The 125,197-nt window shown below is 35.9% G+C and overlaps 1 protein-coding gene and 1 pseudogene across 3 annotated transcripts; one reads left to right on the top strand and one right to left on the bottom strand.

Annotated features, from left to right (window-relative positions):
* Nucleotides 1–21,923: 21,923 nt before the first annotated feature.
* LOC136317641 (mitochondrial fission regulator 1-like) lies at nt 21,924–25,365 on the top strand (annotated as a pseudogene).
* Nucleotides 25,366–26,424: 1,059 nt separating this feature from the next.
* Nucleotides 26,425–120,054, bottom strand: KLHL4 (kelch like family member 4). 3 transcript variants are annotated; one of them, XM_066249941.1, is made up of 12 exons: nt 119,359–120,054; nt 68,420–68,587; nt 67,879–68,015; nt 61,046–61,242; nt 54,237–54,449; nt 51,542–51,728; nt 44,634–44,858; nt 41,988–42,150; nt 40,000–40,212; nt 31,297–31,468; nt 30,874–30,875; nt 26,425–26,499 (listed from the first exon to the last, which is right to left on the bottom strand). In XM_066249941.1, the coding sequence occupies exons 1-12, from the start codon at nt 119,778–119,780 to the stop codon at nt 26,436–26,438; spliced, it is 2,163 nt and encodes a 720-aa protein (XP_066106038.1). In that variant the 5' UTR covers nt 119,781–120,054; the 3' UTR covers nt 26,425–26,435. The 3 variants fall into 3 exon arrangements, with proteins under 3 accessions (XP_066106038.1, XP_066106036.1, XP_066106037.1); XM_066249939.1 differs by lacking the exons at nt 26,425–26,499; nt 30,874–30,875 and adding an exon at nt 29,610–29,835; XM_066249940.1 differs by lacking the exons at nt 26,425–26,499; nt 30,874–30,875; nt 119,359–120,054 and adding exons at nt 29,610–29,835; nt 116,000–116,039.
* Nucleotides 120,055–125,197: the final 5,143 nt, after the last annotated feature.

Genomic DNA, 125,197 nt, shown 5'->3' with positions numbered 1-125,197 from the left:
GCCGGCGATCACTGTGTCCCGCTGCTGAGCATGCGCACTGTGCCGCGGCCGACGACCACCCTACCCCCTGGTGAGCATGAACGAATCAACGGCTGTGTGCCATATCTGCACAATGAAATAGGATCTGGACGTAGAAAGGAACAAAGTCACACATGCTACAACATGATTAGACCTTCAGAAACCTCTTTAATGTATATCGTTTAAGCTGCCTCTGACTTTCCAATATCTGTTTTATCTAAGTTTTCAATAATTGCGGCCTACCTGTCTTGGCACTTTGGGTAAGGCGTTGATCTGGAACCCTGAGGTCGCTGCTTCAAGACTTCTGGCTTGCCCGGTCAAGGCCCAGGTGAGTTGATGCTTCCCATTCCCCGTTCACTTCTCTTCCTCTCTCTCTTTCTCTCTGTTTCTCTCTCCCCTTCTTCCTACCTGCCTAAAAATTACCACGATCTAAAAAATGGAATGGCCTGTACCAAAACAATAGAAACAACAGCAAAACACCAAGCGAACAACAAACAGTCAAAAAAGGACCCCCAAACCCAAAAAACACCTTGCGCGCTAACCATTGGCACCACACGGCCCTGCGGCGCGGAATGCGCAGCGGCTACCGGCTTTCGACCACAGGCCTCACTGTTGAGCATGCGCTGTGGCCAACGTGCAGAAATCGCCTGGCCAAGCTTCTGAGCATGAGCATTCGTCACAAAAAAGAGACCTACAGGACAGGCCCGGCAACATGCTCAGAGTGCTCCAGTGGCCTAGGAGACTGAGCGTGCCCTTGCGCATGCGCATTATCCACTGCCCCTCCTCCCCACCGATCACTTCCCGCCCCGGGGCGGGGCTTGCTCAGTGTGCTCTACCGCCAAACCACCCAAACCCGCAGCAGGGCATGCGCCGGTGCTACCAGGCAAGGAACACCGGAACGCCTGAGCGCATGCGCAGCAGCTGTAGGCTGTACACCACAGGACAGGCTTCTGGGCACGCTCAACCGCACTCGGACGCCGGCAGCACGGCCAGGCTGCTGAATGGGCGCAGTGGTCACCAGCCGCTAACCGCCCGGACGCGCTCCTGAGACTGCTCACTACGTCTTCCAGCCGAACTTCTCGCCCTGCTGTAGAGCACTTGCTCAGACAGCCGGCCACCCCGAACCAAACCGCACTGATGGGCATGTACACTGTGCCCTCACCGTGGACCACCGGGCCCCGAAACTGAGACTACCCAGTGACTCACGGACGTTGGCTACACGGCCCTGCTCCTGAGAATGCACCGCTGTCACTGGCCGCTAAACACCGGCTCAGCCCTTGAGCATTCCCAGTGGCCAGCACATACTGAGTTCCACGTCTGGCTGGCGCGCATGTGAACAGGTCCGCGGCCACCTGCCACCAAACACCCAACTCGCTGCAGAGCAGGTGCAGGTGCAGCTGCACACGACCCCGAATACCTGACGAGCTGGGAGCATGGCCAGCGCCATCCAGCCGCCAAACACTGGGCTTGCACTTGAGCATGCCTAGTTGGCCCCCAAGTGCAGAGCATGCAGGTCCCGTTTCTGAAACTGCACAGGGAACTCCGGTCGCCAGCCACAGACCCCGTTGTCTTGTACGGGCAGTGGCAAATGGACACCGACTACCAGGCCACTCTCCTGAGCATGCTCAGTGTGCCCTAGGCGCACAACAACCCACTCCTCTGCCGAGCATGCGCAGCAACTATTGGACACCGACCACCCAATCCCAGCGAGCAATCTCAGTGGCCCCCGGACTCCCACAACCCGTGCTGCTTCGCAGTGTCCTCTGTCGGCCCACCTGCTGGCCACACAACGGAGCACGCGCAGTGTGCTAGAGCCGTGAATCGGCCGACCCTGCATTCCAACATGTGCATTGACCACAGGCTGGCCACCGTCTGGCCCCGCTGCTTAGCACGCGCAGTGTGCCAGAGCTAAAGACCGCCGCACCCCCTGATGAGCGTGAAGGAACAAACAAAGGGTCCTATAGGTGTATAATAAAAAAATACAAACAGCTACACAGAGAAAGGAACAAACTGACACATGCTACAACATGGTAAGACCTTACAAATGTCTTCATTTCATGAATATTTTTCAGGTACCGTTGAGTTTTCACAGTATATCCCTTGGAGGCGCGTAGCATGAAAGTGAAGTTTTATCTAAGATTTAAATCATTTCCCTACCTGTGGGGTTCAGTCCATAGAGCGTCAATTGGGAAGGCTTAGGTTACCCGTTCAACTCTTCTGGCTTGCCGCAACAAGGCACATAGGAGAGTTGATGGGTCCTGCTCCTCCATCCCTTCTGTTTCTCTCACTTCCCCCTTCCTATGTCTCCAGAAATAAATAAGTGCTAATAAGTGAATATTCATGTAAAAAAAAAACACCCAATAAAATATATAAATTCTTGCGCTGACCATTGACCTACCCTACCTCGCCGATGAGCATGAGCAGGAGAAGCTCATGGTCCATCGACCACTTGCCTCACTGTTGACCGTGCGCTATGGCCAATGGCACACCATGACCAGCCCAAGCTTCTGTGTATGAGCAATTGTCCAGGAGCACCCACCAGGAGGCCACGTTGTGGAGCACGCTAAGGGTGCTTTAGCCGCGGATCAGGGGACTCTGAGGTTGAATACCATCATCTGCCAGTGGCCGGCCATCACTCTGTCCTGGCTGCTGAGCATGCGCACTGTGCCGCTGCTGTGGACCACCCTACCCCCTGGTGAGCATGAACGAATCAACGGTGTGTGCCATATCTGCACAATCAAATAGGATCTGGACATAGAAAGTAACAAAGTCACACATGCTACATGATTAGACCTTAAGAACTTCTTTAATGTATATTGTTTAACGCTGAGGTTGCCCTTTCAAATCTTCTGGTTTGTGGAACAAGGCACGTAGGAGAGTTGTTGGGTTCTGCTCCTCCATCCATTCTCTTTCTCTCACTTCCCCCTTCCTATGTCTTGCGAAATAAATATGTTCTAATATATGAATATTCATGTAAAATAACAATAAATATAGCGTCCTGTGGACAATGTGCATGTTCAACTGCACGGTCAGGTTCGTAGGCCACTAGAGCTCTCTGAGCTTGTTTTGGGGCCTGTCCTGTTGGTCTATGTTTTGTTACAAGTGTTCATGCTCAGAAGCTTGGCCAGGTCATTTATGAACGTTGTCCACTCTGCATTCTCAACAGTGAGTCCTGTTGTCGAAGGCTGGTCGAAGGAATAAACAAAAGGTCATGTAGGTGTAGAATAAAAAAAAAAACATCTACACATGGAAAGGAACAAAGTGATACATGCTACAACATGGTAAGTCCTTAATAATGTCTTCATTTCATGTATATTTTTCAGGTACAGTTGAAATTTAAGGTTATATTTTTTTGAGGTATTTAGCATACAAGTTGTTTTATTTAAGATATAAATAGTGGAACAAAATGATACACGCTACAACATATTTTAACCTTAAAAATTATTTATTTAATATATATTTTTTAGCTGCAGTTGAAATTCAATATTATATTAGTTTTGTGTTTTTGTCATAATTTTTTTTTAATTTTAAAAAATTATTTAGCACTGGTCACATGTTCAGCCGACCCCTATGATGAGAATGGTCAGCATCAACATAGCCGTGACCACTGGGTCTGTTGTTGAGCATATGCAGTTGTCTCTTGACACCGAGCAACAGGCCTTTCTTCTGACTACTATGCTTAGTTTTTCCTAGCCAGGCAACAGCCTACCCTGTTGCTTAGCATGTGCTGCAGCTAGCTGCCACCGACCACTGGTGTTGGGATCAACATTTGATATTTCACTGGAAGGAAAGCAAAGGGAAATATAGTTCATCTTGTTATGGCCATGAGGCCATATGCATTTACCAATGAGGAGCCCAAGTATCAGGATGGTATTTTATGCTCCCTGGTCAGTCCTTTGATTTCTGTTATAGTCTGCAACACTACCGTGTAATTTTAAATATAATGTCCTATAATAAGAAGAAACAAAACATTTCTTTTCCAAATTCTTGTATCTCTTACTAATTTAGTTGCTCACTCTGCCTAGCTTTTTCTTTTCAAAATAGTCAACTAAGTAACATCACATTAGCTCAGCCATCCACCCAGGGGATCAAGTAACTGAAAATCTATGGAATTTAAACCAGACTGGTCTAAGGTAGCACATTTCCAAGCTATGCAATCGGCTTTAGAACTTTCAGAAATACTGGACAGAAGGGAGACATTTATTTCACTTCTTATTCCTATGTCCTTGTTAGAAAGCCTAACTGTCCAACTCTTCACCAATCACTGCTTATTGATAGATAAAATTACTCTTCAGCTACCATCTTTCTAAAGAACAATGCAAACCTGAAAGAGGAAGAAGAATTTGTCTATTCAGTAATCCTGCACAGATGTCCCTTTTAGCTGGATGCTGATAAGGGACAATTCGATTAGTGTGCAGGAAACTTTGAGGAACTGTTGTGCTACTCCCAACCAAAACCAAAAGTTATCTTGCAGCTGCCTTTTCCCAGGACTCTTGAGGAATTCATATAATCCCTGTCCCATTCCTTTCCTGGGGCTGACATCCTTTGCTGATCTCAGACCACCTGCACCCAGGGTGTTTTTTAAATAAATTTTCCTTTTGGAACACACTAGCTTCGTGTTTTGGGTTCAACCCGTGGTTTCTGCCTTTTACTCATCCTCTAGGGTTCCACTTTAAACATCACTACCATGTTCCTGCTGCACCTGCCACCTCACTCTCAGCCATTAGGGGAAGCTTGATCTCAGCACTCCCATAGAACATTTCTAACAGGTAACCCAAGGCTAGTGTTGCTAGATGCAATCACTGCCTTGGACCTCATTGGCAAGCTCACCACAGTTGCCAGCTCCTTTCTTGAAACGTTTTCTTCTCATTTTCCTTCAGCTCTCCGGTTACTCCTGCCCAGTGCCTCATCTGGCTCATCTCCTTGAGTGACACAATACTGTGGGGTGTCCTAGGGCCCTCTCTTTGTCCCTTTCATGGTCCCCACAAACTTAAGGTGACCTTACTGCCATGATAGTCTGATAGCCCTACAACTAGATGGCCCTATACCTCCAGCCTGGACATCTTCCAGGACCTGACTGGCATGTCTCACTTTGCCACTGGATGAGAATTGGGAAAATAGCTGTGTTAGGCTGGCTTGCTTGCACTTTGTTTAATTAGTGCATGAGCACATGGCAGAGCCACATGTGCATAACCTATGTAAGGGTAAGGGTGCTTTGATTCAGGGCGGATTGCAGATCACTTGCCCGCCATTGTAATGGGCCGTTTTGCTGTTCATTCACCTGTTGACATGAGAGGCAACCGGGCTTTTTCCCTGTCTATTTGCTTGTCTGCCCTTGCAAGACTCTATTAAATAGTAATGGCCCAATGCTCTCCAGCTCTGCAGCTTCTCTATCATCTGCCTGAATCCCATGTGAACCTGCTGGTCTCAGCCAACAGCATTACAGTGGGGATTGGCCAGAGTCTCCCTGTGGCTGGTCAGTAGTGTCTGGGTTCTTGACTATGAAAAACACAAGTCCAGGTGATTTTAAGAGTGTATTCTTTAAAGGTGGTGACAGTGAGAATTTAGGAGAAAGAAAATAAAAGGTTCATGCCTCAGATAAGAAGTGGGTATGCTTCAAGGAGAGTGCACTGTGGATCCCAAAGGGATCTTATATGTTCTCTTTCTTTCTTTATTTTCTTTCTTTGTTTTAGTTAGAGGAGGGGAGAGAGTGAGACAGACACTCACATGTACCCCTACCGGGATTCACCCAAAAACCCTATCTGGGGCCTATGCTCAGATCAACTGAGCTGTTTTTAGCACCTGAAGCTGACACTGTTGGAATATCCAAGCCATCCTCAGTGCCTAGGGCTGACACTAGAACCAGGCAAGCCACTGGCTGTGGGAGATGAAGAGGAAAAGAAGGGGGAGGCGTAGGGGGAGAGAAGCAGATGTTTGTTTCTCTTGTGTACCCTGACTGGAAATCAGACCTGGGACGACCATACGCCAGGCCAGTGCTCCATCCACTGAGCCACCAGCCAGGCCAAGTGCTCATATATGTTTTCTAAAGGTGGAAACCCTAGGGAAAGTCGTAGGGGAGGGTTTCAGGAGAATATTCATCATCTTTCCAGGTGTGTCCTTTAATATGTTCACTACCACAATAAGTGCATAGAAGGACCAGGATCATTTTCTGGTCAGTTTTGCCTCTATCTTGTATTTGTTTGGTTCTAATTGTTTGATTGGTAGATAATTTATTTCCCTGACTTCATCCATCCCTGGCTTTGGCTGACACTCATGGCACTAATTGGGTCTCTGTCATTTATCTCCCTAACCAGGGTGATTTAAGGTATTTACTTCCTGGTTGGGGAGGAGAGATGTAAACTATACGGTCTCACGTGTCTTTAGGGAAGATAAGATCTTGAAAGATATCAGCTGGCTATAAATTGCTTGACTTGTTTGGTCCTATTTGACTAACCATTTGCCTCAGTTTTCCTTCTCCCACTTGTCAAAAGTTCTCCTAATATCTAAGTATTCTGCTACAACTTGACAATGCCACCATACATATCTGATTCAGACAGCAGCAGCACCTACCACTCAATGGTGTGTTCCAAAAGGCCAGTGCTTTTCCTATTTTCTCTCTCCTTCACACTAGGCATCCAATTCAATCTCTCAGCCAGTCCTGTCACTTTGATCTTCAAAACACCTGAAATCTGTCACCAGAAAGGGACCAGGCCAAATTGGATCTGTTCTGGCACTTTTTGCAATATGTATATTCTTCACTTTGTGCAGGGAATATTTTAAGTCACAAATCCAGGTGATTTTGAGAGTACACTCATTAAAGCTGGACAATGAGACAAAGAAAGGGCTTAGGGTAGAAGAGGCAAGATCACAACAAGATGAGTGACCAAGCAGCTCAGCCATGGCTCACGTTTTGTGCCTCTGTGACTCTTTCCAAAGTGCAAGCAGCTCTGCCTAGGCTCACTCCTCTTGCTGGTTTGGTGTAGGAAGAGCACCTCAGGAAGATGGCTCAGCCACTGTTCCAGCGTGAAGAAGCAGGCTTTGGAAGCTGGCTGCACGCCTGACCCTCTGGTCGACCCTGGGGAGGAAAATCTGTCAGTTTATGCCTGAAAGTGCTCAGTGCTCAGAAGTGAAGCAAGTACACTGTAAACCTTGACACAGGGTGCTAACTTCTGAATTACTAGGCTATGCCTTAGAAAGCTGCATTTTCCTTGTGGCTCACAGACTCTGTGGTTTACTTAGGTAGACCTTGTACACAGAGCACAAGCTCGTCATGGAAAGTACTCGGGAGGGACTGTCATGAAGCAACAGGTTCCCCCTAGGACTCCCTTGTGTGAGGCCACCAGCCACCAGCCACCAGCCACCAGCTTGTACAGCTGCCCTTGCTGTTCATTTTTACATGGTTTTCCATCCCCAGGCAGAAACCTCATGGTTTCTCTGTTTTTCTGGGTCAATTTAGCTAAAAGTATGTCAACCTTTTAATTTTTTAAAAAAAGACTAGACTTTTTGTTTGTTGATTTTTTTCTATTGTTTTCTAACATTCTATTTTATTTATTTCTGCTCTAACCTTTATTATTTTATTTCTTCTGCTTATTTGATTTTATTTTGCATTTGTTTTTCAATTTCTTAATATATAAAGTAGGTTATTGATGTGTTGTGATTATATATAACATTTGATTCTGTATATCTCATCGCCTGTTTGTTTATCTCTTCTTTTTTAAAGCCTTCATTTATACTAAGTGGATGTTTTCATGTATAACATTTTAATTCCTTTCAGGTACCATTTTTCAACTATTCTATGGCTGTGTTACTAACTGTGGGTATGGCAGCCTGTCACGACACAAAAGTCAAACTCATGAGAGGAAGGTGTTGGTGCAAAAGGAAAGAGGCTTATTCAAGAGTCAGCTACTTGAGATGATGGTGGTACTTCTGTCCTCAAAAACCCACCTTGCTCGTTTGATACAGGCAAGGGTTTTTATAAGGAGTAAGAAGAAGGGGGAATAAACAAAAAGTAGAACAACAGAATTGAGAGGAGGAGGGTGAGAGTTCTTTGCTGAGGGGACTAAGTGAAAACCAATTTTCAACAGTTCATTATTAAAGGTAAGTGAATCTCCCAGAGTTGGCATTTCTGGAAGTTGGTTCCTGCTTCTTTGGTTTTTGCAAGAACTCAAAGTATCAAGTAACTTATAAACTAAAATTATTGTTTTCTGCAACAAGTGCCCTGACATCCTGAAGTCAAGTGTCTTCCTAGACTTGAGCAAGAATCAGAATTGCAAGCCTTAGCCTAGGAGTGAGGAGCAGGTGGGAGAGTGCTGAGGTGGAGTCATCCAGCTTCTGCTTATCAGGTTAACTCTTGATATGTGCCAGCCAGAGGTGAGCAGGCCTTTCAACTATAATGAGAACTTGGCCAGAGATGAAAGCATAGACTTGATTATACACTTTAGATGTGTTACAGAATATATGACTTTGAATAATTAAGTTAGTAATATTGAATCATGCTTAAAAGAGTAAGACAGGACTTTTAGTATATTCTTATTTAGCTTTAGTCTCTGGCTAGTCAGACTAAGATCAATAAATATTCATTCTTAAATACAATTGCTTATACTTTATGAAAACATCTTTTTATTTTTTTATTTTATTGAATTTATTGTGTTGATATTAATTAATATAATTATACAGATTGCATTATCCTATGTGAAATAAGGCAGTCAGAGAAAGACAAGTACCATATGATTTCATTAATATGTGGATTCTAATGAACAAAATGAACTAACAAGCAACATTGAGACTGACTCATGGATAGAGAACAGACTGACACCAGTTGGCGGAAACTGGGTGGGAATAGGTGGAAGATTGAGCAAAAAAGAAAAAAATATATTTTAACTTTTCAAAATCTACATCAGACCATACTACCTTAATTCCAATGAAGTATAGAAATTTTACTTCTATATATTTTTATTCCTTTATATCCTTTTTGTATAATTATTGTTACACACTTTACACCAAATTATTTTACAAATCTAGCAATACATTGTTAAAATTATTACTTTAGATAATCTGACATTTTTCAAGAAATATTAAGTTTATGTAATAACATTTTATATCCAAGGATACATTGATTTTGTTTTTGTTTTTTTTTTTTTTTTCTGAAGCTGGAAATGGGGAGAGACAGTCAGACAGACTCCCGCATGCGCCCGACCGGGATCCACCCGGCACGCCCACCAGGGGCGACGCTCTGCCCACCAGGGGGCGATAATCTGCCCATCCTGGGCTTCGCCATGTTGCGACCAGAGCCACTCTAGCGCCTGAGGCAGAGGCCACAGAGCCACCCCCAGCGCCCGGGCCATCTTTGCTCCAATGGAGCCTTGGCTGCGGGAGGGGAAGAGAGAGACAGAGAGGAAAGCGCGGCGGAAGGGTGGAGAAGCAAATGGGCGCTTCTCCTGTGTGCCCTGGCCGGGAATCGAACCTGGGTCCTCTGCACGCTAGGCCGACGCTCTACCGCTGAGCCAACCGGCCAGGGCCTGATTTTGTATTTTTATGTTGAAAAGGAACCAGTATATTTGGTTTGTTTTATAAAAGAAAATTGCCAATTTAAAAAGTACATTTAATTTTTTTGAATTTTTAAATGAATTTATTGGGATGACATGGTTAAAAATTATATGAGTTCCAGGCGCACAATTCTACATTACATCGTCTCTACAATGTATTGTTAAGTCATCCTCTATCACCATCTATCTCCCCCCTTCCTCAACCTCCCCTCACTCTCTTCTTCTTCCTGCAATCCCCATATTGTTGTCTGTGTCTATAAGTTTTCTTCCTTTGATTAATTCCTTTAAATATTCTCAATATTGATTAGTTAATGTGAGGGAATGCCTGTATATATACATATATGTAACAGCCTTATTGAGATATAATTCACACACTATAATGTTCATCCTTTTCAAAGCACAGCTTAGTTGCTTGGTATGTTCAAAGAATTGTGTATATATCATCTCTATCAAATTCCAAAATGTATTCAACATCTTCTAAAGAATCGCCATACCCATTAGCGGTCACTTACCATTCCCCCCTTCTTTCTTAACAACTGCTAATCTGTATTCTCTCTATATACATTTGTCTATTCTTAACCTTTTATATAAATGGAATCATACAAGAATTGGTTTATCGTGTTCAGCTTCTTTCACTTATTTTCAAGGTTCAAAATGACGAAAGTCAAAATGCATACATACACATAAAGATGTTCATTGCACCATTGTTTAATATGTCAATCCATTGTTAGAATTTAATGATGAAGAATATTAAGATACTTGGAGAAAAGCACTAATAGAAGTCAAAGTGAAAAACAGGAATTTAACAAGAGGTCAATGAGAAAAATATCCATAAAATACAAGAATATTTTTAAAAATCTATGACATGCTTCTTATTAGAAGCATCTAAATAATTGTTATGCCAGTGGTCAAAGCCAGGCAGATTCACATTGAATTTGGGCAGACAGTAGAGTAACTGTGGAGCTAGAAAGCTCTGGGATATTCCCATATAGTAGATTCTCACAAAGGTACATGAATGAGCAAACAGGCAGGGGAAACTGCTTCTCACTGCTGGAGAAAAAACAGGAAAATGGTCTCTCACAGTGGTGGGCAAGCCATCTGTGCAAAACTACCCAGAGTCAAAGCACCTGTAGCCTTACATAGGCTTGCACATGTGGCTCTGCCACGTGCTCATGCACTAGTTATGCAAAGTGCAAGCGAGCTCTTTCCCAACAATAATCAATTGCTCAAAAAAATACAGGAAAACAAGAAAGTATTTTTTTAGCTTAATAATAATAAAAACACAATGTATCAAAGATGGGGGATGCATGTAAAGCAGTTCTTAACGGGAAAAGGACTGTATGAAAAGGCTGCAGGAATTGAGAAGTACAGATTGGTAGTTACAAACACAGTCATGAGACTATAAAGTACAGCAAAGAAAACACAGTCAATAATATTGTAATAACAATGTATGGTGTCAAGTGTGTACTGGAAATGTCAAGGGAACGTTTTATAAAGTATGTGATTGTCTAACCATTATGTTATACACATGAAACTAATACAAAATAATATTGAATGTAAACTTTAATTGAAAACAAAAATTTGCCTGGCCTGTGTTGGTACAGTGGATATAGTGTCAACCTAGAATGCTGTAGTCTCCCATTCAAAACCCCAGGCTCACCCGGTCAAGGCACATCTGAGAAGCAACTACGAATTAATGCTTCCTGCTCCTCCCCCTTCTCTCTCTCTCTCCTCTCTCTAAAAGTCAATAAATAAAATATTTAAAGAAATTTCTTTTTAGGTGAGAAGAGGGGAGCTAGTGAGGCAGACTCCCACAAGCACCACAAACAGGATCCACCTGGCAATCCTGTGTGAGGCATGATGCTGGAGTGCTCACCTTTTTTTAACATCTGAGGCTGACAAACTAGGCAACCAAGCTATTCTCAGTACCTGGGGCCATGCTGTGGGAGAGGAAGAGGGAGAGAAGGGGGATAGGGAAAAAGTAGATGGTCGCTACTCCTGTGTGCCCTAACCAAGAATTGAACCCAGGACATCCATATGCTGGCCCAATGCTTCATTCAGTGAGCCAACAGCCAGGGCTAAAAAAATTTTTTTTTAATTAAAAATATATAACTACTATGCCACACAGCTGAAACTAATATAATATTGAATGTTAACTGTAATTGAAAAAAAGATATTTTTAAGGTTTAACCATGTTGTAGCATATATCATTTCTCTCCTTTACATGGCTGGATGCTATTTTATTGTACAAGTACATTGGTACCTTGAGATCCGAATTTATTTCGTTCTGTAAGGGAGCTCCTAAATCAGTCAACTCGTATATCAAACTGCCAATACTGGACCCATGCACCAACGCGCCAACTATGGCAGCTTCGGGAATCGTGACTCGAATCTCAGAATTTCGCTCGGATCTTGAGCAAAAAAACGACTGAGTCGCAGCTCGTATGTTAAAAAAAAAATTTGTTGGTCTGTTCGTATCTCAAGGTGCCACTGTATATCACATTTTGTTTATTCCATCATGCTCAGCAGTGAGGTCGGGTGAGGGCACACTGAGCATGCTTAGCAGCGGACTAGGTGGTAGGAGGCTGGGGTCCATGCGCATGCTCAACAGCAGAGTTGGGTTGTCAGAGGCTAGGTGATCAGTGTCAGGTGACCACTGTGCAGGCTCAGCAGTGGGCCGGGGGTCTGCAGCTGGTGGCTGCTGCGTATGCTATGCTCAGCAGCGGGGTCGCATTGTTGGAGGGGCTAGGGCACACTGAACATTCTCAGGAGCGTGGGCGAGTGGCTGGTGTCCGGTGACTTGCGCGTGCTCAGCAGCGGGGCTGGTGGTCGGCGGGTGGCGGTTGCTGCGCATGCTCAGCAGCCAGGTTGGGCACAGTGAGCATGCTCAGGAGGATTGCTGTTGTTTGGAGTCCGGTGGCCACTGCGGATGCTCAGAAACGGGGTTGGGTGGTCGTTGTCAGGTGGCCCCTGTGTATGCCCAAAAGCGAAACTGGTGGTCGGCGGCCTTGCTGCTGCGCATACTAAACAGCGTGGCCCGTGGTCGGCGCCCGGTAGGGTAGCTGCTGCCCATGCTCACCAGCGGGTTCAGATCGTGGGGGGGGGGGGGGGGGTCTAGTGTTTGTTGCGCATGCTCAGTAGCGGGTTGGGTGGTAGGAGGCTAGGTCACACTGAGTATGCTCTGCTCAGGACTTTGACCAGGTGGTTGGTGGCCTGTGACCACTGCACAGGCTCAGCAGTGGGGTCGGGTGTTTGGAGTCCAGTGTATGCTACGCATGCTCAGCAGCCTCTGGAAGGGCCTGGGCAATGCTTCAGCTCCAGGCTGAAACCCTGCTGGAACCAGGCATGCAGTGTATGACAGGCTGGTGTGGCACCTGGCCGACTGAGATAAGGGCTAGAGGGCAGAGTTTCGTTTCATAATACAATTAATATATCCACAATGCAAGTAATCAAAAGAGCCTGCTGACCGCACGCGGGCGTCACTGTGCCTTTGTGAGTTTAAGGAATAGTGAGATGTGCACAAACAGTAGGAAGCGGACTGTATCGGTGACATTTGTGTTATACACAAGTGAAACCTGGTTTCCCCTATATAATGCTGGTATTTGAGGCTGGTCACTCACTGAATTCAATCAGACGGTAGAGGAACTGTGGAGCTGGAAAGTGTAGGGCCATACCACTTTATTGGAGGCTAGCAAAGACAGGTGAGTAAATAAAGGTAAATCTGCTATTTTCAATAAGGGCTAGGGAACAATGAAAACCGCATCTCACAGTGGTGAGAGAGCAATCTGGGAGCATCACCGCCCAAGGGAAGCACCCATAGCCTTATATAGGCCATGCACACGTGCCTTTGCCATATGCTAATGCACTGATTAGGCACAGTGCTTGCAGCGGTAAACTCGGGAGCAAGCCTAACACAGCTACCCCACAAATGAAGATACAGTTTTTAAACTTTTATTTATTGATTTTATAGAGGGGGGTTGTTAGCAAGAAACATGGATTTTTTGGTTCACCCATCCATGCATTCATTGGTTGATTCTGACATGTGACCTGACCAGGATCCAACCTACAGCCTTGGCATATAAGGATGATGATCCAACCAACTGAACTACCCCGCCAGAACACAGTATAGATATTGTTTTTTAATAGGGGATGGGAACAGAGGAGAAGAAAAGGCAGCTGGGGACAGATGACAGAAAGCCCTAATCCAACTTAATGAGGTTGAGCTTCATCTCTAGTCACTGAGAGCGTCAAATGTTTTAACCCACGAAAGCAGAGTAAGCTCATGACATCGCTCAGTTGGACTGCAGGATGGCTGGCTGGCAGAGGACCCTTACGTGGGGAGGGCTTTGTGTCCATGGATAGAACGCTCCACCTAAGCTCTTGGAAGTGGTACCTGAAGTATGAAGAGGAACACTCAAGAAGTACTTGAGGAGCAGAGAGGCAGGAATTAAATAGAACTGCAATGTTTTTAGCTGTTAGGGAGAATGGAGAAACCATTCACAGAAGTGGGAAAGGAGGCAAAGGAAGATTAATTAAAATTGACAAAGACCTAGATGATAAGTTTGGAGCTAAGTATATCAGAGGTCCAGAAAGAGAATGATTCTGTGTCTCCTTATGTTAATATGACCTTTCTTTCTGTTGCTTAAACTTCTTTAGTTGGATGCTAAAAATATGAGAATGATCCAGAATTAGAAAAGATCCGAAAAGAGGGTTCCCTGTTTTCCTGCCCTGTCCCCTCCACTAAGGATCTTGTGTTTCCCTGCCCTGAGCCCTCACCCACAGGCCACTGCAGAGTGTGTGTTCTGTCTCTGATCTTCACCTTTCTAGCCTCCTGGCTGTATGCTCACTCTCTGTACCTGAAGCACATCTCACTCTCTTTATCTGTCTAAATCTTACCTGTGCTCTCAAGACACATCTCAAATATCATTTCAAATGTCAAATCACACAGTGATCTTTAAAAAATATAAAGCAGGCCCTGGCTGGTTGGCTCAGTGGTAGAGCATCGGCCTGGCGTGCAGAAGTCCTGGGTTCGATTCCCAGCCAGGGCACACAGGAGAAGCGCGCCCATCTGCTTCTCCACCCCTCCTGCTCTCCTTCCTCTCCGTCTCTCTCTTCCCCTCCTGCAGCCAAGGCTCCATTGGAGCAAAGTTGGCCCAGGTGCTGAGGATGGCTCTATGGCCTCTGCCTCAGGCGCTAGAATGACTCTGGTTGCAACAGAGCAACACCCCAGATGGACAGAGCATTGCCCCCTGGTGGGCATGCTGGGTGGATCCGGGTCGGGTGCATGCGGGAGTCTGTCTGACTGCCTCCCGGTTTCCAACTACAGAAAAATACAAAAAATAAAAAAATAAAAATATAAAGCAGATCCTGTCATTCCTATGTCTAAAGCCTTAGTGGTTTTGACAGAATTTTCAACCCACCCAAGTGTTTGCCCTGCCCTCCCCTGCACCCCAGTTAGCCTGGCTCTCCCAGCCCTGAGGGCTCTTGCTGTCCCTTTGGGGACAGCTTCCCCAGTTCACCATGTGGCCAGCTCTGTCTCAACAGCTAAGTCTGAGGTTAAATACGACAAGATCTTGGGGAGCCCTTTCCTGAATCTTCTGGGGAGTTACCTTGCACAGGTCCTGACCCAGCCCTGCGGGGCATCATGTGGAAATAGGTCACAAAGTTAAGACAGGTCACAATGGTAAGATGGGTCATAGAGGTAACCTGGTGACTGTCCAGGATCAGCCAAGTGGGCAAAGGTAACCAGGTGTTCTTTTTTATTAATCAGTGAATGAGCATTTTTTGAGCGCCAACAATCGCTAGACCCTAAAGAATGCACAAAAGGTACAGCCCCACGCTGAAGTCTTGGCCTTCAGTGCCAGGTGTTCTTAAAAGTGGGAAGCGGGCAGGAGGGTGGGTCAGAGATGTGAGGAGACTCCACTCGGGTTTCTGGTTTGGAGGCTGGAAGAGGCCACAAGACAATGTTTGGGGACCCCCGGAAGCTGGGAGGGGCTTTAGCAAGGATACAGGGGGAACTGTCTTATAAGTAGATTCTGCCAGCACCCCATAAGCAAGGGATGTAGCCTCCCAGAGCCTCTGGGGGGAAGGCAGCCTGATGAAGCTGCCTCAGATTTCTGACCCACCTCACCTGCAATCACACTTTGTGGTGTAGGCTGCTCTATTTGAGGTCATTTGTTAGGGAAGCAATATAAAACTAATATAGTCCCTACCAGTCCCAAGTTGTGTCACCTAAGTCTGTTTTCTTCATGGCTCTTAATATCATTTAAAATGAAGTGTTGCCCTTGTCCACCTGTCTGTCTCCCAGTCCATCTCAGCACCAGATAGGTGACCTGTGAAGGCCTTGCCCTGAGACCTAGGTCTAGTGAGTGGCACAGAGGAGTGGGCAGCTCCCATATGCTGAATGATTTTGTAGGAAGTGCTCTTTTCTGATTTCATAAAATTTTACTTTTGTAATAAAACTGATTCATTAATATATAAATGCATATGATTTATTAAACCTTTTAAGGACATTCCAAATAAATTCATAATTTTTATCTATCTATCTATCTATCTATCTATCTATCTATCTATCATCTATCTATCTTGTCAAAACCGGTGTCTCAGTTTTTGGTTCAGAGACCCAGTTACCGCTTTGAATTCCTCCTGGAGGGAGGCGGTCCTGGAGGCAGATTGGTCTCCTGTCCTTCATCCCTCAGGGACCAACCCTTTGGCCTATGGTGGCCAGTTGACCAGCAGTGCTCCTGACACCTCATCTCATGTTTGCCCACCTGATCTTGCTTCCTGTGGGGCCCGGGGACTCCTTTCCTGGGGCTGTGATGGCCCTGGTGATCTCAGCTCCCTGAAGTCTCTTTCTTACTTGGGGACCAGGTTTTGCAGCCATTGGAATTGGAGTACCCCAGGTGCTGTTTGCTCATGGCTGCATGCCTGCGGGGAGTAGGTGGTGTGGGGCAGCCCCTCCTGAAGTCCCCCACCAGGTGGCTCACTGATCTGCCACCCCCACCCCAAAGTGGCAGCTCCCTTTGAGGTACCTGGGGACAGTTGCAGGGAAGAGGATGTCGGTATCTGAAGGGTCTTTCTGGGATTAAGAAAAGCAAACATGGCTGCCCCCAGGGGGTGCTGTTTCTCCATGGGAAAAGCTTCCCATCAGGAAACCCCAGGAAATCTAAAAGCAATTCTGCAGAGGAACAAGTTGTGCCTTCCAGAGATGAAATTGTGAAAACTGAGAAACAATGTGTGTTCTCTCAAGAAACCCAAATAAAACTGTTCTGCAGAATGTGTCTATCTTATCGGGTCTGCACCTTGTAAGCATACACAGGAAGTGGAAGACGAGCATAGTGGCAGATATCAGGCCCAACAGTGTATGTTTTCCTGCTGACATTTTAGTCTCTGCTTTGAAGCCCCACAAGGAACAGCAGTGTCTGTGGCCCCTGTGGTGTTTGTGGGGTCCAACCGCTCCTCTGGCTCTGGCTGAAAGGCATTTGAACAAGGCTTGTGACTCTACAGCCTGAGGGCTGTTGACACAGAAATGACAGAGAGGATGCCCTGCCTGCTTGCATGCCTGCCTGTCTGGGGTGTTTGTTTCTTTACTGTGGCTGGACCTGGCTGAGTGGAGGCCACATACCCTCAGCTGTCCCCATGTCACTGAGCAGCTCTCAGTGACTGCCACAATGAGTCAGACCAGAGCAGTGTCAGGGCCACCTTCAGACACTGTTATCAAGAAAGAGTCAAACTTTGTTTCAAATAAATCTTTTCCTGGACAATAGCCCAGGGACTGGACCCTCATTCCCTCCCCCGGCTGCTAATATAGACACTGATTTCCTGTCCAAAGCTGGGTGTTCCAACAAAATTAAGAGTTATATCTCTAGGAAAATAATATTGCAATCTCACTGAATCTAATATCCAGCATGAATCAAGGATTCTTATGTTTCTGGTCCTCTTGACACCTGGAGCAGCTTTTCATTTCCTGTCTGCTTGTTCCTGTTCCATCATGCTCATAAATCAGGTTGTGATAGTCACAAGCCCTGTGTATGATCTGCATGGCCTCCCTCCCTGACCTGTGCAGCCTTCCCCTCTGACCCGTACAAACTCCCTTTCTGACCTGCACAACTTTTTCCTCTGACCTGCATGACTCCCCTCTGTGATCTACACAACCAGCTTTTACTACTGGTTATATAAAAATAAAATGCTTATAGTGAATTTTATGAACAAATGCATGTTAAAAAAATCCAACACACTTCTTTATAGAAAACATTCAACAAACTATGACTTGAAGTGAAATTCCTCAACCTTATAAAGGGCATCTATGAAAAACCCACGGCTAACATTATACATAATTGCAAAAGACAAAAATCTTTCTCCCTAAGATCCGGAACAAAATAAGGTGCCTGTTCTTACTACTTATATTTATTATTGAATAGGAGAAAAGAAATAAAAAAGGAAAAGAAATAAAGAGTATCTATAAATTGGAAAAGAATAAGTAAAAATATTTCTATTTGCAGCTGGCATAATCTTATGTACGGAAAATCACGAAGAATCAACAAAAACTTGCTAGAGCTAATAAACTTAGTAAAGTGGCAGAATACAATATTAATATATAAAAATGAGTTGTATTTCTATAAACTATTAGTGAACAATCTAAAAATAAAAGTAAAGAAAACAATTACCCTTATAATAGCATAAATATAATAAAATACTAATATATGTATTATTGCTTTTTAATTTAATATTTAACTGATTTGTGCACTAAAATATATACAATGTAATTGAAAAATTAAAGACCTATGTAAATAGATAGATATCTGTATTAGTAAACGTAATTTGTTAAGATGGCAATTCTCTCCAAATTGAGCTATACATTCAATGCAATCACTGTGAAAGTTCCAGTATACTTCTTTACAACTAACAGAAATACAATAACCTAGAATAACCAAAACGATCCTGGAAAAAAAAATAAATTTGAAGGACTCACTCATCCAGATTTCAAGACTAACTAAAAGCTACAGTAATCACGATGGGATGGTTCTGGCATAAGAATAGATATCCAAAGACATTGAATTCAAATATTATAACTTCAGATAAATAGAGGATTTAACATCTGTATGGGTAGGAGGCATCAGGCCTAAGCAATTCAGCTACCTTTATTTTGCTGACACGGGTTAGTTTTTCTTTCTTAGGTATGAGTCAGCCTCTAGTTGTGCTTTCTAGTTGCAGAAGATATATTTTAAAGTTTTCTTAAAGTCCACCTTTTCCATTTTTCAAATAAATTTTGTCATCATTCTTCTTCCAGTTTATATATTTCTGTATATTTACTTTGTTATATCTATATGTGAGATTTTCTTGATACCCAATTTATCTGATATGTCTAAAAAAATTTTTTCAGTTGAAAGAAGTACACAGTCACATGGAGATACATTTCTAGATGATGGAAACAGAACTTAAACACATAGTCTGATTTCATATTTTATACTTTCAACAATTATGCTTTGTTGCCAGTGAAGTTCTCACATTAGCTTGATTAATTAATTTTATTATTGAGTGAGGGGCAGGGAGGCAGAGAGACAGACTCTCACATGTGCCCTGACCACAATCCACCTGGCAAGTCCCGTCTGAGGCTGATACTCTGCACATCTGGTGCCTCTGATCCATTGCTCAGCAACGGAACTATTTTAGCACCTAAGGGAAGGCCATGGAGCCATCCTCAGTGCCCAGGGTCAACTTGCTCAAACTATTTGAGCTGTGGTTTCAGGAGGAGAAGAGAGAGAGGGAGAAAGAAAAGGTGAAAAAGCAAGTGGTTATTTCCTTATTTCCCCTGTGTTTCCTGACCGAGAATTGAACCCAGAACTTCTACACACCGTGCCAACAACACTCTATGGCTTACCCAACTAGCCAGGACTTCACATTAGCTTTATTAAAAATTATGATAAAATTTACTCTTCTAATTATTCATTTTAGGTGTACAGTTCAATAATGTTAATTAATACATTCACATTGGTTTTCAACCAATCCCCAGAAATATTTTCATCTTGCAAAATTAAAAACTTTATTAAATAAAAACTTACCATTTTATCATTTCCAAGTTCTTAGAAAGTACTAATCTACTATCTGTCTTTATGTATTTGATTACTCTAAGTACCTCATATAAGTAGAATCATACAGTGTTATTTTGTGAGTGGTTTACTTCACTTAGCATAATAGCTTTAATATTTATCCATGTTGTAGGATGCTAGTTCAGATGCTGGTGAGCATGTGGTTTTGTTGGGGTATCAAGAGAAAGGAATTTCAAAAAAGTTGCATTTGTAGAAGCTTATGTTGTTGCAGTAAGATTTATTAGGAGCTGAAGTTGAAGATTGCTCACAGGTATTCAATGCCTTCCCTCCATCTACCCCAACAACAACAACAAAAGGTCCAGTCTTGTCTTCAAGTCCAATATAAAAACCAAAGTCTAGATATTTTAATTTACTGGGCTATTTCCAGATCTTGGCTATTGTAAACAATGCTGCAATGAACAGGAGAATGCATATCTTCTTTTAAATCAGTGATTTGGTATCCTTAGGATATAATCCTAAAAGTCGGATAGCTGACTCAAAAGGCAGTTCCATTATTAATTTTTTGAGGAAACTCAATACTGTTTTCTACAGTGGCTGCACCAGTCTGCATTCCCACCAGCAGTGCAGTAAGGTTCCCTTTTCTCCACACCCTCATCAGCACTTATTGTGTGTTGATTTGTTAATGAGCACCATCCTGACAGGTGTGAGGTAATATCTCTTTGTGGTTTTAATTTGCATTTCTATGATGATTAGTCACATTGAACATTTTTAATATGCCTATTGGCCATCTGTATATCCTCTTTGGAGAAGTGTCTCTTTAGTTCTTTTCCCCATTTTTTAATTGGATTGTTTACCTTCCTGGTGTTGAGTTAGAAGTTCTTTATAAATCGTGATTATTAACGCCTTATTAGACATATTGGGGAATATGTTCTCCCATTGTGTGGGTTGTCTTTTTATTTTGTTCATTGTGTCTTTTGCTGTGCAAAAACTTTTTAGTTTGTTATAGTCCCATTTGTTTAGTCCTTTATTTCATTTGCGTGTGGAAATAAATCAACAAAAATATTGCTACGAAAGATATTGGAGAGTTTACTGCCTAAATTTTCCTTCAGTATGTTTATGGTTTTGTGACTTACATTTGAGTATTTTATCCATTTTGAGTTTATTTTGTGAATGGTGTAAGTTGGTGGTCTTGTTTCATTTTTTTTGCATGTATCTGTCCAATTTTTCCAACACCATTTATTTATTTATTTATTCCCAAAACCATTTATTAAAAAGACTGTCTTTACTCCATTGTATGCTCTTACCTTCTTTGTCAAATATCAATTGACCATAAAGGTGTAGGTTTATTTCTGAGCTCTCTGTTCTGTTCCATTGATCCATGTGCTTGTTCTTATGCTAGTACCAAGCTGTTTTGATTAGTACGTCCTCGTAGTATAACTTGATATCAGGAAGTGTGATACCTCCCACTTTACTTTTCTTTTTCAAGATTGCTGAGGGTATTTGTGTTCCTTTTTGGTTCTATATAAATTTTTGAAATATTTGTCCTATATCTTTGAAGTATGCCATTGGTATTTTAATAGGAATTGCATTGAATTTATAGATTGCTTTGGGTAATATAGACATTTTAATTATCTTTATTCTTCCTATCCATGAACATGGCATATGCTTCCACTTGTTTGTATCTTCCTTGATTTCTTTTTTTAATGTCTTATAATTTTCTGGGTACCAGTCTTTAATCTCCTTGGTTAAATTTATTCCTAGGTATTTTTTATTGCAATAGTGAAGGGGATTGTTTCCTTAATTTCTCTTTCTGACAGTGTATTGGTGAATAAAAATGCCACTGATTTCTAAATATTAATTTTATATCCTGCCACCTTTCCTAATTCATTTATCAGGTATAGATTTTTTTTTGAGATTTTTAAGGTTTTCTATGTACATTATCATGTCATCAGCAAATAATGATAGTTTTATTTCTTTTCAATTTGGATGCCTTTTACTTCTTCTTCTTGTCTGATTGCTGTGGCTAGGACTTTCAGAACTATGCTGAATGAGTGTGGTGAATGGGGGCAACCCTGCCTTGTTCTTAACCTCAAGGGGATTGCTTTTAATTTTTGTCCATTAAGTATGATGTTGGCTATAGGTTTGTTATAGATGGCCTTTATTATGTTGTGGTATGTCCCCTGTATTCCCACTTTGCTGAGTGTTTTGATCATAAATAGGTTCTGGATTTTATCAAATGGATAAATTTCTAGAAATATACAGTCTTCCAAAACTCAATCTGGAAGAATCACAAAATCTTAACAGAGTAATTATGACAAAGGAAATTGAAACAGTTATGAAAAAAATCCCAACAAACAAAAGTCCTGGACCAGATGGCTTCACAGGTGAATTTTACCAAATATTCAAAGAAGAACTAACTCCTATCCTTCTCAAGCTATTTCAAAAAATTCAAGACGAGGGAAGACTTCCAAGCTACTTTTATGAGGCAAACATTTTCCTCATTCCAAAACCAGGTAAAGACACTACAAAGAAAGAAAACTATAGACCAATATTTCTGATGAACATAGATGCTAAAATTCTCAACAAAATATTAGCAAACTGGATCCAGCAATACATTAAAAAAGTCATACATCATGATCAAGTGGGATTTATTCCAGGGAAGCAAGGCTGGTACAATATTCACAAATCTATCAATGTGATTCATCACATAAACAAAAGGAAGAATAAAAAATCACATGATTATATCAATAGATGCAGAAAAAGCATTTGACAAAGTCCAGATATTTTGAACTATGGTTTATCCATATAAAAGCTTAGTCCAGTCCAAACACTGCTTAAAGCCTTTATTTGGGAGGCTATATGGCTGCCAGACCATGAATTATGTGAGCAAACAGGGCAAGTGTTTACCAAAACAGGAAGGCAATGGAAAGGCAAAAGGGGTCATATCTCTGATAAATCAGTGTTTATATTTTTCTTTAAGCCAGCCAGTTTTTAAAATTTTGCAGGCTTGGTCCTTCCTGGTGGCTCAGTGGATAGAGCATAGGCCTAATGTATGAACATCTGAATTCAATTCCTGATCAGAACATGAAGGAGAAGTGACCATCTGCTTCTCTCCCCTCCCTCACACCCTTCTCTCTTTCTTCCCTTCTTGCAGCCAGTGGCTCCATTGGTTCCAGTGTGGCCCTGGATGCTGAGAATCTCTAGATTAGTCCAACTGCATCAGTCTCAGGCACTAAAGATAGCACAGTATGACAGCATTAGCCCCAGATTGAGTGCTGTTTGGATCCCGGTTGAGGCACATGCCTCACTATCTTCCCGCTTCTCAAAAATAAAAAATCACAGGCATTTGTTGGTTTCTCCCACTAACCAATCAGATTCCTTTTCTAGGCTACACTGGCAGGTGTCTATGGCTGCCATTCTGGCTTCTACTGCACATGCCTTAAAGTGACAGTACAGAAGCTCAAGTCAGCAACCCCTCGTTCAAGCTAGTGAGCCCATGATCAAGCCAGATAAGCCTGTGCTCAAGACAGCGAACTCAGGGTTTTGAACCTGAGTCCTCCAGCCCCAGTCCTATGCTCTATCCACTGAGCCATTGCCTGGTCAGGCTGGTAAGATTTTGAGTTATTAATTTATTCTTTATCATTCTATTTCCTTTCTTCTTTTCTCCTACTATATGAAAAACATGATGTTAATTGCCTTAAGAGAAAGAGGTGGCAGGGAAAAAACAGATACAGATTGAAATATTTTCTGATGTTGATATTTTCAAATTGTACATTCTTAAAAGAAGGAAGCTGGAAGCTGGAGTAGCTGAGGAAGACACATTACTGCCACACAGCTGAGTATGCTTTTAGGACCATACACTACTATGTATACCTAAAGCACCTGAAATACAAATTTGGAGAAACTTTGGTACCTCAATGGTTAGCTAGATTAAGTGCCTAATTAGGATTTTTATTTCAACAGGGTGGAGTAAGCAAGCAATTGGTACTTTAGTTTGTGAAGCCATATGTTCATCTCAATGTATCCTAAGGGAATTTGGTACCAATTTATCTCTAACCTAGTGTCCAAGAGTTCAGTTTCAGATTATCAGCCCTAACACAGAATGGAGCCCCAGTCACCCAGGAGAGGATATAGTAACATATTTTGCTGATGTTGGATGGCTAGCAAAAGAAAAAGGAAAGTGTTAAATAAGACAAAGGACATATATCAGATGAAGGCAACCACTTCAGGATGACCTCTCCTTCTTTGAGAAGCCCCCAAGCAGGCAGTTTTCCATACTAAACTTATCCCGAGATGAGTCTCCACTGAAGATACCACTGGCAAATGAAGAAGCACTGAGGAATATCTGTGTTCTTTTTCTTATTTATTTTTTATTTTTTTAATTTTTTTTACAGAGACAGAGAGAGAGAGTTAGAGAGAGGGATAGACAAGGACAGACAGACAGAAATGGAGAGATGAGAAGCATCAATCATTAGTTTTTCATTGCACATTGCAACACCTTAGTTGTTCATTGATTGCTTTCTCATATGTGCCTTGACCATGGGCCTTCAGCAGACTGAGTGACCCCTTGCTTGAGCCAGCGACCTTGGGCCCAAGCTGGTGAGCTTTGCTCAAACCAGATGAGCCCGTGCTCAAGCTGGTGATCTCGGGATCTTGAACCTGGGTCCTCCGCATTCCAGTTCGATGCTCTATCCACTGTGCCACCGCCTGGTCAGGCAAGATCTGTGTTCTTGAAAATGAACTTGCTGCTCTCAGAACTCAGATTTTTAAAATTGTGACCCTGCAAGAACAGCAAAATCTCATTGCTGTTGGTTTATTTTATTTTTTAGTAAATTTATTCAGGTGACATTGGTTAATAAGATCATACAGGTGTCAAGTTCACTGCAGATTTAGATTCTATTACATCTGTTACCACAGTGTTAACCCTCTGTCCCACCACCCTTACATCTGTGTCCCTCCATTTATCAACACTCCACCAAGGTATATCTGCTATTTATCTGATAGGAAAGTGAATAGAGAAAAAACTCTGTGGTGGAAAGACTATATATTAGAACAACTCAAAGAAACTTCATATGCTAGATATGCTAGAGATCCTTAAAGATATGAACAGAGTAAAACTTTGGTCAATAAAAAGGACACAACAAAATAAAAATCCTAAAACTGTGAATGCTTTTGACCCTGCTGCCTCATAGCATAGACTCTGAAAAAGAAATTTGCTTACTAGTTTCAAAATGATAAGAAAGATGTAGCTAAAAATGGAATTCCCAAGTCTGCATCAGAAGTCAACAGGTGCTAGGGTGAGTAGTAGAGGGCGGGGATGCTGTGTTTGCAAGAGATGGAGGAGAGCAGCTTAGAACAGCAGGAGTCTGCCTAGTGCTGTGGTGAGTCTGCTCTGGGGTTTGTAGAGCAGTTGAATACTCACTTGATTTTCCTCCCACAAGAAAGCTGTCTTTTTCAAAGATGGGCTGCCTGGGCTTGGTGGAAGGGTAATGAGATAGTGTGAATCTTCTCAAGTTGTTCTTTCTTATTTCTGTGTTTCACCCAGGTGATGTGATCTCTCACCAGGAATCTTTTCTCTTGTTAAGGTATTTTTGTGCATGAATACTTGTTCAAATTGATGGTGGGAGAGGGGGAAGAGAACAAACAGTGGACATTCCTATATTGCCATTCTGCTGACATTACTTTCCTAAAAGATCTCCTTTCTGCTTTTCTCTTTTCAGGCATATTTAAAAATAAAACTAGTTACTCTCTGATGGCCAAGACCTCTAGGTGATCCAATTCTGTTAAGTTCCAATTAGTTATGATCCAGATAAGAGTTTTTAAAAACTCAGATAGATACGAAATTTAGTACACAAACTGGGGTGTTTGTATGGAGGTTTCTATGATCTGAGATGAAACGTGAACTTAATAAATTCAGCTGGACTTTGTAGAGAAGAGGCTATTAAATTTTTATTTTCTATCACTTGTAATATAACCTAAATTATGTAGTCTTGGGTTTGGTAGAGATTTAATAAACTTAGTCTTGATTTATAAATGTGTCACTAGGGCCTAAGGCACAATAGATCCTTAATAAATGTTTATAAAACAAGGATACTCTTTTTGAAGAATATTAATGTGCTTTTATCTTTTAACATCTATTCACTCATGTATGAGATTACTCAAGTTTTACTAAATGTGCCCATTTCCCTCACTAGTGTGTGTATGTGTATGTGTGTGTAAAGGAAGAATCAACATTATAATAGGAATGGGAAAAAAATGTCAATGTAAAACTTTTAGCATGTAGAAAAGGATTTACCCCCTAGTCTGTAGCAGGCAATAGTCTTGGAGAATGAGTGTTCCCAAGAGAGTTAAAAAAAAAACAACCATAAACAACTTTTTAAAATTTCCTTTGACATATGGAGAGCCAGATTTGTTAAAATGGGAAGTTTGTGTAGCATTGTCAGCAAACTAGGGAGAAGATATTTCTTTCATCACCCAGGCTGTGGCTTAGTGTCTCCAGGAACAGGGTATATGATATAAGGGAAGTTCAATACTAAGAGAAAGGTAACTGTAAAACTTGTCTCACTATTTCATGTGACTGTCATAGAGGAACAAGGACAGAATGGTGACAGCTGAGGAAACATGTTTTATGCTTTTTTCTTGGATCAAGGTCTCAGGGTAAAAGTTTCATTAGACAGATTAAGAATAGAGAAAATTCTAAAATCAGAGGAGTATTAGTTCTGTCCTCTCTAGGAGGAGACTTTATTTCGTTGTCCCTTTTTTATCAAAATGGAGCAGCAAACACATCTGAGTCAAGTTGCTGGATGGCATAGGTAGAAGAAGTTTAGTGCCCCAGAGACGTGTGCAACCTTTGTGTGGTATTGAAGGCTTTTAGGAGTTCCTGAATGCTGTGTGGAAATACAGGGAAAGTAGTTGATGGAGAGTCATCATGACACAGGCTGAATGAAGACAGCAGACTGGGAGATTCTGGGAAAGGTTTTACGAAAAAAAATTATAATAATAACCAATATTTTCTTTCCAATCTGAGTATAGTATAGAAATGGGTCAACCCTTATGCTACTGAAAAAATATAAAAATTAATAATTCCCTTTCTTATTTATGTTAGTTTAAATTAGCCTGATAGATCTTCACTATGCCATAGAAACAAAGGACCTGCTCTTATAGCTCTTTTTCCCAGCTAGATTTGACTCCAGCAAGCAGTTATGTTTTAATGCCTTAAGCCTCTGAAGCTTTCCATTTTGACTGCTCAGATCTGTTCAGATTGTGGCAGTCCACCTAGGCCATAGCCTGAGCACAATTTTCTAATACAGATGTGCAGAGGTAGTTCTGGGCAACATACATATCTCTCCTAATAATCAATGCCCAATAAAAATAAAACAAGCCCAATTGTAACATCCAGAATATGGTATTCAATCTCCACTTGCCTGAACAAGCATTTCTCTGAATATGGTCTTCCTAATGGTGACAATCACTTCTGACTAGTGTATTGGCAAGCTCCACTGTGATAGGCCTTTTGATCTTTCCTTTACCCACTGGCTCACAATCCAATTTAACTTGACATGTAAAGCTGTGCTTTGGGGATAAAGGTTCATGTAACTTCTGCATTAATTTGGATAAGGCATAAATTTAAGCTTCTAACAAAGCTTTGTGTGTGTGCATGCATGTGTGCATGTGTGCATGAATGCATATGTTTACTTTTTACAGCATCTCCGTATTTCCATCTCTATCCCTAGAACTTAAGATGTATATAGCCCTCTATTTAGAATTAAATGCAATTAAAGGGATAAGAAACAATAGAGGGAAATTATATTTTTGTATTTAAATACAATATTTTACCTATTAGGGCAATAAACAGAAAAAAGGCAATTCAAGCTGAATTTGACAATTTAAAACAGGGGTCCCTAAACTTTTTACACAGGGGGCCAGTTTACTGTCCCTCAGACCATTGGAGGGCCGGACTATAAAAAGAAACTATGAACAAATCCCTATGCACATTGCACATATCTTATTTTAAAGTAAAAAAATAAAACAGGAACAAATACAATATTTAAAATAAAGTACAAGTAAATTTAAATCAACAAACTGACCAGTATTACAATGGGAACTATGGGCCTACTTTTGACTAATAAGATGGTCTATGTCCAGTTCCATATTTGTCACTGCTGGCCGTAACAAGTGATATGACATGACGCACTTTCCGGAGCTGTGATGCGTGCATCCCGCTTCACCGGAAGTAGTTAGTACTGTACGTGAGTGACTGCAGCACCACCACATACAGTACTCCAGGAGCACAGGATGGGGATGCATCCTGTGCTCCTCTCACTGACCACCAATGAAAGAGGTGCCCCTTCCGGAAGTGCAGCGGGGATCAGATAAATGGCCTCAGGGGGCTGCATGTGGCCCGTGGGTCGTAGTTTGGGGACCCCTGATCTAAAACCACACTCTTTATAACCAAGGGAAATAGATTTTATTTAAATCCAATTCATCAAAGGACAAATATCTTACACAACTTACACTACCCTTTTTTAAAAATTAAAACATAGCATTACATTTTATAAGCATCTCTCTGGATTTTGCTTGCTGGTTTCACATGCTACAATACAAATCCTGTTTAAAAGAACATAATGTAAAAATTCTAAAATTTTATACCTCCTTGAAAAGTTACTTTCACAATGAATATTTTTCAATATTTTATCTTAAATATTTTTATAATGGGATATATGTGAATAAACATTTTGAAGTAAAGTACTACCCAACTAAACCTTTTATTTTTAAATTTAACAATGTTTATTGTAGTGTGCATATCCTTAACATTTTCTACTGGATGAATATAACATTAACAGAAAGTCATGTATTGTTACATAAAAGATAAGTACAGAATTTACCATAGATATTGCACATTTTAGTGTTTCTATGTGTTTATATTGTAGAACATCTCAATTTTACTATATTTCAAAAATTGGGTTTTTTTTTCCCTGACCAGGCAGTGGCACAGTGGATAGAGTGACAGACTGAGATGCAGAGGATTCAGGTTCGAGACCCCGAGGTTGCCAGCTTGAGTGCGGGCTCATCTGATTTGAGCAAATCTCACCAGCTTGGGTCCAAGGTCGCTGTCTTGAGCAAGGGGTTACTCGGTCTGCTGAAGGCCCACAGTCAATGCACATATGAGAAAGCAATCAATGAACAACTAAGGTGTCGCAATGAAAAACTGATGATTGATGTTTTTCATCTCTCTCTGTTCCTGTCTGTCTGTCCCTATCTATCCCTCTCTCTGTCTCTGTAAAAAAAAAAATTGTTTTTGAAAAATTGTTAAACTTAATAGTAGGTGTTCACAGAGTTCATAGAAATGTTTGAGGAGAATATTACCTTCTATACAAGTGAGGCCCTAACACTTTAAAGCAGATGACACAGTTTGTATCAATATGATAAATATTCACTACTTAACTGTGTAGATTGTGTATATGAAATTACAGTAATATTTTACTGGTAACAAATCTAACAAGACAACATGTATATGTGTGCTTTGCGAGATGGTACTGTAAAAGAGTAAGTTTGTGAAAATTTTAACATTCTTTGGGCATCAGAACAAATTATGCCAATGAGTTTTTCATGCTTTTTCTTTGTCAACACAGTAAAAGTTTTCCTATTAATAAATGTGAGATATTATTTAACTGTTTGGGATATTGTTTGAATAGGAGAATGATGTCTTACTGAAAATAAGACTACATTTTAAGCATTAGGGATTCTTTTTTCTATTAGTTATATTCCAGATAATAAAGTTATTTTTTTTTTGAAATAGAAAATATTTTTAATTTCTCAGACTCTTAACTTAAAAACTAACAATGCTTTTGTAGCCCTTCATACCTTGGCCATTATCAGTTTCCTTTAAACATTTTAAAGTAATCATGCTAAATTTAGATAAGTAGATTTCCATGTATATTATCAGCTCTAACAACACATGTCTTAACACCTATATGTAACTCATGTTTAAAACGTGTTTTGGCTTCACAAATGAGAGCAATCATTACTACATATTAAAATAACACAAGAATTTTCGTGTTTGATTACTAATTAAAGGAAAAAAACATGTGTCCATGTTTCTTCTTTTCTTCTTACTCCATTCCTTAAAATTATCCAGTTTTCTTCCACTTGATGAGCGGGCTTTATGGTAGTTTCACCACCACAACACATGCACCAGCTCTTCCAATGTTAACAGGAACTTCCTAACACAGAAAACAAAAACAGAAAAGAAATGATGTTTGAATAAATTCAGTGTTTAGCATAATAGAGCATATTGAAATTGGTAAAGTGGTCTAATCATTTGCTATTGTGGTCTAATCGTTATCTTTCATAAAGACAAGGGAAAATATAGCTCAGGTAATTGTCCAGTGTGGTAGAAAAAAAAATAGTCTTTAAAACAATGTAGATCTGATATTGATAATTAGCAGGTGATAATTAGTAAGTTTTAGGTCTCTGGCAATTTTATCACTTGAAAATTTGTAGCTAATAATACGTATCCTTCTAGGCTTTTGTTAAGTTAAAGGAGATAATAAATGAAAATAATTTGGCATAGAGTAGTTATAATTCCATTATCTGTTAATTGTCTTTCACTTTTTTCTAGTATTACACAATGAAATAGAGAAAAGCCAGGAATAAAATCTAGGACTGCATTTTTCAGAAAAGTAAATTCTATCAGGTTAGACAGTTTTTTTGATGATTGCATTTGACCTAACTACTTGTTGGTTAAAATGTTTTTGCCCCCATTTCTAGCTGGTCCTACACATTGATACTACCAACATGGAATAATTTGAATGATTCCATGAGTCTAATGCATCAAATTGTTGAAAGAAAGACAAAAACACATTATCAGCTGTCACTACATTAAAGATATTTATTTGGAACACTAACTACATAAGGCAACATGAAAACAGTTAAGGGAAGGTGAAGTTAAATACCAAATAAGTTTTACTTGTTGTGGAAAGTAAAGAGTTAATCATATTTTATTTTTATTAACCTATTATTTAATTAATAAACCACTATTAGATATTTTGGAATAAATCTAGATCTATCACTGAAAAAAACTGTCAAAAGCGTCAAGTTTGCCTTTAGCATTCTCAAGATGTCCTTTCAGTGCTCCATCTTATCATTTCATCTGTTAAATGTGCTGGACTCTTGAGAGGATTTAATTATAATCACTCCCACTGTTCACTACATTTCTTGACTAACTAATTAAAAGCTATGACTAATGCAGTTTATACAACCTCTATGAGGAGGGGATAGAAAGATTTTTCTCCTTGGGCAGCAGCTAATAAAAAAGGGCAGATATTTGTCGATGAGGACCTCGTTCTTTGGTTTTCAAGTCATAATTCATACATAGGAAGTTGAGCAAATAGTAAAGCTCTTGAATTATTGAATCTTATTGACTATTCTGTGACATAAATGATTACATAAAGTCAAGAGATTATCTGTCCTTTTTCATATAAATACTCATGGATCTTGCTAATGATCAATTAGATCATCCAGCCATTTTCTATAACACAGATAAAGTACATGCTACAAATTTCCCTAAAAGAATCTGGTTACACCTTAAAGAGGAAGAGAATGGAATTAATTCCAAAAATATATTTAAATATATTTTATTAAAACCTGAAATATACTAATTTGAATACTTTTAGTAAGAGTACCTGTTTCCATTCATCTTTCTGTGCATCATATGACTCAACAGTATTCAAATAAGCATGTCCATCATATCCTCCAACCACAAAGAGTTTGTCTCCTAAAGCACATACAGCAACAGCATCTCGAGGAACACTCAGAGGCGCCACAGTTGACCAGGAATCATTTTTTGGATCATACCTTAAGAGGTTTAGGAATACAATTGAGAGGGAAAGTCGAATAGTGTTAAAATTAAAAATAATAAGCTTTAATAAAATGTATGTTTATCTTATATAAAGAATTAAAATACCTTAAAATATCAAGTATAGTTTGACTGATAAATGTAAAAGATAAGTACAGGACAAAATTATCTTCAGCCACCAGAGGACACTCAAAGCATTATCAAAAATATATTTTCTTTCCAAGATACCTTGCATTTCTTTGGTTGGTACTCAAATTCTCTATGAAAAAAATCCACTTATTAGCATCTTATCATTATGTGGAAAGTGCCTCCTTTCTCATTTATTAAGCTGTTGGAGAGCTTTTGTTTTTCTTTTAATCTCTTTATATCATAGTTATACATGAGATGCCTGATCCTGTTTAACTGAGAGCTCACATTTTAAGTAAATTTGAATAAAATTACTTTTTAGTTTTATAGAATGTCATATTCTGGTTTTAATATTGTTTGTGGTTAGTTAAAGTGAACTTAGCCTTATTCTATATGTTCCCTTTGTGAGAGTTCTTACTGATGTCTGCAGGAGTCTAGGATTTTCCCATTTGAATCTGTATTGAACTCTTTATCCCCAAACCTTTCTCTAAAAAAATGAAAGATAATTCAGTAAGTAATATTAATTAAAATCTTCTCCAGGAATTCTGTCATAGAATTTGAAGCTTACATAAAAATACATAATATTAAAATCTAAGTGAGGTGATTAATAAAAGAAAATTCACATAATTACACATGGAAATACTCTCTGATTTTATATTGGCCTATTTGTAAAATGCAATAATAAAGATTTATTTTACAAAAGAGACATTATTAGCCTCTACTAATTTCTCTATATTTCTATTACTCCTCAATTTATGTTTATAATCTCTTTAATTATATTTTAAATCATCTGGTTCTAGTTTCCATTAGATCTTGGTCTCATATCTAGTAATATTTTTAAATAATGTCTGAGATCATAAATAATTAAGATAACTTCAATATCCAGTGCATATAGAATGTCACATAGCATATCTCATTAAATTCTGATGTTACAATAAAACCCTGAACCAGAGAATGCATAGCTGTATGCTTTACTTAAGATGAATTTTCAACACAATTGCTGTTTGTTGTACTCTGAAGCTGCAGTCAGTATCAGAGTACACATGTGTGTGAATGGTGAACCAAGACTCATTTAAAGATTTACTTAGAGATCTGCAACCAAAACCTAAAGCTGCCATGCATGTGCATTTTAATTTTTTTTATCCACATTATAGAAATAGTAACCTTTTGCCCAACCATCATAGTTTTATGTGATAGTTTTAGAAACATTTTATTTGAATGATTATCTTAATTGAATGAGATGCCTAAGGTACGGGATAGGCCAACAATATCTGATTCCACAGAGTGCACACTGTTGACTGACTTTCTACTGAGAAGCTTATTTTATATCTCTATAAGTGTAGAATTTAAGTTGTAGGAAACTGAGCTTTCTTGTGATTCTTGTACATAATAATACAAATAAATTTTATTTATAGAGCTAGGATTAGTTTCCACCATGTAGAAATGGTGACTTTCAAGTTCTATATTTTATTGTTGATGTTAACTACCTTTGCATCTATTAACAATTTTTTCAGTATTCTTAATTGTCTTTATTTTGTTTCTTTCAACACTGTGCTGGACCCAGTTTTATCATTTTATGTGTTATCTCATTAATTCATGAATCATATATATTCTTTGACATGCTAATTTCATATTTGTGTGAAGGTCATAATTATATAATTTTTGAAAATTTAACATTATCCATTCTCTCACGGTATTTTCATGGAAAATAACGGGATAATGGTGGTAACAACATAATACTGATTACAAAAATGATAGAAACAAAAACAATACCAGCAACTAACTTTTAATCAGGACTTAATATGTTCCAACAAATATGCTAAGTGCATTAATATTTATTATATTGTACCTTATGACAATGATACTATAATATTATCACTTTTCACATGAAGAAACTAATGTTTAGAGCTATAAAGTTACTAGGTCAAGATCAGATAAGTTGTATATAGTAGACCTGGGATTTGAATTCAGATATGTTTGACTCCAAATCAAGTGCTTTTAATTACTATATAATTAAAAAAATTACTATACATTAAAAAATTTAAGTGTATGTAAATTTTTTTAAAAATCGATATATATAGAAATGCAATTATGTCACTAGCTAAGGTTAAACACTTATTATTAAAATATGTTTATAAATATTTAATTTTGTAGCTTGCACTATGAATTTCTTTTTATATAAAAATATAGACTAACTTTATATTTTTCTAGATGTATATGTAAATGTCTATTTAAATTGGTATAGACATTTCAAGCCATTATAAAGCTAATTTTATTGTGAACGCTATACAGTGCTAAAATGCATCCCAATTCCTTTCTCCTTTAGGTCTTATCACAGAATTCTACAATTTCATGTGTGCACAAAGGAAAGCTAGGAAAATACTGCCAGAATAATGGGAGGGAAGATGGTGATTTAATTAAAATATTTTATGTTTTATAGATTATTTCCCTTGTGAAATGTACACTTATTGGACCAAACTTGTTTCATAGTTCCACACATTGAGATACAAAGAACCAATAAATGCAATACAAGTTATGCCAGTAAGAGTCAACAAGAAGCTCCCAAAACTACAATGGGAAAAAAAGCATAGATTGAGGTATACCACAGAGAAGATCTCTTACTATTTTGGATTCATTACAAGAAAATTACTATTATAAATAGGCCTTAAAGTATTTCTCTCTGACTTTATATCAATATTTATACAATGTAACTTTTAATTCAGATGAAGTTTTTATAAAGTCAGGTTTCATTTTTATAGTAAAAATCCTTCCTGAGTTCTTACTACATATCATTTTGTGCAATATTGTGTTTACATAAAATTCTTTTAGGTAACTTTTAATGTTTCTGCAAAGGACAACATGAATTCTCCATATCGATATCACTCTGTAACTTCCACCTCCTATAAGTTTATCACTCCAATAATTTTAGTGTTAATAGAAAGTTAAGAATACATACATATTTGTACATGGATTTGTTTGACTTTTGATCAAATCAAATTTTCCCAAATGTAATAATTCCTGATAGTGTTTGTTTAACTTATAGTAGGTGATTTAGTATTGTCTATCATCAACAGTTTTATAAAAAGAAGGCTGTAGTTATTATTAGGTAGAGAAGCATAAATATTTTTACAAGCTTAAAAATTAAATTTGGCCCTGGCAGGTTGGCTCAGTGGTAGAGCATTGGCACAGTGTGTGGATGTCCTGGTTTCGATTTCCTGTCAGGGCACACAGGATAAGTGCCCATTTGCTTTTCCACCACCCTTCTTGCTTCTCTCATTCTCTCTCGCTTCCCATCTCCTCCTGTAGCCACTGCTCCATTAGAGCAAGTTGGCCTGGAGCACTGAAGATAGCTTCATGGCTTCCGTCTCAGGTGCTAATAAGAGCTCAGTTGCTGAGCAATGGAGTAAAGCCCCAGATGAGTAGAGCATCGCCCCATGTGGGCATGCTAAGTGGACACCAATGGGGGCACATGCAGGAGTCTCTTTCTGCCTTCCCTCTTGTCACTAAATTTAAAAAAAATTGAATTAAATGCCTAAAGGCCATTACTAAAAATTAAAAATATACTTACCTTTTTTATAAATACAAGTATGAGTTTTCTGTGTGTATGTATACATTTTCTGAGAGGTGGGCTTGTACTTAATATTTTGTGAACTGTGTGATGTCTATCATTTTTGTGATCTAAAGAAAGTGTCAATAAATTATCTAGTCAAATCAAAATTTCAATAGAATCTATTCTTTTCACAACTTTTTACAGTAAATTTTTAACACATGTTGAGTATATTTCACTTTGGTCTTTCTAAAAGAGAAAGAGGATTCCTCTTAGTTAAACACACACAAACACATAAATGGAGAATAAATGTTTGAAATTTAAAATGCATGATGAAATTCTGTACCAAACAAAATAAAGATTTTTAGTCTGAGTTTTATTATGTCAATTGTTGTGAGTGTAATATAAGTGATCTTTTGGTTTAATACTGAAATCAAAGTCAAATATGATTGCTTTCCAAACCTTTACATACTCCATTCATATAAAAAATATCATTTTTCTACTATTTGTTTGTCATTTAACCAGATAAGGATTCAACTTCTATTTTTGTATGGTGAATAAAAATGTCCTAGACTTTCAAAGTATTTTTAATTTGTAATTACATTTAATTTTATTATTGTGCTTCTACATATAAAAAAAGAGAATAGTGGTTTCTGCTTTAAATTTTAACTACACAGGCAACTTAATGTGATTTTCATATGGTTATTATCTTGTTTTCAATGTTGCATCACTTGGAAGTGATGTTCTCAAAATGATAGACTAGGAAACTCTAGCACCTCATTCTATAAATAAATAAATACATATATACATACATACAAACAAATGGATACTGACTAAAATGATTTATAGGGGTTCTCAAAATCATTCAAAGATCCATAGCAGCAAAATAAATGCATAGTCAAAAATAAGCTTCATTCAAATTAGTAAGAAATTTTATGACTTTATTTGTCTTTGCCCCACTCCCTCCTTGCAAAGCATGGCATAGATTGGAGAAATCAGTAGCTCTGCCCCAGTTTCTTTGAACCAGAGAGAAAAGAGCAGATTTAAAGTGCAACAATCTAAACTGTCTTGTGTTGCCTAAGGAATTATTCTCTGTGTTACTTAATTTACACCTCAGGCAGTCCAAAGTGACAAAGCTCATAGATCTCAGGCTAAGAAAAACCGTGGATGTAGTACACATGACTCATGGAAGTCATCAGGAGATTACAGATGCATAGACACCTGGAACAAGAGATTTCTGATTGGAGAAACAGCAAGGCTGAGACTGTTAAGTAAATTAAGACATTTAAAAGCAGCTATGTACACAGAGAATTGAAACAAACAACCCCAGGAAACACACAAGTCCAGAAAATTCCTGAGAAGGTCTCAAGTCTTCATGTTGGACTGATCCCAGGCATGACCTATTAATTGTTGATGATCTCTGCATGCATAGAGCCAATCTGCAAAAACTGGGAGACGTATTTTTGTTTTATTTCAAATGCTCAATTTTAACAAAAGATCTCAAAGTATACAAAAAATAAGAAAACAATTTTCATTCAGAAGAACAAAATAAATGTCAAGAAACCATCCCTTTAGAAACATAGGCATCTGACTTAGAAAATAAAGACAGTAAGACAACTGTCTTATACGTATATGCTTAAAAAGCTAAAACGAAAACAGAATACTGAAGGAAATCAAGAAAATAAACAAAATTAGAATGTCAAAAAATATATATTATAAAGGGGAACCAAGCAGAAATTCTGAGACTGAAAAATAAAATGTTTGAATTGAAAAATTCACCAGAGGGATTTATTAAGAGACTCAGTCAGGCAGAAGGAAATAGGTAAACTTGAATTCAAGTCATTTGCAATGATCAGGTCTGAGGAGCAAACAGAATGAAGAAAAGTGAACAGTCTAAGTGATTTCTGAGAAAAAGAAGTGGATCAATATACAGTTTGGGATTCCAAAAAGAAGAAGAGACATAGAGAAAGGGAAAGAAATAATATTTGAAGAAATCATAGCTGAAAACTCTTCAAATTTGAAGAAAGCATGGATTATAAACCCCAAAATCTCAGTGAACTTCAGGTAAGTCAAACCAAGAGTGACCCCCACTGAGAAAGTATAATCAAATTGTTGAATATCAAAGACAAAGAGACTATTTCTAAGCAGCAAGTGAAAAGCAATTTGTGACATACAAGGGACACTCAATAATATTATTATCAAATTTCTCAGCAGAGGACAGAAGGCAGTGGAATAATATACTACAATATATTTAAATTGCTGGAAGAAAACCCCTATGAACTGAGAATTCCATAACCAGCAAAACTGTCCTTCAAAAAGGAGGGAGAAATTAAGGCATTCTTGGGAAAACAATAAGTAAAGAAGTTCATTACTGGTAGATTTGTCCTACAAGATATCTTAAAAAGAGTATAAAAGGAGTAAAGTTGCTATAAATAACACTAGATCGTACCTCAAAGTCATACAAATTTATAAATTTCTCTGCTAAAGGTAAGTACATGGACAAATACAAAAATCTAGTTAATTTGGGTTTACATATCTATTTTTTTGTTCTTCTATAGGCCTTAAAAGACAAAAACATGAAAATAATTATAAAACTATATAAATGGTTACACAATATATAAATACATAATTTGTGATATCAGTAACATTAAGTAGGGGAGAGGATAAAGCTGTAAGAATAGAGTATTTTTATGCAATTAAAATTAAGTTGATATGAACTTAAAATAGTTTGGAAAACTCAAGATGTTATATGTAATCCTCACGGTAACCACAAAAGAAATAATTATAGAACACACAAAAAGTAAATTGAGAAAGGAACCAAAGCTCAATTCAAATAAAAAAATAAACCTAATAAAAGCAAGAAGAGGGGGCTAAATGACAAAATACATTTAAGGCATATGAAAAGAAATAACAAAATGGCAATATAAGTTCTTCTCAATAATCACTGTAAATGTAAATGAATTAAACTGCTTATCAAAAGGAATATTTTGGCAGAATGGTTAAAAAAGAAGATTGAACTGTATACTGTTTACAAGAAACATTTTAGATTTAGGGAAACATATGTCAAAAGTAAAAAGATGAAAAAAAATATTCCATACAAATAGTAACCAAAAGTGAGGAGGTATGACTATATACATGTCATATAAAATAGGCTTTAAAATGAAAAGTGTTACATGAGAAAAGAAGCATGTTATATAATGATAAAAAGGAAAAGGTAAAATAATATAGAATATATAACAATTATAAACATAAGACGACTAAATACCACAGTTCCTAAATATATGAAGCAAACATTGACAGAATTGGAGGGAGAAAGCTCTACAGTAACTGAATATGCTCGATTTCTCACCTTCGATAATGAATACAAGGCCCTGGCCGGTTGGCTCAGTGGTAGAGCATTGTCCTGGCATGTGGAAGTCCTGGGTTTGATTACCAGCCAGGGCACACAGAAGAAGCGCCCATCTGCTTCTCCACCCCTACCCCTCTCCTTCCTCTCTGTCTCTCTCTTCCGCTCCCACCACCAAGGCTCCATTGGAGCAAAATTGGCCAGAGCACTGAGGATGACTCCATAGCCTCCGCCTCAGGAACTAGAATGGCTCCGGTTCCAATGGAGCATCGCCCCAGATGGGCAGAGCATCATCCCCTAGTGGGCATGCCAGTGGTTCCCGGTAGGGCACATGTGGGAGTCTGTCTGTCTGCCTCCCTGCTTCTCACTTCAGGAAAAGTACAAAAAAAAAAAATGAATAGAGTAAACAGAAAGAAAAATCCGTAAGTACAGCAAAGACTTGAAGAACATTGTAGACTAACTGGACCTAAAATATAGATATAAAATATTGTACCCCCAAAATACAGAGCACACATTTTTCTCAAGTAAACAACAAAAAATATTTTCCAAGATAGGCCATGTGGTAGGCTGCAAAGCAAATCTTAATAAATTTAAAAAGGTTGATAACATGCAATTTTTTTTACAATGGAATTAAATTTTAAATCAACAACAAAATGAAAACTAGAGCATCTACAAATATATAGAAAGGAAAGAACACATATTTAAACAAATAATCATTTTGGTTGTGCTTTTTCCTTGACCAGAAATCTCCTCCATTCATTTGTGGGCTTACAAAATGCAAATTCTACTTTGTGAATTTCTTTTTCGGACACCATCCCACACTGATCTCTGTCTTCTGAATTCTGATAATTTTGCTGGCTATAAATTTGTCATTTGGACTTTGTTAATATTATTTTACTATTATATTTGAATATACATTTTCTATCTTGAAGAGGAATGTAAATGTTATAGCTACAAAGTCATATGACTGACTTCTTTTAAAAAAAACATATTATACTTTTTTTCTTTTAAATGAATGTCTCCACACAAAGAGTTACCTATGTGAAATTAAATACTTAATGCAATAAACTCATTGTTCAGAATATTATTAATACCTCCCTTAGGAAATTATTTCTGTATGTTACACGGTAGTAAGTTTTTGTCCTTTGATGATTGATTTGATTTTTTAAACAGTAAAGTTTTTGTATTTGAGCTGGTAAATAAGTAGAGTGATCTAGGTTGGCATACAATTTCTTTATTCTTATATTTATTTTGTCTTATTATTTTATAGAGTGAGTATCAAACAAATATATTATTTTTATATATTCTTTGTGGTGGATCTAAAGCACATAAGAAAGAGTATTTTTTCAAAATATTTTTTAGCTTAAAATAAGTGTGCAATTTATTAAGGGATTGATCTCCTGAAAGAATTAACATTTATTAAGGAAACTACTTTTTGGAAGCCTAAAAATATTTCTCATTTCTAAAAAAATAACCATAAACACATACATAAATAAATAGAAACATTTTACCGTTCTACACAGTCCGAAAGCCTGGAGCAATGGTTAGAAGCAGGGGCATCATGACCCCCCACAACAAATAAAAATCCATTGTATGTTGCAACTCCCACACCTCCACGTCTTTTGGACATTGGAGCACATAGACTCCATTTGTTAGTGTGTGGGTCAAAGTATTCCATTGATTTGAGGCAGGAACTTCCATCACGTCCACCAATTGCATATAGCCTAAAAATAAAAATAAAAAGAATGTGTGTGTGTACCACACATATATAATTTCCAATTTGTGCCTAGAATGAAAGGGAAGGAACCTTGAACAAAGCATTTTAAGTTTCTGATTACTTTACTCCCTTTGTATATTTTAGCAGGCAGCTTGAGTTTGTGAATGGGAGGCACTTGTTGAGTTATACCCTAATCCAAAACATTTCATCATTTTTGTGAAAGTTACTTTGACACAATAAGCTAAAAGATCCCATGGGAAATTGTGTACAGAAAATGAAGGAATATTGAAAACACTGGCAATATATATCAATCATAACTCATTAAAAACTGGAAATTTAAAAAAGAAAAAAGAATGCTTTCAAACACTGACTCCAACGACCCTATAATTTTAGCTAGGTTCAATGGCCTAGCATTAGAATTCCTGTTGTTTTTATTAACTATTTAGTTAAAATATATATATACACATTTGTTACTAGGAATGTGTTAATTTGATAAATGAGTAAGGGGATAGAATAGAACTTAGAAAGCAGATTTTTTCTTAGAAAGATATATTGGCTATGACAATTCTCCCATTAACTTTAAAATGTCAATTCTATTGATGAGCAATATTTTAATCTAATTTAAATTTAATCTCTGCATCAATAAAGAAGATAAATATTTACTAAGCCAAACATCAATACTGCCATTCATGTTGAGTTATGAACAATAGCAAGTCAGTAAAACAAAGTTAAAATAGCCAAATTTGATTATTTCACCCTGTTCTCTAATAATAGTTAGAGGTAGGAGATTGTAACGGAGTGACCTGATAATCATTCAGGTCAGGCCACAGATAACAGATTTCAGAGTATGTTAAGCTCTAAGACATTATAAGACTAAGTCTCCTAACAATAGACATTTCCCTCTTTTTCTTCCATGAGGTACTAAAATCCATCTGTGCTGAAAATTCTACTGAGCCCATTTAAGTGATAAAGTATTGGTTTGATGGATAGTCAATACAGATACACAGGCTGTCTTGTTATTGAACCATCCTATTGTCAGAATTTCTCATCATTCAAGTCCCTCCTATATACTGGTCCTTTGCTCCAAAGGTGCCTTGTCAGAAAGCACATGTAATTAACTGAAATAACCAATTCAAGCTCTTAGCAACCTTAACTTCACTGGATTTTAATACGTTAGCTTGTTCTTACAGACAAGTGATTAAGAAGCAGGAAAGATATAGAAAGATAGAACTAGATGTAATTCTAGAATTGGGAACCCTAAATATTCGAGAGAGAGTGTGGTAAGCAACAACAGCAACAACAAAAAACAAAAATCAAAACCTTGCCCTATTACGAAGACAAGCCAAAGTTTTACTAAGTCAAGATTAAGTTATAATAAGTACAATCTTCTTGAGGGTAAAAGTTGGTCTGGTTTGAATGTGGAAGTGATTCTCAAATTTAATGTACACACAAGTCACTTGAGGATCGTGTTCAAATGCCAATATAATTCAAATGGTTTAGCATGGGGTTAGGGTTCAGCATTTTAAAATAGATCTCTGGTAATGCTGATGCTCCTGGTCCCAAGAACACAAATAAATAGCAAAAGACTACAGAATATTTAGTTAAACATTCCAGACAAGTATTTCCATCAGAATGAAGAAAGGGTTCCAACAAAGGTCTTTTATTATTGATAACTAAGGTATTCTGGTAATTGGGAATGTTTATTTATTGATGGATCTCATCATTAAATTGCCGTAGCACATGACCTAGGAGAAAAGACCATGCATATTTTGGTTTACTTACTTGTTGTTCAATGCAACAACACCAACTGTGCTTCTAGGTGTTGACATACTGGCCACATAATTCCACTGACGTCCTTCAGGGTCCCATCTTTCTACAGTGTTTAGATAACTCCATCCATCATGACCACCAATAGCATACATTGGTCCTTCAAGTGTGGCTACACCTAAAAGATAATAATAGCATGAGGGCTCATGTAGGTATAACACATATAATAGATACTGATTCATTATACAAGCAATTCATGCTAAAAAGTTTTTTGTTTCTTAAATAATTTTGTGCACACATGAATAATTTACTGATCTTGATATGAAACTAAATAAGGTCTTTTAACTCTAGGAAATTTTAAGGCATAGTCACCATTATCATGGAAAGACACCATTGTTGTAATACTGAAGTCAAAGGAGGTACTGAAGTCAAAGTGGAACACACCATTGCTGGTGTTATGATAGACAAGGGAAGGGAAGCTGATGTTTTTCTGGCATAACTTTCTTTCTTTCTTTCTTTCTTTCTTTCTTTCTTTCTTTCTTTCTTTCTTTCTTTCTTTCTTTCTCTCTCTTCCTTTTCCTTCCTTCCTTCCTTCCTTCCTTCCTTCCTTCCTTCCTTCCTTCCTTCCTTCCTTCCTTCCTTCCCTTTCCTCTTCCTCTTTCTTTTCTTTCTTTCTTTCTTTCTTTCTTTCTTTCTTTCTTTCTTTCTTTCTTTCTTTCTTTCTTTCTTTTCTTCCTTTCTTTCTTTATTTCATTTTTAAATGAAAGAAGAGATGGAGAGACAGACTCCTGCATGCACCCCTATCAAGACCCACCTGGCAACCCCCATCTGGGGCTGATGCTCTAATCAACCAAGCTATCCTCAGAACCTGAGGCCAATGCTCAAACCAGTTGAGCCACTGGCTTCGAGAGGGTAAGAGAGAGAGAAGGGAGAGAAGGGAGTGAGGGAGGGGAAGAGAAGCAGATGCTTGCTTGTCATGTGTGTCCTGCCAAGGGATCCAACCCAGGACGTCTGCATGCCGGGCTGATGCTGTATCCACTGAGCCAACTGACCAGGGCCAATCTGGCATAATTTCAATGCCATTTTTTGAATGTAAGAGGTAGATCAAATATGACACTGAATCTTAGATAAATCTTAGAATTGTAGGCTAACAGTAGTAGGTTTTTCTAATCTTTGCTTTTTATTGTATGGATAAAAATGGTTCCCATCAGTTAATTAAACAGACAGGGTTTTGAGGCATAATTAGACATTTGTTCTATTAGATACTATAAATATCCCCTTTCTAACTGTTTTTGATTTGCTCTGGGAATACACATAATTGTTCTCCCCACACACACCTTTTTTTTTTTTACCATCTCAGTGATCCTCTCAGGTATACCTTCGTTACATCTCCCAACTCTTTACTAAAATCAATAGATTTTCAAATTTGTTCTGATTTCTCTGTAAGATACATTTTCAAAGCTATGTCTATGGATCACTGACACAACTGAGCTGAATATAATTAATATAGTTTACTATTTACCATTTGACATAGACCATTTATCAGATTAACTTGGGGCAAATGATACCAGACCTGGATCTGCCACTTTTTAGATGAGTTTTTTAGTAAAACTTAGTTGTTAAAACAAACAAACAAAAAGTGAAAAAAACAAATAAGAAAATTATTCTGTTTTTTAAGAAAAAATTTCATAATATTAAAAATGTATGAAGGCTGGCATGAACAAAGATGTACCCTGACTGATATTCAGTAGCATCAAAGGTCCCCACTATTCCTGAAGTCTTCATTTTTTGTAACCTCTGGCTTATATATAACATAGAGCAGCTCTCAACCAAAGTGAGAGCTAAATATTTTATAAATATCCTTGCCTTGGATATGCATAATAATGCTTTTTCTGAAATATAGATTTGCTTATTATATGAAGGCATGTGATTCAGCTACCTAGAGACAATTATCTCCATCCATCAAGGGCTCTTTTCTCTAAATTGAATTTAAAAAACTTTATTGTACTTTTGTGCTCCTCAATAATGTATTTCTGCTAAAGGTTTTTATCCTTTTTAAAATACCAGTGGGAAGGAGGTAGGATTAACAAGTATGACATCTAAAACAAGAAAAGAGTGTAAAAGGTTTTTACCATTTGCTTAAGCTTTTCACGATTTTGGAGACACTTTGACAAAAGGATTTGTTATATCCAAATAATATGCAGCCTGACCAGGCGGTGGCGCAGTAGTTGGAGCATCAGACTGGGAGGACTCAGGTTCAAGACCCCGAGGTTGCCAGCTTGAGCCTGGGCTCATCTGGTTTGAAAAAAGCTCACCAGCTTGGACCCGAGGTCGCTGGCTTGAGCAAGGGGTCACTCGGTCTGCTGAAGGCCCACGGTCAAGGCACATATGAGAAAGCAATCAATGAACAACTAAGGTGTCGCAACGAAAAACTGATGATTGATGCTTCTCATCTCTCTCCATTCCTGTCTGTCTGTCCCTATCTATCCCTCTCTCTGACTCTCTCTGTCTCTGTAAAAAACAAACAGAAAAAAACAAAAAAAAAACCAAAACAAACAAACAAAGAAAAACAACCAGTAAATAATATGCAGCTGAATTTAAATTTTAAATAGCTCTACTAACTATACATTCTTTAGAAACCACATAACTTTAAGCTCTCACCTAAGCCGTGCCGATGTGTTGACATGGGAGGCATCACAGTCCAGATTTTCCCAACTGGATTAAAACATTCTACAGTGTTCAAAGTTTTTAAACCATCTCTGCCTCCCACTACATAGAGTTTATTATCAATAACTGCAACTCCAAATTGAAGCCTCCGGCCACTCATGGTGCCAATATGTAGCCAGCTATTGGTCCTGAGGTCATATTTTTCAATTGTAGTGGTACCTGTTAGAGGGATTTTGAACAATGGTAAAAACCAATTTTATAAAAATAACATTAACTGCCATCATTCACATTATATTTATATACCTATAATTTATATCATAAAATCTATCATTAAAATTTTAGTTAAAGTACTTCAGACAATTTTCCAACCTGGCATACAATGCAGGGGTAATGTTTTACTATTCCTGGATTCAAATGAAAGAGTAAGACTAGAATAGTTTACTTAATATGTATTGTTTATATACTCATAATGACTTCTATGGCTATATTATGCTGCTAGAACTACTATACAGGTGTCAAACATGGTACTTTACCAAAAAAAATACCTTAGAATTTATTATTGATGGTCTACACATCCATTATGGTTTAAATTACCTATGACCATTCAATATATTAATTTATGTCCTGTTATTCCGTTTGGTGTGTGCATCTGTGTGTTGATTTAAAATATTTATGACCAAAGAAAGAAGAAGGAAAATTTCTTTTAAATGGGTCTTTGTTGTTCATTCACACAATATTTAATGATGGTAACAAAAATAATTATAATTAAGAATATTATAATTTATAAAAATTAAAATATAATTATGGAGTACTATCTCCTTTATTGGTTACTCAATTACTGGAATATCAAGTTTACTACTATAGTATACCGTCACTACTACTACAGTAAATTGTCACTAATTCATAATAAATTGTCATTTTTATAGACAATAACATTTTACCAGTCATTCACATTAGCTGCTGATATTTTGTAGTAAAAGTTGATTTTGCACAACAGGGAATTTTCTGACTAAACACCAAGATGGGAAATAAAAGAATTATTTTTTACATGTGTAATGTACCTAAGACAGCTTGTAATAAGTTTAGGAAATTTCATCCCGATTTTACAAAGCCAACTTCATAGACTATAAAGTTTCATAGATAATAAAAAAACACACAGACTGACTTTTCAGTTTTGTTTCTCTAATGGCCAATTTATGGAGAATATATAGTCCATTAGTTACACTGAGAATAATAGACTTAGCATCTGAAACATATTCATTGCCAATTATAAACTTATGGTATGGGGTCATATCGAGTCAAAATTCAAGCCGATTATATATTCTATGTATCATTGCTTTTGAGAGTTTTTCTGTATACATTGCATTAGTGGAAACAATGTTTGTTTCTTTTCTCTAATTCTAAATATATATTGGTAAATAGTGTAGTATAAGTATTTCTGTCTCAAGAGTTTTAATGTTTAAAATAAAACAAAAATACAGGTATTGATTTACTCTTTCTCTTTAATTCTTGCATCTTTCACTGACAACATATATTTGTCTAAATTGCTTTATGGAATACAGAGACTGCTGACAAGTCAAATAACATTATCAAAATATCTTTTTTACATTATATAAGGTCTACCAGAAAGTTCTGTCCGTTTTTGTAATAAAACAAAATACAAATTTTTCTTACCGTCAATAAACTTTATTAAATAATATAATTTCCATTATTATTAATGATTTCTTGCCAGCATGAGGGCAATTTGTATATCCCATTTTTGAAAAATGTTTTATCTTTTGATGCAAAAAATTGAACCAGTGCTTGTTTGATATCTTCTTCATTTTTGAATTTTTTGCCCTTCAAAAAATTTTGTAAGGACAAAAACAAGTGATAGTTGGAAGGTACTAAGTCCAGGGAATATGGTGGATGCGACAGATATGCTTCTGTAGCATTTCTTCCTTGTTGAAATTTGTAAAAATTACAGTGGCATAAATGAACTTTATCAGTAGCCATGGGTACACTATCGCTTCACACATAAGACTAACGTGAATCAACTTTGTTTTAGTTAATTTGCTACGTCAGTATGTATACATTAAGTGATAAAAATAGAGAGGCACACATGCGCCAAATAAACATGTGCTTACGTGTCGAAACTTGTGATAGAAATGGACAGAACTTTCCGGTAGACCTTATATATTGCTGGATTATACAGTACTGTTAAAATTGGAATATCTACAAACAAGCTCACAGCTACTTTCATTCTGTCAACCAATTTTCTCTGTATATTTTCATTTTCCATTTTCTCGTTGTATTCTTCCTAAATGTCTTCCTTCCTATTCTCTCCTTCTTATTTTAACTTTTTATTTCAAACTCTTTACATTAGTGGAATTTACCAGAGCCAATTTAAATCAAGAGATGAAGGTTAGGCTGCACTAATTATTAAGATTATATATATGATATTAATAGTGAACTAATTAGGACATTGTACAAAACTACATTAATCAACTGTACATAAAAGATTTAAACTGAAAGGATACAGAAGTTTGTTTTATGCCAGGATAATTTTTTTCTTGGCATTAGATTAAGTATAGCAGATATACTTACCCCATATTTCTTATTTGCATCTGCTAATGTATGTCACTGGTAGTTTTTTTTGTTTTTGTTTTTGTCACTGGTAGTTTTGTATTTTAAACTATGGATTCCAAATTTCTTCAGCCCATTTTCCTACCTGCACTATTGTTCCAACTAATCAAAATGTAAATCCTTTAGCTAGCTTAATATGGCAGCTCTATACTTAATGATAACACTAATATTGTTTTCCTGATCTCTCTCTTAAAAACCCTCTTTATATTTTTTCTGTGTAAATTGAGCTTCTGCCCAAAAGCATTACACATACTGTTTCTCAATTCATTTCTAAGCTCCTAGTCAACCCTAATTTATGATTCATTCAAGAGGGAACAAAACCAACCAAATGTATTGTTAGGAACAAGATAGTTCCTGTAGTTGTAAATATATCTGATTTAGTGATTTCCTCAATCTATTTTTAAAATAATCTAAAAATGACTATACTCGCCTTTAATGTGTTCCCTGTCACACTGTCTTTCAGAAGTCATTGTTTTTAATAAACAAAACATTATTGAATACCTTGTATGTACAAAAGTCCAAAGTTTACTGCTTGACAATTTAAAATTTTTTAATCTGTACTCATACAACTTTCTAATGATTCTTTTAATATACATAATAGAAATTATAGTTGACCCAAGTTATTTGTCTGATATCTATTTTTAACAAGTTATTCCAAGCCAATTGTATGAGTAAGAGAGGAAATTAAAGACTAAGGAAGTATTGTGTTTCCTTAACACCAGAAGGTGAAAGTTTAAAAAGTATCTTTAAAAAGAATAAAGAAAAAGACATTGTAAAAATAAGTATATAATATAAAAATTTTTTCAGTTTTCTGAAATAATGAGTACTGGTACATTTTTTAAGAGTAACACTAATTTATATAGATAAATGTTACCCCCTTAATGTTTTTGTTATATTTTGCTTTTTTATTTTATTTATTTATTTATTTATTTATTTATTCTTAAGTGTTCATCCTGGTTTTCCAATGGATTGTAAGACCTGCAAAGAAAGGGGTCAGTTTTGTGGTTGTCTTTCCTCTTTCTGCTATAATAATGGCAGTATAGCAAATAGGAACATAGAATTTGAGTAAGAATTTCATTTGCAATATTTCTACCTATTTGTCTTTGAGTCAGCTGTCTAAACTTAAAGAGACTTAGTTTCCTCATCTGTGAAATTAGGGTAATCAAATCTATCTTGCAGCACTATTGTGAAGATTAAAAATGATGTTTGCAAAATCCCAAAGATAAAGTGCCCAGAAATAGTAGTTTTTACTGTGTGTGTGTGTGTGTGTGTGTGTGTGTGTGTGTGTGTGATGGAGAGAGAGAGGGACAGTGACAGACATACAGGAAAGGAAGAGATTAGAAGCATCAATTCTTCATTGTGGCACCTTAGTTGTTCATTGATTGCTTTCTCATATGTGCCTTGACCAGTGGGCTACAGCAGACCAAGTGACCCCTTGCTCAAACTGGTGAGCCTTGCTCAATCCAGATGAACCCATGCTCAAGCTGACGACTTCAGTGTTTTGAACCTGGGTTCTCTCCGTCCCAGTCCAGCACTCTATCCACTGAGCCACTGCCTGGTGAGGAAGTTTTTACTATTATTGTAGTTGTCTTCAACTTCTCATAGAGCCTGTTAGGTCTCCATACACTAGGAATTCAAAGAATCTTAAAATAATGCCCTTATGTCCCTCCATATCAAAGTGTGGTAATGGAGTCATGGGATTATAAGCATATATTTCATTCATTTTTATTTTTATTTACTTTTTTAGATTTTATTTATTCATTTTTAGAGAGAGAGAGAGTAGAGAGAAACAGCAAGAGAAAAGAGGAGGAGAGTAGAGAGAAACAGCGAGAGAAAAGAGGAGGAAGAGAGGAGGAAAATGGCACAAGCTCCCGTATGTGCCTTTACCAGGCAAACTCAGAGTTTTGAACTGGCAACCTCAGCATTCTAGGTCAATTCTTTATCCACTGTGCCACCACAGGTCAGGCCTATTTCACTCATTTTTAGAAAATGATAAGGAGTTATAGATACTTACTATTATTTATTTTATTTTTTAATTTATGTATAGGTAGTATACAATATTATTTTAGTTATATTAGTTTCAGGTGTTTAATATTATGCTTTGACATTTTATAACTTAAAGCAAGGGTCCCCAAACTACAGCCCGCGGGCCGCATGCTGCCCCTTGAGGCCATTTATCCGGCCCCCACCGCACTTTCAGAAGGGGCACCTTTTTCACTGGTCGTCAGTGAGAGGAGCATAGTTCCCATTGAAATACTGGTCAGTTTGTTGATTTAAATTTACTTGTTCTTTATTTTAAATATTGTATTTCTTCCCATTTTTTTTTTTTTTTTTTTTACTTTAAAATAAGATATGTGCAGTGTGCATAGGGATTTGTTCATAGTTGTTGTTTTTTATAGTCCGGCCCTCCAATGGTCTGAGGGACAGTGAACTGGCCCCCTGTGTAAATAGTTTGGGGACCCCTGACTTAAAGTATGAGCACCCCATTAATTCTAGTCACAATCTGTCACTCTGTAACATCACAATATTATTGTCTATACTCCCTTTCACCTTTTTTACCTCCCCCTCCTTTTTGGTAACTATTCTTTTGGTCTCTGTTTCTATGACTGTTTTTGTTTTGCTTTGTTTCTTCATTTGTTTTGATTTTTTTAGATTCTACTCATAAGTGAAACCATATAGTATTTTTCAATAAATCTGTCTGATTCATTATCATTTTTGTAACACATTCAGTTATGCAGTGTGATCTTAAACAGGGCCTGAAAGAGTAACAAAAATAGAAAATAAACATAAAAAACAAACAAACACAAAATTTTCCATTTCTCACTTTGCAGGTAAGAATTCCTTTTTAAAAAAGTAGAAACTAAAGTTAACTATATTTGCATTTTGTATTTAGTACCCTTTAACTTAAGTATGAAACAAGACATATTTTAAAAGACTGTTATTATTCATTCTATTCCACAAAATGCATTAAAATATCAAGTTGTCAGATTTGAAATTAATTCTAGGATCTCATTGAATTTGTTATTTTCCAAAAAATCACTAGTTCTTTGAAGATACTTCAGTCTGACCAGGTGGTGGTGCTGTGGATACAGCATTGGCCTGGGATGCTGAGGACCTAGGTTAGAAACCCTGAGGTCTCTGGCTTGAGCATGGTCTCACCCAGTTTGAGCACAGAGTCACCAGCTTAAGTGTGGGACCACAGACATAACCCCACGGTCTCTGGCTTTAGCCTAAACGTTGCTGGCTTGAACAACAGGTCACTGGCTCAGCTGGAGTCCCCCAGTCAAGGCACATTTAACAAAGCAGTCCAGGAACAACTAAAGTGCCACAAGTATGAGTTGACGCTTCTTATCTCTCTCCCTTCCTGTGTGTGTCTTTCTCACACACAAAAAAATATAATTACTCTACTACTTTGGAAATAATTGCATTTGCAAGCTCTTGTTTTCTCGTTTTATGAAAATTGGTGTGTCTTTTATATAGTCTTCTAATTTCCACTTGTACATATAAAAAAGAAGAAAATGAATCCATTTCAGTAACAAAAAACTAACTTGCATCATTTTCTACAAGTGTTAAATGACATTCATATGTATAATTTTGCAAATTATAAGTGGGTTGATTGGTGTTATTTCCTACACAATCAACACTTAGTACATAATTATTGCCTTATTGTTTTGGCAACATGGGGCTATGGACTAAGAAATTAAGTATAAAAAGGTAAAGAAGAATTGGTTCTTAAAAGGGTTCAGGGTGGATAGGTTGGCTTCAGCAACTTTTCCTTATTTTGTTTGATAAAATTCTTATGTAAAACTATTACTTTATTCCAGTTTGGAATTTCTGATCTTGTTATTAATACTTCACAGTTCTTTTTAATTGGTCTTTGAGCATCAACAGGAAGTTTACAGCAAGGTGTTAGAGGTCAGTCTTCTCTTTCGTTCAAAACACAAATTTGGAGGATGTTGACCCTTCCTTTTATAATAAACCTTAAACAAGTTTTTCATGAAAATATCTTATATTCCAAAGCAAATACTCAAATTTAGAAATTTTATGTCATAAAAGTACCTATTAAGAGTTTAGTAAGCGTTAAGTAAAGGCTTGAATCATATACAGTAAGAAAAAAAAAGAGGTTACAAAATTAATGTACCTTGTTTGTGAAAATTAGCTTTAGATGCATACATTTAAATACAGCTTTAATACTACTCTCATAACTTAGAAGGTGTTGATACTATATCTTCTTTTTTGAATGATACTCTCTAAATCATTTAATCTGTTCCTGTTACCTTTCATAGCATCCATGCCTCCTACAGCATAAAGAGCCCCCACGGTAGATTTTCTAGGCTTTGTCCGAGGGCTTTGCATCATGGGTCTTCTTTCAGGTAAGAGGTGATACTTCATAGCTTCTATCAGGAGTTTCTGACATTCAAGATCACCAGTAAACATGGAACTATTTTCAAGATCTGCCAGTAACTGAAAAGTAATGATACATGGTATATGGTATATAAAGTGAAGAGCTCATCATTAGAAAAGACATATTTTTATTTATATAACTTTGGAGAAAACTCAAGCTAATCCAAATGTAGAACTGTTATTATTTAATATTTTAATTTATTTAGTAACATTTTATGTTCAGTTATGATTTAACAAGATTAAAAGCCTCATGGTTAGCTAATGATCTATGAAGATTTTATATACTGATCTTTTAAATATATATGTATATAATCTTAAAGAATGAAAGTGAAAGAGCACTCATAAAGTGAATTATTGAAAGCAATCAATGAGAATGGCTTTGTATGCACAAAGCAAATATCTCTTAGTCTATGGCATATAGCTCTAAGAGCAGTCATATTTTTGGTGGATTTAGGGGAGATGATACAATCATGCCGAGTTAAAAATAACTGCTTATGTGAGGCTGCATGTTTATCATCATGTCACTTTTTTAAAGTATTCTGAAGGTAGACTTTAAAAATATTTACATATATACGTGTATATCAATAAAGTACTTATGTTTATAATGCCAATACATCAGCAATAATAGATGAGTAATCCTTTCTAACCATTACTTCCTGGCAATCAATAAGATGCTTATTAATGGGATAAAAGCTAGGTAAAGTGCTTTTTCTGAGATAAGTTGAAAAGTTAAAGGTTTGTTTCAGAATTTTGTCAAGGGCCATATAAATTAATTTCTTTGAACTTTGGATCTATAGTGTCATAGGGAGGATAGCAAGCAGCAGGTTGTTGGAATGGAGGTGTTAATCTCATTCTATAAAACTTCACTGAAGTTTCCTTTTCTGTACTGGTTAATCCCAGCTATGTTTCCACTCTACCTGTCATCTCTGATGGATTGCTGTTTTGACTTGGCTAGTGAGACCCCAGGCATGTCCTTAATTCATATACTTCTGAAAATATGTTTGAAAACTGTGCTATATATGTAGTTTTTTTTTCAAAATAATATTCCTCAGATATTTATGACCTTTTAAAAAATATATTTAATTTCTAGCATATTTGTTTATGGTTACTTTCTAAATTGTTTTGGAAGTTTATTTTCTGTATGCCATTACCCACCACTACTATCATCAGGAAATATTCACAGTTCTCACATTGTAGGCATAAAGCTTACTCAGGAGTGGAAGGCCAAGCCACAGCTGGTTGTGTGCTTGGGCTGGAAATTTCCCATCATTCCAATAAAGTAACAGAAGCTCAAAGTAAGCATTTTGCTGAAAGAATGTCTAATGTAGACATAAGGCATTGTAAAGGTCTCTGATCTTTTATACCAATGCATATTACATTTTTGCATATTTTAAAATCATCTGCAGAATTTGTTAAAACACAGATTCCTTGGCATCACTCCAAAAATTGTGTATTTAGGTCTGTCTTAAGGACCTGAGAGATTGAGTTTCTATCAAGCTCCCAGGAAATATATATATATATATATATATATATATATATATATATATGTAAATGTTTCTCTTTTTGATGTTACCCTTTGGATAAATTTGCTATACCCAGGACAGCAATCAGTGCTCTTTCATTAAATACAGACAGAATCTTAAGAATAAATATGTAGTTCCATAGGATTTAATTAACATCTAAAAGTTTAAAAAGTGGAAAAAACATCAATTCAAAATTAACATTTAATTAGTAATTTTAAAAAATCAATTAATATTTATGTTTATGAAAATACTGCTCTAAATAGAGATAAGGTTTCTCCTTCTAAAGTGGATGTTTGAGGACTCCAACCACAAAGCTATTTAATATAAGAAGTGTGCATATGTGCAACATTATTTACATATATAATACATAAATGATATCTACTATTGATCAATTTGCTGCAGAGAAATAATTGCAGTGATCATCAATGGTACAATTATGTACCGTGACTGTAGTCTAATCTCACTAAATTTCACATACTAAAATTCAGTATGAATTGGGTCAATCCTGAGTCTTATCTAAGCGTGTTTGTTTTTTAAGATCATTTTTACTATAATCTTTTAACATGTATGTTGGGGATATAATTATAATGATGCTTTAGTGCATCCAAAACCACTATAGAACGCTTTCGATTATAGTAGCTAATTATCCACGTCAGTAGGTATTATCCAGAACCTAACTCTTTTTTAGAGTTCTCTGTGGGATGTTCTTGTACTGATTATTATCAACTTGCTCAGAAGGTTGGCAGAGAAAGAAAAGGTTAGCGTAGCCATTTTTTTCTGCTTTCTACAAGTGCCATTTGGTGAAAGAACACTGAAACTAATGAGTATACTAGAGTCTGAGAATTATTTGTAGTTTTTTCTTTGTTTTCCCTCTCTCTTTGTCATTAATATTGCTACTTGAAGGCACGTTACGTCTTTCTGCAAAATAAATCTTGTATAACTCAAATACCAAAAACCCTCTAAAAAAAACATGAGAAAAGTCAGGAATGGCTTACAACCTAGTGGTAACTTGAACTATAATTACATTACCAGTAATATTTCCTACCTGTGGTGGAAGTAATGGCAGTCTGATATAAGAAAGCAGCATGGCTAGGTCTTGTTGCCTAGCCTGCACATCATGCCCCACCCATTGCATCAGAGCATGGAAAATGGTTTCCTCATCAGGCACATTAATATCATCACTGCACAGAAGTTTGGAAATTTCATTAGCTGGAAGCAAAAGGAATTCTTGATTCTTTATCACCTCGATGAAATGTTCCTAGAAACAAAAAGATCATGCACTGAAACTGTACTTTAGAAAGTTCTTAACAAAATAAATATATCAAGAATTTCATTTTACTAAACTTCACAAAAATCCAGACATACAGATATACATATTTATAACAAATGGGTGTGCCATTGCTGCTTATGACAAGGGACATGGGAGAACCTCTGAAGCCCGACAGCCAAATGCTTCTACTGGAAATTATTTAAGAACACAAGGAAGGGCCTTATTCAGAGTTCATATAGATAATGTCTATGTTAATGCAAGTGCTTTTCTCTTTCAGCTGTTGTAGGTGCCAACAACTTATAAGTTCAGAAATGACTGATGTCACATTAGTCTTTAGCCAAAAACCTTAAGAGAAAGGCTGAAAATTTTCAATTTGGAGATTTTCTTTGAATGTCTGGGAGAGGTAATTCTGCTTATACATGTAGAGAACAACATATTGAATTTCTTCGAGATGAAAAAAAAAAAAGTTTGACCAGGCAGTGGTGCAGTGGATAGAGAGTGGACTGGGATGCACAGGACCCAGGTTCGAAACCCCAAAGTCACTGGCTTGAGCATGGGCTCACCAGTGGGGTTGCTGGCTTGAGCATGGGATCATAGACATGACCCCATGGTCGCTGGCTTGAGCACAAAGGTAGTTGCCATGAACCCCAAGGTCACTTGCTTGAGCCCAAGGTCACTGTCTTGAGCAAGGGGTCACTCATTCTGCTGTAGCCCCCTGGTCAAGGCACATATGAGAAAGCAATCAATGAACAACTAAGGTGCCGCAATGAAGAATTGATGCTTCTCATCTCTCTTTTTTTCTGTCTGTCTGTCCCTATCTGTCCCTCTCACTGTCTCTCTGTCTGTCACAAAACAAGAGACTGATAGAAAACTCTTTTTACTTGTGGAAAAGCAGGGTCTTCTATTAACCAAGGCAAAGGTATCTTTTGCAATGGATAATGATCTACAGATTCAGAATAATCTAAATGTGTTTCCATTGACTTTTTTTTAAGGATGGGGTTTCCTTCCAATTTTTATATTATTATTCTTCCATTTTCCCTGTTAAGTGTGTTGCCTTGTATTTTGTCAACCATCAAATATCAGGGAGCTGTTTTTCAATATTTTATTGAGACATCACTATGTTTTTTTCTGATTCATGATGTTATGTATTTTTTCTCTGACAACACAATGATCATTTCCAACAATGTTTCTGTAGTAAATATATCATTTTAAATGGAATAAATGCTTCTGAAATAAAAAAATATACATGTCTAGTTGGTAAATTATGTTGTATAGTAAATAGGTTTTCTAGAAGCCACTTAAGATAGCTTCTGAGGAACTGGGGAACGGGAAAATTGTATCACTTTCTTAGCTCCACTCTAAGTTTAGTCACTGTGGAATTAAGTTATCCTGATAACAAAGTTATCTATAAAACAGTCATCAAGTTTGACAGATCTGATATCATAAATTCCAAGTTAACTTGCCTATTTAAACAAACTTTTTGTAACTAGAACAAACAATTGGGAGAGAACTGAGGTTCTTACTGTAATAGATAACCCTGGTTAAAAATCCTCTAATGCCTGACAGGTGGTGGCGCAGTGGATAGAGCATCGGACTGGGATGCGGAGGATCCAGGTTCGAGACCACGAGGTCACCAGCTTGAGTGTGGGTTCATCTGGTTTGAGCAAAGCTCACCAGCTTGGACCCAAGGTCGCTGGCTTGAGCAAGGGGTTACTCGGTCTGCTGTAGCCCCATGGTCAAGGCACATATGAGAAAGCAATCAATGAACAACTAAGGTGTCGCAATGAAAAACTAATGATTGATGCTTTTCATCTCTCTCCGTTCCTGTCTGTCTGCCCCATCTATCCCTCTCTCTGACTCTCTCTCTGTCTCTGTAAAATAAAATAAAATAAAATAAAACAAAACCAGACCTTTTAAAAAAATCCTCTAATGTTTAGCAAAATAATTGAGCTAGTCGTACAACTAATAATACATTACATGTGTGCATCACTTCACACTTAATGAATTTTTTTTTTGTATTTTTCTGAAGCTGGAAACGGGAGAGACAGTCAGACAGACTCCCGCATGCGCCCGACCGGGATCCACCCGGCACGCCCACCAGGGGCGACGCTCTGCCCACCAGGGGGCGATGCTCTGCCCCTCCGGGGCTTCGCTCTGCCATGACCAGAGCCACTCTAGCGCCTGGGGCAGAGGCCAAGAAGCCATCCCCAGCACCCGGGCCATCTCTGCTCCAATGGAGCCTTGGCTGAGGGAGGGGAAGAGAGAGACAGAGAGGAAGGAGGGGGGTGGGGGGTGGAGAAGCAAATGGGCACTTCTCCTATATGCCCTGGCCGGGAATCAAACCTGGGTCCCCCGCACGCCAGACCGACGCTCTACCGCTGAGCCAACCGGCCAGGGCCCTTAATGAATTTCTTTCAAAAAAATTGTCATCGCCTGACCTGTGGTGGCGCAGTGGATAAAGCGTCAACCTGGAAATGCTGAGGTCGCCGGTTCAAAACCCTGGGCTTGCCTGGTCAAGGCACATATGGGAGTTGATGCTTCCAGCTCCTCTCCCCTTCTCTCTCTCTGTCTCTCTCTCTCTCCCTCTCTCTCTCCTCTCTAAAAATGAATAAATAAAATTTAAAAAAATTAAAAAAAAATTGTCATCATCAATGTGGTATTGTGGAAAGTGTGATTTTATGATAAGAAAACAAGGTATATGAATGCTTGTCTCCTCTGCAGCAAATGGAAGAATATTGGTGTATCTTGGAGTTGTTATGGGTTCAATTCCAGACTATCAAAATGAAGTGAATATTAATATAGTGAGTCATACAAATTTTGGTTTCTAAGTACATATAAAAGTTATGTTAAACCACACTGTAGTCTATTATGTGTGCAATAATAACACTATGTCTGTAAAAACAATGTACATACCTTAATTAAAAATACTTTATTGCTGCCTTTGCCAGGTGGATTAGTGGACAGAGAATCATCCCGGCATATCAAGGTCACTGGTTCCATCCCCAGTCAGGGAACATTTGAGAAACAACCGATGAGTGCACAGCTAAATGGAACAACTAAGTGGAACTAAGTGGAACAACACGTTGATGCTTCTCTCTGTTTTTTCCACTCTTCTTTTCTCCCCTTTCCCTTCTTCTTTCTTTCTCTCTCTCTCTCTTTCTCTCTCTCTCTCTCAAATCAATAGAAAAAGTAAAAATAATATTTAAAAATACTATATTGCTAAAAAGTGCTAATCATTATCTAAGCCTTAAATGAGACATAATATGTTGGCTGGTAGAGGATCTTGTCTCGCTGCTGATTGATCAGGGTGGTGGCTGCTAAAGGTTAACTGGCTATGGGAAAATTTTAAAATAAGAAAACAATGATGTTTGATGCATTAATTGAGTTTTCCTTTTTATAAATGATTTCTCTGTAGCACATCATGCTATTTGATGGCATTTTACCAACAGAAGACCTTTTCAAAATTAAAGTCATTCATCTTATTTTTTGTTGTTGCTTAATCAATCTACTAAGTTTATGTAATATTCTAAACCATTTGTAGTCACTTCAAAAATTTTCAGTGTCTTCACCAGAAGTAGATTCCAACTCAAGAAATCTTTTATTTATTTATTTATTTATTTATTTATTTATTTATTTATGCTTATCTATAAGAAGAAACTCCTCATCCATTACAATCTTATCATAAGGTTGCAACCATTCAGTCACATCATCAGGCTCCACTTCTAATTCTAATTCTATTTCTCTTCTACTTCCCCAGTTACTTCTTCCAATGAAGTCTTAAATTCCTCAAATTATTCCACAAAGGTTGGCATCAACTTTTTCCAAACTCTTAATTTGATATTTTGACTTCTTCTCATGAATCAAACCAATACATAAAACTTACTCAATGGCTAATGTGGGTTACATACAGTCAATCAAATTGCATTATACATTTGAGAAAGTTAATAATTAAAGGGGTTTATATGATGCTCCGATTTAAATATAGTCAGAAATCATTTTTTTCTATGTGACAGAGACTGAGAGAGACAGAAAGAGAAGGACAGACAGGGACAGATAAACAGGAAGAGGAAAAGATAAGAAGCATCACTTTTTCATTGTGGCGCCTTAGTTGTTCAGTGACTGCTTTCTTATATGTGCCTTGACCTGGGGGGCTACAACAGACTGAGTGACCCCTTGCTCAATCAAGCCAGCGACCTTGGCCTCAGGCTACTGAGCCTTGCTCAAACCAGATGAGCCCGCATGCAAGCTGGTGACCTCAGAGTCTTGAACCTGGGTCTTCTCCATCCCAGTACTATGATCTATCCACTACGCCAATGCCTGGTCAGGCCAATTTTTTTTTTTTGATACTCTCTGTTATGGCTTCAGAGTGGCTGCCTGATGAGATTATTCAAAATAGTCTGACAATATTGTTAATTAGTGTAAATTAAAAAATAAAGGTGCTGGTTTAAATTATCTAGATATAGAAATATTTATTTAAGCTTAAGGTTAATTTTAATTTATTTTATTTTAGAATTTTTTTGCTGCTAATTTCAAGTTAAACACTTTCTTCTATGCATGTTCCCAAGAGTATTTTTTGTAGCTTTGATTTGGTATTTATTTAACCTACATTTACATTGTTGTAAAACTTGTTAAATAAATGTAGCATACATGCTGAATGTTTCAACAATGCAGACTACTATTTATATGATAATGGTGGTTAATTTTATGTGTAAACTTGACTGAACCATGAAATGTGTACACTTTTGGCCAGACATTACTCTGGATGTGTCTATGAGGATATTTTTGGGTGATGCTCACACACATTCGCGATAGTAATCTTTTTTACAGTCTATGATTCAAACAATTGCAATTGAGTTGTTAAAATTGTTTGCATTTTTATACTATCAATACAGCATTACAAAAGCATTGTTATTACAAGACCTTTGTCTCTTTTACTACATTTATAATAGATAATAAAATAACTAAAGAAGAGGGACTAAAGAAGAGAAAAATATTGTGGTTTTATGCACATCCTGCTTTAAAACTTAGTTTCAGTCACATAATAGGAAAAGGAAGAGAAGTTGATTTGAGCAACAAAAATAATTCAAGCTGTTTATCAGCATGTGTTTTGTCTGGAAAAGTAAGATACCAGGCAGGAAACTGTTAATAGTTAGATCAAAAATTTAAGTAATTTAACAGGAAGTTTTCACATTTGGCATATATGTAGGATTAACCTTTGAACTATATAACTGCTGTTCCTATAGATTATATGGCATTTGTATTTAGGATATAGTAATATAAATAGCATAACTAAATGACATGTTAAAACACCAATCCATTTTAATATGATTCTCCACATAATAGCATTGTTTTAGAAATACGTTTGAAACTTCAAATTTTCAACATTGACCAGGACTAAAGAGAAGAGGAGGAATGTTTTACAATAAATATTTAGAGAATTCAAACATTAAAACTTTGTACATTTGAAAGTCTGTATACAAATCTAGAAAAGTAACCTTTATGTATATACATCTTAATCCTAAAATCTCAATGTTAATTTTGTTATTTTTAGGCATGTTTTTATCTACTGTTTTCATTTTTGCGCTGCCTTTTAGTATTGATTTTTTAATAATTGTAACAATTTTCTTAGCTTGAAATATATAACTTCTGTTTGGGTTTCACAGAAAGATCTGTCTCTTATGATGTTTCCTGCTTCAGAGGCCAAAAAATTGATTTTCTTCTTTACATCAGTAAATTATTAACATAACCTTAAGGGTATGTTTACTATACTAGATATACTTTTTCTTAGCTTGCTACAGATGACCTATCTTTCATGTCACTGTCACTGTCTGAATAAATATAAAATTATCCAATGTAGCTTTCAGTCAGCACATATGAATGTGTTTTTTAGTTTATTGCAATTCCTAATAGAATTCAGAGGTATTTTAAGTTAATTGAATTAAAAGATTGGACTGCAAATTGCTTTTAACCAAAGTACATTTTCATTAAGACATAAAAAGTCAATTCAATAGAATTTTCTGATATATTAATTTTGATAGTTCTTAAGCATTCTAGTCAGTAATAATCTATTAATATTAGTTTTCTCCTTATTAAATGACATTTTTATTAGAAATAATTTGCATAAATTTACAAATTAAAGTTCTGATAGTGAAAAATATTAGGAAACTATATTTTCTCAATGTGGATTTTACTTGAAATATGTACTTGTGCATTTTAATTTGGGGCAATATTTTTATTTATCTAGTCTTTGAGATACAAGTAAACATTTTTAGTTTCAAAAATGAGAAACTTGCTTGAATACAGCTCAGCCAGAGAAATGTTTTAATCTAATGTCTATTATGTACAAGTCATGTAAATTATTAGTTAATACTGCATTTTGATTTTATCCCAACACTATAATATTACTTAGAAAAGTTTTATACACATACACACACACACATATATAATATATATTTATACACAAACACATAAACATATCTATATCAGTAAAACAAATCAGTATGTTGGTTATTATATTATTATATTACAATAATGCAATAATATTGTATTACTACTGTAAATTAATTTGAATAAATTGATTTTACCATTGTGTACTTGTGTGCCACACTCAGGAGCTCTGTACAACCCTGAGCATCTCCAAATGATCGAATTCCTAAGCAATTTGAAGGATGGAGCTGCTTTATAAGAAAATTGGAGCAGACTTCGATAACTTGAGTCAGCTGCAGGAGACAAGCTGCAGCCAGCAAATTTTCAATAGTATCTTCTTTCAGTTGCAGGACACCTAGTAGATAGTTTGAAAAAGTAGAGTGATTATAAGTCTCATAAAGTAAGACACAAATATGCTAGCTATTTGAAAGTTTCACTTTATCTCTTTAGTGAGGCTACATTTTGGAGAATAAAGTAAACAACTTTTGAAGCCAACACAGGCAAAAGAGTCTGTATAAACACTAATAAGATGGATAACAGAAGCTCGACTAGATGATCAAAAACAACTATAGCAAATGAACATTGAGTACTATCATTTCAAAAAAGAGCACCTTGTTATTTCTTTATCATCTCAGTCATGCATCTAAATATTATATTAAAAACAGTTCACATTATGACTCAAGGAGCATTATGTAATATTGTATAAGGGTAATATAATGAACCATACAGATATCTGTCATTTGTTTGGAAAACATCTTGGGAAATAAGACTATTGAGCTTATATGTTGATTTTGTCATCTGTATGTATTAACTGAGAAGGATATCTTTGCCCAAACATTATTCCTAACATTGATACTTTAACACTATCTTGAAAAAAAATGTTGCCAATAGTTGTCAAATAATTCATTTTTTTGACACAGAGAGTGTCAGGAGAGAGACAGATAAGGACAGACAGACAGGAAGGCAGAGAGATGAGAAACATCAATTCTTCATTGCTGCACCTTAGTTGTTCACTGATTGTTTTTTCATATGTGCCTTGACTGGGGTTTGGGGGCTACAGCAGAATGAGTGACCCCTTGATCAAGTCAGCAACATTGGGCTTCAAGCCAATGACCTTTGGACCTGAGCCAGCAACCATGGGTTCATATCTATGATCCCATGCTCAAGTCAGCAACCCCACCCTCAAGTTGAGGAGCCTGCGCTCAAACCAGCAACCCCAGAGTTTAGAACCAGGGTCTTCCATGTCCCAGTCTGATGTTCTATCCACTGTGCCACTTCCTGGTCAGGTCTCAAATAATTCTTTATATGATTATTTTTTTAGGTATAAGAAGCTGTGTTTTATAAAATCTGTAAAAAAATTTTTTTAAATGAGATCACAAGTAGCTTAGTTTCTGTAGTGTAGTGGTTATCACGTTCGCCTAACAATTAAACTATTGCCTTTATATTACTATATCTGTATTATTTTGAAGTAAATATTATTGGTGAATTATCATAAATGTTATAACTTATTTGCATAAGTTATACTGTCACTTTTATTTAAGCCAACCTATAGGTAAGTTATAAAAAAAGATATCTCATGTAAATTTTATAAATTATATAATCTTGTCTCATAAAATATCTTAATATGGATTCTATATGTTACAAAATCATAAAGAAAGGAGTAATACATTCTGTAAAATGCTATATATCTTGTTTACACTTTAAAATATGTTGTAAAGGGATACAAGCCATCAACAGACGTTCTTGTGTTATTTTTTGTACTGAATTTTGAATAAAGAGCCTTGCCTATATTTTGTGAGACATAGAGTCATATGAACTGTTCTCAGAAACAGAGCTAATGATTCACCCACTATATGCATTAAAATTTGACCTGGTTATTTTATTTATTTATTTATTTATTTATTTATTTATTTATTTTTGTATTTCTCTTAAGTGAGAAGGGGGGAGGCAGAGAGATAGACTTCTACATGTACCCAACTGGGGTCCACCTGGAAAGCCCACTAGGGGGTGATGTTCTTCCCATCTGGGGCATTGCTTGTTGCAACTGGAGTCATTTTAGTGCCTGAGGTGGAGGCCATAGAGCCATCTTCAGTGCCCAGGCCAACTTTGCTCCAATGGAGCCTTGGCTGCAGGAGGGGAAGAGAGAGCTAGAGAGAAAGGAGTGGAGGCAGGGTGGAGAAGCAGATGGATGCTTCTCTTGTGTGCCCTGGCTGGGAATCAAACCTGGGACTTCCACACACTGGACTGATGCTCTACCAATGAGCCAGCCGGCCAGGGCCTTGACCTGGTTATTAAGAAGAATATTAATTTGTAAATAAATGAAATCAAGAGACTCCTAGAAGAAAAATAACAAAATAGATCTTTGACATTGGTCTTGGCAAAGATTTCTTAAATAACACAACAAAATATGAGCAACAAATGCTAAAATAAACAAGAGGGAATACATCAAACCAAAGAGCTTCTGACAACAAAGAAAATAAAAAGTAAACTGAAAAAGCAATCAGTATAATAAGATAAACTATTTGCAAACCATATACATGATAAGGGGTTAATAACCCAAAATAAATAAAGAACTTATACAACTTAATAACAGAAAAGCAATTTAATTTAAAAAATAAGCAAAGAGTAAAAAATTGACATTTTTCCAAAGAAAACATACAAATATCTGATAGGTACATGAAGAGGTGCTCAATATCACCAGTCATTAGGGAAATGCCAACGAATACTACAATGAGATATCACCTCACTCCTGTTAAGATAGTTAATATTAAAAAGAGAAGGAGATAGGGGAACTAGACGAAAGAAAGTGAAAAACTTAACTGAAAATTGTATATACATAACACATAGACACAGACTACAGTGTGGGGATACTTAGAAGGAAAAGGGGGTGGGTAGCACGTGGAGATGGGCAAAAGGAGGGAAAACGGAGACTGAAAGAGACTGCTTAGGGTGATGAGCATATGACAAGTGTGCAGGTGTTTTACTGAGCTGTACACTTGAACCTGTATGGTTTTGTGAACCAATGTCAACACAATAAATTCAATTAAAAAAAAAGACAAAGGATAAACAATATTGGTGAAGCTTTGGATAAAATGGACACTAATGGTGGGAATGTAAATTGATATAGCCATTATGGAAAAAAGTATAAAGTTTCCTAAAATTAAAAAATAATAGAACTAGCATATAATCTAGAAACCCCTCACTTGGGTAAATATTTAAAGGAAATGAAATCAGGATCTTGAGGAGATATTTACAGAGTCATGTTTATTGCAACATTATTCTCAAGAGCCAAGATATGGAAACAAATTGTCTTCTGACAGATGAATTTATAAAGAAAATGTGCACATATGTAAATGGGAATTTATATATAGATATATATGACTTATATATTATATAGAATTTATTTATATATTATTTATATATAATATGTAAATAGATAGATAGATATATGATGAAGTAATTGTCATGAAAAATTTGGAAATTCTGCCGTTTGTGACAACATAGATGAATCTGTAGTACATTATGCCAAGTGAAATAAGTCGGACACAGAAAGTATAGTATCACTTGTATGTAAAATTAAAAAAATGCAGATTTCATAAAAATAGCAAGTAAATTGGTGGGTCCTAGGCGCTGGGAGGTAGAAATAGTAAATATAGCTTAAATGGTACAAACTTTCAGTTATAAGAAGTTCTGAGGAACTAATGTACAGCATGGTGGTTCTAGTTAATATTGTATTGTATACTTGCACATTGCTAAGAATAGATCTGAGATGTTCTTGCCACAAACAAAAAGGGTTACCTATTTAAGATGATGGATGCATCAATTATCTTGATATTGGTAATCATTCACACACACACACATACACACACACATATATATATAAAATCATCACCCTGTATACTTTAAACACATAAAATTATATTTGTTAATTATACCTGAATAAAGTTAGAATGAATGAAAGAATAAATAAATATATATATAAACATATAATATATGTACAAACATGTAAGTATACGCATATAATACTTCACCCAAATCTCATTCTATAATCTTTGTTTTATAATTTGAGTAATTATGACTTAAATTTTTCAAAGAAAGTGACTAAGTCTTTAAAGTTAAAATAGCCCACTTCCAGTCCCATTGTTAGAAATGAGAATGTACCTACATTGTTCAAGAGTTAGAGAGAGACATGTTCTTATATATTTGTGTTCAAGAGCTCTATTCTCACATGGTCATAATTTTGTATAGCATATTTCTTACCTCTTGCTCTTTTATAATTTAAATATATATATATGACCCTAGCCAGTTGGCTTAGCAGTAGAGCATCAGCCTCACATGTGGCAGTCCTGGGTTCAATTCCCAGTCCAGGCATACAGGAAAAATTACTATCTGCTTCTCCACCTCTCTCACTCTCTCTCTATCCCCCTCCTGCAGCCATGGCTCAAATGTTTCAAGCAAGTTGGCCCTAGATGCTGAGAAGGGTTCCATGGCTTTGTCTCAGGCATTAAAATAGCTCGGTTGCTGAACAATGGAGCAAATGGCCCAGATGTGCAGAGCATCGCCTGGTAGGGGCTTTGTTGGGTGGATCCTAGTCGGGGTGGATGTCAGAGTCTGTCTTTCAGCCTATTACTTAATAATAAAAACAGTATTGAATTTGTTAAGGTTACATTGGTTAATAAAATTATATGGGGTTTAGGTGTATAATTGTTCATCATCATCTGTATATTGCTGAATTTCAATCCTGATTCTGACTCTTATTACTGCAGGAAAGTTACTTAACTGGTCTAGTTTTCTTAACTTGTAAAATAAAAATAACAATAATGTGGGTTATCTCTTATTTAACGTGGTGCTAGAAGTTCTGGCCAGAGCAATCAGACAAGACAAAGAAATAAAAGGCATCCATATCGGAAAAGAAGAAGTAAAGGTATCACTTTTTGCTGATGATATGATCCTATACATCGAAAACCCGAAGGACTCCACAAAAAGATTATTAGAAACAATAAACCAATACAGTAAGGTCGCAGGATACAAAATTAACATACAAAAGTCCATAGCCTTTCTATATGCCAACAATGAAATATTAGAAAATGAACTCAAAAAAATAATCCCCTTCATGATTGCAACAAAAAAAATAAAATACCTAGGAACAAACATAACAAAGAATGTAAAGGACTTTATAATGAAAATTACAAAGCATTGTTAAGGGAAATCGAAAAAGATACAATGAGATGGAAAAATATTCCTTGTTCTTGGATAGGAAGAATAAATATAATCAAAATGGCCATATTACCCAAAGCAATATACAAATTTAATGCAATTCCCATCAAAATTCCTATGAGATTTTTTAAAGAAATGGAACAAAAAATCATCAGATTTATATGGAACTATAAAAAACCCCGAATAGCAAAAGCAATCCTAAGGAAAAAGAATGAAGCTGGGGGCATTACAATACCTGACTTTAAACTATATTATAGGGCCACGATAATCAAAACAGCATGGTATTGGCAAAAAAATAGACATTCAGACCAATGGAACAGAATAGAAAGCCCAGAAATAAAACCACATATATATGGTCAAATAATCTTTGATAAAGGGGCCAACAACACACAATGGAGAAAAGAAAGCCTCTTCAACAAATGGTGTTGGGAAAACTGGAAAGCCACATGCAAAAGAATGAAACTCGACTACAGCCTGTCCCCGTGTACTAAAATTAATTCAAAATGGATCAAAGACCTAAATATAAGACCTGAAACAATAAAGTACATAGAAGAAGACATAGGTACTAAAATCATGGACCTGGGTTTTAAAGAACATTTTATGAACTTGACTCCAATGGCAAGAGAAGTGAAGGCAAAGATAAATGAATGGGACTACATCAGAATAAAAAGTTTTTGCTCAGCAAGAGAAACTGATATCAAAATAAACAGACAGCCAACTAAATGGGAAATGATATTTTCAAATAACAGCTCAGATAAGGGCCTAATATCCAAAATTTACAAAGAACTCATAAAACTCAACAACAAACAAACAATCCAATAAAAAAATGGGAAGAGGACATGAACAGATACTTCTCCCAGGAAGAGATACAAATGGCCAACAGATATATGAAAAGATGCTCAGCTTCATTAGTTATTAGAGAAATGCAAATCAAAACGGCAATGAGATACCACCTCACCCCTGTTAGATTAGCTATTATCAACAAGACAGGTAATAGCAAATGTTGGAGAGGCTGTGAAGAAAAAGGAACTCTCATTCACTGTTGGTGGGACTGTAAAGTAGTACAACCATTATGGAGGAAAGTATGGTGGTTCCTCAAAAAACTGCAAATAGAACTACCTTATGACCCAGCAATCCCTCTACTGGGTATATACCCCAAAACCTCAGAAACATTGATACGTGAAGACACATGTAGCCCCATGTTCATTGCAGCACTGTTCACAGTGGCCAAGACATGGAAACAACCAAAAAGCCCTTCAATAGAAGACTGGATAAAGAAGATGTGGCACATATACACTATGGAATACTACTCAGCCATAAGAAATGATGACATCAGATCATTTACAGCAAAATGGTGGGATCTTGATAACATTATACGGAGTGAAATAAGTAAATCAGAAAAAAACAAGAACTACATGATTCCATACATTGGTGGAACATAAAAACGAGACTAAGAGACATGGACAAGAGTGTGGTGGTTACCAGGGGTGGGGGGAGGGAGGGCATGGGAGGGAGGGAGGGAGACAATTAGGGGGAGGGGGAGGGGCACAGAGAACTAGATAGAGGGTGGCGGAGGACTATCTGACTTTGGGCGAGGGGTATGCAACATAATTTAATGACAAAATAACCTAGACATGTTTTCTTTGAATATATGTACCCTGATTTATTAATGTCATCCCATTACCATTAATAAAAATTTATAAAAAAAATAATGTGGGTTATATAATACAGGATTTTGTGAGGAATGAATGAGTTCATGTATGCCAAGCCTTACCTGTGTAAGCATACTGCACCAAGGAATTAAGTGCATTAGGATCAACTCCTTCCATTTTGACCTCTTCTTGTTTGGCTTCAAGCACATCATTAGTAAACATTGCAGCAAAATAATCAGACACTGCACTGAGAACCAACCTGGAAATAATGTTTCATAGGAACTTAAATCAGTTCATAATCTTACTGAAAAGCATGAAGTTCAAGGTCAGTCAGTAACTTTGTAACACTGGTGATACTTGTTTCTGTTGTTTTTCTATAAAACTTGCACAGTTCAGTAAAGTATAGTGAAATTAGAAAGGCAAACAATAAGTAGATTTTCTTTTAGAGGATCTGTGCTTTTTTTCCTATTAATTTCTCAAAAGTTTAGATCTTCTAAATATCCCACAGGGAAGTGAATGATATACATATATAATAATGTTTCCAAATAAAGGTTAATGAAAATTTATTTTCCTCAGTGTTCCAACTTTTAATCAATAGACTGATTCTTTCTCATTCACATTTACTATGCTCACTAAGTGTTCTGTCTGCATAAGCATACTTACCGATGAGCTGGGATACGGAGGTGTCCAGCAATGAGTAGCACATCACACAGTTGTTTCTCTTTCAGGTAGTTCTCCATTTTATGGAGAGTTTGCTCTGCGTGGTTTATAGCATGGAACTGCTCCTCAGATATGCTGACATTCATTTCTTCAGGACGTTGTGTATGTAATCTGAAAGGGTGTTAAGAATGGGAATATGGTTTATGCTCCTAGTGAGTGTGCTAATGTGCAGTTGAAATTTTGGTGCATCAATTTCTAAAAGAAATATATTGGCTTAAAGTAAACTAATCTTTTCACTCTGATTCTCAATATTTCACTACAATCTCTGTCAAATCTTTCATTAAAGTAAAGGGTTATGGTTAGTATTTATTTATTTTTAAAATGTTTATTTTATTAATTTTAGAGAGATGAAAAGAGAGAGTGAGAGAGAGAGAAAGAGAGAGAGAGATGGGAACATCGATATGTTCCTGTATGTGCCCTGACTTGACTGGGGATTGAATTGGCAACTTCTGTGGTTCAAGACAATGCTCTAACCAACTAAGCTATTTGGTCAGGGCTTACATATTTTATTTATTATTGATTTGAGAGAGAAAAAAAGAGAGATAGGAGTAGGAAGCATCAACCTGCAGTAATTGTCTCTCACATGTGCCCTGACCAGGCAAGCCCGGTGTTTCAAATTGGTGACCTCAGTATTCCAGGTTGATGCTTTATCCATTGAGCCACCACAGGTCAGGCTGTATTTATATTTGAAATGGAACCATATTATGTATGTTTCAGCTGCTGGGCTAGTATTAATTGTAATATGCACAAACATAAACTCTAAATTGCAGCATTTATCTTTAATTTTTATTGGTATCACAATTATGTCATTAGTCATGATATTGTAAGCAGGATTCACAAATGTTTCAGATTTAACTATGACCTGAAGCTTCTCCATGGTATACTCATTACACATCAGAAATATTTCTTAAATAATCTCATGCTTTATAGAGTTCTATAACATTTACAATATGTCAAACCCATCAGAAAATATACATATTTTCATTTTTATTTATTTTCAAGCTTTATTGATATATAATTAACACATAGCATTGTGTAAGTTCAAGGTGTATCACATGATTATTTGATATATGTATATATTGTGAAATGATTATCACAATGAAGTAGTTAAAATGCCCACAACTTCACGAGGTTACCATTTTGTGTATGTATGGTAAAAACATTTAAGTTCCGCTCTAGTAACAATTTCAAGTATAAAATGTAGTATTGTTTACTAGTCACAGTGCTGTACATTCGATCCCCAGAAATTATTTCTTTTCTTTCTTTTTTTTTTCCTGAAGTTGGAAACGGGGAGGCAGTCAGACAGACTCCTGCATCTGCCTGACCGGGATCCACCCGGCACGCCAACCAGGGGGCGATGCTCTGCCCATCTGGGGTGTTGCTCTGTTGCAACCAGAGCCATTCTAGCACCTGAGGCAGAGGCTACAGAACCATCCCCAGCTACTGGGCCAACTTTGCTCCAATGGAGCCTCGGCTGTGGGAGGGGAAGAGAGAGACAGAGAGGAAGGAGAGGGGGAGGGGTGGAAAAGCAGATGGGCACTTCTCCTGTGTGCCCTGGCCAGGAATCGAACCCAGGACTCCCGCACGCCAGGCCAATGCTCTACCACTGAGCCAACCGGCCAGGGCCCTATTTATTTTCTAACTGGAATTTTGTACCATTTGACTACTAAGACCAATAGGATGGCTGTTGACTTTGCAATAATGAAAGCTGTCTATGTGTCTTTTCAACATCACACAATGGTGGATTTAACACTAACACAAACACAAGCACATTGAGGCTTACAGTCAGTGGAAGCTTAGAAATGTGAAGGTTGGGTGAACATGCTTAAATACTTTGCTTGTTGCCTTTCTTGCTTCCAGGAATCATTCTCTAACCACCAGCTAAGACTAGTTTTAGGTTCCCTCACCAGTAAGCCAACCTATTTTTTTTTAAGACAATTGGTCCCAGGTGACATTATTATTTTTGTCAGTTTAATTCAAATAAAGAATTCATCTCTGAATCTTTTTAACCTTTAATGACTCTGGGACATTCAGTCACAATATTGTTTGGATAATCACAGTAGAATGGTATACATTTTCTTTAAAATTTCCTGCTACAACATGCACTTATTTATTTTGGAATGCTACAATCTCTTGGCATCACAGGCTTGAAAACATTTAGGTTTCATATAATTCACTTTTCATAAGCTTTTCTCTGCTCAAGTAATAGTTTGATTCCTATTGGGTAAATCTAATATTCAATGTCTAATTGTCTTAGCTCTCCTCATATATTATATATTCCACTATGTATTAGAGAACATCATATTCTAAAGAATATATATATATATATATGCAAGTTCTAACCAAAATTAATTTTATTCTTTAAATTTCCTTCTGTCTTACTTAGTTAAGGACAAAAAAAATGTTTTAAATTACTGGGTAGTTTGGGAAGTGTTCACATGAGAATAGTGAATTTATTAGGTATTTGTAGCATTTTTATAATAAAATTAGAATCAATATGAACCACAATTAAAATTGTTAGATTTTGGCCTAGCCTCTGGCATGCTGGCTCCTTCCATGCAGCTGTTTTGGGTTTGAAATTTCAACTTGGCAGAGGCTGCAGTCCATCTTCCCTTCAAAAACTTGTAATGATTTCAAATCATAGACACCTTCACTTAACCCTAGCTTCCATTCATCAGCAAACACATCGGATTGATGCTACGCTAACCTATTGGCTTTTTACTCTACGCATTCAGGTTAAATGACTACCTGATGAAAGGGCCCACATTTCAAAGCAGTGACATTTGATAGCTGAGAGGAAAAGTGGCTTTAAGGAAAAGCAACCTTTGGAATTCCTGCTTGTGAAAATCCAATTCAGCTTTTTGTGTGCCAGCAGAAATGATAAGTAGCGCCAGAGTTTATGAATGTTCAGCAGGCCATCTAGTGGAGGGTGGTGGAAGCTCGTGATTCAAATATCCGCTTATGACTTAAAGCAAAAAATTCCGTGAGTGATTGCTCATCTCTCAAATTTCTTGTGATTTAAAGTGCTTATGTGTCAAGAATAAAAAGAATGTTTTAGTACTTAATAAAATTGTTATTTGATTTCCTTTTTCGAAAAAAACTTGGGGAGCAGCCAGATGGCAATGGAGTTGGTGGACATACAACTTCCACCACCTAGAACAAAAGTGGATTACAACTTAATTTTAAGAACCATCATCTGGAAAAACCAACTTTGGACTAAACCAAGAGGACTTTTTAACTAAGGAACACTGAAGAAGCCACAATGAGACTGGTAGGAAAAGCAGAAACATGGAGAGGGCTGCCCAGCTCCCCAGAGCAAATGGCAGCCTGGAGAGACTCGCGTGGCGGGAAGTGAGTTTAGCGAAGAGGGGAGGGTCCTGAGCCCCAGGAACAAGGTCCCATCCTGCAGCCCCAAAGCCTAGAAAAGGTATATGGACATTGTTTAGCTGCAAAACAAGTCAGGATACTGTTTGTGAGAAAGAGATTTCTCAGACCCAGGATTCTTTAAAAAGGGACTGCACAGAAAACTTCTTCCATAACAACTCACTCGTGGCTCTGGGGAATGGGGAGAGAGGAGAGGACCAGAAGAAAGTGTAATCTAGGAGGCACAGGGAGAAACACTTTGAGGGAGTCACCCTAACATCTGGGCTGAGTCACCCCCCAAATCTAAAGTGAATATTTCCACTGGAACCTGCAATACCAGCAAAAGGAAGCAGGACACCAGCCAAATAATCTCTCCTGCAGCACACAGAGCAGAGTCGCTTAGAAGGAGGGAGACTTCAGGAATACAGTATTGAGTGCTAAAGTCTGAGCAGCAGTGCTCCCAACCACACTACTGAGGGCTCGTAGGAGGGTGGACGGTGATGAGATGTGAAAATGCAGTTCCATCAGCAGGGCCAGAAGCTGGGCTGGCCAAGACTGAGGCCTGGCGTGACCTCAGTCTCCCCCAGCAAGAGTGGAAGGAGCACATGAAAGTGATCCAATCCAGCTGCAGGTCGGGTGAGCAAGAGCACTCCTGCCTGCAATCCTGGCCACAAGAGAAAGGCAAAAGCCAGGGAACTGTAGAGACCCACAGCTGATTGTGGGCATGTAGCCCTGCCTGTCACATGAAGCTGGGGACTGCAGCCAGTGGGCAAATGCAGCTCCACTTGTGAAGGCAGGGTTAAGGCTGGGGAACAGGTGGAGACCTGTGGCTGAGCAAGGACGTGCAGCCCTGCCTGGCCAGTGGGGCCGGGGCCTATAGCTGGCACACAAGCATGGCACCGCCCATGGGGGCAGGGCAAATGCCGAGGAACAGGCAAAGACCCACGTGGTTGAGCATAGGTGCACTGCCCCACCAGTGCTGCTGAGGCTTGTGACCCCGGTGGGGTGCATAGCCCCACCTGTGGGGGTGGGGCAAAAGCAGAGGCTGGCTGAGGCTTGTAGACCAGACAGCCCCTCCCATGGAGGAGCCCCTCCCATGGAGGAGACATGAACACAGCCCCTCCCATGGAGGAGAAGTGAAAACTGCAGCAACTGCCGCAGCAGGCCAATGCCAGCAATGCCCATACCCAAATGCCCAAGGCAACGGCAGAGGGAGTGGGGGGCCTGAAGACAGGCCACACCCATTGGACTCCAGTGGCCACACACTTCTTATACACAGACAGAATGGGAAGGCAGAGAAATGAAACCCAAATGAATCAAGAGAAATCCCCAGAAAAGGAATTGAATTAGTCAGATATAACCAAATTCCTGTGTGTAGAGATTAAATGATTGTTAGGATGCTCAAAGATCTTAGAACAACAATAGATGAACATAATGAACACCTAAATAAAGAGATAGCAAGTATAAAAAAGGACATTGAAATAATAAAAAAGAGTCAGAAATGACAAATCCAATATCAGAAATGAAGACCACAATGGAAGGAATTAAAAGCAGGATGGATGAAGCTGAGGATCAAGTCAATGAGTTAGAGGACAAGATAAACAAAAGCATGGAAGCAGAGCAGTAAAAAGAAAGAGACTCAAAAAGTCTGAGGAAACTCGAAGAGAGCTCTGTGATAACATGAAGAGAAATAATATCTGCATCATAGGGGTTCCTGAAGAAGAAGAGCAAGAAGAAGGAATTGATTCAATCATATCATAGCAGAAAACTTCCCTAAATTAATGCAGGAAAAAGTCTCACAAGTTCAAGAAGCACAGAGAACTCCATTAAAAAGAAACCCAAAGAAATCTATAACAAGACACATCATAATTAAAATAGCAAAGCTAAAAAATAAAGAGAAAATATTAAAAGCTGCTTGAGCAAGACCAGGCTGTGGCACAGTGGATAGAGTGAAAGAATTGGATGTGGAGGACCCAGGTTCAAGACTTTGAGGTCGCCAGCATGAGAGCAGGCTCATCTGGTTTAAGCAAGGCTCACCAGCTTGGACCCAAGGTCTCTGGCTTGAGCAAGGGGTTACTCGGTCTACTGAAAGCCCATGGTCAAGGCATATATGAGAAAGCAATCAATGAACAACTAAGGTGTCACAACGAAAAACTGATGGTTGATGCTTCTCATCTCTCTCTGTTCCTGTTTATCTGTCCCTATCAATCCCTCTCTCTGTCACTGTAAAAAAAATGCTGCTGGAGAAAACATGGCTATCACCTACAAAGGAGCCTCCATAAGGATGACATCTGACTTCTCAACAGAAACACTTGAGGCCAGAAGGGAATAGAAATATATTCAAAGTAATGCAGAACAAGAGCCTATATCAAGACTACTTTCTCCAGCAAGGCTATTGTTTAAAATTGAAAAAGAGATAAAAAGCTTCCCAGACCAAAAAAATTTAAAAAAATAAGGAATTTATTACAACCAAACCAATGCTGCAAGAAATGTTAAGGGGCCTGTTTTAAACAGATCAAAGGGGGAAAAGAATATAGCAAAAGAGGAATACAGCTTTAAAAAATAAAATGGCAATAAAAACTACATATCAATAATAACCTTAAATGTAAATGGTTTAAATGATCCAATGAAAAAACATAGGATAGCTGCATGGATAAGAGAAAAGGACCCGTACACATGCTGTCTACAAGAGACCCACCTTAAAACAGAAGATGCACACAGAGTGAACGTAAAAGGATGGAAAAAATACTTTATGCAAACGGAAATGAAAAAAAAAGCTGGGGTAGTAATACTTACATCAGACAAATTGGACTTTAAAACAAAGGCTATAGTAAGAGATAACGAAGGTCACTACATTAATGATAAAGGGAGCAATCCAACAGGAAGATATAACCATTATAAATATCTATGCACCTAATATAGGAGCACCTAAATATATAAAATAGACTTTGATAAACATAAAAGTCAAGATCAACAGCAATACTATAATAGTAGTAGATTTCAATACCCCACTAACATCACTAGATAGTTCCTCAAGAAAGAAAATTAACAAAAAAACAGCAGACTTAAAGGACACACTAGACCAACTTGAATTAGTAGATATCTTCAGAACCTTTCACCCTAAAGCAGCAGAATATACATTCTTTTAAAGTGCTCATGGTATATTCTCTAGGATAGACCATATGTTAGGGCACAAAAGCGGTCTCAACAAATTGAAGAAGATTGAAATCATATCAACCATTTTTTCTGATCACAATGGCATGAAACTAGAAATCAACCACAACAGAAAAACTGAAAAATACTCAAACACTTGGAAACTAAATACCATGTTATTAAATAATGAATGGGTTAACAATGAGATCATAGAAGAAATTTTAAAAAATTCTAGAAACAAATGATAATGAGCATACAGCAACTAAAAATTTATAGGACATAGCCAAAGCAGTCCTGAGAGGGAAGTTCATAGCATTACAGGCATACCTTAAGAAGCTAGAAAAAGCTCAAATAAACAACTTAACCCTGCATCTAAAAGAAATAGAAAAAAAAAAAAACAGCAGGTAAAGCCCAGAGGTAGTAGAAGGAAGGAAATAATAAAAAATCAGAGCAGAAATAAATGACACAGAGGCTAAAGAAACAATATAGAGAATCAATGAAAAAAGGAGCTGGTTCTTTGAAAAGGTAAACAAGATCAATGAACGTTTAACCAGACTCACCAAGAAAGAAAGAGAGAGAACTCAAATAAATAAAATTAGAAAAGGGAATGGAGAAATAACAACTGACACAACAGAATACAAAGGACTGTAAGAAAATAGTATGAAGAACTGCATGCCAAAAAGTTAGACAACCTAGACAAAATGGACAAATTCCTTGAAACATATAATCTTTTAAAAATCAATCAGGAAGAATCAGAAAACCTAAACAGACTGATGACCACAAATGAGATCGAAACAGTTATCAAAAAACTCCAAACAAACAAAAGCCCAAGGCCAGATGGCTTCACAAGTGCATTCTACCAAATATTCAAAGAAGTACTAACTCTTATCCTTCTCAACCTATTTCAAAAAACTAAAGAGGAAGGAACACTTCCAAGCTCCCTTAATTAGGCAAGCACTATTCTGATTCCAAAACCAGGCAAAGACAACATAAAGAAAGAAAATTATAGGTCAATATCCCTGATGCATTTAGATGCTAAAATCCTCAACAAAATATTAGCAAACCAGATCCAGCAATATATGAAAAAAATCATACACCATGATCAAGTGGGATTTATTCTGGGGAGGAAAGGCTGGTACAATATTTGCAAATCAATCAATTTGATTCATCACATAAACAAAAGGAAGGAGAAACACCACATGATAATTTCAATAGATGCAGAAAAATAATTTGATAAAATCCAGCACCCATTCAGGATCAAAATTCTCAGCAAAGTGGGAATACAGGGAATATACCTCAACATGATAAAGGCCATCCATGACAAACCCACAACCAATATCATACTCAATGGGAAAAAATTAAAAGCAATCCCCTTAAGATCAGGAACAAGGCAGGGGTGCCCCCTTTCACCACTCTTATTCAACATAGTTCTGGAAGTCCTAGCCACAGCAATCGGACAAGAAAAAGAAACAAAAGGCATCCAAATTGGAAAAGAAAAAGTAAAACTATCATTATTTGCAGATGATATAATATTGTATATAGAAAATCCTAAAGTCTCACTCAAAAACCTACTGGACCTGATAAATGAATTCAGCAAAATGGCAGGATATAAAATTAATACTCAGAAATCAGAGGCATTTTTATACACCAATAATGAACTGTCAGAAAAAGAAATTAAGGAAACAATCCCCTTCACTATTGCAACCAAAAAAATAAAGTACTTTGGAGTAAATTTAACCAAGGAGGTTAAAGATTTGTACTCAGAAAATTATAAAACATTGATAAAAGAAATCAAGGAAGATACAAACAAGTGAAAGGTTAAACTGAGCTCATGATTAGGAAGAAAAAACATCTTTAAAATATCTATATTATCCAAAGTCATTTATAAATTCAATTCAATACCAATTAAAATACCAGTGACATACTTCAAAGATATAGAACACATATTCCAAATATTTATATGGAACCAAAAAAAGAACACGGATAGCCTCAGCAATCTTGAAAAGGAAGAATAAAGTGGAAGCCTTTACACTTCCTGATATCAAGTTATACTACAAGGCCATTGTACTCAAAACAGCTTGGTACTGGCATAAGAACAGGGATGTAGATCTATGGAAAAGAACAGAGAACCCAGAAATAAACCCACACCTTTATGGACAACTGATATTTGACAAAGGAGGTAAGAGCATACAATGGAGTAAAGACAGCCTCTTTAACAAACAGTGTTCGGAAAATTGGACAGCTACCTGCAAAAAAATGAAACTAAGTCACCATCTTACACCACTCACAAAAATAAAATCAAAATAGATAAAAGACTTAAATGTAAGGTGTGAAACCATAAGCATCTTAGAAGAAAACATAGGCAGTAAGCTCTTCGACTTCTCTCCCAGCAATATATTTGCTGATTTATCTCCATGGGCAAGTGAAATAAAAACAGGATAAACAAATGGGACTATATCAGAATAAAAAGCTTTAGCTCAGCTAAAGACAATAAGAACAGAATAAAAAGACAAACTACACAATGGGAGAACTTATTTGACAATACGTTTGATAAGGGATTAATAACCAAAATTTTAAAGTAAAATTTTAAAGTAAAACACCAGGAAGATAAACAATCCAATCAAAAAATGGGCAAAATAAATCAACAGACACCTCTCCAAAGAGGACATACAGACGGCCAATAGGCATATGAAAAAATGCTAATCATTAGAGAAATGCAAATGAAAACCACAATGAGATATTAACTCACACCAGTCAGAATGGCTCTCATCAACAAAACAACAGAAAATAAGTGCTGGTGAGGATGTGGAGGAAAGAGAACTCTCCTGCACTGCTGGTGGGAATGCAGACTGGTGCAGCCACTGTGGAAAACAGTATGGAGATTCCTCAAGAAATTAAAAATCGAACTGCCTTTTGACCCAGCTATCCCATTTTTAGGAATATACCCCAAGAACACCATAGTACTGTTCCAAAAGGAGAAATGCACCCCCATGTTTATGGCAACATTGTTCACAATTGTGAAAATCTGGAAACAACCCAAGTGTCCATCAGTGGACGAGTGGATTAAGAAGAGTGGTACATATATTCAATGGAATACTATGGGGCCATGAAAAAGAAGGAAATCTTACCTTTTGTGACCACGTGGATGGACCTGGAAACTATTATGTTAAGTGAAATAAGGCAGGCAGAGAAAGAAATATATCCTGTGACCTCATTCATTTGAGGAATCCAATGAACAATGTGAACTGAGGAACAGAATTGAGACAGAGGAGAGATCAAAGGACCAGAGGAAAAGAGGCAGAGGGAATGGGGATGATAGGATGAGATAAAGCTAAAGGAAAGGGTGGAGGGTATTATGGGGAGAGGGGCAAGGGAGATGTTGACGGAAATACAGGGGAGGGGGGGTACATTCAGGACAACACTAGAATCTATGTAAACACAATAAAGTAAAATCAATAAAAAAATCTAAGAAAAAAATTGTTAAATTTCAGAAAACTGAAGCAACTCTCTCTGATATCTCAATCAAGAAACAGAAAACCAGAAATGAAAATACAAAGATGCAAACTCTATGAGACACAGCAAAAACAGTCTTAAAAGGGAAATTCATAAGACAGACTTACCTCAGAAAACAAGAAAAATTTCAAATTAACAATCTAACCGTATAGCTATGGAGCTAGAAAAAGAACAACAAACAAACCCCAAGTAAGTAGAAGTAAATAAAAAATGAGAACTATAGTGTAGAAAGATGAACAAAAATTGATAATATTTAACTAAACTTATCAAAAAGAAAAAGAAAAAAGAGAGAGGGCCCAAATATATAAAGTTAGAAAAAAATGACATGACACCACAGAAATACAAACAATTTTAAGAAAAAATATATATATATTACAACTACTTACATGCCAATATATTGGACAATCTGGAAGAAATGGATAAATTTCTAGAAACATACAACCTTCTAACACTAAATGGAGAACACAAAAATCAAATCAATATTTAAAAAATGGGCCCTGACCGGTTGGCTCAGTGGTGGAGCGTTGGCCTGGCGTGCAGAAGTCCCGGGTTCAATTCCCGGCCATGGCACACAGGAGAGGCGCCCATCTGCGTCTCCACCCCTCCCCCTCTCCTTCCTCTCTGTCTCTCTCTTCCCCTCCCGCAGCCGAGGCTCCATTGGAGCAAAGATGGCCCGGGCGCTGGGGATGGCTCCTTGGCCTCTGCCTGGGGCGCTAGATTGGCTCTGGTCGCGACGGAGCAACGCCCCCTGGTGGGCAGAGCGTCGCCCCCTGGTGGGCAGAGCGTCGCCCCTGGTGGGCGTGCCAGGTGGATCCCGATCAGGCGCATGCGGGAGTCTGTCTGACTGTCTCTCCCCGTTTCCAGCTTCAGAAAAATACAAAAAAAAATATTTAAAAAACGGCCAATATACAAAAATCTTCCACCAGGTGACTTCACAGGTGAATTTCACCAAACATTGAAAGAAGAATTAACACCTATTCTTCTCAAATTCAAAAAATTGAAGAAGAGAAAAGGCTCCCAAGCTTATTTTACAAAGCCACTATCACCCTGATTCTAAAACCAGACAGTAACATTACAAAAAAGGAAAATTATAGGCCAATATCCCTGATAAATATAGATGCAAAAATCCTCAACAAAATATTAACTAATATAGTGGTCCCTTGTTCATCACAGGGGTTAGGTTCCAGAACCCCCATGATAGGCAAAAATTCACAAAGTAGCTACCTTATATTTATTTTATTATTTATATGTATTGTAAGGCTTTATAAACCCTCCCCAAACTGTTATTAACCTTTCCCACACTCTTATAAACACTTCTTATGCTCTTAAACACTTTCTACACTCTTAAACTTGTGTAATTTTAACAACATATAAAATTCTGTATAGGTACTCACCAGTGAATATACTACAACTTGAATGATGAAGATAATGATGAATTAGCTGTGCAGTATCGATGATGATGAAGGTGATGACAATGAGATGAGTATACTGCACAGCCAGGAAGAGCATTACAGCTCTTCTGAAGGTGCCACTTCATCAGGCACTAAATTAGGTGTGCAGTATGTTCATCCTTGTCTGTAACTTCTGTTTTCGCTAAAGGCGTAGGCATAACTGGTGTCTTCTTCCGCATGAGGAACATAGTTATGGGGAGTTGCTGGCACATCTTTTTCTTTTCAGCGAGAAAGTTTTTGTAAAGCAACGTGTCACCCTCAATTGTATTTGAGAACTGCAAGGAATGAAGCATCTGGGGGTCCCATTCTTGAGCCACTTGCTGAACTTCTTTGGCCATTCTGACAAAGGTTGTGAGGTGATTGAGTGTTAGGCCAATCTCCTTTTCTTCTTCAAACCCTAGTTTCTCTTGTTCCTCTTCCTCTTCTTTGCTTGTTGACTTTGTCATCTTCATCAGGTCTTCGTCCATCAATGGTTGTGAGTAGGGATTGATCAGGTCATTAACGTCATCAGTAGTCATATCATTGAAGCCATGTCCTCCAAGTAGTTTTGCGAGCTTCATGGCTTGATCAACTGAGAGTAATAGACTTCATCAGGAAAGAATCCCTTATAATCATGGATAACTTCTGGCCTGACCAGGCGGTGGTACAGTGGATAGAGCATCATACTGGGATGCGGAAGACCCAGGTTCGAGACCCTGAGGTCACAAGCTTGAGTGCAGGCTCATCTGGTTTGAACAAAGCTCACTAGCTTGGACCCAAGGTCACTGGCTCGAGCAAGGGGTTACTCAGTCTGCTGTAGCCCCCTGGTCAAGGCACATATGAGAAAGCAATTAATGAACAACTAAGTACCACAAAGAAAAACTAATGATTGATGCTTCTCATCTCTCTTCGTTCCTGTCTGTTTGTCCCTATCTATCCCTCTCTCTAATTCTCTCTCTGTCTCTGTAAAAAAAAAATCATGGATAACTTCTGGCCACAGTTTTTTTCAGCTGGCATTTAAAGTTTCACTCTTCATCTCCTTTATGGCCTTCTGAATATTTAGGAGACATAATGTAGCGGTGTAGTCACACCAGTACACCTTTAGCAAGAAATCTTCATCTGAGTCCACAGCTTCAACAAGGTTTTTCAGGGTGTTTCATGTATAAAGAGTTTAAAAGTGCAAATAATGCCTTAATCCATGGGCTAAATCAGTGATGTGATGTTCGGCGGCAAGAACTCTATCTGTATGCCATCATACAACAGATCAACAGTGTGGCCTCCAGCATTGTCCATGATCAAAAGCACTTTGAATTCGAGGGCTCTCTCTGCCAGAAAAAGCTTGACCTCCAGGATAAAGCATTGGTGAAAGCAGTCCAATGTGAAGAGATTTGTGACCCAGGCCTTGGGGTTGTGCATCCAGTACATAGTCAACACATTCTTTTTCTTGTTTTTTAGGGCCCTTGGGTTTTTTGACTTATAAATAAGCCCTGGTTTTACATTAAGCCTGCAGCATTCCCACACATAATCAGTTACACAATCTTTTTGGGCCTTAAATCTAGGGGCGTTGGCTTCATCCTTCATAATAAAAGTGCGAGACAGCATTCGCTTCCAGAATAAACCCATCTCATCCATATTAAAAACTTGTTCAGGCTTATATCACCTTTCCCTGATGATGGTTTTGAATTTGTTGTTCAACGTACTCCTTGGCTCCAGCTTTATCTGCAGAGGCAGCTTCTCCATGAAAAGAAACACTCTTAAGTCTAAAGTATTTCTGAAACTTGTCAAACCAGCCTTTGCTGTCATTGAATGGGGTTGGTCTGGTGGGAGAAGCACTCTGTTCCTGCTTCTGCGTCGTAGTCCTCATCCTCATCACTGTCGCGAACGTCACTGCTTTCCACAAAAATTTTGTAAAGCTTCTCGGCCTTCGTGGGGATGGTGTTGGTATCCAGTGAGATATTCTTTTTCCTTCAGTCACTGATCCACAGAGCCAATGCAGACTCCATTCTCAGTGGCCTTACTGTGGGAAGTTACCACCATCTTCATAGTCTTAAAAAAGACACTGCTGCCATCATCCTTATATTCTTTTTGTTCTTCTTTATGTAGCGAGCTGAAGATTCATTGATTCCTTAATGGCGGCCTACAGCTGTGTAGCTTCTTCCTTCCTTCCTTTAGCATGTCGAGGAGTTCCTCCTTTTCTGCGATGGTAAGCATCTTCCGCTGATGTTTGGGTTCCGTGCTAGAAGCTTAGAAGGCGCAGAATGTTTGAGCAACACACAGGGCTTTAAATAAATTTAACTTTTTATAAAAATTTCACAAAAACACATCACAGAGCAACACTACCCACAACAATCAGACATAGATGTGAAATGGACAAGGTGAGATGCTGAACGCATGCTATATGTGAGAAACTGAGGAGACTGATGCTACAGTCACTGAGCCAATTAGTGCCCATGATACAAAACACAGTGCTCTGGTTGTCCATCTCCCATCTATCAGCTAATAGTGTGCCAAGTAGGATCCCATCTGGGCACACTAGCTAAAGCGGAAGTGGCTGTAGCTGCGTTTTCCATAGGTGCGAGCCTTTGTCTACTCACCTGCTGTACACTATGTATTTTATTTCAATTTAATATTTTAATGTTTTAATTAATATTTTTATTTTTATATTGTTTTCATTTTTTAGAATAGAAAATACTTACTTTACCACAAAAATAATTAAAATAATAAATATATAAAATACTTATATAACACAAAATCTCACGATGTAGCAAAAATCCATGATACAGAATTAGATATAGTATACAATTAAAAATATGCAATACAGTGAAAATGCAAAGAGTGAACCACCATATGGCAAGGGACAACTGTATTAATGTAATTCGGAATTACAATAAAAATATCACACATCATGATCAAGTGGAATTTATTCCTAAAATGCAAGATTGGTTCAGTATCTGCAAGTAATTTAATGTGATACATCACAGAAACCAAATGTTAGATAAAAAATATATGATCATATCCATAGATGCAGATAAAGCATTTGACAAAATCCAGTACATATTTATGATAAAATCTCTCAGCAAAGTGGCAATAAAGAAAACAGACCAAAAATAATGAAAGTCATATATAACAAAATTACAGATAACATCATACTTAACATGGAAAAGCTAAAAACATTTTCCATAAGATAAAGAACAAGTTTGTCCACTTTTTCCACTTTTATTCAACATGTTATTATAAGTCTTAGCCACAACAGTCATGTAAGACAAAAATTAAAACCATCCAAATTGGAAAGAAAAACTATCATTATTTGCAGATTGCATGATACTATAGAGAGAGAATCCTAAAAATTCACCAAAAATTAAGCCTTACCTTTGGTGGTCCAGTGGATAAAGCATTGACCTGGAATGCTGAGGTTGCCAGTTTGAAACATTGGGTTTGCCTGGTAAAGGCACATATGGGAGTTGATGCTTCCTGCTCCTAACCCCTTCTCTCTCTCTCTCTCTCTCTCTCTCTCTCTCTCTCTCTTTCTCCTTCCTTTCTACAAATGAATAATTTCTAAATTTTTTAAAAAATATTCACCAAAAAGTCTACTAGAACTGATCAATCAATTCAAAGAAATAGCAAGATACAAAATAAATATTCAGAAATTGGTTGCAATTTTATACAGTAATAAAGAAATATCTGAAAGGGAAATTAAGTAAAAGATTCCATTTATAGTTACCTCTAATTGTAGATAAATGGCTGCAGATTAGAATGCTGCCATGACACAAGTTTTGGTGCGTACTTTGGAACGCCAAGTCTTGTGGGGACAAAATGCTGCCCTGGCGAGCACTGATAAGATTGTTTAATGGAAGCCTCCAAACCCTATAGACTTTTCCTGCATACCTGAAAAGTTTTAGTTAATCATCCTTCTTAGCACATGAGCCTATGCTCTGCTAATTTGCTTGCTGATTAAAGAAACAAATAAATACAATGAGGCTGCAGAGATCTGGGTTCTCAGTCCTAGAAGCTGGCAGTCCTCTGTACCCATCTTTTCTTTATGTTGTGTCTTGCATGTTTTTTCTTAAGTCCTGCAGCACCTTCCTCTCATGAACACCCATTGCTGAGCTGATCTCTTCATCTTATTTTATTTATTTTTAAAATTTTTCTATCATTTTGAGAGGGAGAGAGAAAGAGAGAGAGAGGCATCAACTCATTGTTCCACTTAGTGGTTCCCTTTAGTTAGGCACTCATTAGTTGTTTCTCATATATGCCCTGACCAGAGATTAAACTCATGACATTAGTGCACTCTATCCACTGAGCAACTGACAAGGGCCTTTATTTACTTATTTTTATTGAATTTATTGTGGTGACATTGGTTAATAAAATTATATAGGTTTCAGGTGTACAATTCTATAATATATCATCTGTATATTGTAGTTTGTGTTATTACCCCAAGTAACCTACAATTGCCTCAAAGAGAATAAAATACTTAGGAATTATCCAAGGAAGAGAAAAATCTGTACTTGAAAAGTTATAAGATGTAAGAAATTGAAGAAGATAGAACTAAATGGAAAAAAAGTATTGTGCTCATGGATAGATCCTTTACCTGCAAAACTGACAACAATAGCAATCACTTTGTAGAGTTATTTTGAGTACTAGATGAGAATATATAAAAGTACATGGCAATCAAAATAATTTTACTCTATTTTTTCTATGCATTGTCCTGAGCCTGGTTTAGGCTATTGTTTCTTTCCACAGTTTCTAACTGAAACTAATGTCTCAGATTTCCTATTTTCTAAATTTTAGACTCTAAACCGTTTTATAATAAATTTTAAATTTTATTATTTTTTTATTAATTGAAATTATTAGGATGATATTGGTTCACAAAACCATACAATATCAAGTGTACAACTCAATAAGATGTCATCTACACAGTTTTGTGCACTCTTAACCTCAAGCAAAATATTTTTATTCCCATTTCCTTCTGCTTTGCCCACATCCACCTAGCCTCGACTACACTTTCTCTCTGGCTATCACCATACTATTGTCTGTGTCTATGTGTTATGTATATATGATTTTTGGCTAAGGACTTCATCTTTCTTCATCAATTCCCCCCACCCCACTTCCCTGTGAAAACTGTTCCAGATGTCAATGATTCTGTTTCTATTTTGTTCATCAGTATATTTTCTGTATTAGATTCCACATACAAGTGAGGTCAAATTGTATTTGTTATTCTCTGACTGGTTTATTTCACTTAGCATAATTATCTCCAGGCCCATGCATGCTGTTGCAAAAGTTAAGATGTTTTTCTTTTTTATGGCCATGTAGTATTCCATCATGTAAATGTATCGTAAATTTTTTATTCACTCATCTACTGATAAGCACTTGGGCTGTTTCCTGATCTTGGCTATTGTAAATAATTCTACAATGAACATAGTGGTGCATATATGCTTTCAAATTAGTGCTTTAGGATTCTTAGGATATATTCCCAGTACTGGGAACATTGGGTCAAAAGGCAGTTCCATTTTTTATTTATATTTATTTATTTATTTATTTATTTATTTATTTATTATTATTTTTTTTTCTGAAGTTGGAAATGGGGAGGCAGTCAGACAGACTCCTGCATGCACCCGACCGGGATCCACCCAGCATGCCCACCAGGGGGCAATGCTCTGCCCATCTGGGGCATCGCTCTGTTGCAACCAGAGCCATTCTAGCACCTGAGGCAGAAGCCATAGAGCCATCCTCAGCACCCGGGCCAAGTTTGCTCCAATGGAGCCTTGGCTGTGGGAGGGTAAGAGAGAGAAAGAGAGAGGAAGGAGAGGGGGAGGGGTGGAGATGCAGATGGGTGCTTCTCCTGTGTGCCCTGGATGGGAATCAAACCCAGGATTCCTGCATGCTAGGCCAACGTTCTACCACTGAGCCAAACGGCCAGGGCAAAAGGCTGTTCCATTTTAATTTTTTGAGGAAACTTCGCACTCTTTTCCAAAGTGGTTGCACCAGTCTGCATTTCTATCAACAGTTCATGAAAGTTTCCTTTTCTCCACATCTTTACCAATGCTTGTTTGTTGATTTATTAATGAAAACCATTCTTGTAGGTGTAAGGTGTAATTGTGGCTTTAATTTGTATCACTGATAATTAGTGATATTGCCACTTTTCATATATTAGCCATTTGAACATCCTCTTTGGAGAAGTGTCTATCCAGGTCCTTTGCCCATTTTTATTTGCATTGTTTGTCTTCTTGATTGTATAAGTTCTTTATATATTTTAAAAATTAACCCCTTATCAGATGTAACACTGACAAATATATATATTCTCCCAATCAGTGGGCTCCCTTTTCATTTTGTTGATGGTTTCTTTTGCTGTGAAAGTGGTTTTAATAGATTACTGTTAGTGAAATACAATTACATGCATATTATACATCTTCTCAAAATCATTTGATATTTCCCCATTATCTATCAAGTTAAGTTCATACTTCTTACCATGACATGGCAACATTATCTCAATTTACACTTTCCAATTCACACATGTACCTTACACAAAGCGTGTGCTTTATTGAGCACTAATTATTTGGATGCTCTATGCACTTTCTTATTTCATGATCTTTGCTTATTCAAATTTTTTGCCTCTGTAATACCTCACTCCACCTTTGCTTTCTAAACTCATACTCATCTGAAGGGAGAGACCCTGCACAAATATAAACGGTAGTTAACTTCAGAGCAGGGGTTACTTGAAGACAAGAGATCTTGGAGTGTGTTAACCATAACAGGAGACTGGCCTGGGGAACTTGAAGGCAAGTACGCAGGATTCTTGGAGGAATGCCTCCAAGAACCAGATGACCTTTATGATTGATAAACTCTGAGACTCTGACTCTTCTCGTGTCCTTGATCATGAAGGAAACAGTAGAGGTGCAGGGCTGGGGATGGTATGGTTGGGAAAAAAGACTTTTGTAGCTTTCTAGCTTTATCTGCTGAACTGTGGCTTTTGAAACTTGATAAATATGCAGTGGCGCAGTTTCTCGGGGCTGATTCTGCTTCTGAGTTTCAGCCCTCTGCTTGTACCACTTTCATCTGATGTGTCTTATTCCTTCTGAGTCCGAACCATAAAAAAATCGTAACATTCATCACCCAATATTGTCTTATTATATGAGCTCCCTCACTTGAAAAATTCTATTGATTTGTTTGCACGGCTTTCTTGGTATTTACTTTCTATGGAAATCCCTAATATAGTGAAACACAGTGTCTACTCTTGGTGACCTTATACTCTAGTAGAGAGTCTCAAAAAAATATGCAATTGAATATCAATTTATATTTTTCATTGTATTTTTATGCATTTATTCAAAAAACATACTAAATATCAAGGCTTTTGTCCATTTAAAAAAATTTGTTTTTTTCGTTGATGTTTACTTATAGTAGTTATTTATATATTCTTGATGTTAACCCCTTATCAGATATATGATTCAGAAATAGTTTTTCCTACCCGTGTTGTTTTTTTACTCTATTGATAATTACTTTTGATGTACAGATTTTAATTAAATAAATTATAATTTATCTATTTGTACCTTTGTTCCCTGTGATTTTTTGGTATCATATCTAAGAAATAATTACAGAATTTAATGTCATGAATCTTTTTCCCTATGTTTTCTAAGAGTTTTATAGTTTTAGGACACACATTTAGACCTTTGATTCATTTTGAGGTATTTTTGTCTATAATGTAAAGGTATAATCTCACTCTTTGGATATTTACATATCTAATTTTATCAACATAACTAAATAAAATGACTTATTTTTTCCTATAATGGTCTGGGTACTCTTGGTGATAACTATTATATTGTATATGAAAAGGTTTATTTCTGGGCTCTCTATTCTATTCCATAGGTCTATATGGCTGTCCATATGCCATTGTCATGCTTTTTTGATTATAGCTTTGCAATAAGTTTTGAATTTAAGCAGGGTGAGAACTACAACTTTGTTCTTTTCAAGATTTTTAAATCTATTCAAGGTCTTTTAAAAGTCCATATGAATTTATGGTGGGTTTTGTATTTCTGAGTTTTAAAAAATTCTTAAGGTTTTAATAGAGATTGCACATCTTAACAATAAATCTTCCAATCCATGCACACTGGATGTCTTTTTACTTGTTGATTTCTTCCTGCAATGTTTTTTAGCTTTCACTATAAATTTGTTTCCTCTTCTTACTTAGGTTTACTTCTAGGTATTTATTATTTTTAAGCTATTGTCAATTAAATTGTTTCCTTAATTATTTTGAATTGTTCATTTTCAGTGTATAGAAAACCTATTGTTGCTCATTGATTACATACTGACATTTTGATAAATTAGTTTATTAGTTCTAACTTTTGTGTATGTGTGTGTGGAATCTTTAGAGTTTTTTCTCTATATGACCATGAAGAGAGATACTATTTTCTCTTTCATTTTTTCATATGTAGATGCTGGTGTGTGTTTGTTTGTGTGTGCATTTGTTATTGTTTTGGCAAGGACTTTCAGTGCTTTGTTGAACAGAAATGGTAAAACTGGGCATGTTTGTCCTTTTCATGGTTTTACTGGAAAACTTTCTGTAACCATTGACATGATGTTAATTGTAGGATTAAAGGTACTTCCCCTCTTTTACTAGTTTGTAGAATGATTTTACCACCTGATTATGGTGTGTAATCTATTTAATCTGCTATTGAATTATGTTTGCTAGTATCATGTCGAAGTATTTTTTATGTGTATTTGTGAGAAATATTGGTCTGTGGATTTATTTTCTTGTACCATCTTCATCTGGCTTTAAAATCAGTGTAATGTTAGCTTCATTGAATGAGCTGAGAAGTATTCCCTTCTCCAGTATATTAGAAAAATTTGAGGAAAATTGGTAGTAATACTTCTTTAAGTATCTGGTAGAAATAATGAATGAAGCCATGTGTTCTAAGGTTCTTCTTCCTTGAGAGGGTCAGCTTTTTTTTTTTTATTACTGATTCAACAGCATCTTACTAATTATAAGTCAGTTCATATTTTCTATTCCTTCATGATTTCTTCTCATCAGGTTGTGTGTCTCTAGGAATCTTCTCACTTCAAAAGCTGGCATACAATTGTTCAAAAACAATTATAATGCTTTTTTTTTTCTTCTGTAAATCAATACTAATGTTCTCTTTTATTTTCTGATTTTACTGTTTTGAGTTTTCTCCTTTTTATTCTTAGTCAATGCAGGTACCTGTTTGCCAATGTTTTTGTTGTTTTTAAAGAACCTAATCTTGGTCTCACTGATTACTTCTATTGTTTTTATTTTATTTACCTTTTTTAAATCTTTTTATTGATTAATTTGAGAGAGAGTAAGGAAGGGAGAATGAGAGAGAGAGATTTGTTGTTGCACTTACTTATACATTTATTGGTTGTTTCTTTTATGTGCGCTGGCCGAGAAATTCAAACTGCACCGTGAGTGTATCTGATGATACTCTAACTGACTGAACTACCAAAGCGGGGCTAGTTATCTCTTTGTTAATGTTTATTATTCTCTTCTTTCTATTTAGGTTAGTCTGTTTTTCTTTTTCTTTTTACTTGAGATGAAGTTTGCTTTTTGATTTGAATTATATATATATATATATATATATATATATATATATATATATATATATATATATAATTTAGTGACAGAAAGAGAGAGAGAAAGAGAGATAGGTAAGATAGGTAGGAAGGGGGAGAGATGAGAAGCATCAATTCTTTTTTGCAGAACCTTACTTGTTCATTGATTGCTTTCTCAAATGTGCATTTGCTGGGGGGTTCCAGTTGAGCCAATGATCCCGTGCTCAAGCCAATAACCTTTGTTCTCAAGCCGGCGACCATGAAGTCATGTCTAGGATCCCACGCTCAAGCTAGCAAACTTGGAGTTTTGAACCTGGGTCTTCAGTATCCCAGGCCAATGCTCTATCCATTGTGCCACTGCTTGGTCAGGCTGAACTTCTTTTTATTTTTAATGTAAATATTTATAGCTGTAAATTAACTTCTTAGCACTGCTTTTGTTGCATAAATAACTTTTGCTTTGTTGAGATTTTAATTAGCTTGATATATTTTCTAACTACCCTTGTGATTATGTCTTTGCCTTATTGGTTGTTTAAGATTGTATTGAAATTTTCATACATTTTTGGATTTTTAAATTTTCTATCTGCCATTGATTGTTATTATTATCCCACTGCTTTCTGTTCTGCAAGTTTTCTGCTAAGAGAACCATTGATAATTTTATTGATGACTCTTTGTATGTGATGAGTCATTTCTCTCTTGCTGCTGTTAGGATGCTCTTTCTTTTACATTTTACACTTTAGTAACAGTGTGCCTTATGTGGATCTCTTTGGGTTTATCCCTCTTGAAGTTCATTTAGATACTTGTATTTCAATCTTTATATTTCCTCAAACTTTGGGCATTATCGAACATTATTTTTTCAAAAAAATTCTCTGTCCTTTTCTTTTCTCACTTTTTCTCCTTCTGGGATTTTACTTATGCATATATTGATCTGTTTGATGATTTCCCATAAATCCCTAAAGCTCCATTTGTTGTTTTTCATTATTTATTTCTTTCAGTTTCTCAGATTTGATCATTTTAAATAACCTATCTTCAAGTTCACAGATTTTTTCTTCTCGTGTTTTGAGTCTGCTGATGCAACTTTCTAGTGAATTTTTAAATTAAGTATTATATTTTTCAGCTCCAGAATCTTTTCCCTTTTTATTGAATTTATTGTAGTAACACTGGTTAACAAAATTATACAAGTTTTATGTGCATAATTCTACAACATATCATCTGTGTACTGTATTAATAATGTATTCACCACCTCAAGTCAAGTCTCTGTCCATCACCATTTATCCTTACACACCTTTCTCAACCTCTTCTTATGCCACTGCCCTACAGCTTTCACCACACTTTTGTCTGCATTCATAAGTTTTTTTTACTTTTTTTTCTTTTTGTCTCAATCTCTCCACCTCTTTTACTCAGCCTTGCAAATAACTGTCAGCCTGCTTTCTATCTGTAAGTCTGTTATCTCTATTGCTATTCTTATTCTGTTCATATATTGTTTCTCCGATATAATTTAGTTCTTTTATTGTGTTCTCCTTTAGTTGTTTGAGGATACTAAAGAAAGTTGTTTAAATGTTTGTCTATAAAATCTGAAACTTATGGTTCTTTATGGTCAATTTCTGTATATTTATATTATTTCTTTTGAAAAAGGTATGTTTCCACATTTTTTGTATGCTTTGTGATCTTTTGTTAAAATTGGATATTTGGAAAAACAGCCACTTATTCTAATTTTTCCATAATGGCTCTGTGCGAGGAAGTCTTTGAATAAAAACTCAACATGAAGATTTGAGGTTTTCTTAGGCCTTTTCTGGATATGCATCTTCTATGGCAGGAGTCGAGAACCTTTTTGACTGAGAGAGCCATGAATGTCACATATTTTTTTTATAAATAAATTTTTATTTAAATGGGGTGACATCAATAAATCAGGGTACATATATTCAAAGAAAACATTTCCAGGTTATTTTGTCATTTAGTTCTGTTGCATACCCATCACCCAAAGAGAGATTGTTCTCCGTCACCCTCTATCCAGTTTTCTTTGTACCCCTCCCCATCCCTCCCGAATGTCACATATTTTAAAATGTAATTTCGTGAGAGCCATACAACTACCCATGAACGTTATGCATTATCCAATAAAAATTTGGTGTTGTCGGAAGACAGCTGTGATTGGCTCTAGCCACTTGAAACCATAAACATGAGTGGTAGGAAATGAATGAATTGTAAACATGAGAATGTTTTATATTTTTAACGTTATTATTTTTTCTATTAAAGATTTGTCTGTGAGCCAGATGTTCCATCAAAAGAGCCACATCTGGCTTGCGAGCCATAGGTTCCCCACCCCTGTTCTATGGGCTTACATGTTTGCTTTTCCCCCCAATCTATCATGCACAGCTGGCTATACACTGTATATGCCTTAGTATCTTTAAACCTCACTTCTACTTCTTGGGGCTTTAGATATTCTATTGTATTCCTATACCCATAATCTCTTGTCTTTAGGTGTTCTTGAGCCTACAGTGCCTTTGCAATTTTTGTGTATTTTGGTGCCTGCCACTAGATTCTGTGGCTGTCAACCTGACATACAAACTATACTGCCATTCCCATCTGAGTTCTGTTCTGTAAAAAAATAGTCCTACCCCCTTATCAGCTGAGGATACATTCCAATACCCTCAGTAGATGCCAGAAACTTTAGATAGTTCCAAAACTTGTATCTACCATTTTTCCTATACATACATACCCATGATAAATTTTAATTTATAAATTAGACACAGTAAGATATGAACAACAAAAATAATAGTAAATTATAACAGTATACTATAATAAGTGTTATGTGAATATGGACTCTCTCCCAAATTATTTTATTGTACCATGTTCAGCCTTTTTCTTGTGATGATGTGCGATGATAAGAGGTCAAACTTATTCATGAATTTGTATAACCATTTCATACTTGCAATAAATGGCTAATGCCACTCATTTCAGAATATTCTTTGCTGAACTATTTGTATAGGCTCAATGCTTCCTGCTATAATAAGTTGCTGTCATTCAGAACATATTTCCACCCATAAATGTAATGTTTTTCCATTTAGTAATTATCATGCATGTCTGCAGTCTTAACTTTTGCAATTTGAGGTGCAACAGCACACTAGTATGACCTTATTTTTCTTTCTTTATCAATTTCATTGATAGAGGATTTGTTTTTACCATAGGTCTTTGCAACCCCATCATATAATTTTTTCGTTCCTCAGTAACTTGATAATTTTTACATTTTTACTTAAAGAAAGCACTATGTGGCTTATCTTTGGCATATCTGAATTACCACTCTAGCTCTTTGAAGCTGTTATTAACTAAAGTAAAGGTATCTTGGTCACAAGCATTACAATGCCTCAAAAGTCAATATGTTAACCAAAATGGTTACTCAGTGACTAATGGGTAGGTAGTGCATAAAGTGCGAGTTCACTAGACAAAAAGATAATTCATGTTTTGGAGTGGAATGGTGTGGTATTTCAAAACACTACTCAGAATGTTGTGCAATTTAAAACTAATTAACTGTTTATTTTTGAGAATTTTTCCATTTAGCAGTTTTGGACTGCAGTTGCTTGCAGATAACTAAAACCACAGCAGGCGAAACTATAGATAAGAAGGGCTATTGTACTAAAGTCAGTTTCTTCACTAACCAACAGAGAGACCAGAAAATGTTACAAGCAAATTCCACTTTTTCACTTGTATCTTGTAGAGGAAATAAAAAAATAACAAGTTGCTTTCCTCCAAATATGCCATTCAGTCCTGAGAGGAGGATGGTACAAGAGCAAGCAGAGCGCTTTGACATTTCCTACTGATTTGAACATGACTTTTCATCAGCTGGGCATTTGCTTGATTGTTGTATATTTATGATTAGTTTCCAGAGCTCTTACAAAGTTATTTTAATCAGTCTGCTGTTTATTTGCTGTTTCCATAGAGGAATGAGGGTCTGGAACTTCTTAATTTCTCTTTGTGTTGACATCACAGAGATGATTATTGTTGGAATTTATTTAACTTTAAAGAGAATACTTGAGATTCCTGTGTTTTTCTGAGTAACAGTAATACAGATATCAGAAAAATAAACTTGTGATTATTTTTTTTTATATATGTATTTTTTTTCTCTAATCTTGCAGAAAGATAATGGGAAGGCATTGCCTTTTTTTTTTTTTTTCATCTTTTCTGAAGCTGGAAACAGGGAGAGAGAGTCAGACAGACTCCCACATGCGCCCGACCGGGATCCACCCGGCACGCCCACCAGGGGGCGACGCTCTGCCCACCAGGGGGCGATGCTCTGCCCATCCTGGGCGTCGCCATATTGCGACCAGAGCCACTCTAGCGCCTGGGGCAGAGGCCACAGAGCCATCCCCAGCGCCCGGGCCATCTTTTGCTCCAATGGAGCCTTGGCTGCGGGAGGGGAAGAGAGAGACAGAGAGGAAGGCGCGGCGGAGGGGTGGAGAAGCAAATGGGCGCTTCTCCTATGTGCCCTGGCCGGGAATCGAACCCAGGTCCTCCGCACGCTAGGCCGACACTACCGCTGAGCCAAACGGCCAGGGCTGTGATTATTTTTATTGCAAAACTATTTTGTAAAAATTTTACTTTGCAAAAGAGTAGAAGGCATTAACTTAATAAGTTGATGAGAATGTTAATTTTAACAACCTTTTTGGAAGGTTATTGGACAATATAAATGAATATATACATACTCTGTAAATATATCCCTGGTAATCCTCAGACAAGCCTCTAAATTTGAAGTTGAAAATCTGAATACATTTATATTAGAAAGTGTGTCTTTGACCAAAGTTCAAATGTAAAGGTCCAGAATCAAGTGTTGATAATATAGAGTGCTTAAATTAATATTCAAGTATTTCTGGTTTCAAGTAGCTCATAACATTTTTTTTCTGATTTTCTTTTGTCAAGCTTTTTTTCCCCCATTTTTCAAGTGAGCTGTGGAAGATTAAATAGAAACTACAGATTCTTTTAATGCTATGGCCTAAATTTCCAAAACTCATTATGTAAATGATTATATTCTTATCAAAAGAATGTAAAGCCACACAGAAAAAAATAATTTTTATATTTTTTGTTTGACTCTATAAAAATTGCTTTCTGAAATGTATGGGAAAACTTTATTGCTTAAATAAAAGTTTTTTTTTTTTACCTGACTTTTTTGAAAAGTTGTTGTGGTATGTTTTTCTGAAACATAGAAGGAATTCAGTAAATGTCTGATGAATGTATTAATTGATGAACTGAATTTTAACTTTAGTATATTTGAAGACTTAAAATTGATGAATTAAATCTCAAAAACAAAACTTAAAGTTTTTTCTAATTATGGTAGTTACATTACATATTTAAAAACTTGTATTACGCAGATAATATTATTATTCCAAGTTGCATAAATTAAGCCAATATTCTAAGCCTATAGTAAATAAAAAATTTTCTCTAAAGAAATGATGCATCTTTTTGTGTAAATTATTGTTATATATCACCTGCAGTTCTATTTTCAGATATAATGCTGCTTTAAATGACTGAATTTGTTATTTAAGAAGAAAAATATATGAATAATATAAAACAAGAACATACAATGTTTCCATTTAATCCAAATCATGGCTTTCTATACAGGTATAACCATCATTAATATTTAAAATAGTATAATTTAATTGAAGTAAGAGGAACGTAAGTGTGAAAGACACCTCCTCTCCCTATTCTCTTCCCCAATTCGAACAGCTGTAATTCAATAAAAGATTTTCTATTCAATTCACAAACAAGTCTTAGAAATTTATGCACTGAAACATCTCATGGTGGGCAAGCAGGATAAACTGATGACATGAAAAAGAAGAAGACCTCAAAGGAGGTACTATATAAAACTAAAAAAGCTTCTGCACAACAAAAGGAACCACCAACAGCATAAAAAAAAATAACCAACCAAATGGGAGAAGATATTTTAAAAAAACAGCTATGAGAAGAAGTTAATATAAAAAATTTATAAAAAACTCATACAACTCAACACCAAAGAATAAAAGAAAGAATCAAAGAATCAAAGAATCAAACAAAGAATCAAACAAAGAATCCAATTAAAAGATGAATAGAGGACTTGAACAAATAATTCTCTCGAGAAGACACATAAATGGTCAACAGACACATGAAAACATGCTCAATTTCTTTAGTTATTACAAAAAATGTAAATCAAACCTACAATGGGATACCAAATCACATGATAGGATGGCTAAGAAAAGTAATAACGAGTGTTGGAAAGATTGTGGAGAAAAAAGAACCCTTATTCTCTGCTGGTATGAATGTAAACTGGTACAGCCATTATGGAGAACATTATGAAAGTTCTCCAAAAAATTAAAAATAGAGCTACCATATGACCTAGAAACTCCTTTTAAGTTATCTACTCAAAAATTCTTTTAACATTTATTTTGCAAATATATACGCACCCTTATGTTTACTGCAGCATTATTCACAGTAGCCAAGACCTGGAGTCAAACAAAATGTCCTCCCATAGATGATTGGATAAAGAAATATGGTACTATATGTTATGGAATACTACTCAGTCATAAGAAAAGATAAAATACTACCATTTCTAACAACATGGATGGACTTTGAGAATATTATAATAAGCAAAATAAATCAGTTAGAAAAAGCTAAGAGCCATTTTATTTTATTCAGATGTGGAATATAAAACTGAAACTCATAGACACAGACAACAGTATGGTGTTTATCAGAAGGAAAGGTGTTGGGGGATTAGTAAAGGGTAAATAAGGGCAAATATATAATGTTGTTAGATGATTTGACTTTGGGTAGTAGGCTCACAATGCAATATATAGCTTCTGTATCATGGAAATGCACCCTTGAAACCTATATAATTTTATTAACTAATGTCACTCCAATAAATTTAATTTTAAAATGTGTATACATGTACTCAAAGAGACCAATGGAAAAGAATGTCACAATAAAATCATTATTATATCATATCACATTATATTAGTTTTAATAATCCATAAAACAAATGAAGTCTCTTAAATACAATTAAAATTTATGTGTAAGTTTTATTTCCCATGATTAAGCCATAAGATGTTTATTATTTCTGGCTGTCACACTAGGTAGGTGTATACTAAAATGTAAAATGTAGTTTTTGAATCATTAAATATAGTTAGCATTCTTTTTAAACTTTATTAAGGTATAATTAGAAATGAAATAGTAAGATATTTAAAGTATACATTTTGATGATTTATTATACATATACATTGTTAAAGGATTCCATGATACAGTGAATACTTCCATCACTCTACATATTAATTAATTCAATTAATTAATCAATATGGGTAAAATATTTAGATTTTACTCTCAGCAAATTTTAATTACACAATGTTACCAACTATATTCATCATTTTAAATTGTATATGTAGAACTTATTAATTTTTCATTGAAATTTTGTACCCATCCTCTCCCCATTTCCCTTATGCTCCAGCTTCTGTTAACCACTTTTCTACTCCCTGTCTCTATTTTTTTAACAGTATACTCAACAATTTTAACTATTTTCAGATAATAAGATCATGCCTTGTTTCATTTTAAAACAGCTATCCTTATTTTAACATATCTTTATATATTTTTTTGAATCTTCGTTCCCAGTTATGTTGAGATACAATTGATATAAAACATTGTGTAGGTTTCAGGTGAATAGTATGATGATTTGATACACTTATATATTGTAAAATCATTACCACAATAAAGTTAGATAACACATCTATCTACTCACATAATTATTTATTTTTTGTAATAAGAATGTTTAAGATCTGTCTTAGCTATTTTCTGTATTATACAGTACTATTAATTATAGGCACTATGGTGTATATTAGGTCATCAGAACTCATATTTATAATTGGAAATTTGTACCTTTTGACCAATATCTCCCTCTTGTCTTTACCCTGAAGCACCAGAAACCATCAAGCTACTACTCCACTATCTAAATCTATGAGTTTGGCTTTTTTACATTCCACATTTAAGTAAGGTCGTAGAGCATTTGACTTTGTCTGACTTATTTCACTTAACATAATGTCTTTAAGATTCACTGATGTTTGTACATGACTAAATTTAGCCATTAAAAAGAAAGAAACTTGTGCAATCATATATATATAATCGTATATATAGTATGAATATTATATGTATATATTATATATAATATCATATATATATATTGTATGAATATTATAGACTCAAAGATGATAGACTCTTTAATCTTCATACAACATTAAGGTGGTTAACTCTTTCATGGACTGGTTTGAAATTTCTTATAAATTGGCACCAGTCTGTGGACTGGCAGTTGAAAACCACTATAGTATGTGAAATGGTAGTTATATTTTTAATTTTTTGAGGAATTTCCAAACTGAACTCTACAATTTCACATTTCCACCAACAGTGTACAAAGGTTCCCATTTCTCAACATCTTCATCAACACTTGATAGATCTTATAGTTTATATAATAACCATTCTAACATGTGTGAGGTGATATCTCATCATAATGTTGTTTTCATTTCCTTGATGATTAGTGACATTGAACATCTTTTCATACAGCTCTTAGTCATTTCGATATCTTCTTTAAAAAAGGTCTAAGTTTTCTGCCTATTTTTAGTTCATATTATCATTATTTGGGTATTGAGTTGTATTATTTATATATTTTTGGTATTAACCCCTCCTTAGATAGATAATTTACAAATATTTTTTCACATTTCATAAGTTGTCTTTTCATTTTGTTGATTGATTTTTTTATTTTTCCTATACCTTTTTAATGAAAATAAAGGTCTTATTTCAAACAAATAAACACTGCATTAGCAGAAATATTACACAAGTTTTACATGGGTTTTGATAAAAAATCTAATTGGTCTTGATGTGACTATAGAAAACTTTTAGAATAATCTTACAAAAATATGTATAGTCGGCCCTGGCCTGTTGGCTCAGCGGTAAAGCATCGGCCTGGCATGCAGGGGACCCGGGTTTGATTCCCGGCCAGGGCACATAGGAGAAGCGCCCATTTGCTTCTCCACCCCCCCTCCTTCCTCTCTGTCTCTTCCCCTCTCGCAGCCAAGGCTCCATTGGAGCAAAGATGGCCCGGGTGCTGGGGATGGCTCCTTGGCCTCTGCCCCAGGCGCTAGAGTGGCTCTGGTCACAGCAGAGCGATGCCCCGGAGGGGCAGAGCATTGCTCCCTGGTGGGCAGAGCGTTGCCCCTGGTGGGCATGCCGGGTGGATCCCGGTCGGGCGCATGCGGGAGTCTGTCTGACTGTCTCTCCCAGTTTCCAGCTTCAGAAAAATACAAAAAGAAATATGTATAGTCTTCTCTGTAATTTGGTTGTCCATAAATTACAACTAAATAAATTTGATAAATTTATTAATCTATTTTGATACAGCCTTCTTTTCATTATAATGAAATAAACATAAGAACATATAAAAAGTGGAATCAGATGTCTGCAAAAAATAAAATTATCCTTAATGAGACCAATAGCCTAGAACCTGGGTTGGCAAACCGTGGCTCATGAGCCACATACGGCTCTTTGGCCCATTGAGTGTGCTCTTCCACAAAAACCACATTTGGGAGCTACCTCGATAAGGAATGCACCTACCTATATACAGTGTGTCCGTAAAGTCATGGTGCACTTTTGACCGGTCACAGGAAAGCAACAAAAGATGATAGAAATGTGAAATCCGCACCAAATAAAAGGAAAACCCTCCCAGTTTCAGTAGGATGAGGTAGCAGCATGTGCGCATGCGGAGATGAGGACATAACACCGTGTATACAACGGAGCAGCCCACGGCCATGCCAGTCGAGATGTGGGCGGTACAGAGGAAAATTCAGTGTGTTCTGTGGCTCGCTAAATTCGAATCTGTGACTAAAGTGCAACGTGAATATCAGCGCGTTTATAACGAAGCACCTCCACATAGAAATAACATTACTCGGTGGGATAAGCAATTGAAGGAAACCGGCAGTTTGGTGGAGAAACTCCGTTCTGGTAGGCCATCAGTGACAAGTCTGTAGAGCAGGGGTCCCCAAACTACGGCCAGCGGGCCGCATGCAGCCCCCTGAGGCCATTTATCCGGCCCCCGCTGCACTTTCAGAAGGGGCACCTCCTTCATTGGTGGAAAGGGAGAGTACTGTATGTGGCAGTGCCCCAAAGTGTGGCGTCGCTCACATACAGTACTACTTCCGGTGATGTGAGAGGCACGTGTCATGGCTCTGGAAGCTCATCACATCACTTGTTACAGCTAGCAGTGACAAATATGGAACCGGACATTGACCATCTCATTACCCAAAAACAGGCCCATAGTTCCCATTGAAATACTGGTCAGTTTGTTGATTTAAATTTACTTGTTCTTTATTTTAAATATTGTATTTGTTCCCGTTTTGTTTTTTTACTTTAAAATAAGATATGTGCAGTGTGCATAGAGATTTGTTCATAGTTTTTTTTTATAGTCTGGCCCTCCAACGGTCTGAGGGACAGTGAGCTGGCCCCCTGTGTAAAAAGTTTGGGGACCCCTGCTGTAGAGGCTATACTGATAGCTACCTAAGGAGCCTTAAAAAATCTGTGTGTGAGCCCACATCGAACTGCCCTGAATAGGTATGAAACTGGGAGAGTTTTCCTTTTATTTGGTGCAGATTTCACATTTCTATCATCTTTTGTTGGTTTCCTGTGACCGGTCAAAAGTGCACCATGGCTTTATGGACACACTGTAGTTTAAGTTTAAAAAATTTGGCTCTCAAAATAAATTTCAATCGTGTACTGTTTGATATTTGGCTCTGTTGACTATTTGAGTTTGCCGACCACTGGCCTAGAAGATAGTGCTATTTACGGCTTCACAGAGGAAAATGAAGTAAGTTTTAAAAATAAATGTGGAAATTAGCTAAATGGATAAGGTTGGAGTATTTGGGTCATGAGGTGTTTTTCTAGTATTGCTCATTTCACTTTTTTTTTAAACTGTAGGGCCTAGTATGAGTAGTCCAGAAACAGGAATACAACAATATTGTCACTAGGCTCTAAAAGCAAATGCTGTTTGTGATACTCTGTTTAAGTATTTGGTCTTTACCTTAATATAAACATTGCCCTAGTGTAGAGAAACAGCTAGCTTTTTATGAAACTAGGAAACACATAATTACTGTCCAAAGTAATAAACATGTCACACACATGCACACACATACACACACAAATAAATATATCAGTAGTAGACATACTGGAACTAAGTGTACAGTTGTTTTTAAACAGTAAGGGTACAGTTTTTGTAACTCATTTTTTTAAATACACAAAATACTAATATTATCTATGGTTTATTTTATATATAATTATTATACCACTTATTACATTTCATCTTTCATTATAAGTATACATATATATATTTATATCTTGTATAGAATGTAAACAACTAGAGTATGGGTTTTTTTACGTCATTCTCTCTGTAAAGTTACTTTTGATATATTATGAATTCTAAATGTTTACTAAATGTGTAAATGAAATAGTCATTATGGCAGGATTTTTACTTTCATGTGATTTTTGTTGCCCAGACATGAGAAGAATCTATAGTAATACATTTTCTTGACTTTAATTTACTGTTTTGTATCAGTGTATAACACCTGCAGTCATAACTTCTTTAACTTCTTTAACAGTGATGAGAACAATTTGACATGCAAAATTGATTTTAAGTAGAATGTCAAAACCAAAGCATCTCTAAAAAATAAGCAATGTATCTCAGCTAAGGTTGTCAACATGACACAATTTTTCTGGTCCTCTATTGGAGAAAATAGTCTCTTCATGTCTCACAAAGTGCTTCTAGGACAAGGTTTGACAACCTATGTCAGATGGGCCAAATTTAGTAAGCCATGTTTTGTATGGTTCAGTAGTTAAAAATGAATTTTTACATTTTTATGTGGCTAACAAAATAAAAAGGAAAAAATAAAATTATCTGAAATTATGAAAATCAATGTTCATAAATATAGTTTTATTTGAATTATAACTCATTCATTTACATATAGCATATGGCTGTTTTTACAATGAAGTCAGAGTTGACTAGTAGTTGCTACCAAGAATAGGTGGCCTGAAAAGCCCAAAATAAGTACTTTCTATTCCCTTGAAGAAAAGCTAAACCTAGCCTTTCTAAAGGGTAGGTTTAAACATTCATTGCATTCATTTCTCAAAATGTGCTAGTAGAATATCTAAGAAACACTTTGTTTTTAATATCTCGGATGTTATATTTAATTAGTTTGATTTCATCACAATCTAAATTGTACAATGATCTATTAAAATGAATCTTCAAATTTCTCAAATTCAATTCTCTGCTTAGGTAGCTAAAAAACATTATCTATTAAACATTAATATTTCAGATATACTCTTTAGTATATATAAGAAGTATGTTTGTATTTGACTAGATTATGAGGACATGGAAATTTCTTCAAATGAGAAATAAAACAAACAAATTTGTAAAATAACAACACCTCATACTTATTATAAAATAATTAACTGAATGATTAATTAATGACTAATTAGGAAATGTTTTTTCATCTACCTATAAGAAACTCTAGTATGCTTATGCTACAAGATAATTGAGTTATGATGAAAATTGTTCATAATTGTTAACATTTATTTAACACTTATATGTGAGGTACTGTCTAAATGACTTTATATTATTGCTTCAATTACTGTTCCACACAGCCATATGAGATAGATGTACATATTTTCCTCCTTTTAAAAATCAAAGAAAAAGACCTATTGAGCATCATGGTGAAGTAAGATTGCTCCTTTTTTATATACCCAAATATCTACAACTAATTTGATATATATAACCCAAAAAAAGTTCCTTTGTTGAAAACTCTAAGATGCCTGACAGATTCAAATTATCAATAAGGAAGTGGGCATATTAAAACACATAGGAAAGGATGGGGTGAAGAACAGTGATGGAGCCCCCAGTCATGGTTCTCCAGCCCTTGTGACTGAGTGTGCAGACTCAGAAAATGAGTTAACAGAAAAGGAGTTGGAGTTTGGCCTTCATGCAATGGTGGGTGAAAGATAAAACAGAAGCAGCATTGGCACTACAGAATCTGTATTTGTCCTGGAATTGCTGTGAAGCCTGGTAGCAGCAATAGAGACATAACTAACAGGCTCCCAGGGCAGCCATAGAAAACCAGGTGCTAATTGCAAATACATTTCACTCCCAACTGTCATTTTCCCTCACCATAGTAGTTGTGCCCCAACCCAAGTGACTCAAACACAGGCAGAGCATTCATCACTCAGTCACCCAGGTGGCAACTTGAACAAACACAGCAATGCACCCTTACATGACCCTGGAAACATAAGAAAAAAATGACTTGTGCTATAGCACCATATATTATAAAACAAAAGAAAAACCTGTATTTATCAACCTGCTGAAATGTTAAAATCAAAATGGTCCTAAATATAAAAAATGTTCATCACTTCCAGTCACCAAAGAAGAATAACATATCCAGCACCATGTAAAACCAAGGTAAGTAACATGGAAACACATAAGAAAATAATAATTCTCTTGAAACCAAGCCCAGAGCAATGGAAGGTTATGATTTAAACAATAGAAATTCAAAGTAACATATGAAGAAACAATGAGATATAAGTAAAATCTAAAGGCAGTTTAATAAACTCAATAATAAAATTAATGAACAGAAGGAGTACTTTACCTAAGATATGGAAATCATAAAAAAGAACCAAACAAATTCTGGAGCTGAAGAACTCAATAAGTAAGATGAAGAATGAATTACAAAGCATTGATGTAGAGCAGACCATATGGGAGAAAGAATTAGTGAGCTTAAATATAGAAATCTAGAAATGTTTCAGGTGAAAGAACAGACAAAAATAAGATTAAAAAATAAAAGAACTGATGAGAATTATCTGATTCAATTAGAAAAAACAGCATAAAGATAATGGGCATCTCAGAAGGAGAAGGAAACAGAAAACAGAGAGCCTATTCAAATAAATTATTGATGAGAATTCCCCAAACTTAGAGAAGAAAACTAGATATCCAAGTAGAAGCTAAGAGAACACTTTAGCTCAACCAAAAAGACATTTCCTAAGACATGTTATATTAAAACTATTAAAAGTCAACTGCATGGTAATAGCCAGGGAGAAAAAGGGATGGAAAGAGGTGGAACAGGCAAACGGAAGAAATGAGGATGAAAAGAGACTTTGTTTGGGGTGATGGGCCTACAATGCAGTGTGCAAATGATGTTTTGTAGAGTTGTACACTTGAAACCTATATGGCTTTGTGAACCAATGTCACCCCAATAAATTCAATGAAAATGAAAAAGTCAACAATGCAGATGGAAAAAAACCCAGTAACTTAGAAAGAAAACCTCATCAGATTAGCATCATATTTCTCACAGCATTTCTGTCTAGAGAGAGTGTAATGATATATAGTCAGTATACTCAAAAACTGAAACTACAGCCAAGAATAACATATCTAGCAAAGCTATCCGTTAAGATGTTTTCCCAGATAAATAAAATCTGAGAGAATTTATCACAAGAAACTCATGACAAGGAATAATGAAACCATTCTATTTTAAACAGAAATAAAGTATACAAAACTTTGAGTAAGGTGAAAGACAGATAAAATTAACAAATGCAGCTCTATTTTTGAATAGTATTATAACAGAAATATTTGCGAGAAATAAACATTAAAATAATTATAGCAACTTCAATTTTGTAATGAATGCACAACATAAAAAGGAATAATTTATGACTACAAAAGCATAAAAGGGAAGGAAGGAAAGGACAGAATTTGTATAAGTAAATGAAAATAAGATGCTATTAAAAGTAAAAGGACTATTTTGTCGATGACATGTTCTACACCAAATCAAAATGGCATACAGAAAACAAATGAAAAGAAACATTGGAGATACAAAGGATCCAGAAAATAAACCAAAAAAATGGCAGTAGTGAAGTACTCAAATATCAATAATCATTCTATTTATATATGTAAGTGAATTTAATTCTCCAAGCAAAAGGCACAGTGTAACTTGATGTATTGAAAAACAGGACCTATTCTATGCTGTTCTAGGAGATCTATCTCAGCTCCAAAGACAAACAGGCTCAAAGTGAAAAGGTGAAAGATAGAACTCCAAACAAATAGTATCCAGATAAAAGTGTGGGTAACCATACTTATATAAAAAAATAGATGGGAGATAAATGATAATGGAAAAAGACTTAACTTGGGGTGGTGAATGTTTAGTGCAGTGTACAGATGATGAATTATGGAATGGTATACCTGAGACTTAGGTAAATCGATTAATCAATGTTACCTCCAATAAATTCAATAAAAAAGACAAGGTAACAAGAGAAAAAGATGCATTTTATGATTATAAAGGAGCAATACATCAAAAAATATAATATTTATTAATATATGTTCACTCAAATTAAAAGCACCAAAATATATATAGCAATTATTTTTAAAAAACCTAAAGGAATAAATAGAAAATAAAAGAATAATAGTAGAAGATTTTGACACTCCACTTAAATTAATGAATAGATCATCTAGACAGAAAGAAAAAAAAATAAAAATAAAAAGCAGCTTCAAATAACACATTAGAACAGATGGACTTAATGGATATTTGCAGCACTTTCCATCCAAAAGTGACATAATACATATCATTGCCAAGAGTACATGAAACATTCTCAATAATAGACCATATGTTGGGATTTAAAACATATCTCAAAAATTTAAGGTTGAAATCACATCAAATATTTTTTTCAACAATAATATAAAACTAGAAATCAACTTTAAAAAGAAAGCTGGAAAAAAAATCACAAATACATAAAGATAAAGAAAGAATTTAAGTGCCCATCAATTGATTTACGGATAAAGAAGATGTGGTATGTATACACACACAATGGAATATTACTTATTCATATAAAAGATGAAATTTCATTTATGACAACATGGATATATCTTGAAAGTATTATATTAAGTGAAATAAGTTAGATGGAAAAAGACAAAAGCTGTCTGATTTTACTCAAATAGAGAATATAAAATCAAACAATTGAACTTACAGAACAAAACAAAAACCAACTCAGATACAGACAAGAGAGTGGTGGTTACCAGAGGTGAAGGCATTGAGGGGAAAATGAAATGGGTAAAGGAAATCAAATATATGGTAACACAGAAAACAAGACTTTTGATGAGATCATGCAATAGAGTATACAGATATCAAATTATAATATTATTATACATGTTATACAGATATCAAATTATAATATTATTATACATAATGTTATTTTATATAATGTTATTAACTATTGTTACCTCAATAATTAATTAAAAAGAAAGAAACTGAGGCACAAAGAGGATAGTAACCCACTTGAGGTCATAACACTTATATTTTATGAAGTCATAACACAGATAAGTGGTATAACTGGCTTTTAATTCTAATCATCTGACTCCAGAATGCACCCTATTGTGCTTTTTTATATAGTTTGTGTCAGAAAAACACCCAGGACACAAACACACTTTAGCTGAGTTGGCTGAGGAGCCATAAATGCCTTTTCTTTCCCCCAGAAAACAATGGGCATTTTAGGTTGGTTAGCATGACTGAAAGATAAATTATATTGCTCATATGAATTCATTACTTTTTTCTTCAGCATATAATCCATTTCATCAAGGTGTTTTTTCATTCCCATTAGTTTTATAAAACACATGATGCCTGATACTTTGAGAAAATTGAGTACAAACTGAGGTAGACTATGAAAACAATGATTTTCTAGGAAAAAAAAATACCATAAACTACAAAGTCACACTTTGTCTGCTGTCCATAACAATTACCAATTATTCTCTATGTTTGTAGCCAGTAGCATAGAGCGGATCAAGAGACAAGAAGAAAACTGGTTTGCATTTGGCACAGCAGCAAGGGAGTATTGTTATGTACAGACTCAGGTATGACTTTTGAGTGATTTTTTGCTTAAAATTCATAGGTATTGATTCAGGAAATTAATATTGTCAAATTTCTATTGCCTCTTATCAGGCACAACTCACTCTGAAAATCATAATGTCATGTTATTTTAGATGTTTTGTAAAGAAATGCTCAGTTATGAACAAATGTTATAATCAGAGTGTCTGGTATTGCTGAAAAGCATATAAAAATTAGGTACACCTATTAAAACAAAAGTAAAGTATTTGCCATGAATATAATGTTTTGATGAAAGAGATGAAGCTAATGTCCAGATATGCAGGATACATAAAAGGAACTAGAGACTCTGGAAAAAAAATTAAAGCATATTTTATATTTCAACAAAAATGATTTAAAAAGCTTGAAATGAGAAAAAAATAACTTTATGTTCTCCTTAGTATACTTCATTAAATATAGTAGATACTGGACAATGATGAAAACCTCTAAGAGTAAACTTGACAGAAATCAGTATGAAAAGTGTGTAAGTTAAAAATGACTCTAAAATGACTCAATGTCTCAACATTACTAAGAATACATATAAATATATGTATCTAAGAATATATAAACATAGATGTATATATATCATGTATTTTTATATATGTATGTACACTGTACATTTTACTGTATATGGGATTCTGTATATTTTTGTTTTTTAATGCTAATCTAATTAAAATATATTCTTACATTTACTGTGCAGTACTTTCTTCTCTAATGTTAATGCATATTTTAACCATACTCATTTATAGAATAAGAAAACAAAAGAATCTCATGTGATTTTTCAGCTTTTAAAAAAGAAGAAATTCTGCCATATGCAACAATATGAATGACCTGGAGTACATCATGCTAAGTGAAATAAGCAGTTACTGAATGACAAAAATTGGACGATTTCATTTATATAAGGTACATGAAATAGTCAAACTCATAAAAACTAGAGTAGAATGGTAGTTTCCAGGGGCTGAGGGTAGTGGGAAACACGGAGTTTCTGTTCAACCAGTATAAAGATTCAGTTACAGCCTGACCTGTGGTGGCGCAGTGGATAAAGCGTCGACCTGGAAATGCTGAGGTTGCCGGTTCGAAACCCTGGGCTTGCCTGGTCAAGGCACATATGGGAGTTGATGCTTCCAGCTCCTCCCCCCTTCTCTCTCTCTGTCTCTCCTCTCTCTCTCTCTGTCTCTCCCTCTCTTCTCTAAAATGAATAAATAAAAAAAAAAATTAAAAAAAAAAAAAAAAGATTCAGTTACATAAGATGAGTACATTCTAAAAATTGGCTATACAACATTGTGCCTATAGTTAACAATAGTCTATTGTGTACTTAATATTTTGAAGATTGCATGTTAGTTTTTCTTACCAGAATAAAAGTATAATAAGAACTGAAAGATTTTTCAAAATTAAATATCACTTATTTAAATGTATTAGTAAAGAATACAAAGTCTTGGAATTTCTTTCAAGAGTCTTTGATAACAATATCATGCTATTTTAAAAACTAAATATCTTAAGTGAATATTTCATGTGTCAAGCCTTGTATTTTCTATTTTTTCACCTCATTTTTATTCCCTAAAATATTATATATATTAACATACATTCTTTGCTCCATTAATGCATTCATTATTCTGCTCATCCTGTGAAATGAAACAGAATATTAGGAAGTCAAGTGAAACTTCCTTTTAACATTACCCACAGACACAAAAATATTTCAGCAAATTCTTGGAGGTTAATAAGCCTTATCCTCTAAGATAAAGTGCAAACAGTCTTTATCTTGTCTTTTAAAACCTTCCATAATTTGTGACTAATCTTTCTTTATGCTTAATTTTGTACTATTTTCCAATGTATATCATTCAGTACAACCAAACTGAAATGTGCCATTTGAATAGACATTAAACTTCCATGCTTCAGTGCATTTATTTTTTATTTAAATATAGTTGATATACAATATTATATTAGTTTCAGGTGTACAATAAAGTAATTAAACATTTATATACCTTATAGTGAGATTGACACACTTAGTCTAATAATCATCTGTCATCATGCAAGCTTTATCACAATACTTTTAACTATATTCCTTTTCACTCTTTTAACCTGTTTCCTCATCCCCTTCCCCAGTCAACCACCAATTTTATCTGGTTTTGTGAGTCTGTTTTTGTTTTTCGTTTGTTCATTTATTTTGTTCCTTTTTAGATTCCACCTGTAAATAAAACCATACTGTACATTTATTTCTCTGTCTTACTTATTTCACTTAACACAATACCCTCTAGATGCATCCATGTTGTTTCAAATGGCAAGATTGCATTCCTTTTTTTTTTTTTTTTGGTGAGTAATATTGATGAGTTATGTATCTTCTTTATCTATTCACCAGTGTGCTTTTTTTAAAAAAAGACACTCCATGCTTTTCCTCCTATTTGGAATTTATTCTTCCCCATAGCCGTATCAAAATGCTATACAATCCCTAAGATTCACCTCAAATCATATCTCCCCCATTAAGCATTCTAAGGTTCCTTTGTTTAAAATTATTTCTTATCTTTGAATACTTGCAGGGCTTTATGGCCAAGCAACTTTAATTGTTTTTGCAGTATACTTCTTTTTATTGCCATGAAACCTTTTAAATGAATACACTTAAACCTCCCTAACAATATTGTAAACCAATAGTGAGAATCAGCATGTATTATTTATCTTTTCATTCTTAGAGTGCTTAAGAAAATGTAATGCATACAATAAACACTTGTTGAATGGAGGAAACCAACACAAATATCAACATCTGAGTTAGTACCTGGCTTGTTAAATGTTACAACACATATAAGACTAAATGAAATAGTTGGGTTGGCTACAGTTTTATGTGAGAATTTGTTGTGCATGTGGTTATTTATTGTTTTTTTATAGCTACTGTATTAAACATTAAATAGAAAAAGACAGCTAAATGCTACTGTGCTGATAGCAGTCTCGTTTTACAGGGAAACAATAGTTAAAAGATTTATCAGATACCTTCTATTGAGTAAGCTGGTAGCAGAATGACCAAAACCCAATCAGTTACATTAATGACCTGCTGAGAGAAATTGAAAGGTGTGTAGTATAGTTACTCTAGAAGCCATAGCGATAGATAAGGTGTGAGAAGGGCAAGATGTCTCCATTCTATACAGGAACACCTGAATGCATGTGGTAGACAAGTCACAACGCTAACAGATTAAGAAAGTTTAACCAGCAGTAACAAAGGATCCACTTCTGATAGTTACAGTAAACATGATCATTGGCATTGCTTTCTTCCAAAGCAAATGAAAGTGATGCATACGTATTATATCCATATGTAGGTTTGAGAAATATCTCAGAATAAAACCTTATATAGTGCTTTTTGTTTAAAATTTTAGTAATACTTGATCCATCCTTAAACATCAAATAATTGAGAATTATTTGATTTTGATTTTCTCACTTTAGTCATCTTTTATTAGCTAGTTCTTTCTTAATCTATTTACAAAATCTTATTTCTCAACCACTAGGCCAGCACACTTTCCATTCCCTTTAGTAAAATTATAATCTCAGTGAAACAAAATCATCATGAATAAAATATACTAAATGACTATATATTTCATTTTAACATGAGGGCATAAAGATTTTTATATGAGGAAGCTTGATTTAAATGTGCTTTTTCTTTCCTGTTAAAAATTAAATGACAAATAGCAATGAAAATAAATAGAAGTATCAAGATATGTTTTCATTTGAAAACACCAATAAATATATGTCACTTTATTAATACCCAAAGTGTTTTCAGAGAATGAATAACAATGATTTTCTATTATACTCAACTATGATCTTATTAGTTGCTATTGCCTTAAAAGTGGGTATACACTGAATGATAACTAAAATCATGTATTATCATGATAGGACTTGGAATTGCATGAAGTTTTCAGATGCTGTCAAAATTTTAGCTGACTTCTTTATGAATTGCCTTTAAGATATTATCTTGTTGCCAATATACAAGACTTTTGCAGGAAGAGATAACAGCACACTGATTTTATTTTAGTATCCTTTTAATCAATTGCCAAGGAAAAAATTAATATAATAAACAAAAAGCAAATTCTGCTTTTAAAATTGGGTGGTCTTATAATATAGATTTATGAAGTCTATTTACTAAGGTAACTTTTGCTAAAAATATTGTACTTTTTTACAGAAAAATTATGATAGTTTAACACTAGTATAAAATATCACCATAAAACCAAGACACAGTATTTTTTATTATTAATATATTATTACAGCACATATGCTACAGTTAAATAATCCATACTGATACATTATTGTTAATTAAAATCCATTCTTCATGCAGATTTCTTCAGTTTTTATCTAAGGTCCCTTTTCTATTTCACAATACATTTATTTGTAGTGTCTTTTTAAGCTCTTCTTGATTGTGACAGTTACTCTGATGGTATTGATGGCTGGAAGATGACATATCAGTTATTTTATTAAATATTCCCTGACTTGGACTTGTCTGATGTTTCTCACATGATTAGAATTGAAGAGGTGATGGATATTTTAGAGGGAGATGATAGAGGTAATGTACCATTAAAACCACACCATAACAAATGTATTTACTGTCAACATGACTGAGCACTTTCAATGTTAATCCTGATTACCTAGCTGTGATAGTATTTTTCTCATGTACTTTTCTCCTTCCCCACAAAGCTTAAATACCATATTTACTCTGTGGAAAGAAGTCATTATGTGCAGCCTGCTCATAAGGTACAGTATTCAGCTCCACCTCCTTGAGGAAAGAATATGTACACAATTATTTGGAACTCTTCTCACAAGAGATTTTCCTTTTTTCATTTATTTTTATATTTAATATTATTATGAATTTATAAATACTTATTTTTGACTTTGGTTTATTATTAAATGTAATTTTATTTTGTTGTTAAAATTGTTCTATCTTTGGTCATTTGGAACTTTTTCAGTTGGCTCTTAAGTATCTTTGACATGTGCCCAGAACTAATTTTTGAGGACTTACTCACTTTATGACATTGTGATATGTTCCATGTTTATATTGCAGAATATTATATTTTGACTTAAGTTTAATATTAAGTACACAGTTTTTCTCAGTCCTCCACCTTCATTTCAGTTTTCCATATCTTTCACATATAAAGATTTCACACTGCTATACATACACACATATACATATAAGTGTGTATATTTTATATTACATTATACATAGAACATTGCAGCTATTTCCACTTATAAAATCATAGCAAATACATAAAAAAGATTGGCATTAAAGGATAGATGTCTTAAAAAGTGAAAAAGAAGACATGTAAGTTTAAGAAATAAATTTTATGCTAAATTATTAAATGACTGAACACTTAGGAAATGTGTAACAAGTCAATATAATTAATATGTTGTTCTTGAAATTACATATTAAATACTACCATATATTTGTAGTCCTTTATTTATATTTCCAAATGGAGAAATTAAATAATACTTCCCTTTCAAAAATTAAAAATGACAATTATAGATGCTTAATAATAATAATTAAAATAACATGACCTTAATATATTGCCAGACTCATAGATGGAAAAGAGTCCCACATTTTAAAAATATGAAGTATATTTTACTTCATATTAACTGTATATATATTACACTTCACTATTAAGAATGAGACATGAAGACCATGGTACTTCACTGTCAGAATTGGGGCTGTGAGTAATAAGGATTTCAAACCAACCAAAAGAAGTTTAATCTTTAATGATTACACTTCTGGGACTATATCAGAAGAAAACTGAAACACTAACTCAAAAGAATATATACACCCCTATGTTCACTGCACAATTATTTACAATAACTAAGTTTTGGAAGCAGTCTCCAAGTGTCCACCAGTAGATAAGTGGGATTTATTCAGGGGATGAATGGTTGGTAAAATATCTGCAGATCAATAGATGTTATACACTACATAAACAAATGAAAGATAACACACCATCATATCAAAAGATGCAGAAAAAGCATCCAATAAAAGCCAGCACCTATTTATGATAAAAAAAAAGTTCAGCAAAATGAGAATAAAGGAAACATACTTCAATATAGTAAAGGCCATATATGACAAAAACACAGCCAATGTCATACTCAATGGGCAAAAACAAGTGTTCCCCTTAAGATTGGGAACAAGACAGGGATGTCTGCTTTTACCTCCACTATTCAACATAGCACTGGAAGTCCCTGATACAACAATCAGGTAAGAAGAAGAAAGAAAAGTTATCCAAACTAGAAAGGAAGCAGTAAAACTGTCATTATTTGCAGATGACATGATACTATATATGGAAAACCTTAAAGATTCCACCATAAAACTACTAGAACTGATAAATGAATTAAGAAAAGTACCAAGATATAAAATAGTCAGAAATCAGTTGTATTTTTATACCCTAAAAATGAACTATTAGAAAGGAAATTAAGAAAATCTTATTCTCAATTGCTTCAAAGAGAATTAAATAGCTAAGAATAAATTAAACCAGGGATGTAAAAGATCTATACTCAAACAATTATAAGACACTGAAGCAAGAAACTGAAGAAGATACAAATAATTAGAAGCACATACATGTCTACAGACAGGAAGAATTCACACCATTAAAATGTTTATACTCCCCAAGACATCTATAGATTCAACACAATTCTTTTCCAGATGTGAATGATATACTTCACAAAACTAGAACAAATATTCCAATAAATTATGGAACCACTAACTATCCTGAATAACCACAGTAATCTGGAGAAAGGAAAACAAATTTTTAAGGAAATATGCTACCTGATATAAAAATATACTACGAGGCCATAGTAATCAAGACAGTGTGGCACTGGCATAAAAACAGACAAATCAATGGAACAGAATAGACAGCCCAGAAATAAAGTCATGCCTCTATAATCAATTAATTTTTGACAAAAGAAGCCAAAGCATACAATGAGGTAAAGATAGTCTATTTAAAAAATGGTGTTGGAAAAACTGGACAGATACATGCAAAAAACGAAAATTAAAATACCGTATTATACCATACACAATAACAAATTTAAAATAGATTGAAGACTTAAATGTTAGACTCAAAATCATAAAAATCTTAGAAGAAAACATAGATAGTAAACTCTCAAACATTTCCCATAGCAGCATTTTTTTCTGATATGTCACCTCGGGCAAGGAAAACAACAACAAAATAAATAAGACTTCATCCATCTAAAACGTTTTTGCACTGCAAAGGAAAATCTTAACAAAATGAGAAGAAAACCCACTTAGTGGAAGAATATATTTGCCAATGATACATCTGATAAGGGCTTATATCCAAAATTTATAAGAAATTTATAAAACTCAACACCAAAGAAACAAACAATCCAGTTAAAAAATAGGCAAAGCACCTCAATAGTCACTATTACAAAGAGGATATACAGATGGACAACAGACATATGAAAAGATGTTCAATGTCACTAATCATCTAAGAAATGCCAATAAAAGCCACAATGAGATATCACCTTACACCTGTCAGAATGATTATCATCAGTAAACCAACAAACAAGAACTGGTGAAGATGTGGAGAAAAAGGAACCTTCACTCACTGCTGGTGGGACTACAGATTGGTGCAGCCACTGTGGAAAGCAATGTAGAGATTCTTCAAAACAATAAAAATGGAACTGTCTTATGACCTAGCAATTCCTCCTTTGCGGATATATCCAAAGAAACCCGAAACACTAATTTCAAAGAATATATGCCTTTATATTCACTGTAGCATATTTACAATAGCCAAGATTTGGGAGCAACCCAAGTGCCCATCAGTAGATGAGTGTATAAAAAATTCAATGGTACATTTACACAATGGAATGTTATTCAGCTGTAAAAGAGAAGAAAATCTTACTTTTGTGACAGCATGGATGAACCTGGAGATTATTATGCTAAGTGAAGTAAACCAGTCAGAGAAAGACAAATACCACATGATTTCACTTATATGTGGATTCTAACGAACAAAATGAACAAAAAAACAAAACAGACTCCTAGATGCAGAACAGACTGACATCTGCCAGAGGAAATGTGGATTGGGGTTGGGGGGAGGGCCGAGTGGAAAAGGTGAAGAGATTAAGCAAAAAAACCCTCATAGATACAGACAACAGTATGGGTATTACAAGAGGAAAAGGGAGGTGGGGGAGGTAGAAGAGGGTAAAGGGGGGATAAATGGTGATGGAAGGAGGCTTGACTTGGGGTGGTGATCACACAATGCAAAATGCAGATAATGTATCATAGAATTGTACACCAAGATCTTATAATTTTCTAAACATATTTTTACTTACTTTAGAGAAAGAAGAAGAGAGATAGAGAAAGATTGATTTGTTGTTATACTTATCTATGCATTTATTGATTGATTCCTGTATTTTCCCTTACCTGGGATCTATCCTCTAAATTTAGCATAACAGAATGATGCTTTAACCAATTGAGGTCCTCAGCCCAGGTCCTATATAATTTTATTAACTAATGTCATCCCATAAGATTAATTAAAATTAATAAAGGAAGAAAAAGCAACTTATGAAATGAGAGAAAATATATGCAAATCATAGGAATAACAAAGAATTATATTAGGGGGAAAAAAAAGCTGTGGTACATTTAAATAATGGACTACTTCTTGGCCATAACAAAAGAAAGGAATCTTACCTTTTGAGACAGCATGAATGGATCTGGAGAGCATTATGCTAAGTGAAATAAGCCAATCAGAGAAAGACAAGTACCATATTATTTTACTTATATGTGGAATCTAATGAACAAAATAAACAAACAAAATAAAAACAGACTCACAGATACAGAGAACAGATTGATAATTGTAGACGGAAGAGGTTTGGGGCCTTGGTGAAAATAAAACAAAGGGATTAAGCAAAAACAAACAAAACAAAATAACAAAACTCAAAGACACAGACAACTGTGTGGTGATTACCAGAAAGAAAGTGAGTGGAGTGGTAGAAGGTGTTAAAGGGGAATAAATGACTTGTGGTGGTGAACACACAATACAATATAGAAATGATGTTTTATAAAATTTACATCTGAAACCTATGTAATTTTCTTAAGTAATGTCACTCAAGTAAATTCAATAAAACCATGTGACTAGGAACAATTGAAAGGTTGGAATCAGTGCATTAAATTTAAATTATTTGTTAAAATGGTCTAAACTTAATAAAGCAGTTGAATGACCTGTATTTTTTGGTATGGTATATTTTAAACTATACAAAAAAGGATTTAATCTTAAATTGCTATAAACAACAATAAAATTGTAGGGTCTTTATTATTCTTTCTTTTGAACTAACAGTTTGTGTTGAATAATGCAGTGTAAAATTAAGTGACACCAGTCTAGCAATAAATTTAGAAAGGCACATTACTTTTTCCCTGTAAGAAGAAAAGGGTTAACAACAGATATCCTACAAAATAACATCAAGAGAAATATTATCTGTAGATGTGAATACCATACTCACATTCAAATACTTTCTTTGCAGAAATGAGAAAAATATATGTAAGGTATTTAGTAAGCACATAGTAAGTATCTATAATAAGAACTTATTTTTTAATGTTGTATTACTATTGTTACCTTTATAAATTAATCTCCTACCATTCTTCTTATTGAGGATTGTACTCCAGCTGCACTGGCTTCTTTACATTTGAAAATATCAAACACATTCCCATTTCAAGACTCTTGAAATTGTTGCTTTGTTTTTCTAGAAAGCTCTCCCCGTAAATACCCACACACCATACTTCTTACTCTGTGAGAAAGAATGTTTAAAATAAGTTTCACTATTTAAGGTCTAGGGTTTCCCTTATGCATAAATACTTCTCAAGTATATTCCATACCACAAATGGATTTGTATGGAGGATGAAGAAGCACAATACATTTGGCCCTATCTAAATAGTTTTGTTAAAAGAAAAATATACCATCATGTGCCTGTTTTTACCAAGGGCACAGGCCTCTGTACCTGAGGCAAATGATTTGCTCTCTTGCCATAGTTTCAGAGGACAAAATGGTCCCTTGGTTACCTAATGACTGGAAAATCTCCTCTGTAGACAGGGTATCTGCATATGATTTTAAAATGACTATAATGAACGACAGATCAAGGCATATTTTTATGTTTACCAGTTAAGGATGTTTTGGACAATAATCAATGGCTTGTTTGGAGCATGTGGCAGTGACTTGAAAACAAAAAGATGGATGGTGATTAAGAGTTCCTTTATGACACAGAAGAAATAAGTTCTCACTTGCTTCAAGTTCTTGATTCAGACATCCTCATGGCTTTCCCTTTTACTTTATTTAGATCTATGCTCAAATGTAACTCATCAGAAAGATCTTCTCTATCTGAAAGAGTATGCCTCTTTAACTCTCTTCCTTCTGCTTGTTTTTTTTTTCATACATTGCTAATAACCACTTAACTATACTATTTTGGTTAATTTTTAATGCCTCTTTTTCTCCGTTAGAATATATATTCAAATGAAAACATATTCTGTTTTGATCCTGTTTTATCCTCAGCACCTAGAAGTGTATTTGACACATAATCGGTGTTCAATATTTGTTAAATGAATTATTAATAAATTATAAGTCTTATTCATCCAATCCCTCCTTCTTTGGGATATCACAATATGACATCTACTTTTCATTTCTTTTATTTTTTATTTATTTATTTTTTTGGCAAACCTCACTTGAAAATAAGAAAGAACTTAAGTGCAGAGGAATTTTAAGTCTTATCTGAAAGAGCAACACTGACAAAGATGTACAAAATTACATGTTGTACATTTGGTAGGTTATGCTAAAAACTAAAGCCACAGCAATTAGGATGAGGGTATTATCCTTCGCTTTAATATCTATTTTAGCAATAACTGCAAGTTATTCACTTACATTGCATGCTAGTGATTTAGTTCATTCTTTATTCATTAGTGCAATATTTGTAAAAAGCAGGATGGCGTATAGATCATCACTTTGCCCTGGGTGTCAGAGCCCATCTTGTACCAGTGTGGTAATTCACACTGACTGCCATTTTTGTTTGTTTGTTTGTTTTTAACTACAAGAGATCTATTGAGGGGATGGAAGGCTCTGGCCAACTTATTAGGGTCCTTTCTTCTTGCTCCCCTGTCTTGTTGAAGAGAGGTATTAGCGAAACCGGACATAAGAAAGCTCCTTCTCAAACTCTTTTTAACCAAAACATGATTCAGAATGACCAATGATAAGCTAATAAGCCATCATATTTCAATGAATAAGATCCTTAATGTACTTCTCTTCTGCTTAAAATATCCTTGGCACATCTACAAAACCACTTCCTGTTTATTTTAAGAAAACATTAACTTTCCACTTTAACCATAGGATAATTAACATAACATTTCTTTACAACACAAAAAAATTATCAAAAATAAAATAAGAACAGAAATATTTTTAAAATATTAGATAACGCTTTATATTTGATATTTTATCCAGCCTTCAATTTTAGCAACTAATTTATTATAAATATATTCTCTCATTTTGGAAAATCAAATGAGACATCTTCAAATAATTTTTTAGGAGGTCAGAGTGAATAGTTTAAATTTCTTTACAAGAGAGTTAAATGTGTTTAATATTAACTTCCAAATTTGGCAGTTTTTAAAATTGATGTTCACGGTGAAGAGAGAATTTGAAAACAAGATAAATCTAAAAGTATAGATTATATACTGCATTGAAAGTTCAATGGGTTGGACTAAATACAACCTGTAATCCCAACAGTTATATAGCATTTTCTAAGTAATCACAAAATTATTTAGGAAAATTTATTCATGTATACTTTTTTTATTTCAAAAGTCTTTTTCATGTTTACATTTCAACAAGACTATGTTGTTATGAAGGCATCAATTAGCATATTTGATTTGTCTTTTGCCATAATGTTATAATGCTGCTTTTTCTATTGGCATTATGTTTTGAATTCATGTAAGAAAGGAACTGTCAGATATATTGGAAAAATCATATCTAGAAACAAATATGACAGTCCTTTTCCTCTATAGTTATGAAGAGACACACTTGTCAAATATCTAGATTTCCAATAAATAAACATAGCTTCATGCCAAACTGTTATAGAATTTAAAACATACCAAAAATATTTATTTTTTTAAAGCTCTTTTACAATTTTATTATGTTGCCAGGATCATCAATTGAGTCTACAGTATGTTGGAGAAATATAAAGATATACTAGGTTAAGTTATATTGGAGTATATCAAAGGAAGGAAGGTAATTTGCACCCAAGCAATAAAGTCAAATGTTTTGTGAACTATACTGAAAGTACACTTTTAAAAAATTATTTTTGTCCCATTTAATGTCCTGAAAAAGGTGACATATTCTATTTACTACTGTAAGATCTCTTTGCTGTAAGCAGCATTTTTTACTTGTTTTATGTAAAATATTTTTAACTACAAACTAGCTATGAAACAATACAACTTGAGATAAATTTCCAATACTAAAAGAAGCTGTTCCATATTCCCACATAAAGATAACATTCATCAATCGTCAATATAGCAACTGTGTGCTATGGAACCAATAAGAATATGCTGAGTAGTCAGAGCTTTTATTTTGTCAGAGTTGATTTAACTTATGAAGTAGAAAGAGTTCTATGTGATTCATCACACTTGTGCCAAAAATCACAACTATCTGAACACCCAAGCTACAGAGGGTATTTTCATAAAACTTAGTATATATTTATAATAAACATCTCTTAGAAATGAAATAGAATTCTTATTGGAATCAGAACAAAATAGGAGAGGTAAAGTCAACCTTAAAACATATCCTGATTTAATAGGCAAACATATTACTACTGCTTTCTTGATATGCTGCATACAAATTCAAAGATTATTATAGAACTTTTATTTAAACACTAAGTGAGAGTTTTCTAGGGTAAATGAACCTAAGCTATGACTTTCAATTATGCAAATGAAAACTCTTACCTCGCTGTAGAATCTTCTGTACTGTCATTAGCCATCATCTCCAAGCCTTGTGAGTATTTGTCACAAGCTCTTTTAAACAAATTCTCCTCTGGAACTGCTTTAGGAGTATCTTCATTTGCTCTAAGATGTTCTATCAGGTTTTGTGGTTGCCAATTCTGAAGAGCTCTTTGATGGACAGGGGCTGGTCCTGGCACTGGTGCCAGTATGTTTTGGTGGACAGGACTGTTGCTTTTCTTCAGTCCGTTTTTGTCCCGAGAGTGGTTCTTCAACCTGCCCTGAACCGGGGTCCCTCTATGCTCATATCCTTCCTGCTGAAGGCAGTTTCCAGTGTTGGGAGAACCTTGAGAAGGATGACTAAACCACCTCCAGCGTAGCCGTAGGATCTGTTTCACATCAAACTCTTTCTTGCCAGACATTGACATCGTTGCAGGAGGAAAGACAAAAGCCTTCTCTCACAGAAAGGAAATGGAGCCTTTGTTATCTCCTGTTTCTCTGCCTCTTCTGTTGAACTAACAAAAACATAAGTGCTAGAGCAGCCTTTCTTGTTTCCTCCCTCCCCTGCTGCCTGCAGCCTGTGCTGCACAGTGAACACTTCTAGCTTTCTAGCTGCAAAGCTGCAGTTAACAGTGTAGGAGGGAACCCTTACTGACAGGATGATGAGGTCAGACCTTAAACAAGTAAATCAGCTTCAGTACAGGAAAGCAGCTACCAGAAGACACTCCAGCTGCTAGATGTGCATGTTCACAGCCTTACCTCCTGGACTTCCAAATATCTAACCCAGCTTCTTCCCTCCCGAAATACAGTAGCTGAGGATTTAACCCAGGCATGTGAGCAAAGGCAAATGTTTAAACTCACTCACTTCCTTCTCAACTCCCTCCACTCACCCCACCCTCTCACAGATTCTTTTCCCAGTAGCTCACTTCTAAAACTGTGCCACTTTGTCCTGGGAGAATTTGTAACAGCGAATTCATTATGATCTATTTTGAGGATCTTACAGAAATTTTGGAGGTGGTTTATTAAGGGAAAACTTTGCCATCAGTTCCCTTATGCAGTTTTGTCATTATTTTTACAAAACATCTGAAAATGTAAATGTCTTTATATAAATATTTGCTTGAAAAACTGAGCAGTTTTAGCAATATAAGAAAGTGCTGGTTACTGAAAACTATATCCTACCCCCCACTATTATTTTATATCTGAATGTCAAGGAATAAACCAGTGTTTTTCTAAGCTCATTATTTAGGAGAGTTGTCTTTTCTCAGTGACCAAAGCTTGAAAACAAATAGTCTATTCTGGCTCCATGGCTCTATAAACATCTGCTCATCATGCTCTTTACTTTCACAGGCAGTGTTAAAAATGTAGTGTTTGTTCAAAAGTTCTTAAGCGGGAATGCAAAATAACATGTCTTGAATTAACTCCAAATCAACACATAGCTCAGTAATAACTGTGCACAATGTACTTTGATATCTGAATCAGAGTCACTACTAACATAGAGGTAAATGTTTCTACAACAGTCATGTATCAGGAATGCATCTAGTAATGCCATCTTGAAATTTAGTTTGAACTTTATCCAGTTTTTATGTCATGCATACAAGTGATAAGGGGGGCAATTGTACCATTGTATTCTTAGAAAGAATATGAAAACAGTAAAGTTTTTATTTTAATTCTGGCTTTAGGGTTAAATATATTGGACAAGTCACTTTACTTCTTTGCATGAGTTTCTTCATGTATAATATGGAGAAGCTGAATAGGTTTCCAATGCTTCTACCTGTAATGCAGTTAACAAACTTAAAAGTAGAAAATCAAATGAATGTTTTCATCTTAGTTTTGGTAGGTAATTTTTTAACAGGGACAGAGAGAGAGTCAGAGAGAGGGATAGATAGGGACAGACAGACAGGAATGGAGATAGATGAGAAGCATCAATCATCAGTTTCTCGTTGTGACACCTTAGTTGTTCATTGATTGCTTTCTCATATGTGCCTTGACCGCGGGCCTTCAGCAGACCGAGTGACCCCTTGCTCAAGCCAGTGACCTTGGGTTCAAGTTGTTTAGCTTTTTTTGCTCAAGCCAGATGAGCTCTCACTCAAGCTGGCGACCTCGGGGTCTCAAACCTGGGTCTTCCGCATCTCAGTCTGACACTTTATCCACTGTGCCACTGCCTGGTCAGGCTGGTAGGTAAGTTTTTATAAATGTAATTATGCCTTTTTCTTACACCCCCTCTTATTTTGTAGGTGTAATGGAAAATTAATGTGTTAACATGACTAGGCTACAGAGTGTACAGATACATGGTCAAATATCATTTTGGGTGTTTTAGTTAGAGGGTTTTTGGATGAGTTTAACATTTAAATAGATAGACTGAGTAAAGTAGATAGGCTTCCCTAAAGTGATTAGACCTCATCTAAGCAATTAAAGGCCTGAATAAACAGAAGGCTGACCCTTCCCTAAATAAGAGGGAATTCTTCCTGCCTGACTGCTTTCAATCTGAGACAACATTTTTCCCTCTGACTTCAGACTCAAATTAAACTATTGATTTTTCTTCAGTCTCAAGCCTATTGTCCTTTGGACTAGAACTATACTATCAGGTTTTCTAGGTCTCTAACTTGGTGACAGCAGATCTTGGAAACTGTCAGCCTCCATAATCATGTGAGCCAATTCCTTATAAAAAAACAAATTCTCTCTTCTTTCTCTCTCTCTACACTGCACACACATCTTATTGGTTCTGTTTCTCTGGAGAACCGTGACTGATACAGCAAGATTTTTCTAGTAGTAAAAAATTAATAAACACATACTGATAGATATATAGTTGATTTCATACCAGTTGCAAAGAAATTACTTCCATCTCAAACATTTCAATCTATTTCCCAACAGGCTTCTCAAGCATCAGTGTTAGCAGCTATTACCATCCCTCCATGGTGAGTGTGTTGTCTGTTCCCAATACTTTTCAAATAAATAATTAGGGAGGATCTCAAATAATTATTCTCATGAACCCCAAGGATATCAATGAGTACTAGTAACAAAACAACAATTGCCTTTCTGTTATCTGAGTAGGTAACATTCCAAGTAAACACCTTGAAATCAAAATCTATGTATTAGACCTTTGTATTCCACATTGTGCCCAGAAAACAATGATGGACATTGAGGAAGCATACTGTAAATAGCAGTCAAAATAAATAAAATGCTATAATAGAGGTGCAAATAATATATTGTAGGCACAAGAAGAATAACTAAATTGGTCACCTAAGTAGCTCTAAATAATATCTTCTTGAATATTAGGAGTCTACATTATTTTTTGAATATATTTCCCTGAGTTTAATATGATTAAGAAATAATTGTGTATTTCCCTGTATATCTTTTACAGTAAGATGAATAACTGATACTAATCAAAGTCTACATTGATAGAACAACACTGTGTGATTCTACCAAGAATGTGATTTTATAAGTATACAGATTAGGGACATTTTCTAGATCTTGGACACATAATTTTAGAATGATTAAAAAAGTATATATAAAATAATTGAAGAGAATAATATTTTATGAAGCATGAAAGTTTCTTTTAAATTTTTTACTATAAAAGAAAGCTTCCAACATATTCAAACAGAAATAAAGAAGATAACTGTGAGGAAATTAATGATATCTTACTTAGCTTTTCTTTCCTATTACTTTATTATTTTCTTAAAATTAAGTAGCTAATTAATATATATAGAATTAATAAGCCTGACCAGCTGGTGGCACAGTGGATAGAGCATTGGACTGGGATGCGGAAGGACCCAGGTTCGAGACCCCTAGGTCTCCAGCTTGAGCACGGGCTCATCTGGTTTGAGCAAGGCTCACCAGCTTGAGCCCAAGGTCGCTGGCTGGAGCAAGGGGTCACTTGGTCTGCTGTAGCCCCGGTGGTCAAGGCACATATGAGAAATCAATCAATGAACAACTAAGGAACCACAACAAAGAATTGATGTTTCTCATTCCCTTCCTGTCTGTCTGTCCCTATCTGTCCCTCTCTCTGTCTCTGCCAAAAAAAAAAAGAATTAATAAATAACAGATCCTGAATGAATTTATTATGACATAAATTTATTGTCTCAATAAGTGTTAGAATCTTTTCTTACATTCACTTTTTCTTAAAGTATAATGGACATATAATATTAATCTTTTTTTTTAATAAATTTTTATTAATGGTAATGGGATGACATTAATAAATCAGGGTACATATATTCAAAGAAAACATGTCTAGGTTATTTTGTCATCAAATTATGTTGCAAACCCCTCGCCCAAAGTCAGATTGTCCTCCGTCAACCTCTATCTAGTTCTCTGTGCCCCTCCCCCTCCCCCTAACTCTCTCCCTCCCTCCCTCCCATGTCCTCCCTCCCCCCCCACCCTTGGTAACCACCACACTCTTGTCCATGTCTCTTAGTCTCATTTTTATGTTCCACCAATGTATGGAATCATGTAGTTCTTGTTTTTTTCTGATTTGCTTATTTCACTCCTTATAATGTTATCAAGATCCCACCATTTTGCTGTAAATGATCTGATGTCATCATTTCTTATGGCTGAGTAGTATTCCATAGTGTATATGTGCCACATCTTCTTTATCCAGTCTTCTATTGAAGGGCTTTTTGGTTGTTTCCATGTCTTGGCCACTGTGAACAGTGCTGCAATGAATATGGGGCTGCATGTGTCTTCACGTATCAATGTTTCTGAGGTTTTGGGGTATATACCCAGTAGAGGGATTGCTGGGTCATAAGGTAGTTCTATTTGCAGTTTTTTGAGGAACCACCATACTTTCCTCCATAATGGTTGTACTACTTTACAGTCCCACCAACAGTGAATGAGGGTTCCTTTTTCTCCACAGCCTCTCCAAGATTTGCTATTACCCGTCTTGTTGATAATAGCTAATCTAACAGGAGTGAGGTGGTATCTCATTGTAGTTTTGATTTGCATTTCTCTAATAACTAATGAAGCTGAGCATCTTTTCATATATCTGTTGGCCATTTGTATCTCTTCCTGGGAGAAGTGTCTGTTCATGTCCTCTTCCCATTTTTTTGTTGGATTGTTTGTTTGTTTGTTTGTTGTTGAGTTTTATGAGTTCTTTGTAAATTTTGGATATTAGGCCCTTATCTGAGCTGTCGTTTGAAAATATCAGTTCCCATATAGTTGGCTGTCTGTTTATTTTGATATCAGTTTCTCTTGCTGAGCAAAAACTTTTAATTCTGATGTAGTCCCATTCATTTATCTTTGCCTTCACTTCTCTTGCCATTGGAGTCAAGTTCATAAAATGTTCTTTAAAACCCAGGTCCATGATTTTAGTACCTATGTCTTCTTCTATGTACTTTATTGTTTCAGACCTTATATTTAGGTCTTTGATCCATTTTGAATTAATTTTAGTACACGGGGACAGGCTGTAGTCGAGTTTCATTCTTTTGCATGTGGCTTTCCAGTTTTCCCAACACCATTTGTTGAAGAGGCTTTCTTTTCTCCATTGTGTGTTGTTGGCCCCTTTATCAAAGATTATTTGACCATATATATGTGGTTTTATTTCTGGGCTTTCTATTCTGTTCCATTGGTCTGAGTGTCTATTTTTTTTGCCAATACCATGCTGTTTTGATTATCGTGGCCCTATAATATAGTTTAAAGTCAGGTATTGTAATGCCTCCAGCTTCATTCTTTTTCCTTAGGATTTTTTTGGCTATTCGGGGTTTTTTATAGTTCCATATAAATCTGATGATTTTTTGTTCCATTTCTTTAAAAAATCTCATAGGGATTTTGATGGGAATTGCATTAAATTTGTATATTGCTTTGGGTAATATGGCCATTTTGATTATATTTATTCTTCCTATCCAAGAACAAG

This window comes from Saccopteryx bilineata, chromosome X (assembly GCF_036850765.1).
Source record: "Saccopteryx bilineata isolate mSacBil1 chromosome X, mSacBil1_pri_phased_curated, whole genome shotgun sequence".
Lineage (NCBI taxonomy): Eukaryota > Metazoa > Chordata > Mammalia > Chiroptera > Emballonuridae > Saccopteryx > Saccopteryx bilineata.
This window is presented reverse-complemented; position numbering and strand designations above follow the sequence as displayed.

Excerpts from the sequence above, each read along its gene's own strand:
- KLHL4 (XM_066249941.1), bottom strand. The coding sequence starts at position 119,780 with ATGTCAATGTCTGGCAAGAAAGAGTTTGATGTGAAACAGATCCTACGG. Across the intron at positions 68,016-68,419 it reads CTCCGTATCCCAGCTCATCG|GTTGGTTCTCAGTGCAGTGT; the intron begins GTAAGTATGCTT and ends CATTATTTCCAG. Across the intron at positions 44,859-51,541 it reads AGGCATGGATGCTATGAAAG|GTACCACTACAATTGAAAAA; the intron begins GTAACAGGAACA and ends TCCCTCTAACAG.